At 32.9% G+C, this 144,179-nt stretch overlaps 6 protein-coding genes, 12 non-coding genes and 7 pseudogenes across 29 annotated transcripts in view; 11 read left to right on the top strand and 14 right to left on the bottom strand.

The window, feature by feature from the left end:
• Positions 1-8,003: 8,003 nt before the first annotated feature.
• On the top strand, positions 8,004-15,673 carry LOC114169551 (uncharacterized; annotated as a pseudogene). Its single transcript, XR_014986488.1, has 7 exons — positions 8,004-8,369; positions 8,810-8,883; positions 9,011-9,106; positions 9,308-9,416; positions 9,509-9,644; positions 10,341-10,449; positions 15,316-15,673. The product of XR_014986488.1 is annotated as an uncharacterized LOC114169551 (transcript).
• On the bottom strand, positions 13,230-24,399 carry LOC114169550 (CO(2)-response secreted protease-like). Its single transcript, XM_028054753.2, has 11 exons — positions 24,169-24,399; positions 23,969-24,072; positions 23,764-23,861; positions 20,355-20,525; positions 16,774-16,885; positions 16,116-16,653; positions 15,760-15,860; positions 15,293-15,535; positions 14,831-14,945; positions 14,064-14,280; positions 13,230-13,943 (listed from the first exon to the last, which is right to left on the bottom strand). The coding sequence occupies exons 1-11, from the start codon at positions 24,253-24,255 to the stop codon at positions 13,393-13,395; spliced, it is 2,337 nt and encodes a 778-aa protein (XP_027910554.2). The 5' UTR covers positions 24,256-24,399; the 3' UTR covers positions 13,230-13,392.
• A 5,472-nt stretch (positions 24,400-29,871) lies between these two features.
• On the bottom strand, positions 29,872-43,186 carry SBI1 (Leucine carboxyl methyltransferase). The gene is made up of 13 exons (XM_028054642.2): positions 42,926-43,186; positions 41,112-41,200; positions 40,875-41,017; positions 39,591-39,638; positions 39,286-39,367; positions 38,474-38,576; positions 37,183-37,303; positions 37,050-37,097; positions 35,475-35,558; positions 34,471-34,535; positions 31,273-31,324; positions 30,443-30,481; positions 29,872-30,107 (listed from the first exon to the last, which is right to left on the bottom strand). Exons 1-13 carry the CDS (start codon positions 43,000-43,002, stop codon positions 30,054-30,056), a joined length of 1,005 nt encoding a protein of 334 aa, XP_027910443.1. The 5' UTR covers positions 43,003-43,186; the 3' UTR covers positions 29,872-30,053.
• A 4,823-nt stretch (positions 43,187-48,009) lies between these two features.
• Positions 48,010-54,658, top strand: FUS5 (Proteasome component (PCI) domain protein). 3 transcript variants are annotated; one of them, XM_028055023.2, is made up of 9 exons: positions 48,010-48,368; positions 48,917-48,992; positions 49,846-49,934; positions 51,081-51,170; positions 51,584-51,628; positions 51,741-51,811; positions 52,282-52,417; positions 53,675-53,763; positions 54,261-54,658. In XM_028055023.2, exons 1-9 carry the CDS (start codon positions 48,207-48,209, stop codon positions 54,280-54,282), a joined length of 780 nt encoding a protein of 259 aa, XP_027910824.1. In that variant the 5' UTR covers positions 48,010-48,206; the 3' UTR covers positions 54,283-54,658. The 3 variants fall into 3 exon arrangements, with proteins under 3 accessions (XP_027910824.1, XP_027910827.1, XP_027910826.1); XM_028055026.2 differs by having other exon boundaries at positions 53,658-53,763; XM_028055025.2 differs by having other exon boundaries at positions 53,655-53,763.
• A 1,576-nt stretch (positions 54,659-56,234) lies between these two features.
• Positions 56,235-59,170, top strand: LOC114168576 (uncharacterized). 4 transcript variants are annotated; one of them, XM_028053456.2, is made up of 4 exons: positions 56,235-56,381; positions 57,167-57,282; positions 57,815-58,105; positions 58,454-59,170. In XM_028053456.2, exons 2-4 carry the CDS (start codon positions 57,175-57,177, stop codon positions 59,009-59,011), a joined length of 957 nt encoding a protein of 318 aa, XP_027909257.2. In that variant the 5' UTR covers positions 56,235-56,381; positions 57,167-57,174; the 3' UTR covers positions 59,012-59,170. The 4 variants fall into 4 exon arrangements, with proteins under 4 accessions (XP_027909257.2, XP_027909259.2, XP_027909258.2 ...); XM_028053457.2 differs by having other exon boundaries at positions 56,266-56,443; XM_028053458.2 differs by lacking the exon at positions 57,167-57,282 and having other exon boundaries at positions 56,256-56,381.
• Positions 59,171-60,913: 1,743 nt separating this feature from the next.
• Positions 60,914-61,109, bottom strand: LOC114170866 (U2 spliceosomal RNA). The gene has a single exon (XR_003601227.2). It is a non-coding gene; the product is annotated as a U2 spliceosomal RNA (small nuclear RNA).
• Positions 61,110-63,662: 2,553 nt separating this feature from the next.
• LOC114170873 (U2 spliceosomal RNA) lies at positions 63,663-63,858 on the bottom strand. The gene has a single exon (XR_003601233.2). It is a non-coding gene; the product is annotated as a U2 spliceosomal RNA (small nuclear RNA).
• An 871-nt stretch (positions 63,859-64,729) lies between these two features.
• Positions 64,730-65,771, top strand: LOC146880881 (uncharacterized; annotated as a pseudogene).
• An 865-nt stretch (positions 65,772-66,636) lies between these two features.
• LOC114170872 (U2 spliceosomal RNA) lies at positions 66,637-66,832 on the bottom strand. Its single transcript, XR_003601232.2, has one exon. It is a non-coding gene; the product is annotated as a U2 spliceosomal RNA (small nuclear RNA).
• A 4,144-nt stretch (positions 66,833-70,976) lies between these two features.
• On the bottom strand, positions 70,977-71,157 carry LOC114170879 (U2 spliceosomal RNA; annotated as a pseudogene).
• On the top strand, positions 71,081-73,238 carry LOC146880880 (uncharacterized; annotated as a pseudogene).
• Positions 73,239-74,127: 889 nt separating this feature from the next.
• Positions 74,128-74,322, bottom strand: LOC146880879 (U2 spliceosomal RNA). The gene has a single exon (XR_014986703.1). It is a non-coding gene; the product is annotated as a U2 spliceosomal RNA (small nuclear RNA).
• A 1,147-nt stretch (positions 74,323-75,469) lies between these two features.
• Positions 75,470-75,661, bottom strand: LOC114170889 (U2 spliceosomal RNA). The gene has a single exon (XR_003601247.2). It is a non-coding gene; the product is annotated as a U2 spliceosomal RNA (small nuclear RNA).
• Positions 75,662-76,559: 898 nt separating this feature from the next.
• LOC146880878 (U2 spliceosomal RNA) lies at positions 76,560-76,715 on the bottom strand (annotated as a pseudogene).
• A 1,283-nt stretch (positions 76,716-77,998) lies between these two features.
• LOC114170880 (U2 spliceosomal RNA) lies at positions 77,999-78,194 on the bottom strand. The gene has a single exon (XR_003601240.2). It is a non-coding gene; the product is annotated as a U2 spliceosomal RNA (small nuclear RNA).
• A 1,952-nt stretch (positions 78,195-80,146) lies between these two features.
• On the bottom strand, positions 80,147-80,342 carry LOC114170874 (U2 spliceosomal RNA). The gene has a single exon (XR_003601234.2). It is a non-coding gene; the product is annotated as a U2 spliceosomal RNA (small nuclear RNA).
• A 2,773-nt stretch (positions 80,343-83,115) lies between these two features.
• Positions 83,116-83,311, bottom strand: LOC114170876 (U2 spliceosomal RNA). The gene has a single exon (XR_003601236.2). It is a non-coding gene; the product is annotated as a U2 spliceosomal RNA (small nuclear RNA).
• Positions 83,312-84,466: 1,155 nt separating this feature from the next.
• On the bottom strand, positions 84,467-84,574 carry LOC114170892 (U2 spliceosomal RNA; annotated as a pseudogene).
• Positions 84,575-97,239: 12,665 nt separating this feature from the next.
• On the top strand, positions 97,240-103,430 carry LOC114168722 (transcription factor MYB33-like). 5 transcript variants are annotated; one of them, XM_028053634.2, is made up of 5 exons: positions 97,240-97,392; positions 97,692-97,795; positions 98,999-99,369; positions 101,523-102,525; positions 102,786-103,430. In XM_028053634.2, exons 3-5 carry the CDS (start codon positions 99,016-99,018, stop codon positions 103,097-103,099), a joined length of 1,671 nt encoding a protein of 556 aa, XP_027909435.2. In that variant the 5' UTR covers positions 97,240-97,392; positions 97,692-97,795; positions 98,999-99,015; the 3' UTR covers positions 103,100-103,430. The 5 variants fall into 5 exon arrangements, with proteins under 5 accessions (XP_027909435.2, XP_027909434.2, XP_085524632.1 ...); XM_028053633.2 differs by having other exon boundaries at positions 97,241-97,536; XM_085668506.1 differs by having other exon boundaries at positions 97,241-97,795.
• Positions 103,431-110,858: 7,428 nt separating this feature from the next.
• On the top strand, positions 110,859-111,054 carry LOC114170881 (U2 spliceosomal RNA). The gene has a single exon (XR_003601241.2). It is a non-coding gene; the product is annotated as a U2 spliceosomal RNA (small nuclear RNA).
• An 18,446-nt stretch (positions 111,055-129,500) lies between these two features.
• LOC114170877 (U2 spliceosomal RNA) lies at positions 129,501-129,696 on the top strand. The gene has a single exon (XR_003601237.2). It is a non-coding gene; the product is annotated as a U2 spliceosomal RNA (small nuclear RNA).
• Positions 129,697-132,184: 2,488 nt separating this feature from the next.
• LOC146880877 (U2 spliceosomal RNA) lies at positions 132,185-132,384 on the top strand. The gene has a single exon (XR_014986701.1). It is a non-coding gene; the product is annotated as a U2 spliceosomal RNA (small nuclear RNA).
• A 1,012-nt stretch (positions 132,385-133,396) lies between these two features.
• Positions 133,397-134,418, bottom strand: LOC146880876 (uncharacterized; annotated as a pseudogene).
• Positions 134,419-135,273: 855 nt separating this feature from the next.
• On the top strand, positions 135,274-135,469 carry LOC114170870 (U2 spliceosomal RNA). Its single transcript, XR_003601230.2, has one exon. It is a non-coding gene; the product is annotated as a U2 spliceosomal RNA (small nuclear RNA).
• A 6,308-nt stretch (positions 135,470-141,777) lies between these two features.
• LOC114168884 (putative disease resistance RPP13-like protein 1) overlaps positions 141,778-144,179 on the top strand; it is a 4,568-nt gene continuing 2,166 nt past the window's right edge. The window contains exon 1 of one of the 2 annotated variants that reach the window (XM_085669442.1): positions 141,778-144,179. This exon is cut by the window's right edge and continues 1,242 nt beyond it. In XM_085669442.1, the coding sequence (XP_085525568.1) occupies positions 142,037-144,179 (2,143 nt within the window). In that variant the 5' untranslated portion in view covers positions 141,778-142,036. The other variant, XM_028053854.2, reaches the window with a different exon arrangement.

Genomic DNA, 144,179 nt, shown 5'->3' with positions numbered 1-144,179 from the left:
TAAAATCTCTCATCCTCAAAAATTCATCAAAAAATGAGAAAACAAATAGATAAAAGTTGTTAAAATGCAAGATTGGTTAAAAGCGGTTTCATTAAAAATAATTGATAATGCCTTATTTTAAACAAAATTAAATAAAAAATCAAATTTAAAACATTTATTATTTTCTTTTTACTCTACTTATAAACTTATCGTTATTATTATTAAATTTATATTTGTAAATGTTATTGAAAATTTTAATTTATATATTTTTTTTATTACTATTTGACATTATTCTTGTTATTATTCATTTTTTTATTTTATGGATATAAAAGTTAACTTTTAGTAAAATTATTTTATTTTTATAAAAATTGTCAAATTGTCAAACGGTGGTAAAAAGGTGTAAAATTACCTTTTTCCTTTTAATAAAGTAGAATCTGTACTAGAAAAAAAATTTAAGATATAATTACTAATTCATCTTCTAGTCAACTTCTACAAAAGAAAGACATCCTCTCACTTATTAAAACATCTCCTTATATGTGACATAATGCAATAATAACATTTTAAATAATTGAAAAATATGAGATGAGTAATAATTCAAAACATACTAATTTCATCACATAAATATGTATACAAACATAATAAAGTAACTATCATCAATTCACACGAATCTCATCATACATGTAAATCACAATACATATAATGAAATCTAAATTACTTTTGGGAGTCATGGTTACTATATCCAAATAAAGACGATAAATAAACTCGTCAACGTGGGTATTATTCGAACATGTTCCGTTTTGATGAAAAATCCTTGCATTAATTGGGTATGAATATAAATAATACCCAATTTTTTCAATTGAGTATAGGGATGAGTATGAGTATCTACATATTTGTCATGTCTCGGTCCTCACACCCGTCATAATACTCGTCCCCATTTAAATTACTATAATACTCGTTATCTATTAAGTAACACACACACAAACACACAAACACACACACACACACATACACAGACACAAACACAGACAGACACACACACAGACATAGACACACACACAAACACAAACACAGTCACACACAGACATAAACACAGAGACACAGACACACACACAGACACACACACACACACACAGACATAGACACACAGACACAGACACACAACACACACACAAGGCCTTTGCTATAATCCACTTTTATGACATGTGCAAGGCCTCTTGTGTCAAAGTCAATGCATAAATTTAGATATTGTATCTAGAATAGTATATCATGTATGTGATTTGTTTGTTCTTGAGAAGCATGGTTTTGTGTTGCAAGTAATAAGGACTATTTTATTTTGTAAATTTAAATGTGTATAAGCTAAAAAATTATAATTAGCTCAATCTTTTTTTTTTGGTTGGTTGTTTGCTTGTGTTTCTCTTTTTGCAATGATCACAGTGTGAGCAGAGAGGACTGCAGGTGAGAGTGGTCATAGATCCTAGGATGGATAATTCTAGTGGGAGTCTTTAATGTGATGTCTAAGATATTTGGACATTTTGCATAGTGTAGTGTTGTCTTTATGTTTTGGTCCAAGTTATGTACAAATTATCTTCTTTTGTCACAATTTCTTTCTTTCTTTTTCTTTTCTAATTGGTTGACTTGTCATGAAATCCATTCACATCTTAAAGATATTTTCTCTTATCACAACATTTATGCAATTATGTTCAAATGATTTATGTCATGTAAATTAAACATTTTTTATGTCGCACATTTGAATATTTCTTCTTCTTTTTAATATTTTTATTTATTGTGTTTTTTTTTCACATGAGGGTACAAATAGTAGTCATCTTTGCCACATGAGCAATTATTTCCTCATAATTCATGCCATATTCTTGGGTATATCCTTTAGCAACAAGTATATTTTTATACCTTTCAACTGAGACATCTGATTTTTTTTTTATTTTGTATACTCAAGGATATCCAATAAGACCTTTTCCTGGTGGCAATGGAACTAGATCCTATGTATGAGTCTGATGTAGAGCAGTAAATTCCTCAACCTTAGCATTTTGCCAAAGTAGATCATAACTAATCTCTCTATAGGATGAAGGCTCATGAAGACGATGAATAAAGACAATAAAAGCAGCAAATGAACAAAATAAGAGAAAAAAACAAAATCTGGTAATTTAGTAGACTTTGATTACAAATAGTTCAAAGAGGTGGCAGAGGAACCACAACCTCAAGAGGTGATTAAGTAGACGTAGTATGGGAATCAGCAGGTACAACTTTTGATGCGGTGTCTGTAATTGGTGTTAAGACATGTTCTGGAGTTGGTACAGAAGTATGTGTAATGTCATCAATATCAAAAGGATTAATTTTATTGACATCAGATGTAGTCAAATAATATGAGCTAGTTGGAATAGAAAATAATGGAATATGTTCTAAAAACACAACATGACGTAAGATATTCAATTTTTTTACTAACTATGCCAAAACAATAATATCCCTTTTGACCAAGACCATATCCCGAAAAGACACACAAAGGAAACTTAACTGATATTTAGTACGCTCAACATGTGGTTTTAGAACAAAATAGGTACAACCAGAAACACATAAAACAAAGTATTAGGTGCATGACCATACAATTTTTCAAAAGGAGATAAACAGAATTATGTGAAGTCGGGATCCAATTCACAACATTAGTTGCTACAAGAATAACTTTTCCGTAGAAGACACTTGGAACTTTGGCAGATAACAAGAATGATCTTGTAGTCTCAACAAGATGGTAATGTTTTCTTTCAGCAACGCCATTTTTTTAAGGAGTGTCAGTGTAAGAGGTTTGATGTATAAGTCCATTAGAGACAAGTAAAGTGGTAAAATCATTAAAAGTGTATTCAAACCCCAAGTCATAACAAAAGGTTTTTATTGTAGTAGAATGTTGAGTCTTTACAATAACATTAAATTTTTGAAAACATTGAGAAAATTATACAAACGTTTCATAAGATAGATCCAAGTAAAACAAGTAAAATCATTAATGAAAGAGACATAATATCTAGAACCTCCTTTGGTAGATATAGGAGAAGGTCCCTACACATCAGAAAGCACAAGATCAAAATGAGCAAGAGAAGAAGAAATATTTTCATTAAAAGGTAAAGCGAAAAATTTTGCCAGTTTATAACCACTACAATCAAACATATCATGACTTTTCAAAGTACCCAAGATTCCAGTAGACACTAAAACCTTTAAACAAGATGCAGAAACATGACCCAAACGAGAAGAATACCACAAATAAAAAGGTGAAGAAGAAGTGAAATTAAACGAAGATAAATCCACACTAGAGGTTGCAACTATTGACTCCTTGAACTGATTCAAAACATAAAGTTCACCTTGCTTACAACCTATCTTAATCACCTTCTGAGATGTGCGGTCTTGTACAAAACGTTCAGATGGAGATAAATATACATTATATCCAGAATCACAACTTTTTCCAACAAAAACAAGATTCATAGCAAGACTAGGTATGTAGTAAACATCATACAAAGACAAAGATGGTGTGACAATGGTACCAATACTAGATAATGGAACTGAATCACTGTTAGCATATGAATGAGTTAGGTGATAGGGAAACAAAAGAAGGCAAGTGATGTGACATATGATCAGTCACACTTGAGTCAATGATCCATTTGTCAAGAGATATATTTAGTGATGATGTACCTTGAGATTGCAATGCTATGTTGGCCTGCGATTGGGAAGCAAGTATAATTTTCTCTACTAATAATTCATTAACAACATCATCAATAAAAGAAAGAGGGTTACGATGCAAAATTAAACCAAGCAAACTTTCAAAATAATTGCATAAGGCCATAAGAAATTGAACCAAACGTTCTGATTTCCTACGAGTAATATACGGTGCAAAAACACTTAATTTTGTAGGCTCATTCAAGGCAAGTTGATCCCATACGGTTGTCATGACAAAATAAAAGTCTTAGATGCTCATGTCATTTTGCTTCAATGTGTGAATATCTATCTCAAGTTGATATTGTTTGGCAAAATTAGATTGTGTATATAATCGAGAAAAGTGATCTCATACCTTCTTTGCAGTGTTATATTTTTCCAATAGAGTGTGTGATATAACTATTGACCCATGTGATAATTTTAGAGTTATCTACTTCTCATACCTCTATAGTTGTAGCATAATTATCAACTTTGGTGTCAATCGGTTTAGCCTTAACACCTAAAATATAACCCCACATGGACTTTCCATAAAGAAAGTTGTTCATAACATAACTCCAATAGGAATAATTTTTACCATTTAATTGCACACTAATAGGCTGAAGAGAATCATCTTTACAAGTCGCCATAACAAATCAAATACAAAATAGAAATATGAACCACACAACGGAAGCAACAAACAAAACAAAATACAAACTCAATATTAGAGGATTGCAAATACCTTAAAATGGCGTAAAGAACATGATGCAAAATGACCAAAAACGCCTCAAAATAGAAAACAAAATTGCAATATGGATAAACCTAAAAAATTGCAAAAGAGGCTAAGGAATTAGGGCTTTGCGAAAGAGGCTTAGGGCTTATGGCTTAGGGTTTAAGAAAGAGGAAATATTGCAAGAATCTCTTCTCAATCATAAAGTTTGCGAAAAAGGCTTAGGTCTTAGGATTTAGGAAAGAAGAACTACTGCAAGAATCCCCTCCCAATCATGGATCGTTTGGGGCTCTTAATATCATGTAGAAAACAAAGATAGGAAGAATGAGATTCTATATTATTGAGTGTGTATAAAATGTTACAAAAGGTGTGTTATATATACATACAAAGCTAACCCTAGAAGTCACAAGTAGATGGGCTAGAGTTGTCAAAACGGGTAAACTGGCCCGGCCCGGCTCAACCCACTACGGGTTGATCACTTAGTGAGCCAACCCAACCCGACTAACTTATTAGCGAGCAATTTGAACCCGACCCGGCCCACCACAGGTTGGTGGGTTAAACGGGTTGGCTCACGGGCTCACTTAATTAAAAAAAATACAATTTTTTTATTTTTTTCAGTCAAAACTAAATTGTAATTCTAATTAAAATCTAAAAAAATTTTCATATAATCCAAATACAAATCAAAATCATAAAAATATAAACTATCTATGTGTTGGCTAAAAAAAACCTAACCTGACCCAAATGCAAAATCCAACTTAACAAAAAAGTACTTGTGTGACCCTTTATTTGCGGGTTGGTGAGCCAACTCGGCTCATCACAGGTTCAACCCGGGTGAGCCAACTCGGCTCATCTTGAGTTCAACCCGGGTGAGTCGGGTTCTAGGTGGGTTGGATCAAAAATCAACCTGTATTGAAATTTGTAAAAAAATTTCAACCCAACCCGAACCCGTGATGGGCCGGGTTGGCTCGCGGGTTCCAACCCATTTTGACAACTCTAAGATGGGCCTAAAACATGAACCTTTGCTAACAACATCTACTCGACTCTATATGATGTTTATGGTGAACCTCATTATCATATACATGGAGAATCCTACTAAGTTGCATTTGATGCCAACCAAACAAGTGTTGAGATATTTAAATGGAACAAATGAGTTTGGCATCTTGTACAAAAAGGGAAGAAAAAATGAACTTATTGCCTACACTGATAGTGATTATGCAGACAATTTGGATGATAGGAAAAGTACTTCGGGTTATGTTTTCTTATTATGTTCAGTTGTTGTTTCTTGGTCCTCAAAGAAACCACCCATTATGAGTTTATCCACTATAGAGGCAGAGTTTATATGTGCATCATCATGTGCTTGTCAAGCTATAAAGTTTGCGAGGGTGTTAGGAAAATTGTATGGAATGCAAAGGCGTGGTAAACATATTGATGTTCGATTTCGTTTCCTCTGACATCGTACAAAGACGAGAACTGTCAAGATGATACATTGTGGGACACAAGAACAAGTGGTTGATATTATGACCAAACCGCTTAAGTTGGATAACTTTTTAAAATTTTTGCGGGTCCCTAGGAGTATGTGCACAATCTGACATAAACTGATATAATATTCGGTTTAAGGGAGGATTTGTTAGTAAGTAATGTGGTTATATACTTTTAGGAGCAATTATGTTTTTGTTGAATAAAAATCCTCCTTATTATTAAGAAACACAAAAACACAGTATGCACCTAAGTAATTTTTTCAGTTTTCTAACATAAAGCTATAAATATTAGCCAATTTATAATTCAATGCAAAATGAATAAAATATTCTTTCTTTCTATATTTTATCCTCTATATTCTCGTGAGTCCATCAATAGTTATATATTTTCTTAATCATACACTAATTTTATTATTATTACTAGCGAAAATACATGTGTTATCGAGTTTGTGTGTTCATATTTTTTAATTTTCACACAGATTTGAATTAAGATCAATTAAAAATATATAATTAATTTTTAAAATAGTTGTTAAATATAAAATTAGAAAAATAAAATATGTATGCAAATTTTTTTTTTTAAATAACGATTAAAGACAAAAAGAAGTTTTTAAAATAATTAAGGATAAAACAGAAATAACAAAATCTGAACAAAAAAAAATATCCTCATATATTGTTATAGATTAGTATTGTTATATCTTACTAATCATAAATCTATTTAAAATATATATTTAAAATCTATTAAATGTCAAACTAAAAAAATATTCGGTCCACACTATGTTATATATTAAAAAATACATTAAGTTTTTTTATTTTATTTTATGTTTAATCATGTCTTTGGTCTTTGTAGCGAAATCTCAATTTGGTCCCTCTATTTTTTTCATCTCAATTTGGTCCCTATTTTGGAAATTTGATCTCAATGTAATCCTTTCCTTTAGTGCTACAGTAACAGCGTTAAATAAGGTGCCATGTGTCAGTTCCTCGATTTTTGAATTTTTTTTTGAATTTTTTTTAAATAAAAAAATTTGTCACATGTTAGTATTATGTCAGGTTTCATTTCCTGAGTCTCAATTTGGTATTTGTATTCTAATTTTTGTCTCAATTTAATCCCTATTTCTTGTAAAAATAGTGCAATTTCGTCTCTCTCCAAATTGAAACAAAAATTAATTTTTATATAAATGTTATACAAATATTTTTCTTAAATTTGATATTTTTATTCAAATTAATACTTTTATTATATATTTTTAACATAGTTAAATTTATTTAAGTTTGTGTTTCACATTCAACTTTACTTAAAATTGTTTTCAAATTTTAAATTTATATGTTTTTTATTGTTACATGAATTAGTTAATTTATAAATTTTTTTTCTATTAACAACTTTAAAACAATTTTAAATAAAGTTCAATGTAAAATATTAATTAAATTGTAAAATATTAATTAAATGAACTTAATTTTGTTAAAAATATTTACTTGAATATCAATTTTGATAGAAATATTTGTGTATATTTATATAAAAAGTAAATTTGATTTTAATTTGGAGAGAAACAAAATTGTTAAATTTTTACAAAAATTGGGACTGAATTGAAACAAAAATTAAAATAAAAGGACCAAACTGAGAAAGTAGAAATGACATAAGTGACACATGTCATTGTCACTGCCACATCACTTTATCACTGCCATGTGGCACGATGACAGCTTGACACGAGGCAAAAAAATTTAAAAAAATAAATAAATAAATAATTCAAAAAAAAATTAAAAAAAATTCAAAATATGATGTACAGTAATTGAAAAGAAATATAACGTATTATTATCAATCACGTTTAATTCAACGTATGATAATTATTACATTTCAACCATATTTAATTTCCAATCTCAATCCATATTCATTTATCTAAACATTATCTAAAACAATTTCTTAAACCATAATAATGTATCAATTTAATTACTTTTATACATTTTTATAAAAAAATATTTTAATATATTACTATATAATAATATAATTATAATTATTTCTTTAAATTATTAAACTTTTCAAAATCACATCTACTATATAAATTTATTTAAATATAATAAGGAAAAATCAGTGCTAATACTAGTCTAATAGTACTTTCAAAATAAAAAACCTGATCACTGCAGACCCTTCCACCTGAAACTAAATGGTGCTAACATTTACATAAAAACCAGTGTCAAGATAGCATCACGCATTAAAATTAGGTTTTGCGCTCCATGCATAAACCAATTGGTTCGAAAAAAAAAAAAAACTTGGTTTTCCCCTGCTTCTCATACCTGATCACATCTCCAACACCTCCCACACTGACTCACGTTCTCTGGTGCATCCAAGCTGCTGAACCTTAAAAGCTATTTTTTGTTTCTTCCTCTCTCTCACGTTTTTTTTAAGCACGAGGGTTAAAATAGTGTTAGCATACTCTCACGCTTGTTCTGGACCTCGCTGTAGACGGCGGAGAGACGTCCGGCGACGGAAGCGGAGGGAACGGTACCGTTAGGTATGGGTGCCATTTGGTAAAATTACCTGTTAAATCAGAGAGAACGAAAGAACTATAGAAAGTGAAAACCAAAATATTACATTACTGCTGTATTAAAGATGCTTTAAAGCTTTAACTAGAATAATCAACCAATTTTACCAATAAGATTTATTCCAAAAGAAAAAAAAAGGGTTAAAGACCCCAGCAGCACACGTTATTATAGATGCATGTCATGTTATCTAATCCTATGGCCTGAAAACTTTGATGAGTTTGATGAGTTTTGCTTTTATATGAGAAAGATTTCACACTTAACTTTGGTGGATCTGTTTTTTGTGAATTGGTTGGTTGGACAACATGTTTGGTTCCACATTGCAACAAAAAGAACCTGCTTTGTTAATGTTAAAGATTTCTTTTCGAATTGCTTTGTGTTGTGTTGTTTGACTCTGTTTTTGTGGTTTTAGAGAGTAATCGTGAAATGGGTTGGAGAGCAGCTGAAAAACTCATTAGGCGCTGGAAAGTTCTCAGTGGGGATAATGTAAGCCAAGCCAAGCCAAATTCTCCATCATATATTGTTGTTGCTTATTCTTTCCCACTTCCACTTTTTCATTTTGAAATGATAATAATTAATATTATAGAGTCATTCATTTATTCAATTGTAACAGGTTATGATAATAAGGGGCAAAGATAAGGGTGAGACTGGGACTATTAAGGGCATTATTCGCTCACAGAATCGTGTCATTGTTGAGGGTAAAAATCTGGTGAGGGATGAACACAACACACACCATAACAATTTGGGTATTCCTAGTAATTTTTTTGAGGTGTCTGCATTTTCAATTCCATTACCGATGTTTCTAATATTAAATAATTTGTTAATTGTCTAATTGAGATTTGGACATGTGATGGTATAAATTTGCCTGACTGGTTTCTCTTTCCAATGCCGATTGACTTTGTCTTTGCAGGTGAAGAAGCATATTAAGCAGGGGCAAGGTCATGAAGGGGCATCTTTGCAGTCGAAGCCCCAATTCATGCCTCCAATGTGCAAGTTCTTGACCCAGTGACAGTGACAGGGTATGCACATTTGTTAAAGAGTATAGCTTGTGATTGCATCTTTTGGGTTTGAGGATAACATATATTGAATAAACAAAGTTTTACTTTTGCAGGAAGCCTTGCAAGGTTGGAGTTAATATCTTGAAGATGGTACTAAAGTCAGAGTGTCTAGAGGAATAGGAGCATCTGGGTCTATAATCCCTCAACCCGAGATCTTAAAGATAAGAACTACCCCAAGACCTACTGTCCGTAAGTATCCCAAAGGCTAATACATATTTCTTGTCTGAGTTGTTAATAAACATGGCAAGAACTAAGAGAGAATTGATTGAAAGTGAGAAACTGGCTATGTAGCATGTGTGTACCACAAGCTAATAAAATGGCTTATGCAGACTACAGAAAGAGCAAGACAATAATTACCAAGCAAGATAAAGCCTTTGGGAAAGGATGTCAGAGGGGGAGGTGTTAATCATAAAGATTCAGGATTCATAAAGTGTCTTCCATTTCCACAAAATCACGTTTCTATGTTGTGTAATTTTGTTAGTTGATCCCCGCTCCTTCATATCGGCCCATTGACATGGATTTATATGCAGAACAGTAAGTAAACGCACATTTGTATGGTATAACACTGTAATTTATTGACAATGTAATTTTGATTGAAGGATTAATTCTAGTGTTATATTTGATTCAGACACTAGGTTTAACGTAGTATAGTAAGTGGCATGAACTCATTCTCCTGGTCATCCTCCATAACTATATTATTAACGTAGTGTAGTTAGAAACTACTTATTCCAGTTGTCATAAATGTGCAAAATTTGTATGGATATATGGAATTAGAATTCAGTGTAAAACCTATGCCTTTTAAATTCTCTCGGTCATTTCAAAGATAAGTTATAACACATTTTTCTTAAATCTAAAATATTATCCTTTGTTATTTATTTTTGGCAGTTGGTCCTAAAGATACTCCAATGGATCTTGTGCTAGAGAAGACTTACAATGCTAAAACAGGAAGGGGAATGCCTGAGCTTTAAGGATATTATGTTCGTTATTCAAATTAGTGAGTTGCTATCACCATGAACAAGATATGGAAAAGAGTTTGTCAGATGTTTTTGTCTACCGTGATTTTTGTGGAATTGCTTTCAAACTTTACTGGTTTAGCCTGTGATTTACTGATAGCTAAAAACAAGTAATAATTATTTATATCGATGTTAGCTCTTCTAAGGATGGTCACATAACTTTCACTCCACAATTGTTAAAGTGAGTGAAACAAAGAATTCCTTTGATAGTTATGGTTCTAGTGAGTGAAATTATTCGAGTTCATCTGTTCTTGTTTGATTTGATCTCCTCTCAAAGGCCTCACATTCTATAAGGTGGAACTCATTCACCCAGTTTCTTCGAACCTTACTGTACAAAATCAGGTTGCATGAAAATGGTAAAACAATTTTGTGGATTGCTAATTCTAAAGACTAACTTATTGGTCAACTTGTTTGGTTTCATGACCTTATTTTACCTTTTGTTGTAAATAGCATTGATTTTTCTGGTGTTAAAATATTATATTTGAGAAAACCTTCAATTTGATATTCCAAAGTGACATATGTCACCACATCAGTTCTTAATGAACTTTGGTCACCAAACCAAATTTGACTGACAAAATTTAAATCATTATATTAGTCCTCCAAATATTGTCTCTAAATTATTCCTTGAAGGATTCAATTGGTCTAATTAGTCCCTTAGATACTATGTTACCACATTAGTCCTTATATAGAATGACTGGTGACAAAAAGAACCATTAAAGAGTTTGAAGAGAACAATGTAATTTTCAAGGGCTACTTGGAAAGCAAGGTTAATCAACAAGTTACCGTTTCAAAGACTATCAACAAAATGTTACAACTATACCTCGACAAAATGCTTGAGCTTAAAACGAAGACAAATACCTGCAAGAAAGATGAAAAATATTTGGAATGAAGGAATAATGGTTAGAATACTCCCTGGTAAGAACATGTTTACACTTTTTGAAAACATTGTATTTAAAACACGCTTATAGTGTCACTTCAACAACTAATGAAGTTGTGTGCTCTCTCGTCACTTAATTGAAAGAATATATTTCGCTTCTATTATTGGGTGAATTTGTTGGTGCGGTAAACACATTGTATCGTTTAAGTGTATCTTATGTGTTGCATCAGCTCTTAAGCAATCTATGTGCACTGACACCACTTAACGTTTATAATGATATTAGGTTTATACATGTGAAAGCATATTAATTGGAGGATATATACAGGGTTTAACTTGTGGTTGAATTTATTTTACAATGGATTGTTTGAGTTTAGAGTTTAATCTGTTTGCATGATAAATTAAGATTCTTGTTTGTGAATATATGAATTGATATTGAACTTTGTGAATGACTGCATCTTGTAATGTTGAGATATTGTGGTGTTAATGTAACTCATTTTTAGTTTAACATTGAACTTTAGGTTTGTTTTTGCATAAGAGATTTTCCCACAAAAGTTTGGTTGAATCTAGAGAGGTTAGAAGGCGATAATATAAGAGGATATGAAGGTGAAGCCATTAACCCAACACATAGCTCTTACTTCAATTGTATGGATGAAAATTAAGTTATTCACATTACTCTTGACATTGAGGTCATAGCTGCCGTTAAGTTGTTTAACATCATCACTGCCATCGCCAAAAACCATCAGAGCACTCACGCAGAGCTTCACCAATGTCAACTTTGCAACACTCTATTTTTGTTATCCTTCTTTGGTGTTCTACTTGCTTCTGTTTTTGCTGGAGTGTTTAGTTTTATTTAGAATTTGAAGGAAAAAGTGGCTTCAGGTAGTTCAAGTGCCACTCCTAGAAAAGAAAGTGAAATTGGAACAAAGACTGTTCCTGCCTAGACCAGTTGTGTTTCAATAAATGGAAAAGCTAGAACTGTGAAATGTAAATATTGTGAAAAAGTATTATCAGGTGGGATTTATCGATTCAAGTTTCAATTGATAGGAAATCAAGAAAATTTACTTAAAAAGAGAATTTACTTAAAAGAGAAGGACTATAAATATTGGCCCAAAGAAAACGAAAGATGTGGAGAGAAAACCACACCAACATAAGTAGAAAATGAAAAGAATAACATGATTTGAACAATATAAACATGTACAAATATTGCAAAAATGTATATATAATAACAATTGTTTTATTATTGGTATTGAAAGTACATATGTTTATTGTTTGAAAGCTCAATTAATTAAAAAAATATATTACTGCATCTTTTTGCAATGATTATTTCATATGTTGCTTATTGTATATTAACATTTATTGGGATTTAAGTGTGAGTTAAGTCTCATATTGGGTGAATATGACAAAATTGAGCACCATATAAAGATGAAGATCCATAACCTCATTATTTTAAGGTTTTGGAAAGTGATGTCAATTTTTTTATGTAGATTGAGTTATTGAGTTCGAATCTCATTGACGTTATTTGTCTCTCCAATGAACCACCTCTTTAGAGACCCAGTCAGTGATATCAAAGTAAGCATGTCCCGTTAAGATGAACGAACATTATTCAAATCATATTGATACATTCACTATAAGAATCCAACGCACAATGTTTACCTCTTTGTACATGAGTCTGTATATCATTCTCTGGTATCATATTTTGCACAAAGTTTCTGATTTATGTAGTACAAATACAGAAAGGAAATTCAACCTTTCATAAGCAGATGCAAACAAGTGTGTTATCACTGTTTCATAAGCAGAAAGGAAGTACAAAACGAATATTATTATTTTGACACAAGCAACAGACAAAATAGCAAAGTTCCCACCACTGTAGGCTCATTAAGAGGGTGAAAAAAAAATCACAAGTTAATAATATTAATGTCTCAGAGAGAAATTTATACTTTTTATATGGAGCACATTCCTGTATACAATATAAAGTTAGGCAAAAGAATACCACTATCATGTAGTTACATTTTCTGTGACCTGTTCAAATACCTGTATGTGTGAAAAATTATTGAACTTTGACTGCAAACACTGTATGAACATAATGGTGGCCATCAAGCCATGTTAGAGACCCAAAATTGTATCCACCATTAGCCTCCTTGCCATAGAATGAGACTTTGTAGGTGATTCTTTGAACACCCTCAGAAAACACAAGTTTATTGGGGATGACCTTCACAACCAATCCCTCAGGTGATCTCACTTTTGCAGTGTATGTGGCATTAGGAGATCCAACATTGGTAACTGTTCTTGTGATCACTTTTGGTTTTTGTTCCCTTTTAAGTGTACTTATAGATATTGATGGATAATTGATGTTGGAGATAAGGTCTTCAGAGGAGTTCTTGGGGCAATTGAAGTTGGTCTTAAACATTGACCTTACCTTTTTCTGTGAATAGCCAAAATAACAGAGGAATCTAAGATAGTCTTCTATGTTTGTTTCAAAAACTAATCCAGGGTAAAGAGCTTTGACTGGATTAATTTCACCAACTCCAATTTCATGTGGGTCAGCAATGTAGTTTGAGCTGTTAGTGAGAGGCTTCCTCAAGTTGTTGTAATTCGTAGCTGAAGAATGGAATAGGAACAAACAGAATTAGAGCATGTTTGATTCAACTGTGTTTGGCCCAAGTGTCACATTCTCTTACACATCCTCAAAAGACTAGAAGAGGGTGTTTGGTCTAGTACCTGTTGTCATCAATGCTGATTTGATCATTGAAGGACTCCAATTTTGGTGCACTGATTTAATGAATGCTGCTGCACCTGTCACATGTGGGCAAGCCATAGATGTGCCAGATTTTATGGCAAACAAGGATGGTTTTTTCCCAACTGGAACACTTCCTGGGTCAGTACTTTTAGGAATCATAGCAGCCAAAATGCCAATTCCTGGTGCCATGACATCAGGCTGGACAAGAAATTTGCCAACAATGTGAAAGAAACAGTGAGTGCATTGTTCTCAAGATTCTTAAGTGATTCAAGTTCAAGGATGAAATTGAAAAATGGGGTTAATTAGTAATTTGGTCTTTATATTTAGGCCTTTTATTCATTTTGGTCCTTATATTTTTTTCAGTTGAGTCCCTATTTTTTAAAAAGACTCAATTTGATCTTTTACATTAAATTAGCGATAATACCATTTGAAAGTGTCATATGTCAAAATCTAGATCACCTTTTACTTGGAAAGTGCTACGTGTCAAAATTAGAGGAGTTCCAAAATAGAATATGATCCAAATTTTGACACGTAACAAACCCAAATTTTGACACTTGACACTTCTAAACACGGTTAATGTCAATTTAACGGAAGAGACCACATTGAGTCTTTTTAAAAAAATAGGGACTCAATTGAGTTAAAAAAGAAAAACATAAGGACCAATATGAATCAAAGCCTAAATAATATAGGACTAAATTACTAATTAAGCCATGAAAAGTGCATGTAAGAACAAAGGGAAGAAAAATACCTTGAGAATGTTTTCTGTAAGGCTTGAAGGGCCTCTGGATGAGAAAGATGCAACAATTGGTGAAGGTTTATATCTAACAACTTCTGTTGTTGGAAGAATTGTCGCAGTTGGGTTCCTGTAATGGAGCCATGATAGACTAAGTAAGCATACAGGTAGCTATGTTTCAACTTTTACATTTATGAACATAAATGTGTGTGCTAAATTACTATTTGTTCTTCAATGAAAGTTGTTTAGTCAAACCACCACACTACATGCATTTTACATTTTCTATCATCACTCTACTAAATGCTTAACATTTCTTCAATTCCCTCTTGTTTGTACATGGTGTCAGATTTCATCTTAAATCAACTGGCATCAAACAAAAGGGTGCAATAGACATATATTAGACTTTCCAACACATACAACATGGGAAAATTTACCTTAAATCACTAATGAACAAATGTTGAGGCTGATGATGCTTACTTGGTAGAGTTTATGTATTGTAGGATTTGATGCCCTTCAACATTGCCAACCTCAGTGAAGGGAAATTCACCTGCATCAAAGGGAACATCTTTGTTGTCCTCATCAATGATTATCAACCCTATGGCTCTTCCATCTTGTACAACTAGCTTCTTGATTCGCCTTGCAACAGTTGGATCATCATTAGCACAAACAACAATGTTGCCAGCGATTTTGTTGTAATCTAATGATCCAGGATAACAGTTCCTGCATTGAACAGAATAATTAACATAACTTCTCAGATGGATCTTTCCACCCCCAACATCTGGATTTTACTAGTATTACTCATTCTACTATATAATATATGTGCTAGTAATATATATGAATAGTAACTTCAATGTTAAATTTCAATCGAAGACATGAAATGACAACTCTTTAGTTATTTTAGGTTTAAGAGGTTGAAAATAACTTCATAAATCACAGTTAGGTACCTAGCTTCTGATGCAGGGGCAAATTTGGCAGCTACTTGCTCTCCAAAGACAAGGTTATGCATCTTTGAATGAGTAAGATTTGAGAAGTTAATGCCTGTACCCTGAAAACACAAACTGATAGAATCAGAATAATTCTGAATCTAATCACAAGAAATCAATTACAGAATAAGATTTGAGAATAATTACAGAAGATTTCATAACATAATCACCGGAAATCAATTAGGTTAATTACAGGTGAATAATTCTGATTCTATTACAAATAAAGGAAGGAAATTGAGGGTTTTGGGGCATTAAAGAAGAATTCAGGGTAACAAATCTAATTTTTTTTGCTTGGAAGAAGAGATCAAGAAACATACTTGGAAATACTTTCCATTTCCAAGGACAATAGTTGATTGGAAGTTCCTATCAATATTAGAAGCTGCAATGGTAAATATCCATGGTGCAGTGTTCACAACTGTGAAAGAATCAGGGCCATCGTTGCCAGCTGAACACACCACCATGACCCCCATTTGTTCTGCATGAAATGCTCCAATGGCTATAGGATCACTCAAAAAGTCTGATTGAAACAGTGAGCTGAGTCCAATAGAGATTGAGATCACATCTACTCCATCCTTTACAGCATCATCAATAGCCTTCAGAATGGTGGCACCAGAGCATCCTTCATCTGAGCATGTTCTATAAGCAGCAATCCTAGTAGAAGGTGAACCACCCCTTGCTGTGCCTAGTGCTAAACCATAATAACTAGCATTCTTGACATAAGCTCCAGCTGCAATTGATGCAGTGTGAGTGCCATGTCCAACAGAATCTCTTGGGGAACCTTTGCTTGCTTCTATTTGAGTCCGGTTGCTACCTGGTGTAGCTTCAATATTATAGTATCTTGCACCAATCAATTTTCTGCAGTTTTATTAAGTGTTGCACCAATCAATTCAGAAGGCTTATATCTTATCTTATAAATAGATAGATATGAGCATTTTTTTTTTTTATTAAGAACATTTGACTGAGAATGAATGATACCTATTGCAATTGGATTTCTTGAAATCATGACCCTCCATGCAAACTCCTTTCCATCTTGAAGGGATCTCCCCTATACCCTCATCTCTGAAACTTGGAGACTCTGGCCATATCCCTTGAAGCAGAACAGATATAGGCATAAAATGATTGAATAATATAATCAAACATAACTGTTCATAATATGTAGCATGCAACTCTACACTGAGGTCCTTGTAATTCATGGATCAGTGTTTTCAATTTTTTAAGAGGAAAGTTGTTCATTGTGAGTAACACATAAAGTTCAGGTGGTGATTACTTTTCATATTGTGAATTGTTCAACATGATTATACTATAATTTAGAAGAATAATTCGACATGCATTTTCACTTGTTCATTAACTAATTTCTGTTGATCCACCTTGTCTTTTGTACACTACACTACAATTTTTGTCACATATCCCATTGTGAACATAATATATATGCACATCTGATGCTGAAGAAGCTCTATTCATTTTAGAATACTGTGTTGTCTTTTATTTTTATCTCCTATTTCCCTTCAAAAACATCCCCAGTTTACAATTCTAACAATGAGAAATCAAAATTTATAACAACTCACCTTTCAATCAATTAAATTAAATTCCTTAGTAATAGTTTACAAGATAAAAAAACAAAAATGAAAATAGAGATTAATCGTTATGTACTATGGACATAAAAGTTTATACTGACAATGACACAAAAATCACAATGCAGAGTAAAAGTTAACATTTTTGTGTATTATTAATGTATACTATTTTCAGAGAAAATCATTTAATACTTCTGTGACTAAAGTTTAAGAAACTTTTGTTAAATCAAAAGACCCTAAAGGGACACCAGGAAGGGTCCCACAATCAAGCAGTAGAGGCTAGTACAAATTTCTAGTGAAGTTCCCTAGAGAGAGTGTGTCTGTGTCTCTGGATCTTGATGACAGAAGCCAAAAAAAAAGTATGAGAAAATCCCTTTAATGTTTTTATGCTATTGTGGGGAATTTGGTGAGTTTTTCTATAAAGGCCCTTTGGCTTCTTTTTGAAAGGGTTGCAATACTAAAGACAGGGTATGAAGCAACAGAAAAGAAAATAAAAGAAAGTGGTTTCTTTCACACTAGCTTGATGATTCAAATGGGGAAGAAAAGGGTTTCTGGGGAGAAGTGCCAATAATGTAAAGTGCTGTGTGCCTCAGGTTTTAACAATCTCTGTTGGTTGTTATGCAGTAGGAAGCTCAATGCAGTATCTTGAAAAGCTTAATCAAAACATTGCAAGAAAAAAGTTGTTTTTCTTTTTTTCTGTTAGTATTGAAAACTAAAGGAAGAGTGATGTGATGAAAAGTCAATAACATCTTTAGCTACCATTTTCTTTCTGTAATTTTCACTTGCCAAACTCATCATTGATCATGGCTTGCATTAGGGACCAATCTCACATCCTATACTTTAAATGCAAAAACACATTTCTTATAGGATCATCACCATAGGATACACTATACCAAGAAAAACCAGTGAAGGTTTCAGTTGTTATAAAGTGAACAAAGTACAGTATGAGTAGTTATTGTGCTTGTTATATTATATATATATATGGGTAGCAATCATAACAGCTGGTTGTGGGGTAGAATGAGTTGCCATTTGAAGATAACAGATGTTGATGGTGCAACTGTCAATAAGGTTGAAGGAGAAGAATAGATGGGTGAATGGCCTTAACAGTGGCAGTGAGTAGTGACAAATGAGTTTCACATGAGCCTACCATTTGTTTTGGGTCCATCTCATGCTTCTATTGTACTGTGCTATTCAACACTCTAATGTCACATTTGGGTTTTTCACTGCATACTTTTCATAAAATTATTTCTTCCAGCATTTCATGAACAAATAAAAGGGGTATATTATCAAGTACTTATTTAAAATTATAATAAAAAAATATTTTTTAATTTAAATGAATAAATTATTGCAACATAAGACATAATTAAATATATGGAATAGATAATCAATTATTTTACCCTTTATGTTTTTCTGTTCAGTTTAAAAGATCCTTTTATTTTCTTCTTTTCTCTTCTTTTTTGTTTTCATAAGTTGAGTATTTTGTAAGTTTCATAAAGAAAAACAAATGAGGTTTGGTTACTTTATCCAAAGAAACAAACAATGCATTAACATTGAAAGTAAAGTTTGTCTGAATGGCACACTTCACTTTCACTGTGACTATTCCCTTTCATCATAAACTTTTGGGGAACACTGTGGTTAGGTAGTGGTCCTTTGTAAATGTAATATCAAACTTCAATTTAATTTATCCACACACACACACACAAAAAGCTTTAAATTGATATTGATGAAGCTTTTGGAATCATTGACTTTAACTCTACAAAACAAGTTCTTATAGTTTTCTTCCCAATGACTAACAACCTAAGATTATTATTATCTTTAATGTGTTTTCAGAAGGGTTAATGGACAAAGAAGGTGCATTGATTGAATGAATGAATATTAAAGTTTCATTTTTTACAATATATTTTTAGTCTCTAAATAAATTTTTAAACTAATTATTTTCTCATATTTTGTCTTTTTTCTATGAGAGTCTAAATTGATAATATTATGTATCAATTGAATGAAATAATTATGTGACTGTACCTTGCTTTGGATTTTTTTTGAAAATGCATGTGAAGTTTAGGTGGGTTTTCTTCTAAATTGATTTATTTATTTGACTAAGTACAATAAAGTGGTGCAAGGAAAGAAGTGTTGTCAAGTAATGCCACATAATGAGCCAAATCTAGTTGGAATGCACTTAAACTAAATTAACCTTTCAGGATAAACAAAGTAATAGTTTTGCTTTTGGCATAATCTTATCTATACTACAACAAACCCTTTTACTACAAAACTTCCATTTATTTTTTATTTTCTTTTAACTTGTAGTTACTATTTTATTAATGGTAGGAAAAAATATTTAATGTAAAAAACAAGTTTTGCAGATTTGTTGGTGTGAATATAATTCATCTACAATTTAACTGTGTGAATATAATTTTCAATTGAGTTTAGATTAGTTTTGACTAATTCAATTAAAATGGAAGGAATGTCATATTGATAATGTTTCAAATACATTTAATCGATTGGATTAAATCCACATTTATATAGTTTAGCTTATTTATCAATGTAGAATGCATAAAGAGAAAAATAAAATAGCTAATAATATTTTTACTATCAAAGACCCTCTTCATTATCATATAAAATTTATTAAAATCACAATTTAAGTGGATCATACACATTATGTTAAAAAAAATCTATATTTTCAATTTTATAGAAATCTAATAATGAAACTCAATCAAACTTTTATAAGAGAATTAACATTAAAAGTCTTCTCTTTTATTTAATAATTAACATTTTAATATGAAATTTAGACATATATTTAAACTACTAATTTTCCAAATAATAATACAGAACTTGGAAATTCAATAAACCTGAACCCTAAAATTAGAAATAAAAAATCAATTAAGATGAAATAGAAATTGAATTAGGAGGTTGAGATTTGAAAATGACAAAGCAAAAATAGGAAAGCAGAATTATTAGGTTAAGACAAAAGGTAATTAAAGAAGTGTTTACCTGTGTCTATGACACCAATAATGGAATCAATTGAAGAGTGTTGAATTAGGGTTTTGGAAGGTGCATAATGAGGAGCCTTTAATCCCAAATCTGATTCCAAGAAATCCCAAGATCGTGTTGTGTGCAACTCAAGCATCGGATCTAGGAACACTGACACCACACCATCGTGACCTGTTTCGTGTCCACACTATCATCAAATTCTTTCGTAATTATTATGATTTTGACATTTATCAATAAAAAAATTAAATATGTCTATAGTCTTATTTCATTTTAAAATTTTGGATCACTTTAATTTTTATTTTTCAAAATACATGTGTTTAGTTTTTTTAATCAAATTTTATTAGATTAATTTGATGTTTCATACGTATTTCAGGATTATATTTGAGTTGTTTATACTATTTGATACATTTTTACTTTAATGTTAAGTCAAATATTATTATAAAACGTGTTTAAAATGTCAAATAAACTTAATAAACTTTAATTAAAATGATTAAATTTACTTATTTCAAAAAAATGAAGGACTAAATTAGTCCAAAATTTTAAAGTAGACTAATTCTAAAATTTATCGAAACAAAAACATATTTAACCAATAAAAATGTTATAATTTTGATGATGTTATGTTGTACATGTTGTAAATTTTATTTTTTTTACACTGGTCCATAAAATTTGCGGGTTAGTGATTAATTTGCAGGAGAAGTATTCTAAAAAATAATTTACATATAAAATTGACATATTTTCAGTATTTTGTCAGTTTAAATTTGACTAAATTCAAATAAAATAATCTAACTTAAAGTATAAATTGTAAATTATATAATAAGATATGAGTTAGTTCAGAAATAGGATATATGGATATTCGACAAAATTTGCGAATAAATGTGAAAATTATGGGGAGAACGTGGTTAAAAAAAATTGTTATATTATTAGTATAATTCATTTTATAATTAGTGGTTTACATTTTTGTTATAAGAGAAGTAAAGTGATGAGTATTACTTTAAACGTGTTCTTAGTTTTCTTTATAAGTATTATGGTCAATCTAATTCAACTAAACAAATTGTTCTCTAACTCAATATTTTAGTTACTAGTGTATATACTTACTAGAAAATTAAAGTGGAAATTATTGTACATAGAACTATTGTTCTCTAGTATATACTTACTAGAAAATTAAAGTGGAAATTGTTGTACATAGAACTTTATGTATAAAAGAGTTAAATGAAGACTAAAATAATCAACATTAATTAAAATGATAATATTTCTATTCAAATATTTTAGTTACCCACTACATTATTATTGAAATTTTTATATTAAATTATTTATTATGGATTTTAGTCCGTGAGTTTTATTGCGGATTTAATTATGCAGATAACAACTATTTACATATTGTTTATTCGTGGGTAATTTTTCATGAATAATTTAAGTTTTTCTTAGCGTGAATAAAAGTGATGGAACTATTATTGATTCAGCAGTATAAAATATTTATCATGATTTTGTAAAACATGTCATCGAAAAAACTGTGTATAAAACATCATCTATAAAGAAAAAGAAACTAAAATCTGGATTTAAAGTTCTATTTAGTTTCAATACATTGATGGTGTGGAGACTACCATCTTTTCAAAGGTACGTCTATAAAGATTTAAGAAAATAAAATATAATCATAACTTTGTGTTGTAATTGTTTTTAAATTACAAATTCGGTAGAAAAACGTAGAAAATTACTACTTGTAATAATGTGATGCAAATTAAACAATGTTGTTACCTTTTATGTCACACAATAAAAAGTTATAAACAAAGTTTATTGGAAATTATATGTTAAATTAAGTACATAAAAGTTTATGATTTTATTTTATATACACTAATTTACCCTTTTCTTTATTATTTTCGTACATAATGCATTTTCAGCAGGGAAGACATACATATTCAGATTCAATGACGAATATTAAAGTAAATTTATTTGTAGCCAAATTGATACATATTTTCACATTCTTTACACTTCTCATTTTAAATTTAAAGAGCTAGTGATAATAAACTAAATTTTATGAAAATAGACAATTAATTATTAAAAAGAAAAATATATTTCAGCGCCGGCTGCATTATATGATAAAAAAAGTTACCTAAAAAACATTAATTATATCAAATTTAAGTCATTGCAAAATTTCACAATATCGATTAATTAATTACGAATCGTCTTAAATATGATTTTTTTAAGCAATTATTGTGAAAAGTAATAAATATACCATAATTGGATAACATAATATAAACAGTTAAATATGTTTTTGTGCGGTGACCTCACTGAAAATTGAAATTAGTTTCTCTTAAAAAATTTGTACCAATTAGTCTCTTGATTATGTAAATGTGTAGATTTAGTCATTTTAACAAAATTTTATTAAATTTATTTGATGTTTCAAACACATCTTATTATAGTATTGTAGTTTGTTTACACTGTTTGACACGTTTTCACTATATTAATTGAAAAAACATATTTGAAATATTAAATAAACTTAAAACAAAATTGATTTAAATGATTAAATCCACGTATTTATAAAGATGAGAGACTAAATTTATTCAAAATTTTTAAAAAAGACTCATTCTAATTTTTACTAAAAAGTTAAAGAATAAAAAATATATATAACTCTAATATAAAAGTATTACGCAGCATTGTAATTAAATAAAAAAAAAGTATTATCACTAAAGTCAATACTAAAACGAAACAATGGAATATTTGAAAAATCTTAAACATTTTATTGAGAAAGGGGAACAAAATTCTATGTGTACGTGGAAATTGAAAGTACAAAAACCACAGATTCACCAGACAATCACATTTGTTTATGTACATATAATATTGAAATGCAACAAAATTAAATTATAAAATAATGACAAAAATATTGGAAGCAGTGCCACTCTGTCCCACAAGGCAACTCACTTATCTTCAGATCTCTATTTTGGAACCATTAATATAATCTTGTTTTACTTTTACATTTTTTTTAATTAATTTTAATTCATATATACATACACATTTTATTTAAATAATCATTTTCCCCTTTAGTTATTATCCATCTATTTTATTATTATTATTATTATTATTTAAATGTCTTTTACATCATTGAATGTGTAGTTAAGGTTGGTGAACAAAATTATTAGTGCACAGTAATAATCATAGACACAAAGGACACAAAAATTCACTTCCAACCACATAATAAGTGCTATCAATATTGATTTTGCTTTAAGCAAAAAAACCACATTGTAAAATTAATGCTCTTTTTTTCTAGTGATTAACCCTAAATAATAATGACCACAAAAAAAAAAAGGTAAATTGACAACAAAACATTAGAAAAGTCAAAGAATGATGCAAGTTAAAAATTTGATGCAGACAAAAGGGAAAAGAAGGTAGAAGAAGACAATATCAGAAAAAATACCAGACAGTGCAGAAGCTTCACTCTCTGTAAGCATGGCAGAGAATCCACTGAAGGCATGACTGAACTGGTGGATCAGAGCTATCCTCTCACTTTCTTCACTGAGAAAATGAAAAAAAAAATTAAAAAAAAAAAAATTATGTCCATTCTTTTGATTTCTTTGATGATTATGCTTACAGATTAAAGTGCAGAGAAGCAGATAATGAACCTTGGAATAACTGATGACAGTAGCTGCAGATGATCTGATTCTGGAATTTGGCCTTGTACCCTTTTGTTGTTTGGTGATGAATTTCCCATGTAAACAACATAATGCTGCACAAAACAAGAGAAACTCTGGTGAATCTGTCATATATATACAAAAATTGAACTTAACAAGCTAAAGGGAAAATGTGTGTGTATGAAATAAACCTTTGGAGTTTGATCTGAAATTGCAGTGGTGCTGATGAGAAAAGAAGCTAAGAAGAGAAAATTTAGGAATTGCTGAAGCCACTCCATTGAAGAGAGTGAGATGAATTGGTGTTAATGAAGAGAGTTGTTCATGCAATGATCCATTTATAGGGTAGGTTTGATTAATTTGCTTAATTAAAGGAAGCTTCAATCAAGAAGCATGTGAGAGAATCTTTGTTAATTCTTTTGCTCCACTTATGTGAACAGCTACTGCATAATATTACTATAATATATACATATATATATATATATATATATATATATATATATATATATATATATATATACTTTCTTCATTCTCTCTGTTTTTAACCAGTTCTTCTAACAGCTATTAGGATAAGTTCTGTTGTTGCTTGTGCAAGACAAAAATTTGATGAAATTCATGTAATTGTCTCTTCTGTTTTTGTTTTTCTATTTGGCAGTGTAAATGCACTTGACTATGATGCAAGTACTTATCCCTCTGATAACCCATTTCAACAAAAATACAAATACTGAAAAGTGAGAATATTTGTTTACTTTAGCCAATTTCAGTAATTGTTGTAACTTGGATAATCTAAATTACCCTTAGAAGGTGTTTGAAAATTACCCTTAGAATGAGTTTATAAACAGAAGAATTGCACTTTCCAATGCATATAAGTAATGCAAGTGTTGAAACTTGAAATCCAGACACACCCACTTGATCATATCAGAGAAATATCTTTCCTTACATATAGAAGAAACCAAATTTTGAAAATTTTCAGCAATTTCTTGGTCCATGTATGACCTTTAGCACACATAAAAAACATTGTTAATTTTTTATGTTGAAGTTATGTGTTGAACCACCAAAATTCTTGTTGAAAAGAAAAGAAAAGAGAGATTCCAGTTACCTGTATAGATGCTGTAACACTTTAAAGAGATGGTATGTGTGAATGAAATAAAGCAAAATCATATGCTTGAGATGCAAGTAAAATTGTCTCTTTATGTGCAAAAGAAGAAGAATTGTTATATATATATATATATATATATTTATGGCCATGTGTGATTCTCTTCTTTGTTCTTTCTCTCATTCCCATTAGTTTCTTTCTTCTTCTTCTTGAAGCCATTTTTTGTGTTGGCATCTTCTTTGTAATAGGTTTTCTCTCATTGGCCAGTTTCTGTGACTGCATAATGCAGCTTTGGTGATGTATAAGGCACTCACAATAAAAAAATACTTGTAAGATGCTCAATTGAGATTCATTTTTAGATAAATTTTTGGTTCAATCTACTTAAAGAGAAAAAAACTAAGATGAATTTTAAAGTGTGGAATAAGAATTACGCTTGAGCATGTCATGTAATTTATAGCATATTTTTTGTAAAATTTTGTTAAAAAATAATCATGTTTTTCTTTCTTTTCTTTAAATACTACTAGAAACAGTATGAACAGTCCATCCTAAGTTTGTTTAATCTTATCTTGATAACATTGAAAGAGACAATTCTAAAGTAAGAATTATAGAGTGCCTAACAAAACATAAACATAAATCTAAAATAATATGGTGGAAAATATAAAAAAAAAAAAAAAAATCCCTACCCAAAGTAATAATTCATAAGTTATTTTATAGTTTTTTTTTTAAATATATTTAGACACGTAATGGAAGAGATGTATATATATAAAATTTTATACCTTGAGTTTAATTGTTAAATTATGTGAATTTTTACGTATCACAATATTTATATTATTGTTTTAAATTGCTTTTACTTTTACTTTTGTGGAAATGCTTATAAATAATTTTATTTAAGTATTAATCAAGACTTCGTGTATCTTCTTACATAAATGAATTTAGATGGAGCAAGATAAAGATTAATGTTAAATAAAATATTGGTTTTATTAATCCAATAAAACATATATATTATACTATCATTCAATCCCAGGTAGAAATTCACGAATGACAAATTATTTTTATTATTAAATAGAATTGGTTCTCAACTATCGAATGTGATTGGGAATTGGGATGTACACCCCCATTAATATAAGAAAAAGATTTTACATTAGAATGTGTGCAAAATAAGAAGAAAAATATTATAAGAAAAAGATGTAACTAATTTGGTATTAATAGAGGTGAAAAATTATCATACATTTACTGTGCACTTTTAATAATAGTTAATACCACTAAAAAATATATATTTCTATAAATTTTGTTTTTAAAGTTTTCTTTTAAGAAATATTTACAAAATTTTATTATAAAAAATAATTCGTGAGAAATTATTATATTTTTTTTTTAAATATTTTATATAAAATATTTTTTACAAAAACAATTTTATAAAAAAATTATATTTTTAAAAAAATTATTGTCTACAAAAAAGTTACTTGCAAAAATTTTTAGATAAAATAATAAAAAAATATTTTTCTTGTGAAATTTTATAACAATTTTCCAAGAAAAATTTTATAAAATATGAAAAATTATACTAATGTAACAAATTATTTTTATATTCATCTATTACAAATTTAAATTAATGTATCTAAGTTGTTTAATTATATACTTTAATCGTTTAAAGGTTTTATAAAAATTACTTTTTAGTACATATAGAAATACTTTTTGTGAGTAATAGGAAAAGATTGTAAATACTTTGGGCTTGATACTAGTTTATCCTTAATATAGATTATATTTAACTTTCTAATGTAAATTGTAAATAGTTTTATTAAACAATTAAATGGTTATAAGTATTATGTCAGTGTCAATTTTGACTAACATGATTACATCAAATATTAAAATATTTTCATATTATCCATTAAACTCTCCTTGAATTTAGTAATGAGAATACAACACTTTTTTCTAAACTAAGTGCATATAAGGTCTATCCAAACTATACAGTACAACAATAAAAATGTTTTTACAATGTTTCATGCTCTATTAAGTATATATGAAATCACTCTTTATCTAGAATCTAACTTCACACAAGTGTGAATGATATATATAATGAAAATGTCATTTTCACAAGTTATGTCTAACACAAAATGTTTCTCAAGCACTAGAAGTTTTAAACTATGAAAAATTCTTATTCACATGCAGTTAATGCACTTATTGCAACATTCTTACAGGATTCTATAATGTATCTTTTATGAGATATATTATTTATGAGGTTTGTTCTTATAATGATCATGAAATTTTTATGCATGTTAATGTTATGTAAGACTTGGATGAAAACTAATATTTATTGACATCACTTAAAATTTAATTAGGGTATTATCATCTTAAATCTAATATTACATTTTGACTTAGTTCCTCAAAGTTCAAGTAAAATATAAATTGTTCTTCCTTCTAATCTAATATCATCTTAAATTTAATTTTTCTTTTTTTTTCAAAATCAATATAATTATATCAAGAAATTTTCCTTTTTAACACTGACCATATATGCACTCTTATGAACAAATCTTATCCTTTTGTGAACAAATCTTATCTTTTGAAATTTTAATGAACAAAATAATATTAGTTAAATTTTCAACTTAAGCATCATATTGTTGATACTCTTTTTATTTTTTATCAACAAAAAATAATAAATTAAATTAAATTAAATTAAATTAAATAGAGTAATTGGAGTATTCTAACCCTTTTACAAAAAGAGTTACAAGGTACCTTCACATAAGGTCTACACATTTTAGAGGTACCTATGCTAACAAAGTATTGAGGAAGAGACTAATATATTAGTCTAGTATTACAACAATCTATAATTGCAAAGATGTTATAGAATGACATGCATGTTTAGTAACAAAATAATTTTTCAGACCTTGCCAGTTACTAATCCAAAAGTTACAAAGTCAGATGGAATTATGCTTCTAATATGATGTTAAGCTGACTTAATGGGCATAATGATATTTTCTTAATGGTTGTCTACTCTTGTTTAACCTGCTGCAACATTGTCCTCATCATCCCTGTATATGTTTTTCGTCACCTAGTTTCATTCATGCAATAGAGAAGTTATATTGCCATGTTGTATATTCCAGATAGGTAGAACAATTGTGCTCCACTGCATTCTCATCCCCTGCAAAAACATAACATATCTTCCCCAACCCTTCTCCTAACGCTCATCTCCTACAAAATAAGCCTTCACTTCCCTACTTTCAAATCGTATGTGTTTGTCCTTTAATAATAATTTCTCTATAGAATCACAATGATTCAAGCATTGAATTGGGCATTGGTACCAGACACTATATGAAAATGTTACATTTGGTAATTTATGTTTCATCCAAGTCCATGCACTCACTCGTGTCATACAAAAGATTTCTTCTGGGTCTACTTTCCTTTGCTTAAAAATTACTATGTTTCTATGCTTCCAGATTTCCCAGATAATGGCCAGCCACATTCCTTTCCAACTTTTATTTTGTTTTCCAATTAGTTGCATAAGATGAAAGTGTTGAAAATTGACACATGGTTTGTTATGATGCATTGTATTCACACCAACTCACCAATCACACATCTCCCACACTGTTTTATCTTACAGTTAAAGAAGAGATGTTTGACATTCCCCTCACTTTCTGCACACAATAAGATATTACTTAAGTATATGTCTTTTGTCTTTGCTTACTAACTTTGAACTTTGTCTTTAATTGTCTCCTTATCTATTGTTACCATATTTGTGCCTTTGGAAGCAAGTTTTAAAAATACTATTGTCTTTCCCACCTATAATACCTTGCAGACTATTGTATGCAAACCTTATTGTATATGACCCTTCTTGTTTTTTCTCCAACCATATTCGGAAATCATCACAATTTCTTTTAATCTTTTAACTATTTATGATCTGCATTAAATCATACTCTTGTATTTTTTTTTTCACTCTAATCTAGCTTTTCTCTTAGTTAAATCTCATACTCATTCACTATGTGACACATCTTTTCTTTAACTCTTCATGTTTCTATAGTTACAACATAGATAAAAGACTAATTTTTTACGTACAATATGATTATTTACATTAAAAAATAAATAGTTAAAATTTTTAATTTTATTTAATTATTAATTAAATTTAACAAGATGAAGGATAATTTTTTAAATATGTGATTTTTTATAAATATAGTTATGTTAAATTATGCGGTCATTTTTATTGAATTAGTGATAATAATAAAATATATATTATTTTGATTTTCAAAATCATTGATAAGATTTATACTTAATATAGTTATAGGAGTTACATATTTTTTAATGCTCGGAGAATTTTCTATTTCCTATTTTTTATCAGGGTTCTCATCATACTTTTCACAAAGCCTTGTTTACAATATTAACATTTTCTAAATATAACTTATTCAATTATGGAACTCTTATAATCTTTTATAGTCAACCATATATAGTACTTTAATGCATCTTAATAAAGAAACTTTTTTTTGAAGATTAAAACAAATTATAAAAAGTTAATAAATTATATTTAGTTAACCTTTGTTAATCTATTTTTATTCCACAGTTAATTTAAATGCAAGAGTCAATTACTTCAAAAAATTCATACTTTTTTTCTAATTTTACTATGAAAGTATTGATTATTTTATCAATCCAAACACAATAGTTTATCTTCAAATGAACTTTTCACTTGACATATTTAAACATAAAACTTCTATATAACAATAACTGATTATTATTATTATTATTATTATTATTATAACTATACTCATTATTATTATTATTATTATTATAACCTCTAAAAAAAATAATCTACATTCAATAATTAAAATAATCTCTTGGAAAATATATATTATCATTGGGCTATATTCTGATACAATATATATGTAATTGCTGAGAACCTTTTTTACCAGACATCCCCAATTGAATGAGCTGGTACATGCTTCCTGTATTAACAGTTACAAATATAATATAAATACATGCCATGGAGAGTCTCCTCGTGCCTCATCATGAAGGAACCTCATTGCTGTCATTAACGAAACCAAAATCCCCAAAAAGACCCTGCATCATGGAACAAAACCAGACAACAAATTCATATCCACTATGGTCCCTCAAAACTTCCGTAATACATCAAGAAATAGGAGACATGCGATAAATTTACTCTTACTCATCACATCATATTATATATTCATATTAGCCCCCAAAGAAAAAAATAAACTTTGTCCACATCATTTCATCATCATATTCTCAGAGTAGCCAGAAGATGCTACGCCACAAATAATTAGGTCTCTAAATTCAATCAGCGAAAAATGTTACAAAAAATAGCCCCACTTTTATCTTAATATGAGGATTGATTTAATCGATTTATTTTCTCTTACTGTAAATTAAGATCATACCATGCCATCATTGATTGCATATGCCACACAGTAGTGCTCCTGAAAATCAACAGTACAGAGAAAATTCAGATGGTAGGGGAAGAAATAAACAAGGAACTCTTCAATATTGATAACAAAGCATGTTTTGATTGTGGGTCCTGTCACCATTGCTTGCATTAAACGGGCTAATGATCACATCATACATTTCACTTTAGAACCTTTCTTCATGCACCCCATAGTGAATTCAAAACTATATTCCGAATCAAGCAATTCAGAAATACTCCAAATCGTGTAATTTAAACATATTTCAAAATTAAGTAATTCGGAATTTTCTTAATCTGTAACTATATTTTAGATTACTCAATCCAAAATATAGTTACAGATCACATAATCAGGAAATGTTCTGGATGGCCTAATCCAGAATATAGTTTTGGAAAATTTGTTCCAGATTTATCCGTAACCACTAAGACAATAATACAAGCTTTCAAAGAAACATCGGAATGTTTTCATGGATGGACTGTTCCAGAACATGTAATCTGGAAGGTCTTTGACATGTTCCGAAAGGAATGAGGTTTTCTATTTAGGTGATGGACAAGGGTATTTTAGAATATGCACTTCAGCTATGGGTTGCCAGAAGAAACTTTAGGGGTGGAGGAAGAAACTATGGACAAGATTTTCTACTCTGACCACTGATTCAATTGATTCTTAGATAAAACGATAACCGCAACTCACACCCCCAATTCAAAAGAGAGAGCAAATCAACTCTGGTCTAGTCTCATCCTTTAGAGCCCCGGCAAAATTTACAAGACAGTTTTATAGCACCAAACAGCAGGAATAAAAAAAGGAGTCACCTGCATCATGTACCACTCTTCAAATTCATCAAACAACTCCAGCCGTTCGATCCTAACAGTAAAGTATAAAAGATTAGTTTATTTTGACATAATTTACAAAAACAACAGGTTAGCAATCAGAGTAGAAAAAAGAACACAAGATGGATGTAGAATCAGGGAAAAACTGCCTTTTGTACGAAGACATATACTTTAATACATAATAGAAATCAAATAGTCCCATCATAAGTTATTGATGGACCATTATAAGGTTAAAATCTTAATGGGAATAAAAGGCCAGACAAAGGGCCGCGGTAATAAAGAAGCCAAGAAACGGAAGTATGAAGAAAAAGCAACTACTGCAGCACAGATGCCTACTCAAGCAAAGCCAGTGGAGAACCACCACGGTTTCCACCCATGAAATTTGGTTGCCATCTTTCACTATGTTTGCATACCATGACTTCCACATAAATATAACCAAGATGAAATACTCTATTAGTTCATGTACGTAAAGAAAATGTTTTTCGAATGTATAATTATATTATTTTATCCTTTTTATGTCTAACGATTTACAATTTTTAAGAGTGTGTTTAATATACATCATTACTAAATCAGTGTGAGATTTGTCAAAGAAAAGATATTTGTTTGAATCCACTGATGATTTTGACTTCTCCAACTTCATTGTTCTCATTTATATTCCCACCAACCATATACTCAAGAGATTACACTAATAATGTTTTAGAAACTGGACTGGACATCAAATTGGTCAAGCCCCCAATTCATGGACTGATTGGTTTGACTCTCAATCAATGCAGTGATGGAAAAGAAATATATTACACATGGATGTAAAGTAGCAAAACAAAAGCCAAATAACAGTATAATACCAAAGCAAATTTAGAATATACAGGAAGCATCTGACGACATGAGTATTGTATTAGAATATTTTAAGTATCTTAGATTACCTTTTAGAAGTCATTTCCATATTTCATTATATTTCCAAATTTATTACCTTATTTGATTTTATTAAGATTGGAAGTCATTTCCGTATTCCACTATATTTCTAGATTTATTTCCTGATTTTATTTACTACGACTGGAAGTCTATACTTGGAATAAGTGTGAATGTAACTGACTTACCAAGTGGTCAGGGTTTTTGTGGTTGTTTGTTGTCTCTATTCCCTCTTTTCTTTCTCACTCTAAATCCACATAATTTCAACGAGATATGCAATACCGTTCACTAAGATTTGTTTCATCACTATTCTACCACCAAGTTCTACATATCTGGAGCTCCTCTCTATTTCCATCTTTAGTTCTTCCTGTTAGAAGACTAGTCTTTTAGTAGTCAGTATGGCCTTGAATTGGTAGTATGATCACTGGACTCATTATCAACACTATAATTCACTCTCATCCATCTTGGAGCTATGCAAACATTGGCCAGAAATATGTTATTTTTTCCTGAATAGACAGCAATGAACAGTGGCCACCATGGGCTGCAGTGACTAGATAGCTTGTGATACTGGCAAGCAGGTTTCAGGTTTGAATTGTATGCCTTTTTTTCAGTTTATAGGAGATTTTTTTGGAGATGTGTGTGCTGGTAAGGCACATCATATGATTTACTTTTTGCCTTACTGTATCAGTTTGGTCAGGCCCAGCCCCTGTCTCCTCTGTTCACCACTTGTCCATGGTTGGCTCCACTGGTGTGTTGTTGTGTTTAGTGATTTTTCTCTGTTTATCTATTGATGTATTATGGCCGTTTCTTGCCACTTTTTACTTTGTCTCTAGTTTTTCAATGCTTTAACTTTGAGGGAGAAACTATGACTGTTTGTTGAGCGATAAGGAGTCATACCAGTAGACTGGAGACTTCTCCAATCGATGATCACTCCAATTGTGATTGTTTTCCCCACATGAATCGTACTAGTAGTAACTTATGTGGGCACTCACACCAGCCGTATCTTTGTCCAAGAGATGTAGTCTGACCCTTATGCTTGTTCCACACCCAGGTTTTTATCCCTGACCGTCTGCTCCTATTCCTAATCTCAGATGCAGTCCAGCCACAACTTTAGTCCAAGATGCTACCACCAGTCATCATGTTACATTTTTATTTTATTTTTGAGTGGATGTGTAGTCTTTTAAAATGAAAAGCTTAAAGCTTAGTGAGCTTTAGTTTGAAGAGAAGTGTCACAATATCTAGAAAATAAATCATAATATTATTGTACCTTATAAAGTTTAGAGTATCTTAGATGATCACTTATTAGTGGTTTCATATATCATTATATTTCCTTAATTGTTTCGTTATTTAATTGATATAATGATTAGCAAACATAAAATAAAGGTTAAGGTTGTACCACAATGTATCCCACCAATATAAATAAGAAATTATATTTATTTGTGGTCTCTTGTATCTCTTATACCTCCTGTTTCTACCTAAATCGTCATAATTTCATCAGAGACATATTAAACATTGAAGTAGTTTAATGGCAGTAAAATCCTAATGTTACTTTTTTCTTTGGTGCCTCCAGGCACACCCATTGGAATCATTTGTAAAAGAACCTTGGGAAAAGCATACCACAAAAGCTAATTGTTACTGTGGGAGAGTCCAAATCCTTATAAACCCGACACTAGAATAACTTCCACTGTGGGATTGCTGGCAAACACTGCAATGCTGACATTACCACTGCCACTACTTATTTGAAGCTAAGAGGCATGACAGAAGGGTCCGATACAAAATGATATGAACCTAGGGAGAACCACAACACAACAAAAGCTAGTTGTTGTAGTTGAAAATTCCAAGTTGATAGGAACCACACCACACACGCACACAAATCCCATACTCGGCAATCGCATCCTATATTCAAGAGGAGTGCTTGAAACAGTCTTATAGGCTAAAATTTATTGGAAATTATAAAATCAGGAGGGTTACTAAATAAGTTGTGGGATCCACCAAATTTTGTAATTTCCAGCAAATTTCAACCATTGAGAGGGTTCAAAAGGATGTGTTAGAGAATGTATTCCTAGCATTTCTTTTTATTTTAATGCTCACTGTATAAAATAGATAAATACTTATAAGCACAAAAGTGAAAAGTCCATATTGTATTGGACCAGAAATGACTAAAGGACCATGTATCAAGTAACAACTATTAGTTAGTTGCCTCTAGGAACAAAACACCGGCAAACACAGCTTTTGTAAATCTAATACACAGGCTGCCAGGTTCTATTATAGTACCTGCGTCTCTCTTGAGCATCAATAAAATCATTGTAAACTCTCAGCATGTCCCACGCAACAGATTTCTGATGCCCACACAAAAAACAAACAGAAAGAATGTTAATATGTTGATGATAGACTATAAATACAAATGAAGACTACATCATGTTTTATAAAATTGAAAACAGCATCAATACTATGACTTGAAATGGAAAAAAAAAAAAAAAAAACAAAGAGTGAAATATATTAACAGTAAGAATTCTGAAAATGTGCTTCAATATGACCGTTTATGCAATCCATCACACCAAGAGAATAGAAATGGTAGCAAAGTGGCACCAAATCCCCCAGGAGCCACTTGATCCCAGGATCAAATATCTGCTATGCCCATTTTTCTTCACTTCAGCCTACAATCCCTCCCCCAATCATATCACAACCCTTGCAAGTAAAAAATTGGATTCGGGGAATATATTCCCTAAGAGGAGTGTATAAAATATGTCTATACTTCTCTGATAGTGTATATTATGTATAGGTTCTATTGTGAGTAGTAAGCACAAGCAAGTAGTTTAGAGCTACTCCTTTGTTAGTTATAACAGATGTTGAGACACTTGCAACAGCTGTCAGTCTGTTAGACCAGATCTCTACCCATGTACCTTTCTGTAAACACAAATCCACCCGGCAATGAAATTCTATAATCTTCTACGATGTTTATTCACTAGAATTTTCTTAGCACAGGTAGAGGTCCTCCTAGTGCATACATTGTTGCTGAATTGAGAATTTCCAGCCTGAACAGCCCTCAACTATGATAAAAATGATAATCAATAGCTACAATGACAATTTAATATCAATTATAAAGGATCTCTAAATGAGAATTTTCCATCCTATTTTAAAGAGAAGAGATGCAAATTAATAACTACTACTAGTTTTGTCCACTGTGTTCTCAGGATATTCACGCCTAAATAACTCCCTTAAAAAGTACAAGAAAGAAACACCAAATATATATTTTCTAACAAAAGTTACAAATATACCTGCCATCCTTGGTCCAGAAATAATTTTTCCTTTGCATGTAAAGTTGGTGTATCATAAATACCCAACAGATCACAACCCCGAGACTGATGCAAAACAGGAAAGACAAGTTATATTACAATTTTATACACATCAAAGATATATTCCATTTTATAACTACAGTTTCATACACGTCAAAGATATTTTTAATTAATAGTTATAGTTTAATACACATCAAAGGTATTTGTAATCAATAATCAAAAGTATAATCTCAACACAAGATCACAAAAAAATCTTAAATGGGCCAATAACAAAAAATCCTAAATGAGGGAGAAAATACAGCAACAAATTTTAAATGTATTTAACCTAGCAAGCTATTAAATTCAACACAAGTTTTTACTTAATCAGAAATGATGTCCATAAACGAAGACCTGTCGTAGTCCATAGGAAAATTTAGGGAAAACATAGGAAAGAAATTAATAAAAGGAAGATTTCAGAAAGAAAAGTAAACAGAATAAATGTGATAAGAAATTAGGAGAATATGAACTGTGAAATGGGAATGAAGAGCACAACACACGGGGCTGAGGGGAGAGTACTGATTAGGAGCATGTAATCTGTGATTTGTGGACAGAAACAAAGGATTAGAGATCAAGATGTGATGCCTGAATAAACAGGAAGAGCAGAGACCTGCACTAGATCACTAGGCAGCAACTAAAGTAGATTTTACATAGAAACATTAGCCACTGTATTTTGTATCAAAGCAGAAACCCTATAGTGTTTCAGATGAAAAAAATCATGAAACTACCCCAAGATTTTGCTGTTATTACCCCTACACAGGATAGCACATGATTTACCAAGATAGTTATCATCCTCAGCCAAAGGAGACAATCAGGACAAAAAGTGTGACGTGATTAAAAGTATGCATTGGCCTGAGACATGTGCAATTGCTTATCCTGTTTTGGGTAAGACAACTAAGCCTCAAACCAGGTTCAAAGGCCATCCCTACTCACAAATACTCTTTAGTAGTCGAATCTCAAACATTGCAGACAAAGCTCATCCCTCCAGGGACTCCAGCATGGGATTTTTACATTTTCCAGTGAATTAAAATATTTACAAAAACGGGTAAATTTTGAAATAAATTACAGGGTATGGGTAAATTGTGTTTTGAAACATGACTCCTGTAGTTGTGTTTTAATTATACAATTTAACCAAGCTCGAAAATTATTTCAAATCTACCTATACTCTGCAATTTATTGCAAATCTATCCATTTCAGTAATATTTTCAGACAAAAAAAAACAGCACTAAAATTGTAAAAAACGACACTCCAGCTTGCTACCACTAACTGCACCCTTTATAACTGCAAAAGCAACACAGCAATTCGAGGGGGAAATGGTGAAAAGTACGTGTACTGTTGGATAGAGAAAAGAATTCCACTTTTGGGATGAGACATATGCAGGTAAACTAAAATTAATCAATTTTAATGTAACATCCTACTATTTATATTAATTAATTATTATATTTGTGTTTGATAAATAAAAATATAATAATTAATTAATAGAAATAGTAGGATGTTAGAACAAAACTTTCATATCCATACCTCCAAATTTCTTATCATCTGCTGCCCAAAAGCATCATCAGGGAGGATCTGTTGAACGTGTGCAAAAAAGATCCTACTTCATTCCCATGAAAGTAGTAGTCATAATAGAATATGAAATTATGAAGGCTGTTACCTGCTCATAAAGAAAAAATATTGCTGTAGAAAATGTTTGAGAAGCCCAACCAACAATTCTTCGACTAGAATCTGGATCCAAGTAGATCAGAACACATTCTGAAATTATAAAAGTTGGCAGACTGATAACAATAACAGAATGAATCAATTTATCATTCACTGGTCAAGAAAAAGAGTACTAACAAAATTACAACTAAACTAAAATACACACGTACACATAACTATGCAAATTAGGGAAAAAAAGCCAACAAATCACTAAATTAGTATCAAACCCCAGGCATAAAAAAGGGCCCCTACATTTATATTACAAGTTAGAAGAATAAAACTACAGAAAGAAGTGAAAATTAAGAACTTTTATGGCTGAACTTGGTTCATTCTGGTCTTTTTCCATTTTCTCAAATAGATAATCGTAAGATGTGTGAGGGCACACAGCATTGCTTTCCAATTATAAAACTCAGAAGCATAATCTTCAAAGTCATTTTCAATTTTAAAATTTTAGATCACATATGCTCTTTGTCTTTATATTTATCACTTCCCCCATAGATGCTGGCCACCACTACTAACAAATTTTAGTTGATATCAATGGCAAAGGCATTGATTGAGAAATGTCACAAAGGTGTATGATAAGCTACGATATTCCTTTCCAATTATTAAATTCAGATGCATTGTCTTTTATAAAAATAACAAGAGACATTCGTTAGAGAAGAAAAAGAAAGTAACTGGACATTTTATCAGCAATACACACTCATCATAACCCTTTTTATTTAAAATTTTCAGATCCTAAGAACTTTTTTCTTATTTTCAAAGGGGCTGATGCCTTCAAACAAATTATAAATTAGGTTTAATTACTCTTTTTATATTTGTTTTCGTCCAAAAATGTCAAGTTGGTCCCCCTATTTTTTTTAGTCTTAATTTGGTCTTGATTTCTGTAAAATTAATGCAATTTAGTTCTTTTCGTTAAATTTCTTGGAGCGGATCAAAGATCTTTCATCAGAATTGTTACTAGAATTATGTTAATTAAACCAATAAAGCAAATCATTCTTATGAACCGCTTCAATTTTTATGAAAAATCTTTGCTCCATCTCAAGAAATTTAACGGAAAGGACCAAATTGCATTAATTTTTCAAAAATCAACACCAAATTGAGACTAAAAAGGACACCAACTAGACATTTTTGGACGAAAACAGGGATCAAAACAGTAATTAAACCTTATAAGTTATATTGAAATACTAACAGAATCTCACATCTGTACAGACGGAGAGGCAGAGATGGAGCTGACTCCCAATACATACCTTGGATCCATAGCAGCAACAGATATAATATCATTTAATTGTTTTGCATCACGCAAATCTGCAGGGACTAGTTTATATTGAGCACTGACCACTTCTCCTTTCTCTAGCAGGGAATGAGACATACATGCATCAGATCCAATTAGAAGTAATCATGAATTTTAATTTTCAGTATTGATGTTACCAAAAATCAAAATGATAAAACTACGTTGGTTATATCCTCAAACTTGATGAGGCAGTTCTTAGATGTTTCTACTTTGTAGTTCTAAGATTAAGCTTGGTGGCCGAATCAAAGTTCCTTGATCTTCTGATTGGAACTTTTAGTTCATACATGAGTTGAAGGGCCGTAGACTTTATTATTTTCTTAATCTTTGTATAATTTAATCTGACAGATTACTTTATGGGTCTAGCCTCTAGATCCCAACTCCAGCTCTCTTTGCGGATAATTCACTTAGGCATTTCCAATTATAATGAACAAGCATTAAATAAAAAGCTTTTAGAATTTAAAATGTTTCATTCCCTCTTTAAGAAACTAAACTATCCCTATCACCAACACTCTTAGTATCATATTATGCATTTTCCTTTCCTTTATTTGTTTAAAGAACTGGCGAGTGGAAATGGTTACATACAAGAATAAGAGATTAAATGTCAAGGGTTTGAATACTTCAAAGGGTGTGAATTTTAAACCTCTTAATTTATATTGTCACTTCAGCACCAGGTGCTACCACAAAAAGAAAAGGGCATAACCACAATAAGAGAATAAAAATATCAAAGATGTTCCTTCCGTATAAATTATCATATTTAGCCTAGCTTACCTCTTGATATGGTTGCTGTTTCACCAAGTTTATTCCTCAATTGACTGTTAGTCTCGATAAGAGCTGCCTTTTTACTAGTTACCTTGATTACAAATACATAGGGACAGTTAAAAACTTACAATTTAAAAAATATATAAATCACTCTCTCTTCACTTTACAATTAGATATAAATTTACTCAGAACAGACAGTATACATTCTCGAGTTTCTAGACAAAATACATGTTAACAATCCCACTCAAAACCCAAAATTATCTACAAATATGTGTTGCATTGAAACTAAATTTGAAAGGTATTCAAGTTTCTACCTCCTTAAAATCCACTTCGACATACAAATCTGGTGCTTTCCCCTCGTCCTGCCATGAAACAATTTTTAAGTTATGACATGACTGTAGATTAGCACAACGCTAGTTTAGAGAAGCTAAGCAAACAGGTTGCTAGGAAAAAATGGAATTAATGATAATGAGTAACAAACTACATCGTTTCACAATTTCCATCCACAAGCTGAGTTACATGGAGGCTACAGTAAAACAGCTTAAGCATCCAATGAAGTTTCATACAACTAAATTTGTGTCCTGGATGTGCATGGGTGAAAGAAGAAAACATTCTTCTTCACTACCGCACAACAATAACTCTATAATCTAAACAACGATGTTATTATTAAAATAAAGGAAAGACAGAAGCTTTAAGATACTTATACAGAGTACAAATTACGAATTTTTTGCACACATATTACTATATCATAACTGAAATAAGCATACACTAAAAAGTAGGTGAAGCATGGGATCATTCTACGAATGGGCAGCACTTCAGCAACCCTGACCAAAACAATATTGCAGCCATCACAATAAAACTAGAAAAACAGAGAGCATGAAAAGAAACAGAAGGAAAAGAATAAGAGATGGACATGGAGAATTCACAAGGCCTGGATACACTATAGAATATTGCACATATTCTTGTATTAGAATATTCCACCACTCAGTAATACAAATTAAAATTATATGGAAAAGACAAGTCCAAAGGCCTTCAATTTGTTGACAGGTAATTAGTGATTTAACTACTCATTCATCCATACACGTACTTTTCATCATTCACCGTCTATTTGTTTTTTCTCTAAATACACTGGTATAACTAACCTAAAAGTCCTGAAAGGAAAATACATTCCACATAAAAGAGAACAAAAAAAAATATTCAGCCAAAACAAATATGTGCATAAGACTTGAGATTAGAAATAACTCATGCTCACAACAACTATGTCTTGTGTAAGTAGAGCACAACACCCAGTCTTATACATTGAGATTGCAAAGGCAGAAGGTAGCTACTATAAGCACTTGGGAAACCCACACTTAAAAGCTAGCAACTTAGCGCAAGAGCACCAAAAAGAATATAAATCTGAAAGTGTTTTCACATCCTTTAAAACAAAAAAATAAATAAAATTCGCCAATATTTAAATTCAAAAGCATTGGACCAATAATAGTTCAATCCAAACCATCATTTAACCAAAAAGGCACCAAAAGGATAGGTAAAAGTCAGAACCAGATTAAATCTTAAGCACAATATGCACAGTACAAAACACAAGGAAAGCCAGGCACCTGCAACTGAAAATATGTTGTATCAAAGCCTGCTCCCAGTGATAATATCTGCTTCTTTATTGGGGCATCTCCATCTGTCTTCTTCTCAACGTCAAGAAACTGATAGAGCAGTTTCCTAATAGCAGCCCAACGAGCAAAGTAACCTTCATACTCAAACAATTCAAATGAATTAATAAACTGATAACTAGAAGGACAGGTACTTACACAAGTAAATTACTTAAAGAAGCTAAATCCTACCACGGTTAATAATTGGAGATCTCCTCACGGGCCTTCTCACAAATAAATGAACATAATCATCTTTCATGTAGCCCTTTTTTACGCATGACCTACAGCCAGTTTGTAGTGAGCAAATATTCACTACATAATAATAACAACTATAAATCATCTGAACTCAGATGACAACTCTGAATACAAGATGAAATTTATGACTAAAACTGAGTGAGAATAATACCAACATTATTGGAACCAATGTTACATGATTTGTTATAATGTTTGTGATGTGGGACCGGACTTTTTACTGTACAGGGAAAGGATGGATTGATCTAATCATATTGCTATTATGGATCAAAGTCCACTTAAATTTAGCCCCATTTTTCAATTTCGGAACCCATAGTACATATATTTTCAATTGTTTTCATATAATACGTTTTTAAAAATAGATTACTGACTTCTTATATACATAGTTTCAAACTCTACAGTTTCTTCCCCGGTCTGAACGGGGCCAGCAAATCTCAATATTAAACTTTCAAGCCTACAATATTTATAAAACAATAAATAGACGATACCGTAGATAACCATAATATTATATTACTTAAAATTCAACCAAGCTGTTATCAATAAGAATTCAAATGGTCTGGCATGATAGCATTTGAAAGTAAAATAAACAGAGAAAATATGTGTTTCATAATATAAGACTTCAGACTCACTCCATTACAAGTAATTTATCCATCTAGTGTTTCATCAAAACCATGTCATGAATATATAACATTGTTACATGCAATACATTGTTCTATTTCATCAAAAACCCAACGCAGTTCCCATGAACATATAGAATTGAAATACTGAGACTAAATTTGCTTTCATTAGTGCTTATGCCATAGGGACCATGTAACTTAACCCCTGCAATATTCATTTTTCACAGGTGCAAATGCAATTTTTCTATCGCATCACCCTTTGACAAGGCATCTTTGAGAGAAAGCTCCAAAGAAGGTAAAACTAAGGTAGATCAGTATACATTAAAATTCTAGAAAGAGTAAATAACCTAAAAAGACAAACTCGTCAATTACAAGAATGAAGCAATTCTCATACACAACACAAAAAATGAAATATCTCATTTTCTTTAGCAAGCCACTTAAGATGGCTTTCGGATTCATACATAGGACAGAGTCTTAAAGAAAGCAGTATATAACTTCTAACCACTATCTAACTATTGCCTATGTTGCATGTAAAAACAAACATTGCAGTTTCTGGATCGACCCAGGCACTGTTTGGATAAATTCACCCTGAGCGCATCAAACACTGCAGCTTCTAGATATAGACTCCGTTTGGATAAATTGTACATAAGCACATGCAGGAGAAGAAAATAAGACAGCAAAATGTAATGAGATACCCTCATGAGCTATATCAACCTGTACACTTAACTTCTGTTGAAGTTCTCCCGCCAACTTCTCCAAAAAAATTGCGGTGAAGAAATTTATTTAGCATGTAAAGGAAGCTCAATTCATTTTTTTTTTCTTACTTTCTTCACCTATGTGTAGTGTTTACGGAAAGTTTATCCAAACACAACCCCACTCCTAATCTACTAAAATGGGGAACAAAAAAAAAAAGGTATTGTAATAAAAAGCAAACACATGAAACAACAACTAAAGAATGCTATTCCCTAATCCCTAAAATGGTACAGAATGAAAATCCCAAATAGTAAATCAATGGACTAAAGAGGCTAAAAAGAAATCATAGTTCATTTGGGAAGAACAACAATTACATGACCCGAAATGCAATGCAAGAAAAAAAGAAGTCCAATTCCCAATTATTAATTGAGGATGTGCCCTTACAATTTACTGGCGGATGCGTCGTCGTTGGTGGCTTGCACCGCCGCATTGTTGCGTGAATCGACCACCGCGTCTGTCATAGTTCTTTGACAAAGGTCCAATCTCTGTTTAGGTTACGCCTGAAAATGAGAAAACAGAAAGTGATATCTGGATAGAAAAATAAACAAATATTAATTATGACTTAATGCCTTTTTTTTCTTTGATTTTTTTTCCTATTGTTTATCCTTGATTAAAATCCTCGATTAAAAACATGATATGTTCCTTTCTAAGAAGTTTTTTCTGTAAGTGGTTTATACAATTGATCAATAAAATGAGTCGAATTATATAATATTTTCGAGATAAAGACAAAGCAATAGTATTATTGAAAAAATATTGATAAAAAACACAGTACTTTATTCGTAACAAAAATATATGTAAGTATGTAGCATAATACGCGTTTAGAAACTACGAAATACATATTATATTTTTATCTATTTTTATTCCGTTTTCCAATTTTTTCTCTTTATTTTCCTGCCATCAAATGTATAATTTATTTTCATGCCTATTTGCGGTTTTTATATCAAACCAAAAAGCTCGATTTTAAAATTTTAGTAAATTTTGAAATTAGTCCATTTTAAAATTTTAGATTAATTTAGTTATTTATTTTTTGAAATACGTAAATTTAATCTTTTTAATCAAATTTTGTTAAGAAATTTATTTGATGTTTCTTATTATAGTCAAACATGCATAAAATGTCAACTAAAATTAACAAAATTTAAAATTTGATTAAAAGAATTTAATTCACCTATTTCGAAAGATAATGACTAAATTTGTTCAAAGTTTTAAAATTGATTAATTTCAAAATTCACTGAAAATTAAAAAACAAAAAAACATATTTAATCCAACAAAAAATTAGATTTTAATAACTATTCAATAAAAATAAGTTATTGTTCTTGACAAATTTTGGATTTTGCTCCTCAATATAGAAAATTATCATTTTCGTCTCTATAAAAAAAATATACTTACGTTTTGTAATTTACTTTATCCTCTTTAATTGAGCATGAATGACTCGGCATTAAAAAAAAAAGTTTTGGGTTCTCAATATTTTTTTAATCTTTTGCAACAGGTTGAAAGAAAACTTATAGAATTATGTTTTAGAACTTTTAAAATTTTCGCATAATATCATATCATAATATATGGTTAGAAAATCGTTTTTCTTGATAAATACATTATTAAGTGATTTTGATAAGAGATTACATCAGGTTATAAAAGTAAGGCACAACTTAAAAGTTTGATGGATTATCTAAAATGTTTTTCAAAATTTGGTTTTACAAAACTCTACTTAGATAAAGAAATAACATGCAATCATGTAAAAGCCAAAAAAGATTTATGTTATATTTTTATATATATTTATTTATTACACAAATATTGCATCCAATTCTCAATTAATTGATTGAGTTTTATTAAAAAAGTTAGTGTTGCAAAATACAAATAAGTATTTACACCATAACCACTATTAGTTAATCACAAAGTATTATATGGAACATTGTCATTCATGCGCAAGACACAATATTTTTTGTAAATCAGTCACTTTTCATTAATATGAATATTATTTGAAATACAATTACACTTAACTAGACACAAAATATTCTTTAAAATTAAATCCCTCTTAAAAAAATTGAGTACTATTTGGAATGCAACCACTCTTAACAAAAAAATGAGTATTATTTGGACCGCAATCACTATTGGTTAAAAATAAAAAAGGTTTACAATGAATGTGATACAAAAGATCACATATTCACTCACTAGAAGGAGGGATGACATCTTATAATGTATACAAAAGTTATCATTCGTCTAGCTCACTAATCAACATGAACATTGTTCCTTCTCACAACTACAAGACTTGCGTTGTCATCTTCCACCCCCCCCCCCCTTTTTAATTTTTTTATAAATATAGCTTGAGAAGAAAAGAGTTGTTGTGAAGGGCATCATATGTTATTGTTTCTTCTTACGTATGTTAACTACTCTTGACTTAGCATTGAATTAGTGTCGGTTCTTTGACAACACTTTTAGAGAGACAAAGCATCATAGACCAAGACAAGTGATTTTTCTCTTATTTTTTAGCAAAGCACGTGATCTAACACAATTGGTTAATTGTGCAATGCTAACAACTTACCTTTTCAAGATAAGTTGTTTACAGGAAGCAACTTTTAGCAAGACTTTCAAGAATTTTTTTATCATAACAAGGTATTGCAAGATTTTCTTAAGAGAATGAAGTAACATATATTTCCTACATGCATAAAATAAACATTTAGACTTTATGAAGTGTTTCAAGCTTACATTTGTCAATCATTTATTCAACCAATAGCATATTTGATTAAGTATACTAGCTTGAGTTTGTTCAAGCAAAAGTTCATGAAACGATACATATGTGCAACACTTATGTCTATCAAACAAAACATATGATATGTTTTACTAGTTTAAGTTACTATTTAAATGTGTTGCATTATCATCCTTAAATGTTATGTCATATAATTACGACACTTGTTTCACTTACATTGTCTATATTGGCTATTGAGTTATTATAATACGAGATGAATTCATTTTTAGTGAGATATAATAAAAATTATTAATATATTTATGTATTCAAAGTTTATCATATTAGGTGTCGGTGGATAAGTGTATGATTTTAAAGTAAAATGAATATCAATGACATGTTTTGTGAGTTAATAGTTAACAAAAAAAAAAAGCATTTTGAAAGTATAGATTAAGTATAAAGTTATATAGTATTATAAATGAGATATGCAAATGTTATTAATAGTCTAAAATGAAAAGTTGATAGATGTTATCCTAACTCTTTAAAGATAGATTTGTAGGAGCCACCCTAACTTATATTGGATGCATATAGATCAAAATGGGACCAAAAGGTTAGAGTATTTTCCTATGACTAATTCGTGGATTAGGTACACTAATTAGGGAATTTCATATGATCAATTTGAGCACTATGTATTTCGTGTACAATTTTCTAGTAGGTATTAGTTTCATATTTTCATATTCAATATAATATTTTAAAAGTGTTTGAATTTGCTTCCCGGACATATTTAATTAGGAAAGAAAGAAAAAATATTGATCTATTTTTATTCATGGTCTTATATTAATCTTTATGTAATTATAATTGATATTTATATATTGGTTTATTTATTTTTTATTGATATACACGTATATTTAGCATGCAAAATAGTTAATTCACCTTTTGATATACATGAATGTATATAGATATATTTTATTTCAGTAGTTTTGCAACCCCTTTGTTTGAGTATATATATGTGTGTGATAATTTATGTTTGTTATGAGAATGTTTCAAACACATACGATTTACATAATTTATGTGATGAGTTGTTGTCTAAGGGTAATTTTGCATTAAAATATCCTCCTTATTAGTTATTTGTTATTATTTTTTGTAAGGAATTATGGAGTTTTTAATATTTTTTGTGATTGAAACAACTCAATTGAAGAAGGATATATCAATTTGTTACTAGATCTCACCAAAATGATATTTGACATTGCTTTATTCATATGTCCATTTCTTTGGTTGATGTTCTTTCCACATAAATCCACAACTTTATTGATTTTTTCTTTTGTTTTAATAAATTCGTCTAGATGAGTTTTTTTTTTTGTTACAAAAACTTCTAAAAGAATTTGTCATTTTCATAAACTAGAATTATATCACGCATAAGTTAAAAATAAAAATAAGAATATAGAAAAACCAAGAAACTTTCTACATGTGCACTAGTTAATTTTGATTTATTAGAAAAGTTAATTTTTTTCATAAATCAATTTTATTTTCTTAAGATATTGCTTGTGTGTAAGTTACTATTTTCTCAATTATTATTTTATATTTTAGATAATTTATTAGGTTTAATTGATCTTTTCATCTTAAATTTTTGTCAAATCATTCAATATGGTTCTCAATTTTATTTTATTTGAATGTTGTTTTCATTTTTGTTAATATCACTTAATGTTGTTAATTCCGTTAAATTGTTGACATATTTTTAAGAGTGAATTTGACGAAAAGTTTTGAGAAAAGGTTATTACATTTGATTTGGAGAGATTTAAAGTTAAGATTTGCGTTATTTATTTGAAAGGATTTGAAAATGAAAACGAATCAATTTGAAGATAAAAGTTATTAAATATTTAATGGATGTGATAGAATAACAAAAATATTTTAATAAATTAATATACAAAATTACTATTTTACCTTATAATTAAAATTATTATTATTATTATTATTATTATTATTATTATTATTATTATTATTAAATCCATCATTCACCCTCGTACATGCTCGACATCTCCCTCAAATCAATTGAAACAAACACCATCATTATCAGCTTATCCATTTGCTCTAACAATAAATTTCTTAAAGTGAAGAAAACATTAAAGAGTCACAATATCATAATAAAAATAAAAATGGTACATAATATTATATATATATATATATATATATATATATATATATATATATATATATATATATATATTCAAAATAACTTATATGATTATATATCATTTTTATTGTCATATTGTCACTTTTAGGACGTGTTAACACTACTCTAATATAAAAAACTATATTGAACTTCCTAATAAAAATAATAACTACATTAAAACATAACAAAATTAAGAAATACTAAAATATTTCAATAAAAATTGTGATAAAAAACTACTAAACCCATTTATTACGCACGCATAAATTATTAATTAAATTTTATTTATGTACAAATGGAAAAAAAATATTTATTATTATAATAAGTACAATATTATATATTATTATCTTCAAATTTAATTTAAACTGAACAAAAAGTACCCCTTTATAAAAATCAAGTGAATCTTTGATCACATCTCTCCTTATTTTTTCAATTAGTTATTATTTAACTTAGTAAAAAGTAATTCAATCTCGTCCAAAATAACTGTATTAATTTCATTATTTACCAACTATTTATTTATTTAGATTCATAACTAAAAAATATTTCTGTTTAATCGAAATTAATAATATTAATTTAATTTTACCTGTTATATAAGAGCCTGCTATGTCACAGGAACATAGTAGTTTCTCTTGGGAGACGCATCACTCATCACCAGGTTGGGACTAAGGTCTCTCTCACTTTCCGAAAAACTCTAATTTACAAAAATCTTATAATCCTCGAATCCTCAGTCGAAACCCTAATCCCGAAACATTCGATTTTTCCCTCAATTCAATCGTTTTTTCCCTTTCGAAAAAACCCTAGTTTGTTCCTCGCTCTTAGAGATGGACATCGAGCAGAGGCAATCGGAGCTCATCGATCACTTCGTCAAGCGAGCTTCCGCAGTCTCCGACGCCGCTGCACTCGCCTCCGTCCTCGTCGAAGCCACTTCTCACCCTTCGCTATTCGCCTTTTCCGAGATTCTCGCTCTTCCCAATGTTCTTCAGGTCCCTGTTGTCTCACTCTCTGTTTTTCTTCTCGTTTTCCACAATTTTGTTGTTGGTTTTGTTTCGTAAGTATTTTATTCACGAGTTGTATTGTTTACTATCCAAAGTGACTGTTTATTGTACAGGGACATGGAAAAGTATTGATTCCTTTATAATTATCTTTTTTTTTTTAAATTTTGCTCTGCCATTTTCCTTTCCTGTGATTATTTTTGGGTGCTGTGAAATTTTCATGTTCGGGGTAGACTTTTTTGAATTAATTATATATATACTGTCCATGTCTTATTTGTTAAAACACATTTGGCTGCGAGATGAATCTATTAGAGTTTTTGGGTACTGTATTAATGTTAATGTTTGTGGATGCCATTTCAATTTTTTTGATTATATATTGTTAATGTTTCATTTTGTTAAAACGCATTCGGTTGTGAAATGAAATTGGGGGAATATGAAAGATTGTGCTGAGTAACATGGATAATATGCTTTTGCTGATTTGTTTTTCTGTAATAGTTCCAATATGTCTGCTCAATTTTTTTACCTGTGATTTGGTGCAGCTTGAAGCAACCGAGAATTCTGCTTTCCTTGATATGCTTCGGTTGTTTGCACACGGAACGTGGAGTGATTACAAGAGTAAGCCTATGGATTCGCCTTTCTGTTATTTTTTAAGTTTTCTCACTTCACTCTTTTCTGATGGGTATTTTCCTCGTTTATTGTTATGAAATGAAAGTTGTAATCTATGTTAGAATGTCACGATCGAAGAGGATGTACTTACATAAGGCTTTAGTTAAGTACTAATTAAGCCTGCTCCCTTGATTTCCCAATCAATTATTATGATTCTTAATTTCCTTTTAAGCCATGCCCCTTTCACTTTATAGAAGCTAAATCTGATGCCTTTAGGTATTAAATTGCGGTTGTGGTTGTTCTTTCATTGTGATTGTTGATATTGTGGATTAATGTGGCTGCGATTACTATTTTGGTGATCCCATAAACAGATATTGTTTCTGAAATCATGACCGCTTACTGTTCTTTTTTAATCCTCGACATTCTTAAAGTATCTCATGCTATTTCATTGTAAAGGAATTTATGTACATGTGAACTATTGCTAAAATAGCTATTAAATGTAAGTATTTAGCAGTTGCATTAGAAGATTGCTATATGCTGTATTTGCTGTTTCCTTATTAGCATTAATTATCTAGATACTCCTGATCTAATTTTCGTATATAAATAACAAAGATCAGCTAAGAGATAATCAATCTCTTAAGCTCTTTTTCTCGTCTGTTCAGTCTTTTTTCTTGTAAAAGGTATGGAAGCCTGGTTAATGGCATATTTTGCAATTTATGATTGATAACAATTAGATCATGCTAATGTTGAGCTCCACTAATTGTGATATCCTTATTTTATGATTTTGTATCTTTGCGTTTGCTAGTATGTCTATGTAAATAGAAATAAAATATGTCTATTAAAAGGTTTACATGGCTTGCAGGTAATGCTGACCGTCTACCACAATTGATACCTGATCAGATCCTCAAGCTTAAGCAACTTACAGTTCTTACGCTAGCTGAAACACACAAGGTACCTATTGATAACACAAAGTTATTGGTTATCTTGTTTTGCAGTTTTTGTTTGACTTGTTTATCGAGGGTTGTTAACTGATCCATTTGAATCTCATAGTCACTAGCAACTGGCCTATGCTAGTGTAGATAACTTGCATATTTATTTATTTATTTATTTATTATTTTTTGAACTAGTTTTGTTATATGTGGAAGTTGATTTCTATTGCATAGGTTTTTCTCAATTACTTGTTTTAGCTTGGGTCTTTGGTTGAAAGATGAATTCTCTTGGCTAAAAGAGTGGTTCAAAGACCTGAATTGAGATGGCTATATTCTGCTGCTAGTCTTAACGTTTATATTATGCTTTCTCATTGTTAAATATTGATAGTTTTATTTAGAAAGAGGAGGTATCCATGTTGGTTTGGGATAACATTATGTATTTTTACTTTGTTATGTTCCACCCATGGTTGTTTCACGAAATCTTCAATATGTGGAGACATTGGGCAGACCTGCAGGATTCTTTACTCTCCTTTGTTTTTTTGGGCTTGCTTTGCACGCACCCTCTATGTTCCTTCATTCATTTGTTTGATGATTTTTGTTAAGGGAAATATTCTCATGAGAGTTGAACATCAGTTTAAGGTGTCCTGAATTTTTCATAGATTGCTTGTGGTACCATCTTATTTTTAATTTATGTATTGTATATGTCATTTACCAACATCCTGTGTTTTTTACTCAGTAATTATTGTAGTACTTGGTAATTTTGCTTTGGAATCCATCATACTCGAATTCATATATTTTATTTGTTTAACTACTAGCCAGCCCTTTCTTAGTCAGTTGTGCTAGCATTGTGCATCTACTTTTGATTTGATACAGTTTGCAACTCTTGCACCTTTATGGTCTCTATTGGTGTATTAAATGGTCTCTATTGGTGTATTACGTGGTTATGTTGTTTATGATCTCTATTGGTGTTTTGCCCACTGTTGTTTAAAGGTTCAACTCCTTGAATTTTATGTAGAGGATAGTTTCATCTAATTTATCAATTTAAATATAGATTATACTTTCATAGAACTAAGTGCTTGATTAACACCCACAAATTTCTTTCTCCATTTTTCCTGTTTCTCGTGTCCTTGTCTTCAAATCAGCTCTTACAAAATTAATTGTTTTTCAGGTATTACCCTATGACCAATTGATGCAGGAGTTAGATGTGACAAATGTTCGTGAACTAGAAGATTTTCTAATTAATGAATGCATGTATGCGGTAGGCATCGTTCCCTACCAGAGAGTATTTATTTATGCTTTCCTGCTATCCACACAATCGTTATTACCACTATGATTATTCTTGCAATATAATACCTTGTTAGAACAGTAGGAAGAGGCGAGCAATAACATTGAAATGTTCTTTCATGATTTCATTTAGATATATAATCTTCCTTTGTGGTATTGATAAAATGTCTTGTAAATAATAAATTGTTAGAGATATATTTTTGTTACTTTAGGGATCTTGGCATCTATCTTATTTTTTGTCTACCAACTTTTTGCTATTATCCGTTTATTTTATTTTTATCTTGTCTTTTTCTACAATGTTGGATATAATTATGTTAATAAATTGGTTGCCTGAAACGATATTTGATGAATGACAGACATGATTTCTAATTTTGTTGCTCTCATCAGGGAATAGTCCGTGGAAAGTTGGATCAATTGCGACGATGCTTTGAGGTCCTAGCTCATCTTCATATCATCTGTTATTGTATTTAATTGTATTTTGATCCATTTCTTTTTTTCCATTTAATGAGTATTAGAAGTTTACCTGATTTAAGTGTGATTTCAGGTCCAATTTGCAGCAGGAAGGGACTTGAGGCCTGATCAACTTGGGAATATGATCCAGACTCTCTCTAACTGGTAATCTCTCTTTTTCAAGCGGGAGCCTAAGAAATTTGTAATCATGTGGATGCTATTTATTAAGTCAATTACTAATTCTTGGAAAAATCATGTGAAATTTTAAATTTCTATGTTTGATATTAAGCTTATTTGTGATGCTAGATGACTTTAATATCAATAGAACTTGATTCAATACTTAAAGCTTTGAATTTTTGGACTATGATCACTTTATAAAAATATCCAAGTTTGTTTAGCATCCAATCTTTAGTTGAATGTTGGTTTAAAGTTCCTATTGTCTACTTGTCACTAATTTAATTTTGTATTTTATATACATTTTTTGATACTGAAATTTGTGTTTGAATATTCTATTTCTTGTTTCTTTGCTTCAGAATATCTCAATTTGGTATTTTATATACAGTGCTAATTTTTGGGATGTAATGTGTGGTGTTTATCTTTGAAATACTAAAATTAATTATGAATGGGAAACATAGGTTGACTACCTCAGAAAGTCTGCTTGTTTCAATCCAAGAGAAGATCAAATGGGCAGATGCTATGAGTGAAATTGACAAGAAGCACAGGAAGGATGTGGAAGAGAAGGTGGAAGAAGTAAAGAAGTCTATTTTCAAGGTGGGTTGGATTTATTTTTATGCCTTTTAACATTTTTACAGATGAGAAAATGTCTGAGAAAATTATTTGCATATAATTTCATTCTTGTACCGAATGTGTTGAAAAATTCTTTTATCCTTGTATTATATGTTAAACTCTTGGAAGGAGAGGAAACTGTGTTTTTAAGACAGTATGGATGTTTTATTTATATTGAGAAAAAAAATAATTAATACAATAAATAGAGGAGATTTAATACCCTTCTAATAACTAAGATATGACATAGGAATGAACAAATAGAAATGTTTCTAATAATGCACATATACTTTAGATATTCTTGATTATATAGAATCAGTTCCTTATTTGTATAATTGTAATAGTGTATCTGTGTGTTATGAATTGGTGTTTGATTATTCACTGATATATAATGCAAGCTGGAATTCCATTCCCGACGCTATTTTCTAAATTGACAACACTACTCTACCCGAGGTTATTATGACAGAGGGAAGCAAAAGTTTTAGTCAATAAAATAATTCCCATTTATATGTATTCATGACTAAAACTTTGAGGGGCCATTGTGTTGCACAAACAGAATTCATTATTCTTTAATAATCAAGCTACAACGTTGGTTGGGGTTAGCTATGGATCACACACAACCATGGCTTCCTGTCCAGTTTTGAATTCTAATATAGACCTTTCACCTCTAAATCTGAGGTTTGGCTGATAACTTTCCTCGTATCCTTTATCTCTATTTTTTTACCATCCTCAGCTCTCGTCGTTACACTGTTTATTTTATGCTTGCATAGGTTTTCTTCATACATGCTTAAATTACTTATGATGAAACCTCACTATTTTATCTTGTATCTAATAATAGTTGTATTTCTAATCTTCCTATTAAACACCAATAGTATATAGTAAATAAGTGAGTGCAAACTTCGCTTTACATGCTGATTTTGTGGGGTTAAGTTTCACTAAATATGCTTTCTAGAACGGTAGGAGAGTGGTACCATCCTCTGTGACCTGTTTTTCCAATAATCCTATCAACACTTCCATAACTGATTATCCATTAATCTTTTCATCAAAACAACATTTTATTGGTTTACCATGTATAGCTGCTGCTGTGTGCTGCATTGATCTTATGTTTGGGTTTGGAGTTGTATTAGCTAATGTAGAAGTATCTGCCTTAATTATATACATAATTGCCTGCTGTTCTTTATGGTTGGAATATATTGGTCGACGTGTCTTACTTACTTCGTGGCAGAAGTTACACACTGTAAGCAGGCCGACATCGACTTCAGAGGCCATGAGGAGATCTGCTCTGAATCTGGTGGAGTGATGGATTATGAAGAAGATCGAAGCCGACCAAAGAGGTATTTGAAAAAACTGTGTAACAACCAAGTATTTGATCAGATGCCCTAATCAAAAATTGATTTTCTAAGTTGACCATCATTGTTTTTGAACTACAATTTTGACATGGATATGATAGGCACTTTTATTTATATGTCGATACCTTAAATATGTCCGCGTACTGTATGTATTGAAGTGTATTCATATTACCAATAGGAATATAGATTATATGGCATTATAAATGTATAGTGTTCTATATATAGGCGTCTAGTTCAATCTAGAATATGATTAAGTTGTCAATTTTGCTTTTTGAAAAAGTTAAAAAGAATATTATTAAACCAAATTCCAAGTTTAGAGCACAAGATTTGTCCATTTGAGCAAACCAGAGCAATATAAATAACAGACTCACTACATACAACCGCCTGATGTATCAGATCTGCAAAACTCTACATGTGTATTTAGTTTATATGATTTCCATATATTCTATCATAAGACTAATTATAGGTTGAAAAATTTGCAGGAGGCGGCATCCAATATCTTGAAGATTGTAGTAGATAAAGGAGCTCATTGGATGAGTTCTTTAGTTGCTTGCCTGACTTTTATTCATGGCATGCGTCCACAGAGGGAATCAGCTTTTGCAGACAAGTATATATCTCATCGATATTACTCGTCTGTCACACCACAAGGCGAGATAGGAACAAGGAGAAAAAAAAGGGGGAAACCTGTTAATTTCTTCGAGTTTGTATTTAGGAAAATTGATGGTGTTTCTCGAACCATTTTAATCTAATACTGAGTTGGCAAGAACAAGCTGAGATGGTGGTGCGGCTATTTATTTTTGGGTTGCTGAATTTATACTATTTTCTTTTGTATTATGCTTCATATATGCTGCTTCAATCGCATTACTATACTTTGTGGCGATTATGTATTCCCAGTTAGATTTTAGATTCGTATATTCTAACATTCAAGCTTGTTGGCCTCCATCGTATAAATCTACTGCTGGTGATTATGATAATTTTTTGGGTTAAGAAATTGAAGGGAGAGGATAGGATGAAGTACTTTTCAGGGTTAATTTGACATAAAAGGTAAACTTCAGTAACAAATATATTATTTATATATTATTAATTAAATCAGATCCTATTTTTTGGAGGTCAAAATTTTCACCTTTTTATGTATAAAATGGTTAAATTGGTTTTCTATTCAAATTAGTTTTTTTTTTCTTCTGTAGAGAAGAAGAGGATGAACATATAAGATTTTTATTTTATTTTATTCATTTTCTTCTCATAATTTTATCTGTTCTGAACCAAACTAATAAATTCATTTATTTTTGTTTTATTTATCCTATTTTCTTATCTCTATTAAAAATAAATTTGGATCAGAATACCTTGCTAATGTTTTTTTAGCATGCAAAACAGGAATTGTGCGTGTCTAAAACTTAAAAAATATAATCATAGAAATTCAGGGGAATATATATACTTTTATAAAAATATAATTTTATTTTGGAAGTATTTTATTATCAATTATAACAAACTATGTGATGATATGCAAATAAAAATGGGTAGTGGTTTAGTTGTTGATGTACAATACTGGAGTGGGAGAAGGTACTGTACTATTTGGGCTAGCTGTTTCATTGCAATAACACTACCAGGTTATTTGGGGAACTTCAATTTTCATCTTTATATTTTCTTAGCACTCATTTGTTTTAAGCTTATTAAAAAAAATATTATTTTACTTTATTTAAATCCCTTGTCATCTTTTCTGTCAATAAATATTATGAATACAACTTAAATTTTCATCTTTATATTTTCTTTACACTCATTTTTTTTAAACTTGTTAAAAATGTTATTTTATTTTATTATCTTATTATTTTTCAGAAAATTCAATCGTTTACATTTTCAATGTTTCACCTAAATCCTTTTTCATCTTTTCTGTCAAGAACTGTCATGAATACATTCTCAAATGAACCCTTTTTAACTCTCCTTACCCTTTCTTATTATTTATAATCTATTAAAAGTCACAAAATTTCATCAGCCTTACATATTCTATTTGAAGAGTCTGCCTTTTTATCATTTTTAACCAATAAAAAAGTATTTTCCACAAAGTCTCTTAAATAGCATATGTTTAATACTTCTATTTTCCACCATTCAAATTAATTATATTAACATTTTTATTAATTTTTAATTTTATGTCATTTAAAGCTATTTTTTAACAAGAACAATTCACATAATAAAAATTTATTCTATTATCATTATTTAATTTATAATAACCATATTTCAAACTCAATGTCTATTAGCGGTTATTAAGTTTTATATTTTCATTTAATCACATATCACATTTAATATACTTTCTAAGACATTTATTATAAAAATTTAACCAATTCCATATGCTACACAATATATTACCTGTGTACAAGAATTGTGTAGCTTTTATTTTTATTTTTTATGTATTTTTTTATCAATTTTAAATTTCTAAATCTTTATATGAAACAAAAAGTAATTTATTTACCAAGAAATTCTTTAAATTTCCCTATTTCACCCGTCATTTATTTTCTTTGAATCGTCCAAAATCCACCGCAACTGAAACCTGCTAATCGGAGCAGAGGAAGAAACGCAACCATGATAATCAGATAATGAAGAAGAACATCGTATTGAGAAGCATTCTTTATCTTCAACTGTTTAGTCTTCACGTTTTTGTTAAAATTTCAGAGTATTTTTCCGCTTTTGTCTTTTGGCGCTTTGTCTATATTTTGATGTGCTTCTGTTTCTTATATGTGCTTTTTTTCTGTTGTTTGTTATATTAATTCATCATCTATAAGTTTTCATAATTTCATGACAACCAATCGTCTATGAATAATCCGAACCAACTTTAAGGTTATCAGATTTTCTTTTATACCCTTATCTGATCATAAATTCTTATGCACAAAAAGCTTATTTTTGTAATAATTAGTTTAAAAAGATAAAATCTTTAATCTGTTAACATTGTACACAAGAGTTTAATGGTGATGCATTCCCAATATAAGGTCGATTCATCATACTGTCATTCAATTGGAAATTACCAAATGCCTTTTAGCCTTTTAGGATAGTTAGGGTAAAAATTAACAACTTACTATACATGGAGATTTGTGATTGAATGAAAAGTATAAAACTGCTTTACAAGTGCATAACCTATTTTCTCTTGTTCATCACTACTGCATTGTTAACACTCATAGTTGCTGTTAGGTTTTTATTCTTTTTGAAACAAGGTAGGTAATTATCATTTAAATTTATAGACATTTTTTAGGTAAAAATACTATTTTCCTATCTTATATGGCCACTTTTTCTTATCTTGAGTTTCATATTGGATATTTGAACTCGTTAGTTTGATGTCCCTTTATGCAATATACTCAACTTCCAATATTCACTGTGCTTGACACCACCAAATATTCTGAAGATTTTTAGATGGAACGTTTGAGTGGAGTTTTGAGAGTCCCTCTGCATCCTAATAGCAGGACATTGCATAGGGTTGGTGTGTCTCTCTGCCTTTCTGCGGAAACCAAAACACTTTGTGTAAGTAATTCATTGAACTAGAACCATATTGTTTATAGATAACCATTAACTTTTAGTTCAGATGAACAACTAAGTCAGTTGCTTACTATATATCAGTCTTTTAACTATGTAGCTTAGGAATGTAGCTTAGCATTGTTTCTTAACAAAGTCGAAAATCATGCTATATAGTGAATGCAAGTTATTTGAGTTTCTTTTGGCAAGGGACTTACTAAATATATTTTATGCGTGCATCAGTAGAAATCAGTTAATCATTTGATTCTACTTGTTGAAAGTACTCAATGGTAAGCTTTTTGGTCGGGCAGATTGGCATCCTTTTGGTTATTTACCTGAACTGTAGTTGAATTATGTGAAGTTAAGGATTTGTGCATAAAGATTAAAACTATTTGGAAAATGTAAAATAGATAATTTCAATGTGATTGAATCTTCAAATTCAGAATTCCCTGTTTCATTATCTTGGATAAAGATGCTTTCGAACTTGTATGGTTTACCACCTTCCCTTTTGCTTACCAAACATCTTTCTGATTTGTTACAGGTACCTATAGCCAATGCTATATTTTTCTGTGGTGACCGAGTCGAAGGGTCAGGTAACCCAGTGATCGAGAGGATATCAAATTTACAAAAACTATCCGAAATTGTTGTGTCCAAATTTGGTTCTTCAATTAATGCTTGGGTTATTGAGGCTTCTGTTTTTAATGGACCTTTTGCTGTCTACAAGGACTTCATATCGTCCATGAATCAATATGGAGAGCCAAGGTCATATAATCCAATTGGTTTCCCTGCATCTACATCAACTGTGTCTCTCTTATCTAATTGCCTTGAAGAAGTATGGTCTTTTCCCATCTTAAATGCCAGGAAGGCATGATAACTGTTGGCAAATTAAATTTCCATATTGATTGCTGTAGTTATGCTCATCTTCTAACTTCACTAACCATTTGAGGCAAAACAAAAAAATCATTAGCAAGGTTATTACATATCCTAATCAAGTTCTTGCTCCTTAACTTCTCTAAATTAATGATCCTATACAACACCAATGTGCTACATGACTAGAGATATCTCTTATGTGATTGTAATAGTCAAATTAAAAAAAAAGTCCCTGTTCATGTCTGCAACTTGTAATGACCACTTGGTCTGAATGTTTTCCTTTCCATGTTTTGAATTTCTTGTAATGCAGGCAAAAAAAGTCATCTTAAGAACACAAGTAGGTTCAAGGTCTGGCTGCACTTCAGCCTGTTCTTTCTCTCAGCCCAAGACATTCATCCTTGGTTTTAGCAAAGGTGGAACTGTTCTGAACCAGATAGTTACTGAGCTGGGATTCTCAGATATTGGTTCTAATGTGAATTCACCCAATGTGGGATCTGAGAATACTTACATTGTTCCCAAAACAAAGGAAGACTTACTGAACAGCATCAGCGATATTCATTATGTTGATGTTGGTCTGAACACTGCTGGGGCATACCTAACTAACCCTAATGTGTTTGAAAGAATCTCCAAAAGGCTCATGCAAGGAGCTCCTCAACTCCGTTTTCTCCTTCATGGAACACCAAGACAATGGAATGACAAGCGGCGTGATTGGATACGGAATGAAAAAGATAAAATGCTGCGTCTTCTTGAATCTGAAGTCCCTAAGAGTTTGGGGAAATTAAAAGTATTCTCAAGGTATTATTTTAATAATATGCCTCCAAGTATGCAGATGCACTTTGAAATAATAGAAAGTCTAGACGTAAGTTAGCACTTCATACTTGATGGGACCAATGATACATTTCTTAGTTATCAGGACAAATGTAAGTAATGTACATTCGTTCTACTTGAATATTTCAAAGAACATTTATAGTTTAGTTACATTTACCCTTATAGTTATGACATTTTTCAGTGGAGTAGCAACACTAAATTGTGTGTACTATGGAGAAATTGATGGGTTTCATAGAGCCTTGAAGCTTTTGAGAGAAAAAAAAAAAGATGATGGAAATTCAGATTTGAAATTGGATTGAGATAGATTCAAGTTAATTTGAAGATGTTTTACTTCTGCAAAAGAATAGTTTGTTGAAGGATCAAAATATTCAAGACGATTTCATTGTGACTAAGACATAAGAGGCTTAAGCTGAAAAGGGACCTTCACATAAGAGGCATGTCAAAGCTAAATAAACATATAATCATTACTTTTTTCTTTTATGATATATCAAAAAGCAATAAATAGTGCAAAAAAACGTTAATCATTATATATATATATATATATATATATATATATATATATATATATATATATATATATATATTATGTTTGTTAAAAAAATCAACTCAGGGTTGTGTACAACTCCCCCTGGTTGTTTGTATATATTTTTTCAAAATAGCATTGGGAATTTGGAGGAGTTTATTGGTTGGGGTGTCAGATATAAATTTTTTTCCTGAATGCTGTAGATAAAAGATTGGTGATCTAAGTGATACAAGATTGGTGTTCTAATTGAAAGTTCTTTAAAAGATTGGTGAGGCTTTCATGGCTTCCAACATTGTGCTCTGGGAGAGCAGGGACCTTGTTGCCCTCACTTGAGTCAGAAGCCTGAATTTCTATCCCTCGAGCTATGAATAAAAATAGTTATGGGCATAAAGTGATTAAATGTTTGAAACTGTTAAAATCTTCTAAATGTGGTCATTCTCTGCAACTTCCAAGTATTCACAAACTGTCTTTTATATTGTCATTTCATAATCGGATGAATTTTCCTGATACTACTAAAGAATTACAGACAGAAACATTTATAATTGCAATGATATTGAAACTGAAATTTCTTGAAGTTTCCATGTTGTGCATTTTGAGGTCCTTTCACGAGATAGGTGATTAAAACCTGTATCAGATAACTTCTACCACAACAGCAAAAAATTGAATTATAGTTGCACTAGACATTCACAACTATAAGAATATAAAAAAGATGTAAGAAGCATTTGTGACCAGAATAAGAACCATGTAGAAATAAAATCTTAACATAAAAGATTGAACCATTGCAGTTGACCCTCTCACTTAACACAAAAGTTAATTAAGATTCTAAAACAAAACAAGCTAATAAAGTTTGTAAGCCAAAACTAAATAGTAAAGATTGCAAAAAGGGCCTAATGTAGTTGAAGAAGATCCAAGACTGAATATGGTTAGTGTGGAGAATGTAAGGTCATGGAAGCAAAAAAATACCTAATGGAGTTGAAGAAGTTTACTATTATTTACACAATTTCCTTTGTCCTAAAAATTCATTGACTATCAATCCTAAGCCATGAACTCATTTTCTCTCGTAAGCAAGAAGATTTTAAAGACAGTAGACTTATTATTGCTCTTGGTGTATGGACTATTTCCATTTCTCATTAATAGAAATTGGCCTAAACTGATATCTTTGTCAATGAGATTAAGTTTGTATTTTTAACACAATGTCCATGAAATTGTGCTACCCTTATGAATGAAACATAGAATAAAATCAATTTAGAAAAAGAAATAATGGATACCATACTTTCAACCTCTAGTTTATAATGGTTAGATATTTTTATTCTACATGTGTTAGACAGTCTTACCTAAACCACGTGGATGTGATTAAATCATAATATATGATACTTAAAGGCACAAATACAAATATTTTAAAAACCTTAACTGAACAAGGAGGGATGCACCCAACCTTTGCAGTAGTGCAAAGCAAAGGAGATGCACAAGAGCCACAGTAGCAAGCCACTGCAATTGAACCTTTCCCTTAAAAAATAAATTTAATATCTTGTAAACCAATGGTCTACATATCAGATATTAAACTGATAAGAACAGATACTACACTTGATCTTAGCCAAAAGGCCGAGAAAGGTATAATTTGGATTGGGTATAGATACCACTTTTATATTCTAAGCTGGAGTTCTTGTCAGTATCGTGACCAATGTGGGACATTGTCACTTGAAAATAGAATAGGTTGGAGAGCACAATCATTTTTCTTGTATCTTCTTTTTGTATGTATTGCATCCAATAACATGTTTTCCTTCTGGTAGACAACTCACTGTCCAGATTCCATTCTGTTCAAGGGCTGTTAGTTCTTCTGTCATTGCTTTCTTCGAATGTTCATACCATGAAGCATCTTCATAAGAGCAGATAACCTATTTCAAAGAAGACAGTCTTGCCATAGAAACGTGAACCCGAATAGAATATCTAGTTTTCTTTTCAGTTTTAGTAGTAAAAGTTTGAAAATCTTGTAAATAAGCAGGAACATTTTTGTGTCTAGTAGACCTTCTAGGACAATTTTTCTCTAACGCAGAATCAAAAGCTTGTTCAGTATCAATACTATCAGATTTATTCAGTTTTTCAGGATCATCAATGCTCTGAGCATGCGTGATATGGTTTTCAGAACCAATGTTATCATTGAAGTTTTTACTCTTATGGACAGTAAGATCAAAATCATAATCCTTTATCTTCTCAAAAACAGGTGTAATCATCTTGTCAATAGAATTTTCCTGAGAAATAGTTTTGAAATGAAATTTATCTTCATAGAAGATAACATTTGTAGAAATATGAATGCAATGGGAATTTAGATAAGATACAATACAATCCTTAACATTTGGTTTGAACATGAGGAACATACCTATCCTTGCTCTGGGATCCAATTTAGTCTGATTCACAGAAATAGTAGACATAAAACAAACATCCAAAAACATGCAGCTGCTTCATATCAAAAGAATTAACATATATGTCGTATTTCTATTGTCAGGATTACTACTACCCAGAAATCCATGTTTCTTGAAACAAACTAACTCACTGTGTCCTCCAACTTTTTTGCAGTAGGTACAAGTAGTAGTTGTATTGTTGACCTTAATCTCAGTTCCATTGAAGAAATTGTTCCTTCCAATTTGCCTCTCTTGTTGAACCACATAGGAAAAGATCTTTGAAATGGATGGAATTGGGTACATCATTAAGACATGAGAAGTAACATTGTTGTATTGCTTGTTGAGGCCCCTCAAGAATTGCATAGCATGATCCTCAATCTTTCTTTCTCTGATGAATGGTAGTTGTGGGACTCTAGCACAGGCGACACAAGGGAGATTGCTGGGTTCTCGCAGGGAAGTAAAATTTGTTCCTAAATGTTGTAGATGAAGGATTGGTGATGGAATTAAGAGTTCTTTAAAAGATTGGTAAGGCTTTGAACATTGTTGTCACTTGATTTAGAAGCCACACGTCAAAAACCAAAAAAGTGATGGTTCACTCTTGGAGTGGGCATGCCAACAAATTGCACAACACACAACCCAACCAAGCATGATTAAAACTCCTACCCCAACAGCAAAAAATTGAATTAGTTGCATTACACATTCACAACTATATGAATATAAAAAAGATGTAAAGATAATTTGTGACCAGGATAAGAACCATGTAGATTGGACTGATCTAGGTGGGATGAACCAGGTCCTTGATGCAGTGCAAATCAAAGGTGATGCTTAGTTACTTAACGCAAAAGAGTTAATGAAGATTCTAAAACAAAAAGTAATAAAGTTTGTAAGCGAAACTAAATAGTAAAAGATTGCAAAGTCAGAAAAGTTTGTCTGTCACAACTCAAAGCTTCCTTTAACATAAAGGCAAGGTTTGAAGTGGTAAGAAAAACTCCATGGCAGGTCTTTCAGCCTCTCAGAAAGTTGAAATTTACTGTATTCAACAATCGATCACATCTTGATAAATTGAGCGAAAGGTTTTCTTAGTTTTCTTGATAAACATAAACCAAAGCACATGTGTGTGTTTCTAGATGGAGAAATTGGCGGGTTTTATAAAGCATTGAAGGCTTTGAGATTATGAACACTAAGATGATGGAAGTTCAGATTGAGATTATAATTTTGAAATTGGATCGAGATAGATTGGAGTTAATTTGAAGAAGTTTTACTTCCACAAAAGAAGCAAAAAATTCAAGATGACTTCATTGCAAAGACATGTTTGGATGATTTTTTTCGATGCCGTAACTGAGTTCAACGACGTTAATCTATGAAAAAAGACACACCAGTAGCCATCGTATATAGTTTCCTCAAAAGAAAAACAGAAAAATCTTTAAGAAAATGATGTCTTTAAAACTAAATTTGGTTCAGGAATCAATTAGAAGGGGATTTCAGCGTCTATTGCTGATCAAACTGTTTTATCCAAGACCGAAATATGGAGAAGGTCAGGTCATGTAAGCAAAAACGGCCTAATGGAGTTAGAGAAGCAAAGCTTGTTTGGTAGTGTGACAAAGTTAATTTAGACTATTTCCATCGATGAAATTGTGTTACCCCTATGGGTGAAACAGAATAATTGAATCAATTTTACCTAACCCAGTGCATGTGATTAAGTCATAATATATGATACTTAAAGGAACAAAGACAAATATTAATACTACAAAAAAACTTAAATGAAGTAGGAGGGATGCACCTAGCCCTTGCTGTAGTGCAAAGCAAGGACAATGCTTAAGAGCCACAATAGCAAGCTACTGCAGTTGGCCCTCTCCCTTAAAAAATAAATTTAATATCGTGTGAACCAATAGTCCACATATCAGATATTAAACTGATAAGAACAGATACTACACTTGATCTTAGCCAAAAGGCCGAGAAAGGTATGATTTTAACAGTACAGATGTTAAGCTTTTATATTCTGACGTTCAACTTGTTGTCAAAGCCCTTACCGATGTGGGATTTTCACTTAATTGATATGCTTCATTCTGCAAAGAGACAACATTATAGTCTTCCCATGTAGTTGAGTGAAACTCCTTTTCACACTTAGTTTACTTTTAATATATTATTAGATTTTCTTCTATAACTCTTTACAATTGGTCCTAACCAATGACTGGTTAGGAAAACACTATTCATATCCATTCATGACACCTTGTCAATAAAATAACTTTCAAAAATGAAAAAAGTTTGAATACAAGGTTTATTTATGTTAATGTGTATTTTAGATAAAACTTGTATTATTTATTATTTTTATAAATATAATTATATGAATACATGTGATATCAACATTAAACCATTTTCAAAAATAATACAAGTATTCATTGTTTCCATATCAACACGCACACACGCACACACGCACACGCACACACGCGCACACACAAACAACTGATAAAGTATTCAAGATATTAAATGACATTGTTGGAGAAGAAAATATAATTCAAGTTGTTACTGATAATGCTGCAAATTTCAAGACAATTGGAGATTTGTTGATGAAAAAACAGAACAACTGTATTGGACTCCATGTGTTGTACACTATATTGATTTGATCTTTGAAAATTTTTAAAAGAATTTGAAGGTACATGAATTGACAATCAAGAAGGGTCAGATTACCATTTACATTTATGGAAAAACAATGTTGATTTCTTTGTTGAAAAAGTTCACTAAAGGTAGAGACTTGATAAGACCGAGTGTAATTAGATTTGCCACGACATATTTGACTCTTGGCTGTCTTCATGAATTGAAGATATCATTATTGACCATGTTCAGCTCCGAGGAAGGGAAGACAAGCAAGTTTGGAACCTCACAAGAGGGGAAAAGAGTAAAACGTGTGGTATTAGACAACTGATTTTGGAAGAATGTACCTACATGCTAGAAGGCTACTACCCTTCTTATGGTGGTCTTAAGATTGGTGGACTCAAATGTAAAACCTGCATTGAGTTTCATTTATGAAGAGATGGGCTGTGCAAAAGAGAAGATTAGGTCCAATTTTAACAATATTAAAAAGAAGTAAAATTTCAAACTTTTACTCATTCAAGGTTTAATTACTTATGTTTGAAATTAGTTTGGTATTGAATGTAGTTATGAAGAGGTTTGGAGAATAATCGATGCTCGATGGCATAGTTAACTTCATAGGCCTTTGCATGCAGCTGCCTATTTTCTCAACCTCCACCTCCACTATGAACCTAACTTTAGATGTGATGATGGTGGAGAGGTGAAAGAAGGATTGTATATATGCATGAGAAGATTGGTACCAAATTTTGCAGAAAGAAGAAAAATTAATTTGTAAATTGTTGAATTTCATTTTCCAAGAGGACTTGTAATTCTTTGGGATGTGAGTGTAATTGGAGTTCATTTGAAATGGTAATTTAAATTATTTATAATTTATAATTTCCTTTATTAGGTTTATATCTATTAAAATTTAATATTTCATTTTAGGTTCATACAAGGAGAAGGAACCATTTGCATCAGAAAAAGATGACTGATTTAGTTTTTGTGCTGTATAACTTGAAGTAGAAAAGTAGATAAATTCGAAAAATTGTTGCTCTTCCATTTGATGACATTGAATCTAACGATGAATGGGTAACTAAAGAGCCAAATGATGTTGTTGTGATTGAGCAAGTTGAAGGTGAAAATGATGTTCAAAATGTTCCCTTAGATGGATCAACAACAAATCCAACTCTATATGCTTTTGATCTTGATAACATAACTTTTGATGCCAATTAGGATGCACAAGTTTCATCGGGGAAGAGTTAGATGAAAAGGATGGAGATAATGATGTAATTAGAAAATTAGAGGATTAATTAGACATAGACATTTGACATTTGAATTTATGAGATTAAGAACACTAAGATGATGGAAGTTCAGATTGAGATTATAATTTGGAAATTGGATTGAGATAGATTGAAGTTAATTTGAAGACGTTTTACTTCTGCAAAAGAATATTTTGTTGAAGGAGAAAAAAAAATTCAAGATGACTTCATTGCAAAGACATGTTTGTATGACTTTTTTCGATGTCATTATGAACCTATCCTTTCTTGCAGTATTGTTGCTGTCTTATTTGCAGCTTTTGTTGTTGCTGGAATTATGTGGTATGGTTCAACAACTCCAATTAAATTATTTGGTCCTATTTGGTAGCAATGGGACCAGGATACTTCCATCAAAAAATATATAGAAGAGTTGGAACTAGACTAGTCAAAAATCAAAATTTATTATAAGCTTGGTCTAGGGTTCATGAAGTAACGAAGTTAATATATATATGAAAAGGACAGAGGAATCACCACCATATATAGTTTCTTAAGAAAGAATAGAAAAACCTTGTTTGATAGGAAAACAATGGTCTTCAAAATTAAATTTGAGTTCGGAAATTGATTATTTTGAAGGTGCTTTTATCGTTGATCAACCTGTCTTATCTAAGACTGAAATATGACATAGGAGGTAATGTCATATAAGCAATAAAAGATATAGTTGAGTTTAAGAAAGGCTTGTTTGGTAGCGACAAAGTTGAGCAAGTTTAGTATAATTTACACTATTTCCTTTGTCCTAAAAAGATCATGTTGAACAAGCTGTGTTAGACAATTTGTTTAACTTGACTAGTACATGTGACAAAATCATAATACATGATACTAAGCCATAAAGACAAATATTATAAAATTTGAACTGAACTAGAAGGGATGCACCAAGCCATTGCAATAGTGCAAAACAAAGGTGATGCTCAAGAGCCACAGTAGCAAGCTACTGTAGTTGACCCTATCCCTTAAAAAACAAATTTAATATCGTGTGAACCAATGGTCCACATATCAGATATTAAACTGATAAGAACAGATACTACACTTGATCTTAGCCAAAAGGCCGAGAAAGGTATGCTTTGAACAGAGTTAGTGTTGAAAAGATGCTTGTCAGAGTCTTAACTAGTGTGGGACTTTGTAAGTTGATTCAGATGGTAAAGGTGCTACTAGACAAGCATTCTTTTCACAAATTGTCAATAATATCCGTTTAATATAATATTTATCCTGATAATTAGAACATTTTTCAGTGGTCTTGAAACACTAAGTTGTGTCTGCTACAAATTCCCGGTTTTCATAAAGCCTTAAAGCTTTTGAGACTAAAAACAATAAGATGATGGAAGTTCGAAATGAGATTATAATTTTGAAATTGGATTGAGATAGATTCGAGTTACTTTCTTTGTATGAGTGTTACTTCTGCAAAAGAATAATTTGTTGAAGGAGTAAAAAATTCAAGATGACTCCATTGTGGAGAAGCCACGTTTAGACGGCTTTCTTCAAGAATGAGGAAGAGTTTTCAACTGTCATGCAGATGAATTGATAGTTCTTTTTAGATTTCAGTTTGTGTCACTCTTGTGTCTCAGTTACTCTGTAAATAACACTATTTTTATATGTTTTACAAAAATTCCTTAACTATCAGTCCTTGCTGTCCGATGCAAACATTTTTCCAAATATAAATTCAGTTTTAGCATAACATAAGTTTGGTTATACTATTCATGCTTGAGATCTTCTGCATGTGATCATTGTTTGGACGTATCTAGTATTCACAAAATGTGTTTAGTATTTTCATTTCATAGTAAGATGAATTTTTCTGATACTTCTAAAGGATTACAAAGAAACATCTAATGTCAATGATATTGAAACTGAAGTTTCATGATGTTTCTTTGTTGAACATTTTGAGACCCTTTTCTACAATGCACACCGAACTTCTGAACCACTTTGACAATACACACCCTAAACCATTTTGATACCCTTTTCTACAATACACCCTAAACTCTAAATTTGGTGTGATGGATGTAACATCCCTGGCTACCCCTCCTCGGGTCCCAGAGACTGTCAGGTTACTACAGCCCAATGCACCCCAACCCATCACCCTTCTCCGTCCATTCATACTGGGTGGGTTGTTGCCAGTGGGAATCGAACCCCCAACCTGACCTTTAACACCTCTGTCTCACCAGCAGATAATCAGAAATGAAACATATTTCTGAAAAGAAGAGGGTGCAAGAGGAATTCTATTGCTCTTCAAATTCAAAATTACATGATCATAAGCAAGAATCTTTACAACTAAAACAAAAACCACACAAGAAATAAAAAATTCATATTATAAAAAAGTTAAATTATTCATTTGGTCTCAATTTTCGTCATGAAATATCAATTTGGTCCCTTAATTTTTAAAAATCTCATTCAGGTCCCTAATTTTAGAATTATGTGTCAATTAAGCCCCTTATGTTTAAATTGGAGAAACACCATTAACAGATGCTTATGTGGATATGTGTAATTGAAATGTGTCATTTATATTTAAATGCATTAGAAGCCGGTGTAAAATTTATAATAGAAACGTGTCATCCCTAATCCCTAAATTAGTATTGTTGATCTTCATACCTCCTTTGTGTTGTGCATGGGTGAGAGATGTTTAATCCACTTGGGTATGAAACCACATGAAAGAAATAATTACAAATCAACACATATTACCCAAACTTAATCACCCCATAAACAACTATTGACTGGTATGACATGAAAGATAAAAAAATTGAGTCATACCACATGCTTGCAAAAAATACAACAGAGGTCATCACTTGTGAGCACAGAGGTCATCACCAACAAATCATACAGGTTTAATAAACTTGGGTATGAAACCACATGAAAGACATAATTACAACTCAACACAAATTATCCAAAGTGAATCACCCCATAAACAAGTATTGACTGGTATAGTATGAAAGTTCAAAAAATTAAGTGATACCACATGCTTGCAAAAAATGTAACACAGGTCATCACTTTTGTGCACATAGGTCATCACCAACAAAGCAAACATGTTTAAACTTGGGTATGAAACCACATGAAAGAAATAATTACAAATCAACACATATTACCCAAACTTAATCACCCCATAAACAAGTATTCACTAGTATGACATGAAAGATCAAAAAATTGAGTCATACCATGTGCTTGCAAAAGAAAAAAAAAAGAGCAGAGGTCATCACTTATGAGCACAAAGGTCGTCACCAACAAATCATACATGTTTAATAAACTTGGGTATGAAACCACATGAAAGACATAATTACAAATCAACACAGATTATCCAAAGTGAATCACTCCATAAACACGTATTGACTGGTATAGTATGAGAGTTCAAAAAATTAAGTGATGCCACATGCTTGCAAAAAATGTAGCACATGTCATCACTTATGTGCACACAAGTCATCACCAAAAAAATTAGACAGTTTTAATCAACCTATTTAGAAAACTAGTATTCATACACCTATCAAAGTATTTTGTTCATTAAAAAGCTACTTCTACTTCAACTTTGACTAATTTCACATCTAAAGTAAACCCAACCAACTCCATCACAAAAATATACTAACACAAACACAATAAACGAAACCCTAGAATCAACAATCATCTACTTCAAATGGAAAAAATCAAAACTTTGGGTTTGTTAAACAATAAAACACACCCTAACACAACAAATAGAAATTTTTTTTCCATACCTCCAATCTTGTACAACCACTGTCATTCTTAGACCTGTAACCTTCGAAAACAATGGTTGAACAACCCAAACCCAATGGAGGAGCCGCTTCACCTCACTGATTGAAGAAACTGCGATAAAACTCCCTTTCACAACAAACGTCGTTTCCTGCTCGGTGAGAGACACAAACCACTGTCGCCAACAAAATCGAAATCTTCTCCCTAACCGTTTCAAGGTTTGGCCGTGAGAGAGAATCCGCCAGGTTGTGCTATCTTGTGTGCTCAAGGCCTTTTGCTATCTTCCTTCGCTAAACGAACCACTCAAAAAAAACCATTGTCGTTGGGGTGAGAAGAGAAACAAAACGAAATATTATTCATGCTTTAAGCTGAAAAGGGACCTTCACATAAGATGCATGTCAAAACTAAATAAACATATAATCACTACTTTTTTGCTTTTATGATATATCAAAAAGCAATAAATAGAGAAAAAAACGTTAATCATTATATATATATATATATTATGTTTGTTAAAAAAATCAACTCAGGGTTGTGTACAACTCCCCCTGGTTGTTTGTATATATTTTTTCAAAATAGCATTGGGAATTTGGAGGAGTTTATTGGTTGGGGTGTCAGATATAAAATTTTTTCCTGAATGCTGTAGATAAAAGATTGGTGATCTAATTGATACAAGATTGGTGCTCTAATTGAAAGTTCTTTAAAAGATTGGTGAGGCTTTCATAGCTTCAACATTGTGGTCTGGGAGAGCAGAGGGCCTTGTTGCCCTCACTTGAGTCAAAAGCCAGAATTTCTATCCCTCGAGCTATGAATAAAATAAGTGATGGGCATAGAGTGATTAAATGTTTGAAACTGTTAAAATCTTCTAAATGTGGTCATTCTCTGCAACTTCCAAGTATTCACAAATTGTCTTTTATATTTGCCATTTCATAATCGGATGAATTTTCCTGATACTACTAAAGAATTACAGACAGAAACTTTTATAATTTCAATGATATTGAAACTGAAATTTCTTGAAGTTTTCTTGTTGTGCATTTTAAGGTCCTTTCACGAGATAGGTGATTAAAATCAGTAACAATTTTACCTAAAACCCCGTGCATGTGACTAAATCATAATATATGATACTTAAGGCACAAATACAAATATTATAAAAAACTTAACTGACTGGAGGGATGCACCTGGCCTTTGCAGTAGTGCAAAGGTTCTGTCGGTGCTTGAAACAATTTTGTCTTCTCCATATTACTATATCTCTAGAGTCAATAATTTTATATGAGGAACTACTGAACTCAATCACTTGCTGCCGTTACTCTTCAGTTTTCTGTTGAGGTCTATCCTGTAGAGGTACTCCAATTGGATCAGTGATCGATTTCTAGGTTTCGCCGTAAACCTAGTTGGTTACTTCCAATTACGTAAATCAATAGTTCAAACCGCACTCAAAGGTAGGGCATTTCCCATTTTGATAGGAACTTCTGTACCAGAAACAATGGTATCTCCAATTATAGCCCCTCTGGGTGTAAAATATATTTTTTCTCACCATCCCCATAGTGTATGCTCAAGAGCAACAGTAGCAAGCCACTGCAATTGACCCTTTCCCTTAAAAAATAAATTTAATATCGTGTGAACCAATGGTCCACATATCAGATATTAAACTGATAAGAACAGATACTACACTTGATCTTAGCCAAAAGGCCGAGAAAGGTATGATTTTAACAGTACAGATGTTAAGATTTTATATTCTGACCTTCAGCTTGTTGCCAAATCCCTCACCGATGTGGAATTTGTCACTTAATTGATATGCTTCATCTTGCAAGAGGCAACATTATATTCTTCCCATGTAGTTTACATAATCTTCTCAGTTTAGTGAAACTCCTTTTCACACTTAGTTTACTTTTAATATATTATTAGATTTTCTTCTATAACTCTTTACAATTGGTACTAACCAAGGACTCTGCTTTGGAAAACACTATACATATTCATATATGACACCTTATCAATAAAATAATTTTCAAAAATGTAAAAGCGTCAATAGAAGGTTTAGCTATGTTTTTGAATATTTTAGATAAAACTTGTATTATTTATTATTTTTATAAATATAATTATATGAATACATGTGATATCAACATTAAACCATTTCAAAAATAATACAAGTATATTGTTTCCATATCAACACACACACACACACACACACACACACTTTTTTCATTCTCTCTGCTTTAAACCATTTCAAAAACAATTGATAAAGCACTCAAAATATTAGATGACATTGTTGAGTTTGTTGGAGAAGAAAATGTAATTCAAGTTGTTAATGATAATGCTTCAAATTTCACGACAATTGGAGATTTGTTGATGAAAAAACAATTGTATTGGGCTCCATGTGTTGCACACTATATTGATTTGATGTTTGAAGATTTTGAAAAAAATTTGAAGGTCTATGAATTGACAATCAAGAAGGGGAGAAAGATTACCATTTACATTTATGGAAGAACAATGTTGGTTTCCTTGTTGGAAAAGTTCACTAAAGGTAGAGACTTGATAAGATCGGGTGTGACTAGATTTGCCATGACATATTTGACTCTTGGTTGTCTTTATGAATTGAAGACATCATTATTGACCATATTCAATTCTGAGGAGGGGAAGACAAACAAGTTTGGAACCTCACAAGAGGGGAAAAGAGTAAAATGCGTGGAATTAGACAATTAGTTTTGGAAGAATGTCTCCTCCACATGCTTGAAAGCTACTGCGCTTCTTATGGTGATCTTAAGATTGGTGGAGTCAGATGTAAAATCCGCATTGAGTTTCATTTATGTAGAGATGGATTGTGCAAAAGAGAAGAGTAGGTCCAATTTTAACAATATTAAGAAGTAAAATTTCAAACTTTTACTCATTCAAAGTTTAATTACTTATGTTTGAAATTAGTTTGGTACTAAATGTAGTTATGATGAGGTTTGGAGAATAATTGATGCTCGATGGGATAGTCAACTTCATAGGCCTTTGTATGCAGCTGCCTATTTTCTTAACCCCCACTTCCACTATGAACCTAACTTTAGATGTGATGATGGTGGAGAGGTGAAAGAAGGATTGTATATATGCATGAGAAGATTGGTACCAAATTTGGTAGAAAGAAGAAAAATTAATTTGTAGATTGTTGAATTTCATTTTGCTAGAGGACTTTTTGGAATGGAAGATGCAAAGGAATGCAGGAAAGCACTAAATCCGGGGGAATGGTGGGAGAGTTTGGGGATGGAACTCCAAAGTTGAAGAGATTTGGTATTCAAATTCTATGCTTGACTTGTAGTTCTTCGAAATATAAGCATAATTGGAGCTCATTTGAAATGGGAATTTAAATTATTTATAATTTATAATTTCCTTTATTAGGTTTATATCTATTAAAATTTAATATTTCATTTTAGGTTCATACATAGAGAAACAACCATTTGCATCAGAAAAAGATGAATGATATAGTTTATGATGTATAACTTGAGGTAGAAAAGTAGACAAATTCGAAAAATTTTCGCTCTTCCATTTGATGACATTGAATCTGGCGATGAATGGATAACTGAAGAGGCAAATGATGTTGCTGAGTTTGAGCAAGCTGAAGGTGAAAATGATGTTCAAAATGTTCCCTTAAATGGATCAACAATAGATCCAACTCTAAATGTTTTTGATTTTGATAACATAACTTTTGATAATAATTAGGATGCACAAGTTTCATTAAAGGAAGAGTTAGACGAAGATGATGATGGAGATAATGATGTCATTAGAGGATTGGACATAGAAATTTGACATTTGAATTTATGAGATTAAGAACACTAAGATGATGGAAGTTCAGATTGAGATTATAATTTGGAAATTGGATTGAGATGGATTGAAGTTAATTTGAAGACGTTTTACTTCTGCAAAAGAATATTTTGTTGAAGGAGAAAAAAATTCAAGATGACTTCATTACAAAGACATGTTTGTATGACTTTTTTCGATGTCATTATGAACTTATCCTTTCTTGTAGTATTGTTGCTGCTTATTTGTAGCTTTCTTGTTGTTGGAAATATGTGGTATGGTTCAACAACTCCAATTGAATTATTTGGTCCTACTCGATAGCAATGGGATCAGGATACTTCCAACAAGAAATATATCGAAGAGTTGGTTCTAGACTGGTCGAAAATAAAAATTTATCAGAAGTTTGGTCTAGGGTTTATGAAGTAACGAAGTTAATCTATATATGAAAAGGATAGAGGAATCACCACCATATTTTGACTTTTAGCTGGAGAATATCCGACAAGAGCTTCCATTGAATGAATAATGGATCTAGATCCTAAAAACAACAATGCTTTTGAATAAGCATGAGTAATCAAATGAAATAAAGCACCTCGATAAGATCCCATACCCAAAGCTAACATCATATAACCCAATTGAGACATTGTAGAATAGGCCAAATTTTTCTTAATATCTTTTTGAGCAATAGCTAAAGTAGCTCCTAATATTACTGTTATTATACCTATAAAAGCTATTGCGTTCATTATTTTGGGTAGCACTACGAAAAGAGGAAAAAGACAAGCCACAAGAAAGCACTACGAAAAGAGGAAAATTCATTGTCCTAAAAAATTCATTGACTATCAACCCTAAACCATGAAATAATTTTGTCCTAAGCATGCTGGAAGATATAAAGACAGTTTATTATTGCTCTTCATGGATGGACTATTTTGTTATCCCATTAATAAAAACATATATACAACGAGCAAGCCACTGCAGTTGACCCTCTCCCTTAAAAAATAGATTTAATATCGTGTGAGCCAATGGTCCACATATCAGATATTAAACTGATAAGAACAGATACTACACTTGATCTTAGCCAAAAGGCCGAGAAAGGTATGCTATATACAGAGTTAGGGTTGAACTTTTATATTCTGAGTTCAAGATGCTTGTCAGAGTCTTGACTAGTGTGGGACTTTGTAAGTTGATTCAGATGGTAAAGGTGCTACTAGACAAGCATATCTTTCACAAATTGTCAATAATATCCGTTTAATATAACATTTATCCTGATAATTAGAACATTTTTCAGTGGTCTTGAAACACTAAGTTGTGTCTGCTACAAATTCCCGGTTTTCATAAAGCCTTAAAGCTTTTGAGACTAAAAACAATAAGATGATGGAAGTTAGAAATGAGATTATAATTTTGAAATTGAATTGAGATAGATTCGAGTTACTTTGTATGCGTGTTACTTCTGCAGAAGAATAATTTGTTGAAGGAGCAAAAAATTCAAGATGACTCCATTATGGAGAAGCCACGTTTAGACGACTTTCTTCAAGAATGAGAAAGAGTTTTCAACTGTCATGCAGATGAATTGATAGTTCTTTTCAGATTTCAGTTTGAGTCACTCTTGTGTCTCTGTTACTCTGTAAATCACACTATTTTTATACCTATTATAAAAATTCCTTAACTATCAGTCCTTGCTGTCCGATGCAAACATTTTTCCAAATATAAATTCAGTTTTAGCATAACATAAGTTTGGTTATACTATTCATGCTTGAGATCTTCTGCATGTGATCATTGTTTGGACGTATCTAGTATTCACAAAATGTGTTGAGTATTTTCATTTCATAGTAAGATGAATTTTTCTGATACTTCTAAAGGATTACACAGAAACATCTAATGTCAATGATATTAAAACTGAAGTTTCATGATGTTTCTTTGTTGAACATTTTGAGACCCTCTTCTACAATACACACCGAACTTCTGAACCATTTTGATACCCTTTTCTACAATACACCCTAAACTCTAAATTTGGTGTGATGGACATTGTTTAGCTGGGAGAGATGCAGAGGAAAAAAACAAAACAGGAAACAATAATAAAATAATCAGAAACGAAACATATTTCCAAAAGAACAGGGTGTAAAGGGAATTCTGTTGCTCTTCAAATTCAAAATTACATGAACATAAGCAAGAATCTTTACAACTAAAACCAAAACCACAAAAGAAATAAAAAATTCATATTATAAAAAACAGAACTAATATAAGAAGAGGGATGCACCTGGCCTTTGCAGTAGTGCAAACAAAGAGCAATGCTTGAGAGTCTCAGTAGCAAGCCACTGCAATTGGCCCTCTCCCTTAAAAAATAAGTTTAATGTCGTGTGAACGAATGGTCCACGTATCGGATATTAAACTGATAAGAACATATACTTCACTCTTAGCCAAAAAACCGAGAAAGGAATGCTTCTAATAGTAACAGTACAGTTGTTGAGCTTTTATATTCTGACCTTCAGCTTTTATATTGTGACCATATAAGACCTCAAAAGAATTAACATATACGATGCGTAGCACCCAAATCAAGGAAAAAGAAGAACCAATGATGCGCAGCCGAGCTCTAGAAGAGCTCTGATACCATCTTAATAAACCTAGATTGCATATGAAGAACAAACTTGATGCAGAGAAGAACAATTCTTGATTTAGTTATTTTCAGATTTCAATTTGAGTCACTCTTGTATCTCAGTTTGTAATTTAAACTATTTTCCCTTCTGTCCTACAAATTCCTTGACTATCGGTCCTAGCTGTCCGATAACCTAAGTTAGGTCTTTTATTCATGCTTAAGCTGAAAAAGGACCTTCACATAAGAGACATGTTAAAGCAAAATAAACATATAATTGTTACTTTTGCTTTTATGATATACCAAAAAGCAATAAATAGAACAAAAAAAAATGTATAATCACCATAATAATTTTTTTTGTTAAAACAATCACATCAGGGTGGTATACAACTCCCCTGATTGTTTATACATATATTTTTTCAAAATAGCATTGGGAATTTGGAGTTGTTTATTGGCTAGCGTGTGAGAAATTTTTTAGTGAATGTTGTAGATGAAGAATTAGTGATGGAATTAAGAGTTCTTTAGAAGATTGGTGAGGCTTTGAACATTGTTGCCACTTGAGTTAGAAGCCACTTAAGTTCCATCAGATTGATGCTCCGTCTCTCTGGTTTATAGCTGTTAGATAATTGAATTCTACCCGTGTTAGACAGTTTTACATAAACCCAGTTCATGAGATTAAATCATAATATATGACACTTATGGCACAAAGACAACTATTAATATGTTAAAAAAATTCACTGAACTAGGAGGGATGCACCGGGTCCTTGCAGTAGTACAAAGCAAAAACAATGCTTGAGAGCCACAGTAGCAAGCTACTGCAGTTGACCCTCTCCCTTAAAAAATATTAAACCGATATGAACAGATGCTACACTTGATCTTAGCCAAAAGGCCGAGAAAGGTATGCTTTGAAAAGGGTAAGAGTTGAATATTTATATTCGGACTTCTAACTGCTTTTCAGAATCTTGACTAATGTGGGACTTTGTAACTTCATGTGCTGTGCTTCTAGCTTAGGGTATCCTTTCACAAATCATCAATAATATCCATTTAACTCGAGAAGTCCATATAATTGTTTCAAATTTGTTTGTTGAAGCCGGTCCTTAATAGTTTTCAATTTTAAAACATCCATAGCAACACCTAGACTCGAAAGAATCTCCTAAATACTCAATTTCCTATACTCTAAATGAACATTTGGAAAATCAAGCATATTGTATTGTATGGACTGGTTGGCCGAGTCAACTACGATCGACCAACCATGTCAAAAAAAGCCATTCGTGGAAACTAATTCAAAAAAGGTTTCCGAAGATATTATCGAGTGCTCGTTGGACCTCTCCCGTTGTCATTAGTTGGACTGTCCACAAGATTCCACTCTAGTCCTTTATACAAATTATGTGGTTGAAGTGATCGGTCATAAACAACCAAACGACATACCTATAAATTAGCCAATCATGTAATTAGCATAAACGGGTTAGCAATCAGGTTCAAAAATGATTTGGGCTATGATTTGGCCGATCCTAACCACGGTCCATGGGGAAACCTATAGATAAAGGTCAAAGGTACAGTTGTTGAAACTTTTGTATCGCATTAATTACAACATTTATTGCTTTAACCGATAGTCCTACACGGACTTTAGCATCATAGTATCTTTAACCGGTACTCCCGATGAACAGGAACATCGAACGGAGAGCGACATGGGAAAACTCGAAAGATCTGAAAATTATTTAAGTGAATGTTCGACGTGTTTCGGAAACACATAATGATGTGTACGTTCATTCTATGATGAACTACATATGAAGGTTTCATCGAAATAATTGAAAACAAATTTCCTCAGCACATCTTTAAAAATATCATTCATTCATTCGTCAGGCATGCAAAAAGAAGTTTGTTAGTACCATGTATGTACTCATATTATCAATGGGAATATAGATTCAATATGGCATAATAAATATATATTGTGTTGTGTAGGCCATCTAGTTCAATCTAGAAAGCATGAACCAAGTTTAGAGAACAAGATCTGCCTATATTGATAAAACAAGATATGCTTTATATTGAATCTTAGTATATGATACCAAACCATATCTTAGTATATGATACCAAACCATGACAAATAGACATTTCAAACAGTTGAACTAAGATAGGAGGAGGGATGCACCTAACCTTTGCATTTCAAACAGTTGAACTAAGATAGGAGGGATGCACCTAACCTTTGAAGTAGTGCAAAACAAAGGTAATGCTCAAGAGCCACAGCAGCAAGCCACTGTTAATGACTCTTTCCCTTAAAAAATAAATTTAATATCATGTGAACCAATGGTTCACATATCAGATATTAAACTGATAAGAACAGATACTACACTTGATCTTAGCCAAAAGGCCGAGAAAGGTATGCTTTCGAAAGTGTAAGAGTTGAACATTTATATTCTGATTTCCAACTGCTTTTCAGAGTCTTGACTAATGTGGGACTTTGTAACTTCAGGTGATTTTAGCTTAGCGTATCCTTTCACAAATCATCAATAATATCCACTTAACTCGAGAAGTCCATATAATTGTTTCAATTTTGTTTGCTGAAGCCAAGTTCTTAAGAGCTTTCAATTTTAAAACATGCATAGCAACACCTACTCTAAATGAACCTTTGGAAAATCAAGCATATTGTATTATATGGGCTGGTTGGCTGAGTCAACTACGACCGATCAGCCATGTCAAAAAGAGCCGATCGTGGAGACTACTTCAAAGAAGGTTTTTGGAGATATTTTCGAGTGCCCGTTAGACCTCCCCAGTTGTCATTAGTTGGACTCTTCATAGAATTCCACTCTAGTCTTTTATACAAATTATGTAGTCGAGCTGATCGATCATCATTGGCCGAACGACGTGCCAATAAACTAGCCAATCATTTAATTAGTGTAAACAGGTCACTAATTAGGTTTAAAAATGATTAGGCAGTGATTAAGCCCAATCCTAATCACGAGTCCATGGAGAAAACTATAGATAAAAGTCAAAGGTATGGTTGTTGGAACTTTTGTATCATATTAATTACAATATTTATTGTTTTAACCGATTAGTCCTACACGGACCTTAACATCAGAGTATCTTTAACCAGTACACCTAATGGACTGCCGAACAGGAACATCGAATGGAGAGCAAGTAACATGGGGAGACTCGAAAGATCTAAGAATTATTTAAGTGGACGTTTGACCTTGTACCCGAAACACATATAATTGTTATTGTTCGAGAGTATGGAGAACCACTTCGAAATGATGTATATGTTCATTCTATGATGAACTACATATCAAGATTTCATCGAAATAATTGAGAACAAATTTCTTCAACACATCTTTACAACTATCATTCATTCAGCCTTGAAACGTGGCTGATGCATTTGTCAGGCATGCAAAAAGCAGTTTGGAACTACCATGTATTGAAGTGTACTCATATTATCAATAGGAATATAGATTCTATATGGCATTATAAATATATATGGTGTTGTGTAGGCATCTAGTTCAATCTAGAACTATAAAAGGCTGCACTATAAATAACAGACTCACCACATACAATCGCAACATTCTACAAACACATCATTGGAATATTCAAGTAGAAGACATGTTTCTTTTATTCACGCATGAAAACATGTTCACGGTGGCTTTGCTATACACACACGACTATGACACACTTCATGCAAGGGAAGGACAGAAGAAGAAAACAAAAGACAAACATATTATTTGTGTTATTTTCTCTATACTTTCTCTGTTTCTTGTCCCTTACTTCTCTATTTGTGTTATTTTCTTTTTGAGTGTTGCCTCTTTCTTTTTCTGGTTCTCCAAACTCTTTATTTCTATTCCACTCTATTCCTTCCCAAAAATAGTGGCTTCCTTTTAAAACCAATCACTTTGTCATGATGAGAAGTTAGAAACTAAAAGGCAACTGCACCAAAATTGTGAATGTTGTTGGGAGAGAAAGAAAGTACATGAGGCAGTGGGCTAGTTTTGGAAATTGGGTGTTGATATTTGAGAATGAGGGAGAGTTTTCAACAGTTATGCAGATGAAATGAAGATTTAAAAACAGTATACTTATTACTGTTCTTGGTGCATGGACTATAATTCAGTTTTGCAATCTGATTTCCTTGTGAGATATTATAGACATTTTTTAATCTTGTTAGGGACTTGTGACAAATAAAAAAAATTGTATTTTAACACTGACAATTTCAATGAGCTTAGGATAATTAAATTAATTCAGGAAAAAAATAAATTTATAATAGTATAAAAAAGCTTAAACAAAAAAAAAAACAGACTTTATATTGATAAAATCTTAGTATATGACATTTCAAATAGTTGAACTAAGATAGGAGGGATGCACCTAACCTTTGCAGTAGTGCAAAACAAAGGTGATGCTGAAGAGCCACAGTAGCAAGCTACTGCAAATGACCCTCTCCCTTAAAAAATAAATTTAATATCGTGTGAACCAATGATCCACATATCAGATATTAAACTGATAAGAACAGATACTACACTTGATCTTAGCCAAAAGGCCGAGAAAGGTATGCTTTATTTTGGTTATGTATTCTGCTTTTATATTCCAAGTTCCAGCTTCTTGTCAGATTCCTGATGAATGTGGGACTGTCACTGGTTTGATATGACCTGATGAATATAATTTTACCAAACCAGGATTGATGTATTAATTATTGTTCAAATCTGATACTAATATCTGACTTAGAACGCAATATATTCTTCACAAATAGTTTACTTTGATCTAATATTAGATTCTATGTCGTTCTTTCTTGGTACTCAAAGTTTGTTTTTGAATCCCAAAATTGGAAGGAGAAAGAGTCTTTCTAAACAAATCAGTCACTCAAACATGTTTAATATCGTCCTAAACATAATAGCTTTTGGTGTTTGGTTCTAACTAAGTACTGGACAATTTGAACCGTATTCATGACTCATTCAAAATGTAAAATTTGAATCAAATTTTAGTTATGTTATTCAATATTTTAGATAAAATTTGTATTATTTTTATTTGGAGGGACAACTCACCAAAGATTGATGAATAGAATTTCATGATTGTGAAATGGGAAAAAATTGATATACGCAGAAGATTTGGGAGAGCTATTTCATATGACTAATAAGTATCATTAAAGTTAGACTCCGAAATTCTTATATAAGGTTTTAAGTTGACAAAGAGAATAATTGAGGCAAACAAGATAATTGTTTATAATAGAGGTTGGAAGCATAAGAAAGAACTCAAAATTCTTATTCAGATTTTGAATTATTAATAGAGGTGAACTTGTTACACATGTCTTCATCTCATTAGAACTTTATTTATATTGGTTTGTCCAAGTGAATGGTTGATTCTTGTGAATTAACTTAGTTAATGACATCAAAATTTTAGAGGACGCTTAAGCAAATTTTCTATAGTATCCAACTAATCTTACAATACTACATATTTTCCATATTTTAGGATTATCCCATCTCATCACCGTCTCTAATTTGGAATGTTCCAGAAAAATTTCTTTCTTTGACAGCAATGTCTTAAACTTTACTTTTTTTTATCCAAAACTTTCATTCTTTTACGATTTTACATAAAACTTCTTCTAGAGCACACATCAAGATCAACATTATGTTGTGTCATTTTTGTGTTAGGAAGAACTTGTAGCTGTGATATTACATGTTTATATGCTTGTATCCACTTGGGAAAAAGAAAAGCAAAGGAAGTATATCCGATAAAATAAATTTTGAACAACTATAGCAAGCAAACATCTTTTCTTTTTATCTATGAAGATCTTTACCATCCCTAGAGGATTTTGACAAAAAAATTGATCATTCAAGCAAACTAGACTAGGCCATGAAAGGTTGTGGAAGTACCAGCCTGATATCTACATCCTCGGTTGGGAATGGGAGGTGTTCACTGCTCTGTGAAGCTAACTTCAATGGAAGGCAATTCCTTTTGAGAAAGGATTATATTAATTTGTTTTTTCTTAGCTCAAGGAATAAGAGTTTTGGCAGTTGGAGTTTGAAATTTGTCTCCTGGAATCCTTCATGTTTTTTTTTGGACTAAAGATTTTGTCCAAGTTTCTATGAAACTCACAAACTCAATGTTGGATTCGCATTCATGACCTCCCAAAGTATTGACAACCGAAAGCAATTTTCTCACCAACATGTAGAATTAATACACCTTTATCTTTAGATAATTATACTAATAATAAGTCTCAAGGTTTCCTACACGTGCTTTTGATCAATACTGATTTTTTATTTGATTTGCCTAATCAAATTTTAGTGGAAAGACCAGAAATTGTGTTTGCTGATGTGGAGTATGAGAAATTGTCACTATTTTGTTCAAATTGTAAAATGATTAGTCATAATTTATCTAATTATGAACGGTAAGAACATGATGCTACTGGTATTTCTAGCTGAGAGAAAACAAATTGCGCAAAAAGTGATGGTTAGCCAAGAGACCTATGCCTTCACTAATGTCTGTCTTCGGAGGTAACACAAGTATGAAAAACGTTTGTAGTGTATACTAACAAGATGGTCTTACAAAGTTGGCATAATTTCACCATATTGTTTGACCGATGTATCATTTAAATGGGGTTGTGCATAATTATGCAATGTGAGACCATCATTACCAATGACACTTGCGTGGAAAGCTAATAAATAGAGTTTGATATTATATCTTATAGGGCTTTTGAAAAATATTCCTCAGAGCATATTTAGGATCTTCTTTTCCGGATCGATATTTGTTCTTTGAAATCATGGACCGACTCCATGAGTGATAGCATGTGGAATCAAGGACAGGAGAGACAAGCATTGTACTCTACTGGTTCAAAGTGATCAAATGTCAAATGTTTGAAATGGTTAAATTCTTCTGTATGTGATCCTTCTTTGGAGCTATCTAATATTCACAAAAATGTGTTTTGTATTGTCATTTCATAGTAATATGAATTTTTCTGATATTTCTAAAGGATTACGCACAAACATCTAATGTCAATGATATTGAAACTGAACTTTCATAATGTTTCTTTGTTGAACATTTTGACACCTTTTTCTACAATACACACCTGCACACGTCAAACAGCACTCTAAATTTAAATTTGGTGGGATGGACATTGTTAAGTCGGGAGATACAGAGGAAACAAGAGGAAATAATGACAAAATAATCAGAAAAGGGTGTAAAAGGAATTTTGCAACACTTCAAATTCATAATTATATAAGTATAAGAAGTAAAAAGTAACAAAATAATCAGAAAAAAAAAAATTCTAAAAGAACAAGGCGTAAAAAGAATTCAATTCTACTAAAATTACAAAAGAGTGAACTGATATAGGAGGGATGCACCGAGCCTTTGCAATAGTGCAAAACAAAAGTGATGCTCAAGAGCAACAGTAGCAAGCCACTGCAATTGACCCTTTCCCTAAAAAAATAAATTTAATATCGTGTGAACCAATGGTCCACATATCAGATATTAAACTGATAAGAACAGATACTACACTTGATCTTAGCCAAAAGGCCGAGAAAGGTATGATTTGTTTTGACTATGTATTCTGCTTTTATATTCCAAGTTCCAGTTTCTTGTCAGATTCCTGATGAATGTGGGACTTTGTCACTTGAGATTATGTTCGAGAGCACAATCATTTTTCTTGTATCCTTCTTTTTGTATGTATTTTGCATCCAATATCAGGTTTTCCTTCTGGTAAAGAACTCACTGTCCAGATGCCATTCTGTTCAAGGGCTATTAGTTCTTCTGTTTCTTGTCAGATTCCTGATGAATGTGGGACTTTGTCACTAATTTGATATAACCATAGGAATATAATTTTACAGTTAAACCGGAATTTATGTATTATTATTCAAATCTGATACTAATAACTGACTTACAACACATTGTATTATTTACAGATAATTTACTTGAATATAAAGTTATAATTTATGTTTGTTCTTTTTCGGTGCTCAAAGGATGGTTTTGAATGCCCAAAATTGGAAGGAGAAAGTTTTTCTAAAAAAATCAGTCGCTGAATCATTGTTTAGTATTGTCTAAAACAAAATAGCTTTTGATGTTTGGTCCTAAGCAAGGACTTGACAGTTTGAACAGTATTCATGTAGTTTTAAAAGACCTTACCAAATGTAAAATTTGAATACAAGTTTTAGCTATATTATTCAATATTTTAGATAAAACTTTATTACTTTTAGAAAGGAGGAACAAATCACCAAAGATTGATCAATAGAATTTTATGGTTGTGAAGTCTAAAAAAGTTGATATACATAAAAGATTCGAGAGAGCTATTTGATATGACTAATAAGTATCATTATAGTTAGACTCAAAAAAGTGTCTTTGATGAGAGGTACTGCCTCTCATTTGGAAGAATCCAGAAAAAAAAAAAAAAAAAAAAAACTTTGTTTGACAACACATGTCTCAAAAATTTTACTTTTTCATCTAAAACTTTCATTTTCTTATGATTTTACGTACAACTTTTTGCTCCTATCAGACATCAAGTTCAACATTATGTGTTATTTTGTGTTTTGAAGAGCTTCATGGTGTGGTATAAGATGTTTATATGCTTGTATCCACCTGGGGAAGAAAAAAAGCAAAGACAATGTATCCACTAAAATAAATTTTGAACAACTCTAACTACAGCAAGTAAACATCTTTTCTTCTTATCTGTAAACCAAATTAACTGACTAGAACATATATAAAAAATTAATTTAACATCGTGTGAACCAATGGTCCATATATAAAATATTTAACTGACAAGAACAGATACAATACTCTTAGCCAAAAGGCCGAATATTCCGAACTACATCTTTTTGTCAGAGTTAGATAAATGTCGACTTTGTCCCTTGATTTAGATGCTTCTGGAAAGTGCAAAATAATTTCAGAATTAAATCACTCATAAGTTAGTTCAAATGATATTCTTCTTTATAGTAATAGTTTCCTTGGATCTGTTATTGGCTACTATTGTGTTTCATTTTCATACTATCTAAAGAAATGAAAATGATAACAATCCAGTTTCATCGATCTCACATGTTTGTAGTGAGGAAGAACTACAGAACTATGTTGAGTCTCAGATACCATAGTTCAACTGTTTTGAAAAGGATGCAACAAACTGTTGAAGAAGTTCAAAGCAAAACAGTCTCATCTGTTCACTCTTGCAAACATTTCATCACTTATTATATTATCTGTTTTTGATGGTAAAATGTTTGGTTTAATTTCAAAATAACAGAGTGTCAACTATTATTTAATAGAGAAGACAAAGCAACAACTTATTGAATCTACCTTCCCACAGCATGCCATGATTTGTAGTGCATAATGAATTTTTGGTGTTTATCCAACACATTATATTGTTTCCTTAGGAGAACCGAAAACTGTGAACCATGTCCCAATTTGGCCAGCTAATCGTCCAAACTTATGAAAATGGGATAATTTTCCATCAACCAAATACATGGCAGCTTATAGTACTTGTGAAATGTCTAATAGAAATGTTTACAAACAAAGCCTACATTTTGTAAGATATACACGAAAAAACAAATATATAATCTAAGCAATAAAGTTCTCACACCAGCAAGATTCATATTAAGCTACTTCTCACACTGTTGTTTCATTTTCTTTACTTTAGGATGTAGGATATAATTACCATAAAGTTCGTTGTTTAACCGATCACAGCTTTAAAACAATTGTCTTCTTTTCTTTTGTGTGGAATATAGGATAATTGGATGAATTTAGGAAAGACACAACGTCCTAATTTTTACTCTACTATCTGGCATAGAGTAAACATTTGAAACTGTTCAAATCTTGTAGTTCTGATCTTCCTTTGCAACTTTCTAGTATTCAGAGAATGTCATTTTCTACTGTCTTTTCATAACCAGAATTTTTGTTACTACTAAAAACTGAACTTCCATTATGTTTCTATGTTGGACATTTTGATGTCCTTGTGTGCAATACACTCTGAACTTTCAATATCTATGCACCGTATATGAAATACATCAAACATTTTGCATATATATATATATATATATATATATATATATATATATATATATATATATATATATAAAATACGGATATTCAGTTCGCTATTATGCATCTTGTCAAATACACATATATTCAATACATAAAAATTGTTGGGACCAAACATATTCGCTTGATGGTGGCTCCTTTGTCCATCAAGGATTTTGCTGCTCTGGTAGAGAAGGCCATAGTAATGGAGAAGATGAAGCGTGAGGTGGAAGGTCAGTGCCCACAGCAGCCACAGCCGCCTCAGAGGATCGGTGGACCATCTGGGTCCAGGCCCAGACATGAGGAGCGGAGGAGACCGTATGATAGACCACACCATCAGCCTCAGGGGTCTAGGAGTTTTTCTCCTCAGCAGGGCCGAGTTCGGTGTTACACATGTGGAGGACCCTACCCGAGGTACGCTTGTCCGCGTAGGGAGGGTTACCTTAGGTGCAACAACTGTGGCAAGGAAGGCCACTTTGGGAAGGACTGTCCCAACCTTGTCAGGGCAGCGACACACCCTCCAGTTCAAACACCCCATCAGCATCAGGGGAGAGACAGAGGCAACAGGCCTCAGGCGACAGGCAGAGTCTATGCCATGACCGGAGCTGAGGTTGCAGGTTCAGGTAACCTTGTTATATGTTATTGTGTGATTTCTGGGATGAGATGTTGTGTGTTATATGATTCTGGAGCGACACACTCTTTTGTGTCAAATGCATGTGTGGAATGGTTGGGTTTGCCGATGCGCGAGCTGCAGTGTGAGCTTGCGGTGTCTACTCTGACGTCGGGTTTGGTCAAGACATCGTCCTTATGTGCTAGGTGCCTAGTGGAGGTAGAGGGACGCAGGTACAGGGTGAACTTAATTTGCCTACCTCTACAGGAGTTGGAGGTGATCTTAGGAATGGATTGGCTCTCTGCCAATCGCATTCTAATAGATTGTCGGGAGAAGAAGTTGTTGTTTCCCGACTCAGAGGAGCCTGAGTTAGTGTCTTCTCAGGGTGTTATGAGGGAACTACATGATGGCGCGCAGTGCTACATGATCTTCACACATATGGAGGTGGAGAGAGGAGAGGCAACGTCAGTGATACCGGTTGTCCAGGATTTTGGGGATGTATTCCCAGAGGAGGTACCAGGATTGCCTCCCAGTAGAGAAGTAGAGTTCTCTATCGATCTAGTGCCGGGGACAGGTCCAGTATCGATGGCTCCCTACCGCATGGCTCCGACAGAGTTAGTTGAACTCAAGAAACAGATAGAAGAACTGATGGAAAAACAGTTCATCCGACCCAACACTTCGCCTTGGGGAGCACCAGTGTTGCTGGTAAAGAAGAAAGATGGGAGTTTACGTCTGTGTGTGGAGTACCAGCAATTGAACAAGATGACGATCAAGAACAAGTATCCACTCCCGAGAATCGATGACTTGATGGATCAGTTGCATGGGTCATCGGTGTTCTCGAAGATAGATCTGCGATCGGATTATCATCAGATTTTGGTGATGGCTGATGATGTGCAGAAGACGGCCTTCAGATCCAGATACGACCACTATGAGTATGTGGTTATGCCGTTTGGTGTGACCAACGCCCCGGTAGTGTTCATGGACTACATGAACAGGATCTTTCGGCCCTTCCTAGATAAGTTTGTCGTGGTCTTCATAGACGACATCCTTATCTACTCCAGGACTCAGGAGGAACATGCAGAACACTTGAGGTTGGTGCTTGGTGTTTTGAGAGAGAAGCAGTTGTATGCCAAGTTGTCTAAGTGTGAGTTCTGGATGGATGAGGTTCAGTTTTTGGGGCATGTGATATCTGCTCAGGGAATTTTTGTGGACCCAGCAAAGGTCGAGGCAGTGGTAAAGTGGGAAAGTCCTAAGTCAGCCACAAAGATCAGGAGTTTTGTGGGCTTAGCAGGCTACTATAGGAGGTTCATAGAGGGATTCTCCAAGATAGTGACACCTCTGACCTTGCTTACTCGGAAGGATCAACCTTTCACTTGGACAGATAAGTGTGAGGAAAGTTTCCAGGGGTTGAAGAGAAGATTGATTAATGCTCTGATACTAGTGATTCCGGATGTGGGGAAACCGTTTGAAGTCTACTGCGACGCGTCTCATCTCGGACTTGGCTGTGTCTTGATGCAAGAAATGAAGGCAGTGGCGTATGCTTCACGACAGCTTAAGGTGCATGAGCGTAATTACCCCACTCATGACCTTGAGTTGGCAGCGATAGTATCTGCCTTGAAGATCTGGAAGCATTATCTTTACGGTGCTCAATTTCGGGTGTTCAGCGACCACAACAGTTTAAAGTACTTGTTCGATCAGAAGGAGCTGAACATGAGGCAGAGGAGGTGGATGGAATTCCTAAAGGATTATGACTTCGAACTCCTATATCACTCGGGGAAGACAAATGTGGTGGCAGATGCTCTGAGTAGGAAGACGGTACATACGGCACATCTCATGATAAAAGAGGTAGAACTACTGGAGAAATTTTGAGACATGAGGATACAGGTGGAGTTAGGGTCCGAGTCCATTAGGTGTAGTACCCTTACTATATCTAGTGACTTCTTGGACTCGATCAGAAAGAGGCAATTGTTGGATGCTGGTCTGAACAGAGTTAGAGAACAGCTTGGGTCAGATGAGGCTAGAGATTTTACTTCGGGTGATGATGGTATACTGCGGTTTCAGGGTAGGGTATGCGTACCTGATGATGCTGAGGTGAGAAAGTTGATCCTTGAGGAAGGACACAAGAGTCGTCTTAGCTTGCATCCTGGCATGACTAAGATGTACCAGGACCTCAAGGAAACTTTCTGGTGGCAGGGGATGAAGAAGGATGTGGCACAGTTTGTATCCGTCTGTCTTACTTGTCAGAAGGCGAAGGTGGATCACTAGAGACCAGGGGGAATCCTACAGCCTTTAGAGATACCAGTGTGGAAATGGGACAGCATCTCCATGGACTTTGTGACTCATCTTCCACGGACTTTCAGAGGACATGACACCATCTGGGTGATAGTGGACCGATTGACCAAGAGTGCCCACTTTTTGGCGATGAACTTGAGAATGTCTATGGCCAAGCTGGCCCAGTTGTACATTAAGGAGATAGTAAGACTTCATGGAGTGCCCTCGAGCATAGTTTTCGACAAAGACCCGCGGTTCACATCCCGGTTTTGGCAAACGTTACAGAGTGCTATGGGTAGTAAGCTCACTATGAGTTCAGCGTATCACCCTCAGACCGATGGCCAGTCTGAGAGGACGATCCAGTCGTTAGAGGATTTGTTGAGGACATGCATATTGGACCACCTGGGAGCTTGGGATGAGGTACTACCTTTGATTGAGTTTACCTACAACAACAGTTTTCATACGAGCATTGGCATGGCGCCATACGAGGCTCTTTATGGTAGGAGGTGTAGGACTCCTCTTTGCTGGTATCAGGATGGAGAAGCGGTGTTGGTTGGACCCGAGTTGTTAAAGCAGACTACCGAGAAGGTGAGGATGGTGAGAGATAGGATGCAGGCTTCCCAGAGTAGGCAGAAGGCCTATGCGGACCGCAGGAGGAGGCCTTTGGAGTTTGCAGCGGGAGATCATGTATTCTTGAGGGTGACCCGAACCACGGGCGTGGGAAGGACTCTCCGTTCAAGGAAGCTTTCGCCTAAATTCCTTGGCCCGTATCAGATCACGAGGAGGATCAGACCGGTGGCCTACGAGATAGCTTTACCCCCGCAGTTGGCGAACCTTCATCCGATGTTTCATATGTCACAACTGAGGAAGTATGTATTCGATCCGGCCCACGTGTTGGAAGCTGAGGATATATAGATCAGGGAGGATCTCACAGTGGAAGTACCACCCATCGCTCTTGAGGATAGCAAGGTTGAGGAACGTCGTGGAAAGACCGTTAGTCTTGTTAAAGTCATCTGGGATCGGAGGACGAGTGACTCGACTTGGGAGTTAGAGGAGGACATGAGAAAATCATATCCACATCTGTTCACCTGGTGAGTCTTTATTTTTGAGGTTTTTTGTTGTTGGAGGGAATGTAAGGCCCATTAAAATCTTGTTTACGTAATTCTGTCCTTAATTTTAAGGGTTGCCCTGCAGCAGTGGGCCTAAAGGCTGGCCCATGATATAAGAACCCTTCGCGTTGCCCTAATTCCACATCTTTCATTCATTTTCAGAAAACCAGCCGTCACCCCTTGCTTTCACAGGACGCCCTGCTAGGGTTTCTCCCCATGTTTTCTCGAGCTAGCTCCGAACCAGTTCCCAATCCACGTAAGTGCCCTTTTCTAGATCGTTTGAGTTCCAGTGCTTTCCTTTGTATTTTCACCGTTAGGGTTTCGTATTAATCCGCCATTGTCCCATGTACCTCCTATTTTTCAGCTCTTTAGTGTGTTCCGAGGGTTGCGGTGCTAGTGTCGTGTCGGTAAGGCTTCAGTTGGCTATGTTTCCAGGTAGGGAAGCTAGAACTCACTGGTGTACTTTGTTTTCGCTGTTGTTTTGCTTTTGTGTTGAGAGTCCTTGGTTGGTTTGATGTTTTGAAGGTGTGTATTGGCTTGATGTGTTGTTTTGGACTAGTGGGTACGACTGCTACAGGAAAACAGTGGCGAGACCTGTTAAGCCAGTCTCGCCTAGGCAAGATGAACAGGGAGCTCGCCCAGGACTTTTGCGCGAAAGGTCACCCAGGCGACCAACTTGACTTTTGAGCGAGCGAGCATCTCGCCCAGGCGAGAGGGGTCTCGCCTAAGCGAGATCCGCGAGTGCTTCTGCTCCCTTTCTCGAGCACGTCTCGCCTGAGCGAGACCCCTCTGCCTGAGAGAGGTGCTGGGCGAGACAGTGTTGTGTAGAGGTGTTTGTTTATTTCTAGATGACCTGTTTTGAGTGGGTAGGGATGTTATGATGTAATTTATGTATATAATGGAGCATGAGGTATATGTAGCAGGATTCATGAAATTTAAATGATGGGTTTGGTATGAGTTTTGGCATGAGAACTAAATGAGATTGGTATTACTAAAGTGACATGAAAATGAGATGAGTTGTATTTTATGAACATGAATGGACTATGATGAGTTGGAATGGGTTGGACCTGGAAATGTGAAATGTAACGACTTTAAAGGTTGACATAATGAATGCACCCTTGCATGGTGAATCTTATTGGACTGTATGATTGTATTTTGTCTGTGTCAGTGCATAATTCCTTGGGGTCTCTAGGTGAGACTTTCAGGGTCGCGCTTCAGTGGTCGGGACGTAATTTCATGGTCCCTGTTAGTGGGTGTTCATGGTGGTGCCCCATCTGTATAACTGGGTAAGGATTCAAGGTAAGGTTGCATCCTGACACTTTGAGGAGCTAGTTAGTCTCACATAGAGCGGACTGACTCTTGTGGTGAGGGTAGCAGGAGGCCTGAAATCCATTAAGGGCTAACCTTGTGGTGTGGGAAATTTGATTCATCGTAACACTTGTATTACATAGCTCAGGATCGAGCAGCTCGGGGGTGAGCAGAGGTATCCACCACAAGTGCAAGCATCCGCTGAATCCGACTAAGTTATACGTATCCGGATGAGTCGAGTTGAGTCGTAGTGTAATGATTGAGAGTCATAACATGTTTGGTTGATGTTTGAATATTGAAAGCCGAGAAATATATTTTGATTGTATGATAAAAGTGTTGTTGGCTCTAGCTTACCCTGTGTATTGTATGGTTGTCTTGTATGTGGTTCTTCTTTCTTGCGATGATCATTAATTTAATTGATGGGAGCAGATGGGCGAGGTTCCAGAAGTCAGCAAGGAAGTGGAGATTCTGCTGCATAGTCCACGTGGACTAGTTGTTATTTTCTGCATGAGTTCATTTAGGGTTGCGACCCATGTATTTGTTCGTCCTTAGTTTTATGCATTCTGGTTAACTTTTTCTCTAGTTTCTTTTGGGCATCGTGATGTGCCATGGGTTGTATGGAGTTGATCTCAGACCGCGTTTTATGTTATCTTTATCGTGACATTCCTTTAATTTCACGTACTTAATTAAATGAGGTGTTACACATACTCATCCCAAAACATATAAAATATTTTTAACATTCATGATTGAAACTAATTACTTCATAATCGGCTATTGATTCTGTATAAACATTTGTTCATACACGAGGTATAATTATAGTATGCTTCTAACTAAACAATAAACTCGAAGATAGAATATATATATATATATATATATATATATATATATATATATATATATATATATATATATATATATATATATATATATATATATTTATATATATTTACAGAGTTTTCGTTACAGGACAACTTGATCTTTTCCATTTCTGTTTTTGTTCGTTATCAGATAAGAGATTGATTCAAGTTACTTCTGAAATACAACTCACTTAAAAAGGATTCATACTAAGTTGTGTTATTCAAAATTTACATAACACTTCAGTCATTTTATACAATATTATTGATCTCTGACAAATGTTTTTATGATTGAGTATTTTCTTTTATGATTGAGATAAATGTGATTTTTTTTGTTTAAAAAAATAAAAAATAAATATATACATATATACATATATTTAATAATTAATTAAAAATATAAATATTTTTACATAGTGAAAATAATGAGTTATTTTACTGTAATAATATCAATTAAAAATAATTTTCAAAGACCTAATTATCTGTTTAACAATAAATAGAATCATAAAATAAAATTGTGATATTTTTTTATTAGAGAAAAACAGAACAAAATAGAGGCACAACGAATTATTTGGAAAAATAAAACTACTTAGAACATAATCGCAAGAGAAAGTGAAATAGGGCTTTGAGAAAAACCAGGGGCTTCTTCTTGCACCCGACTTTTTTATTCGCGCACTCCCAATTTTCCGAAAGGATGAAAGTATCCTTTGACTAGGTAAACACCACATCTCAATTCCCTTCTCATTTTCTCTATAGAACCTCTAGAGTGTGTTTGGATAGAGTATTTTAATGAAACAATTCATTTTTTTGAAGAATTTAGATTTCTTTGTAATGAAATGCTTTGTTTGGATAGAGAAATTAAAAAGCATTTCAAATGTAAACATTTTTTTGAAGGATTTCAATTAGTTAAATTAGTAGAAATTCAAATACTCTCAAAATAGGTGGAATTTGAAATTATTCTCACTCAACCTCACATTCTAGACGATCCGAATGAGCACGACGACCCGGACGTGCCTGACAACCCGGATGTGCCTGACGACCCAGACGGGCCTGATGACCTAGACGGGCCAGACAACCTGGACGAGCCTGATGACCCAAACAGGCCCGATTACCCAGACAGGTCTGTCGACCCAAAAGGGCCCGACGATCCAAACGAGCCCGATGACCCGGACGAACCTGACGACCTAGACGAGCCAGATAACTCGGACGAGCCTAACGACCTGAACGGGCCCGACGACCCAAACGAGCCCGACGACCTGGACGAGCCCTTCCAAATCATTGGGCCTGTACACCAAGACGGGCCCAAAGACCCGTACGAGTCCAACGATTAGGATGGGCCTAAGGAACCAGAAGGGCCTGACGACTCGGATGGGCCCAACGACTTGGACATGTTCGACGACCCGAACATGCCCGACGACACAGATGAGCCTGATGACCCGGACGGTTCCGACGATCTAGACGGGCCCGACGACTCATACGGGCCAGACCATCCGGACGGGCCCAACGGTTTGAAAGGGCCCGTATGAGTTGTCAGACCCGTTCGAGTCTCAGGCCCGTCTAGATCGTCGGGCCTGTCCGAGTCGTCAGACGTGTCCAAGTTGTTGACCCATCTGAGTCGTCGGACCTGCACGGGTCCTCGGGCCCATCCTAGTCATCGAACCCGTTCGGGTCTTTGGGACTGTCTGGGTGTATGGGCTCGTCTGGGTCATCGAACTCGTCCGGGTGTTCGGGCTCGTTTAGCTCGTCGGGTCTGTTCAGATCTTCGGGCCTGTCCAGGTCGTCGGGCCCGTCTTGATCGTCGGGCCCGTCTAGAGCATTGGGCCAATGACCTAGACGAGTTGGGCTGGGCCATATTGACGAACTTGACGGCACAATCATGCAGTATGGGCCGTCAGGCCTCTAGATCATCGGGCCACCCAGTCTGTCTGGGCTTCCCAGTCGATCCAGCTTGGGTGGATCGTCGGGTCTAACCAATCTGGTTGTGTAGTTGGGTATGCCCGACCCATATGGGTTGTCGAACATGTTTCTAAATTTATCATGAACTTAAAACATAATTAAGCGTAAAATAAATATTGTTAAAATTAAATTTTATCTCACAATAAATTCAATTTTTTTTTGCCAAACAAGAAATTGAAATGTAAGGTATTTTAATTTCCTTATCCAAACAAGTTATTTAAAAAATGAATGTAATTTAATTACAAGCAATTCAAATACAAAACATTTCAATTTCTAAGCATTGTTGAAATGCTCCATCCAAACACAAGGCTAAGGTTGTTAAACCAGAGAATTTATGTAAACTCGTGAAAATTCAGTAACTGTTTCAAACTCGTTAATTTGTTGAAAAGTTTGTTTCTCATCAAACACGTCAAATCGTTCTAAATTCACTAGTTTAACCAAGTGAACCGAGTCTAATTCGATTCTACCAAGTTTACTTTAAAATGTTAGGAAATAACGCACATTTTCTATAATCAAATTTAAGGAAACAATATAAGTGCAGAATAATCATACACAAAATTGATAACGGAGTTCAGCCAATTCTACCTATGTCTCCGGATTGATGCAGATCTTTTATTTGAAATAGATAATGACAAAACACGTGTATACAAAACTTTCAACTCAATTAACCTAGAAAAATAAAATATTTTTTTTTCTCTCTCTCTTATTTTTCTTTTCTCGTTTTTGGAATTCATTAGTAAAATTCTATGTAGGAGTATTTAGACATGCATGTATCATTTCTTCTCCACACAATTAGTTTTCTATAATTAAATGTTATATTAATTTATAGGTTTTCATCTTTTCAAGAAAAGAGAATGCACTCCTCACGTATGGTTTGACAAATTCCAATAGAAAACAAAAATGTTTACTTAAGAATTAAATCGGAAGCCAAGATTAGGAACGTAAACTCGTCTGAGTTAGCGAGTTAACTCACGAGTTTGATAACCATGCTCACCTTCCACCTCCTACACCTCTTCCCTTTATTTCTCCATCGCGCTTAGAGATGTGATTCAACTGTGTTTAGAAGTGTGATTCGACGGTACACTGGATTTCAAAATTCAGCTTTTTCAGTGTACACTGGATTTTGAAATTTAGTTTTTCAACGTACACTGGATTTCGAAAATCAGTGTACACTGAATTTTGGATTTCGAAATTCAATTTTTTTAGCGTACACTGGATTTTGAATTTTGAAATTCAATTTTTTCATCGTACACCATATTTCGAAATTCAATTTTTTCAGCGTCTACCAAATTTACAAAATTTGTTTGTGTAACTTCGTCGATTTTCGAAATTTAGTGGTGTTTTTGGTTGGATGAACCCAATTTCAAAATGGAGTATGTAAATGTTTAGATTTGATTAAATTCATTTCAAAATGATTTGTTGTTGAATGTGTTGGGAATAATCCAAGTGTGAGTCAAAAAGTTCCACATTGGATAGAATAGACAAAGTTTAACACTATATAAAAATAAAGACCCATAACATTATGGGTAAAAGTAATATATAAGCTAATAGTGGTATCAGAGGTCTTATATGTGTAAGACTAATGTCATATAACCATATGAAACCACAATCTCTCAATGATTATAACTATAACCCAATAGGATGGAGAATGGAGAAGATTATTGGAGGACATCATCTATCTAATTAACAAGCACATCACAAAATAAAAAAAAAATGAAATAACATAGATTCAATTGAAAAATATAATTTTCTTTTATACTTAAAATATCATATAAATTTATTAGGAACTCAAATTTTCAAATTTATTAACCAACTCAAAACTTAATTGAAATATTTATAAAAATATTAAATTATAAAATTATATAATTATAAAAATGACATATAATCGAAACTAGCAAAATAACGGGACGTGATTAGGGATGGCAAAAATACTCGTGCCTGCGGATATCCGCAGATAAAATCTGCGACGGATAGTTACTACCCGCGGATAGCGGGTAGCGGCTATTTTAATACCCGCTTATAAACGGGTCGGGTACGGGTATCATACTATCCGTACCCGCAGGTACCCTTACCCGCAAAAAATTAAAATTAAAATTTAATTTGTATTTTATTAAGTTAAAGTTAATTAAAATTAAAAGTAATAGTATATTTTATTATGTCAAATTTAATTATAATTATAATTATAATTTAATTTAATTTATATTTTATTTTTATAATTTTATATTAAAAAATTTATAAAATACGTATTTTTTTAAATATTTGCGAGTATCGGATATTCACGGGTACCGCAGGTTTTAAAAATATTCGCGGATATTTTTTAAGCGGATACCCGACAGATAAACGAGCGGATAACAGACGATTTTTTTTTTGCGGATCGGGTTGCGGGTAGGCACTATCCGTGCCCGACCCATTGCAGGCGTGATTCACATCACTAGACTAATAATTATATCACCTAATTAATAAAAACCTAACTCAATTTAAAAGTTTAAAAATTTCCATAACCCAGTAATTTACAAAAAATTATTAAGAATTCATTTGAAAATTTTCAAATTTATTGACAACCTAAAAGTTTAATTAAACTTACTTTTCTAAAAAAATAACAAAATAAGAAAAACCGGCAAATGTGTCAATTTTTTCAGCCGCGGGCTTCATTTTAGTAGAGTGATTTGATTTATTTTATCCCCTTTCTTGAAAGAATACGAATTTTATTTTTTAAAAAAGAAGTTAAGTATATCTATTTTAACAGTAAAGACACTATGAATGTAACTTAATATGATTATAAGTGAAGTAAATATAATTTACATTTTATAAAATCCAAATTAGAGGTTAATCAGACCCCTTTTCAAGACCTCTCTTGCATTCCTTACCTTCTTAAACAAAACTATAATTAATGCAATACGTCGTGCTCTTTCATAATTTTTTTTAATTCCTAAAATAACAAGTGGAATATTATATATTAAGTTCTTTATTTGTGCAATTTACTTTTTCCTTTTACACAGAATCTTATGAAAACTTATTGATTATTTACATGATAGTAGAAAATTGTTGAATTAAAACTTCGGTGTAATATACGTTTTCTGTAACCAAAATAAGAGTTTTTACATAATTATCAGAATAAAACTATAATATGACAACCAAATAAATTAATGATGAAAGAGGAGAATTCTGAAATTATTCTTCTTCCACAAAAAAACATTCTAAAACTCTAGTTTGCGGCACATTAATTAGAAACCTCTCTCATTATTCATGGTGCAAACACCGATTAACTAATAAATAAATGAAGAATAAAAGCATCACTGGTACAAATTAATGTAAGAAAGAGAGAACTGAATAAGGAAGAGTACAAAACACACACAACATTGGTTTTAGAAACATTGAAATCCGAAGAAGTGAAAGGTGGTGTGGTGTGGTGTGTTGTGTGGGTGCTACTAACGTTTCGTTCCCTTTCTCTCTCCTACTTCCTCTCTTCACTCCTCATCACGCTTTCTCTCTCTACACTCATCCCAATGTGAGTGTCGTTCTGATCTTCCATTTCCATTTTCTTCTCTTCATTCTTCTTCTTCTTCTTCCCAATTCACCCTTCGCTTTTCCCAATTCTAATCATACCTCCAATTATCGGGTTTTACGATTCTACCCCTCGCTCCGATCCGAGGTTTGTTTCTCAGGGCTCCTTAAAATCAAACACCAAACACGAAAATGAGTTAATCGCGTCGTTTTGTGAACTTCGTCGCTTTCGGTGACAACGTGACGGAATTTTGAATTAATTTCGTGTTTTTTTTTGTTTGTTTGTGTTGATTTCGGGAACAGGGTTTTCACTGTTTCATTCAGCTTCTGAGCTCTATTGGCGGTCCTATTCGCCGCGCGCAAAACGAGTCGTTTTGGATTCTAGTGTTGCGTCGCGTCGTATTCAGGTATCGTCTCGTAGCTTTTCTGTTTTTTTTTTTTTTTTTTTTTCAGTTTTTCTAGTTTTGTTTTCTTGCTGCCCTTAATTTTGTGTGGTGGGATTTTCCGATCTGTTGTTAAATATTCACGTTAAAATCAAGAGAATTACACGTTCTTTCATATTGTAAAGAACTACAGACAAATACTGTCACAATCAGAAACCCCAACAAAATTTCAAAGACAGAATCGCAGTTCGTAATAGATAACGTAAGTAAATAAATGTATTTTCCGTTTAATTTTTATTTTTCTCAATATTGTAATAACTGGTCAGAGTCGCAGATTTTTTTTAAACATTTGGCTTAATTAATAACAAAGTATTAAATGAACAATTTTCATTTTTTTAATCTTTGCTTGGGTTACTATCAGTTAATTTGCTAATTTTGTAATAAATAAATGGTCAGAGTCGCTGATTGTTTTTAAAGCTTGGGCTTAATAAGTGACGGAAGTATTATATGCATTTACTCTTTGCTTGGTTGGGTTGTTATTTATATATTGTAATAAATGTTTACTGTGTTGTGGTGACCGGATTTGGGGTGTTGGGTTGGTGGGAAGAATGAATTCCGTAATAAGTGTGCATGCTTGGTCTTTGTGGGTTTTGAGGGATGAAAATTATGCTGTGGATTTTCGTCTGCAATGATCACTTGTAAGTGGTAGTTTTTTCTTCTTCTGCATATTTGATTCCTGGTCGGGTATTATGGGTAGGCACCGTGCTTAAATGGATTGTAATGGGTTATTTCTTTTTTTTATGGGTCTGGAAAATTTGCATTTCAATATTCAGTGCAGAACATCATTAAATACTCGGAGTCAGGTTTTGATGAAGTAGAGAAACTTTGCTATTGGGTATTTATGCTTTTACTACTTTACCCGATATAATATGATGCTTCTGATTGTTTTCCTTTCAATTTATTTACTGTTGTAATTCCTTTTTGGCATTTAGAGTGTCTTCATCAGAAAGAACATTTCTTGTTTTCTGTGTCGTGTGAATCATTTTATGGAATTCGGCTCGTTTTATCTTGATGAGGTTTGCTGCTCCTTCCCCTGTTCAAAAGAGATATGTGAAAGTAAAGGAATAAAAATAAAAGGATGTGGAGCTGGGACTTTTCTTGGTTTTACCCTTTTTCAGTTCTGTAAATTTTAAGGATTTCATTCGTGGTTGTGAAATATTTGGGCAGGAAGTATATAAGATAAGATGGGACGAGTGAGTAATGAAATTGAGGATGAGGTGCTTCCCAGTGATACGAGTGCAGCACAGTTGAATGATGAGAGTTACGAAGGAAGTACCAGCGTTGTTCTGAAGAAAGGGCCGTGGACATCAACTGAAGATGATATTTTGGTGGATTATGTCAACAAACATGGGGAGGGGAATTGGAATGCTGTTCAGAAGCACACAGGGTTATTACGTTGTGGAAAAAGTTGTCGGCTGCGATGGGCTAATCACCTAAGGCCGAATTTAAAGAAAGGGGCGTTTACTGCAGAAGAGGAGCGGTTCATTGCTGAACTTCATGCCAAAATGGGAAACAAATGGGCACGCATGGCAGCACATGTAAGCATTTTTTATATAATTTGTCTATATGCTTTGGGTGATTATATATATATATATATATATATATATATGACATTTGTATTATACATATACAAGACATTTGACACTATTTTTACACCAAAATGTTAAGACAGTTGTGTTATGGGTCTTTATTCTTATATAGTGTTTAACTTTGTCTTTTCTATCCAATTTGGGACTTTTGACTCACACTTGGACTTTTTCCAACCATCTCCCCTCAAGGGTATGGTGACTCATTTGTTGTAGTTATGCGGTCAGTCACTTCGGTAACCTTTTTTTGTTATAGTTATGTGGTCAGTCACTCCGAACCATCACTCTGATACCGTAGATAGATTTATATATTTTCATATGGGTTATAATTATAGTTATTGAGAGATATATGTAGAGGTGTCAATTTGTCCAATGGTCCTGGTGGGATGGGTGGCCAAAGTCGACAAACGACACTGGTTGGCCCGGTCTGATGGCCGACACAAGCTAGGCCAGGCCGGTGGTTGACCCGGGCTGATAGTCGACACGGGCCAAGACGGGCTATACTATGACGAACTTGATCGAGTCGATGGCCAAGATGGCCCAGCTCGACGATCGACATGGGCCTACCTGGGCTGACGACCTACAAATGACACGAGGGGCCTACCTTGACTGGCGATCAACTTCCGAGACAGGTATGATCGGGTGTTGGCCGAGACGAGTCGACCCAAGCCAACAACCAAGACAGGACGGTCCAAACCGAAGATCAAGATGGGCGTACCCAGCGAGTGACTCGGGCCCTCAGGTTTTCTAATGTTTAAAAAAATAATATATTCTTAATGTTTAAGAAGAAAGTTCATGGACCGCCTTGGCTCACAGGGCTTTTGTTGGGCTTTTGGCCCTGTGGGCTTTTTAGTGGAAGCTTTTTGGCCTTGTGAGCTTTTTTTGGCCCCGCTCACGTGGGCCAGGACCAAGCCCTCGGCCAAATTGATAGCTCTAGCTATCTGCAAATAGATGATAATCTGATGTAGGGGTCTACTCTAACCAATGTGGTAGAATATAGTTTACTTGTCTTTTGTTAGATTCCAAATTTTTAACAACACATTCTGTATAACTGTTATGTAACAGTGTAATATGTTTGTATGTAAACTTTTATTCAATATAAAGTTTTACAATGTCTTGTAAGTTTTTTCTGGATTGATATCGTGCAGGTTAAGGAAGTTAAATAACCATTATTGTGGTAACATGGGAGACATGTATTTCAAGGCAGTTGTTAATTTTATGTGTTTATAATGTTTGCAATAAACCTTTATATGAATAAAGGTATTCCTTGTATTTTTCATGTAAACAAAAATTACAATTTATAGACCCTATTTTGGCTTTTCATCCCCTAGCTTTAAACTCTGGTATCAAGACACAATTATTACCTATTAACCAATACAATAAACTCATGACCCTTGTACTCTAAAACTCACAAAACTCCTAAACAAATTAACTGCGCATAAAATAGCCCATTTAATTTTATTCCATTTAAGTTTACCTAACATATAAGTGATTTGTAATTCTATCACATCTACATCTACAACTTCAATTGCATATTACGTTAGTAATAATCTTACATGTTAACGTAATAGAATGCATCATGGTAACTGTTCATTTTCATTTTTAAGAGTTAGAAGGTTGCCCGTGTCACATTCTATTGGATGTTGTTGGATTTGTGCCCCTTGACCAGGACAAAAGTAGTCTAATATTATCTTGCCAAAACAGGGAAAAGACAATTGTATTAATACAGTAGAGTTGCTCAGTTGATAATGGATAAATGTGAACTTCATCATCTACTGTAATCATTGTGAACTGGGCTGTATTTACGGTAACTCGTTCATTTTTGGATTAAATTAATTGCAAGAAACTCATGGTTTTTGCTTTTTCTTCATTCTCACGGCTTTCAAAATTGAGGGTTTAAATTATTCAAGCAACTTACCCTAATTCAGGAGTAAATATCTTAGTATTTTTCAATTGGAACATTTCAAGTCTGGCCATCATTCAATGCGTCTAAGATTTTATTATTGTGGCAATAAGTTTTTCTACTACAATTGTTTTTTTCTCAATATTTTATAAGCCCTTTTTCCCTCAATCTGTTATAACCGTTTGATTTATTTTGCTTGTAGTTGCCCGGTCGCACTGATAATGAGATAAAGAATTATTGGAATACCCGTATCAAGAGGCGTCAACGGGCTGGGTTGCCACTTTACCCTCCAGAGATGTGTTTGCAAGATTTTCAAGAGAATCAGCGTAACCAAAGCAATGGTGGACTTAATGGTGGCAATAAAATGCATCTTGATTTGTTGCAGAAAAATAGTTATGGGATACATGGTGCTATATTTGATAGTACGAAGGATAATCAGGGAATCTTACCTTATGCACCCAAGTTTTCCGATGTTTCTGTTTGTGGCAACATGCTGAAAGGTCTTGATTCTTCTTCTCAATATTGTAGTGTTATGCCACCAGCATCACCTAAGAACAAGCGTCTTAGAGAGTCAACAATACCGACGTTTCATGGTTCCAATGATACGAAAAAAAATGGTCTATATCCATTGTGTAAAAATCGGGACAATAATTATGATAAGATTTCACAATCATTTGGAATGCAAGCACTCCTTGATCCTGGTCCCTCCTTACACAACTCAATGTGTTACAGCCATTCACCTTCAAATGGCAATCCCTCTACTTCTAAGCCAACTTTTGAGGCTGTGAAGTTGGAGCTCCCTTCACTCCAATATCCAGAACTTCATTTAGGTAGATGGGGTACATCTCCCCCACCTCCGTTGCTCGAGTCAGTTGATGATTTCTTTCAGTCTCATACACCAATTAGTACGCTCGAGTCAGATTGTTCTTCCCCACAAAATAGTGGCCTGCTGGATGCCTTACTTTATCAGGCAAAGACTCTGAGCAGTTCAAGGAACCATTGTTCTGACAAAAGTTCAAATTCTTCTACTGCAACCCCTGGTGACAGAGGCGACAACTCTGCTTTGAATGTGTACGAGACAGAATGGGAAGATTACGCTGACCCTGTATCTCCCTTTGGTGCAACTTCAATATTGAATGAGTGCCCTGATCTTAGAGGCAGTGAGAATTCATTGGACGAACAGCTATCCCTCCAGACATTTACTGGTTAGTAATTTTCAATGCGATATGGGAATGATTATTGAGAACATTTCACATTTTATAAATCTTCACATACTTCTTTGGCATAATCTGAAATTTCTTAATTATTTTGGAGATTTCATGTTATATTATGAGTCCTTATATACTTGTTAATACTAATATTTATTTCATATGATAGAATTGGTACATCACTATGAATTCATTTATCAGTTTTAATGAAAAGGCGCATGTTAGGTGTTTTTCTTAATTCTTTACTTCATTTGTAGGCAACATTCCAAAATTAGAGTTTGTTGATAAGGTTTGGACTCCTGACAATGAAAATCAAACCTTGTCCTTCTTGAATATCAATCGTCCAGACTTGTTGTTTGCTTCAGATTGGAATGACCTAGGTTTTGGGCATGGCAAGAACCAAGCCATCACAACTGATACAACAACGACCCTTCTTGGAGAGGATTTTGCTGCTGACCATAAGCATATGACTTCTGGAACTTCTCAGTCAAGTCAGGTGTGGGGTTTTGGTTCTTGTGCAACGGCAGCTAATAATATGCATGCTCTCTGTCACCTATCCGATCTTGGTTAAGAACACTCCATAGATGTGTGATTTGAAACTCGATTATAGGTAGATCTGTGTTGATTCTTTTAACAAGATTGTCCAATGTCAATATTTGCTGGACTGAAGAAGATTTTATGAGTGTGATTTATTAGTACCAAAAAAAGGGTCAGACTAATGCTTTCCCATGGATTTGTCTATTCTTTTTGGGTGTTGCATTGCATGTATTGTATACCATCATGAATCTTGTGGACACAGATGCTTTTGCAGATTCTGATTAAATTGTTTAACTGCATTGCAGTTGAAACATTGGAATGCATGTGGTTGGATGGGTTAAGAATGTTATAGATTTCTTTGCTTATGTTTTTTGTTTGAGCTGATAATTTATCATTTATCTGTATTATTAGGACAAAAATATTAATCTGTCTGAAAATATCTAAAGTTTCATTTATATTTTGGAGCATGGCTAACTTGGCAAAGTGTTCAAAATGGGTACATGATCAAAAATATGCATGTGGGCTTTATCCTTTAAACAAAAGATTTCGGAATTCTTCATCGTTTAGCTGACCCTGCATGGTTGAAGACAACTTCTTGTTATCTAGCTAACAACATAATCTATGTTCCTTCTCAGTATTGTAGTGTTATGCCTACATAATATTTTTCAATGTCAGTATCTATTTCTCTATTCTGAATCAACATAAAACATCTATCATATGTAGAATGAATATGCACTTTATTATTTATTAGGCATGAAAGATGTTCTTTTTTCCCCTCATCATTCAAGAAAAGGATCAAACGAAAAGAATTATATATGGTGGAATTAGACCAATATTCATAACAATACAAAGATCCTTCTAAGCTTAGCAACACTCGCCCTGAAAATAAAAAAAAGTTTAGGTTGCAAATGATCAGTTTAGGATTGCAATATTTATTTACAAAAGGCTAAGATATACAACATCTAGACGTAACCTTCTTCTTGGTTATCTTTTGTAAGTTATTATTGTCTTTTTTCATGCTCTGATATCGGACAACAGTCGTCTCTAACATAAGTGACCGAGTAAGTTGTGCTTAAGTGAAATAAAAAATTACCTCTAAATTGAAAAAAAACAATCTATAATAAAATGGTATAAATTATTTAGATGTACTTTATTATAATAATAATAATGCTATTTTTACTTTTTGCTATCATCAAAGAATGAGTTAAATATATTTTTGGTCTCATAAGTAAATTGAATTAATTTCTCTTTTAAATTTTGACTTAATTTAAATTCATAATTTTAAAAATATGTGAATTTAATAATTTTAATTAAATTTGTATTTAATAAAATACAAAATAAATTCTATTAAAACTTAAATAAAACGAGAAAAGAGAGTCAAAGTCTATTATCAAAAAATTCAAGTCCAATCTGGGTTAAAAATTCAAACCATTGAAACTCATACAATTTATTAATACCCAAATTTACAACTTAGTATAAGAATTTCCTTCCAAAAAATATAAGAATAATGATATTATCAACATTAATTTGTTATATTTAATATAAAATATTTTTTTTTTCAATTTTGAAAAGTTAAAAAAGTAAAAGGACAAAAAGGAAAAAGACAAATAAAAGAAAAAAAATTCTATCAAAAAATATCATTAACTCGGTCTTCAAATTCTGTCAATAAATTCTATTCAAATATAGTTGATAAATTCTTCAAATTTGAATTGTTAAGAGCATCAGATAAGATAATGAAGTTGAAAGTTTAAACTAGTTTTTTTTTTTTTTTTTTAAAGATGATGTTAACATTTTAATAACAAAATTATTAATTAATAAGAAGTGAGCAAGTTAAAAAGTTATGATAAATATCATATTTTTCTATGTTTTCAAATGTTATAGTTTGAATTTTATGTTTAGAAAATTATTTTTTGAATACTCATATTTTAAAATAATAAAAATATACTATTATATTTTAATGATTTACCAATGATTAACTTAGTCCAAAAATGTAAACATACACTACAAGAAAATATTTTATTAATGACTAATCTTTGTGTTCAAAAGTTGTTAGTCACTATTGTGACCAATTTACATACCAATTTACAAAATAAAAAATGATTGGTTACTAAAATAGTCATTATTATGAATAAAAAATTATAATTGGTCTCTAAATTAGTCACTAATTAATTAAAGACTAATTTAGAAACCAATTCCTTTGGTAGCAAAAATCAAGGTAGCTAATGTTTAGTGACCAATTTTCTTTGGTAGCTAAATTTTGGAAACCAATTTAGAGACCAATTATGATTTTTCATTTATAATATTGACTATTTTAGTAACCAATAATTTCTTATTTTATAAATTGGTCACTATAGTGACTAACTACGTTTGATTACTAAAATTAGTTACTAATAAGACATTTTCTTGTAGTAGTCATATTGTAATATCTTTTTCTAGCTTATCATACATCATAGTATTCATGTAAATAATCAAAAGTTTTTAGTGGATAGGGGAAAAATTCAACCCAATTCGATCCGAAACTAACTCACTACGGGTTCAACCCAAGTTCTTGGTGGGTCAGGTCAAAAATTAACTCGTACTGAAATTTGTAAAAAATTTCAACCCAGCTCGACCCAAAACCATGGTGGTTCAGGTTGCCCCATGAATTTTGACCCATTTTAACAACTTTACCTTTGGTCCAAACCAACTCGACTTGACCTTCTGGTCGACAAGTCTCAACCTTTGGCATAAGTCGATTCGGCTCGACCTACTGCTTCAGACGACTCAGCTCGACCTGCTGCCCAGGCCGATATAGCTTAACCTTCGACTTAGGCCGACTCGGCTTAGAGCGAACTCGTCTCGACCTTTGGTCAAGGCCGACTTGGCTGGACTTGGGGTCCGACTGACTCAGCTCGACCTTCAGTTTAGGCCAACTTGGTTTGACCTTCGACCTGGGCCATGTAAGACCCGGGAAAAATAAATAAATAAATAAATAAATATTTATTTAATAAATGCGAGGTCAGGAATCTCTAAAGTTAAATAATGTGGAGAGAAAAGATAAGGAATAGTACTCGCTCAAGTGGTTGAGGGTACTTAATTATATGAAATGACTTGAGTTCAAGTATTGTATATGACATTATGGTGTTAATAAATTATTTAATTTGTTTTGTGTGGGGATAAGATCTCGTGACTTAATGTGTAAGCACATGTGTGTATAAATCATTGGTTGAATGGTTGTGCAATTGTTTGGTAATTGAGTTAGGGTAAGTTCAAACCTTGGCTAGCACAATTTAGCCTTGACTTATTTGCATTTTATTATTATTTTTTGGTTATGCAATGTTATGGAAAACCTATAAACCCTAGTTTAGAGAAACCAAAGAGGCATGGAATAATCTGTTACAATGCAATAAACTTACATGTTAATTGTTATTTTCGTTTTGGGTAATTAAGGGAGAATTAATAAGGCTAATAATAGATGAAAGGGAGGAAGGTGGTGCTCTTGTGGAAGGCATTTTCGTGTGGCTACCAAAAAAGGGAGTTTTAGAACCCTAAAAACAAAACTTAGGAGAGTGTTAGAAGGCTGGAAGGAGTGCCCAAGGGTGGAGTTCAAATGAGAGATCAATTATGGTGTAAGGAAGGATTCTAAGAGTACTTTTGGTGCCAGAATTCCAGGTTAGGGGAGCTGTCATTTCTTGTTTTAATGATATTATATGCAATTGCGTTATATATATTGATGCATGAAAGTCTTCTCCTGAACCAAATTCTTGTACCGTTTAACTTTTTCTTGATGTTTGTGTTGTATGTGATTTTAGATAGAGTATATGTGTGCTTGTGATTTTCGTTGTATTGAGTTTTCTTTGTGACCCAATATTGTTATGATTATCATAATTCGTCTTTTGGCTTTTATTCTAAAAGAACACACTTAGTATTATTCTTACTATTCTTGTTATTAATTTTATTTTATTCTACCATTATTATTCTTATTATTTATTATTATTATTATTAGTATTATTTTATTTTTATTATTTTACTATTACTATAATTATAATTATTATAATTATTATTACTATTATTTCTATTATTATTATTGTTATTTTTACTATTATTATTATTTTATCTTACTATTATTATTACAATTACTATCATTTTTATTTTTATTTAAATTTTTAATCTTATTTTCATTTCATTTTATTTTATAATTATATTTATTAGTATTATTATTTTATTTTAATTTACTATTATTTTATTATATTATTTTTATTATCATTGTTTTGTTTTATTGATGATTTTATTAATATTATTATTGTTGTTTTATTATTATTGTTTTATTTTATCATTATTATTATTTATTTTATTAATATTATTGTTTTATTATTATTATTATTGTTTCATTTTATTTTATTATTATTTTCATTTTCATTATTATTTTTATTTTTAAAATTTCGTAATTTTTTTATTAATATAATAATTAGTATTTATATTATTATTATTGTTTTTTGTATTTCTATTTTTATTTTTATTATTATCATTATTTTTTTATATATGATTTTATTATCATTATTATTGTTTTATTATTATTGCTTTAGTTTATCATTATTATTATTTTATTTTATTAATATTAATATTAATGTTTTATTATCATCGTTTCATTTTATTTTATTTTTATTATGTTTATTTTAAAATTTCGTTTTATTATTATTATTATTTATATTATTATCATTATTATTTTGTTATTATTTTATTGTTATTTTTATTATTTTTATTTCTATTTCTATTTATATTATTTATATTATTATCATTATTATTATTATTTTATTTTATTTTATAATTGTCTTTATCTTTATTATTATTATTATTTTATTTTACTATTATTTTATTATTGTTTTTATTATTGTTATTGTTTTATTTTATTTATGATTTTATTATCAATATTATTTATTATTATTGCTTTATTTTATTTTATTTTATTTTATTTTTATTATTTTATTATTATTATTAATTTATCTTATTATTTTATTTTATTAGTATAATTGTTTTACTATTTTTGTTTCATTTTATTTTATTATTATTTGCATTTTTATTATTTTTTATTTGTATTGTTTCGTTTTATTATTAATATTATTATTATTGTTATTGTTGTTTTTTTTTTATTATCATTATTACTATTTTATTGTCCGTACGATATTTTGGGATAATGATTATGTGTTCTTCGTGTTTTGTATATTGTTTGGTTGTTTAGGATTGTGTTGGACTATGATCCAGTCATGTGATTATGACTGGATAAGCATATTTCATGTTATGAATTGTATGTATAGTGCTTGGGGTTCTTTAGAACTTGCTTTAAAGTCCCAAAAACCAGTAGCAATGACGCTACTAGTGTGGCACCTAGCGGCTTGGGGTGTGCTGCTTGGCGGCTTGGGGTGTGCTGCCTGGTGATAAGGGAAAACCAGAGAAGCTTGGAATGCATGGCGTCCGACGGAAAATGTGATCCCACCTAGCTGAAAAGATTTGGTAGAGGCTCTGAAAAGTGTATGGCGCCTAGCGGCGTAAGGTGTCTACCGAGCGGTCTGGAACTAGGTTTCACCTAGCGACGCGAGAGGCGTGCCAGGCGTGCAGAGTTGGTACGCAAGGAGGATTTATACACAACTTTGGGTGATGTTCATGATGCGATGCTTTGGCTGGGGGGCCAGTTACGAGTGTATTTTGTATTTGGGTAACACGTGGCCACTCTAGGTTGTAGCCTGGTGGTTTAGGAAGTCCAGCGGAGTGTGCGAGATCGTGGCTCGTACGACGAGGTTTCGGATGATTGTCCTCTTCAGTGCATCTGATTGAGTTTGGTAGTCTAGGGACAACTACGAACTCCTTTTCGCTTTGGGGAACTCCACTTGTGTCACGGTGTGAGGGCGTGGCAAATTTATTCCCGCGTGTGGACTATTAGGTGGTGGCCTGTAGTCGGAGGGGCGAGTAAACATTCGTGCAACAAAGATCGATCAGTGGACTCACCAAAGGGTGTATAATTAATAGACGTCTAACGAAAGAGTTGAAAGCCGAGGAACTAAGAAAAAGGGAAATTTGCTAACACGTTTTATAGTTTTGAGATGCTTTACTTAATGTAATGTTTTATTTTGTTTATTTACATGAGCTCCCCCTATCTGTGTGTGTTTGACGATGATCATGTAACTTGTTACATGGGAGCAGAGATTAATGCAGGTGAGCATGTAGATGCGTAAAGACGGAGTGGGAAACACTTGGGGATTTTCACTGGTTTTCTATAGGCAGATTATGAATTATTTGTATTAGTTTTATAAACATTTTATAGTTGTAATACTTGAACGCCGCGAGTTTATTTTAGTTTGGCGCGTTGAAATAAAAATTTTAAATTTTCTAGCGTTTTGGAAAAAGGAATTATCATAAATGCGATTTTATACTTATATCTCTATTTTAATTATTTAAATTAATAATATCCAATCGAGATGTTACAGGCCGACTTGTCTCAACCTTGGTCGCGGACCAACTCAACTTGACATTTGTCTCGAGTCAGCTCGGCATGACCATCATTCAGACAGGCCCAACTTGACCTTCATCTCGGACCAGCCGACTCGACTTTCATCTTCGACCCGGATCGACCTTTTGGACCTGTGAACTGTTATGTCCTAACCAATAACCAATTTCACAACTTGGGGAATTTCAATTTCCTTCTTTTTTTTAAGTAAATTTCAAATTCTACTATTTTAGTTATTTGAAATACATTTTTAAAATTTCTTAATTTTAATTTTCTTTTAATGTCCTCATCCAAACATGTCATTTTCCTTGGTGTTTGGATGAGACAATTTAAGAAAGTAATTCATTTATTTAAAGAAATTGAAATTCTTTCAAGAAAAATTACAAAAGACAATAGAGATCAACTTTGTGTATGAATAAGCACCCCCTTTGTGTATCTGGGAGAGATCAACTTCAAAAAGACAGTGATAATCACAAAAGGATCATTACAATTAATATGATGCTCCATATAATACGCTTAAACATGTCATTTTCCTTGGTGTTTAGATGAGACAATTTAAGAGAGTAACTCATTTATTTAAAGAATATCAAATTCTTTCAAGGAAAATTACAAAAGGCAATTGAGATAAACTTTGTGTATTTGAATAAGCGCCCCTTTGTGTATTTGTGAGAGAGCAACTTCAAAAAGATAGTGATAATCACAAAAGGATCATTACAATTAATATGATGTTCCATATAATATGCTTAAATATGTCATTTTCTTTGGTATTTGGATGGGATAATTTAAAAGAATAATTCATTTAATTAAAGAATTTGAAATTCTTCCGAGGAAAATAAAAAAAGGCGGAAGAGATCAACTTTGTGTATGAATAAGCGCCCTTTTTTGTATTTGTGAGATATCAAAAGACAGTGATAATTACCAATGAATCATTACAATTAATATGATGCTCCATATAATACGTTTTATCTAAAATAGTTCAAGTTTTATCTCAAGTCTGAACATAGCTGAAACAATAAGTTTTTTTTTAAAGTTATGTTTCAGAAGTAATTTTGATTCAATCTCTTCGAACTTGAGTCAAACATTTCCTTCCTAATTTCTTCGTGACAGTATGAACTTAGAGAGTGCATTAAAAAAACAGCATAATAACTAATAATATATTCAAACAAGTTATTTCTCCAAGGACAGTGTGTTTGAACACATACATACATCAGTTTCACAGTTTTAACTATCTCCCAAGTCCCACATTCGTCAGGGCACTGACAAGAAACTCCAGTTTAGAATATAAAACTAGAATCCATACTCAGTGCAAATCATACCTTTCTCGGCCTTTTGGCTAAGATCAAGTGTAGTATCTGTTCTTATCAGTTTAATATCTGATATGTGGACCATTGGTTCACGCGATATTAAATTTATTTTTTAAGGGAAAGAGTCAATTGCAGTGGCTTGCTACTGTGGCTCTTGAGCATTACCTTTGTTTTGCACTACTGCAAAGGTTAGGTGCATCCCTCCTCCTATCTTAGTTCAACTGTTTGAAATGTCTATTTGTCATTGTTTGGTATCATATACTAACACACGGAAATAGACGAGGAAGAGGAGATGTTGCTCATGTCATATGTGGAAATGCAACACTCCAATCAAGACCTATGGTGAAGTTGTGCTCTTGTAGGAAGATCTCACAAGTTGTGCTCTTGTAGGAAGATCTCACTTTGCCTCCTATCCGCCCTCAATTGGTCAAAAGTTTCTCTCCTACTCACTTCCATCTCACGTAAGATGTTGGCAAGGGTTATTTGTCCACTTTCTTGGGCCATAGGAGTCACCATGGGAGGGGAATAAGGTGAGGCCGACTCCTCCTCTTCTTCTACCTCCAAGATTGGATCCATATTCATGTTCCTACACCAAAAACTCACCAAAAACCGAGACAAGGAAGAGGTTAGCTAACAAACAATTCCAAACCCGAGACCAAGTGTGGTCTTCTCAAGCACCCAAGTGTTTTTGATCACACTCCCAAAGCACACAAGCAAGGCTAGCACTCAAAAACCTTCCAAACAAGTGAAAACACCTTTAAAGAGATGAAAACCTTTTCAAAGCTCAAACAAGTGGCTCGGCCATAACACTCTAGGAAGACAAGGAAAAGAAAACTACTAAGACAAAACAAAGATTACCTAAAGACAAGCAAGCAAAGCTAAAAAAAACAAGAAAGTTTAACTTCTAAGGAAACTTGTTTTTAAAGACAAAACTTGAACAAGACTAAAACAATGAAAAGCACTTTTAAGGACTCTATGGAAAGCATTTGAACAAGCCAAGATTATACCTCAAATTATGCATACACCATGAAAGATCATAACCAAGTCAAAGCATGGAACTAATTTGCCAATATCACCCAAAATCCAAGTATAAATTTTGGTAGCATAACACCTAGTAAAAATGGCCAAATTGATTCACCAAGCATTGTAAAAGCTCTCGGCCAAACTGTTTTTGGTCTTGAAAACACTTTTTCTTTTCAAAACTAGGTACTTCAAATGATGAGAAGGATGTTTTAGGGTGTCTTGAACACTTAGTTCCTTAAAATTAGGTCAAAATCAATTTCAAGGAGCATACAACAACACAAGGCATAGATCTCATGCAATAGTTCAAAAACTTAGAAACAAGAACAAGAAAACTCAAAGAACCATATGACAAGAGACTCAAGCAAAAGTTAGACACATTTAGAGACTCAACATGACATACACAAAGACACAAACATGTAGCTATCATGCATTTAAACTCATGGATTTGAGGCTCAAAGACTAAGCATCCAAAGACATGTTATCCAACCACATTTAGGAGCTTAAAGAGGTGCAAAAACCGTAGCCAAACTGCCACACAAGAACCTGAAAACGCTGATTCACGTATTCTTGGCAGATCTGACCTTTGCTCACTAATGTGATCATAACTTTCTCCACAGAACTCCAAATGCGTTGGTTCTTTTTTTTCTGGAAACTAGACTCAGAGAGCTTTCTTTTGACACCAAAAGCGTAATTTTTGGACCGCTGAACTAGTACAGTTTAATGTTTTAAAATCGTCACGTTTTCTGCCAGCACCGTTTTTGTGTGTAATGGAAGTGGATTTGAACCATACAAAGATAGCTACAATAAGACAAGGTTAGCACATGAAAAACACCATATTCAAGATAACCTAGGCTCTGATACCAAATGATGAAGGATTATCTTGTTCCCTTTTAGAGTTATGAATATGGTGAAGTTGTTTAAGAAAGCTTTTTGAAAATTCCCACTGGACATTAAGATAGCATGCTATCTAGATGTGAAGGTTCATTTCTCAAGCTCATGAAAGGAAGAAGAGAGTTGGATTCAAGCTTAAACACACACGGCAATAACAACACTAGCAAAATGAAAGAAGAAACAATAAAAATGGAAAGCATAGAAGATGAAGAATGGAAGAAGCACGCCACTCATAGGGGGGGATCTAAGCCAACCAAGCCCTAGAGATGAGTGATGGTGCCGCCACTTGCAAGCAAGATAAGGCAAAGGTGAGTTCACTTCTAGGAAGGAGAGCTCACGAAAATTTAAAGGTTGAAACACAATAGTTTAGAAACAAAATGATCAACCCTTTTACAAGACAAGGAGCACCCTTTAAATAGGAGTTCATAGGGGTCCTTTGGCAAATACAAAAACATGAAAAAGGATTAACTAGCAAACCCTAAACCTAATGTGAGAGTGAGTCTTGGCCAAGTGAAGGAAGATGATTGGTGGAGGCATTCCCATGAGGATTCTAGGCCAAAAGAGGAAGGAGACCAAGTGACCTTCTAAGGCATAAACCACAAAGGCAAAAGGAGACAAGGTACATGTCTACTTTTGCTTTTGCTTTATGCTTTTTGCTTTCCTCTCTCTTCCACTTCATCCAAGTGCTCCAATCACCAAGTGCCACCTAGCCATGCTCTACTTTCTCTTAATTACCTACAAAACAAGACAAACAAGGATTAGCATGTTGGTTTAAGTTAATCTAATCTTGGTCAAAGGTCAACTTTGGATCAAAGTCAACAAGTCAACCAAAATAAATCAACTAGAAACCAACTTAGGGAATTCAAACTAAAGTAATGCAAAACAAAGATAAAGGTGATGGAATAGAAGACTCCCCTCTAGACATGCTTCTAGTGATCCTTCTTGATGGAGCTTCTAAGGAGGTGGTCATGCCTTCATCATCCTCCCCTTCTTGGAGAGAATTCGACCACGAATTCTTAAACCCTACATCAAAAGGAGAAAGGTCACAAACATTAAATGAGTTACTTATGTTGTAGCTTTGGGGTACGTCTAACTCATAAGCATTGTTGTTAATTCTCCTAATGACTTGAAAGGGGCCATCCCCTCTAGGGAGGAGCTTAGACTTCCTTTGAGTAGGGAATCTCTCCTTTCTCAAGTGAAGCCAAACCCAATCTCCCTCTTGGAAGATGACTTCCTTTCTTCCCTTATTACCATCCTCTTGTTGTTTCTTAACTCTCCTCTCAATGGTTTCCTTAACTTGTGAATGCAAGTCTTGGATGTACTTGGCTTTGGTCTCACCATCTTGGCAAGTCCATGCCTCATGAGTGGGTAGGGGAAGGAGGTCTAAGGGAGTTAGGGGATTGAACCCATACACAACCTCAAAAGGGGAATGAGAAGTAGTGGAATGCACAACCCTATTGTAGGCAAACTCTATGTGGGGAAGAAGTTCCTCCCACTCTCTAATGTTTTGCACTATCATACATCTTAGCATTTGCCCTAGGGTTCTATTAACCACCTCAGTTTAGCCATCACTTTGGGGATGACAAGTGGTGGAGAAAAGAAGCTTGGTGCCAAGTTTACCCCACAAGGTTCTCCAAAAATGGCTTAGGAACTTGGAGTCCCTATCACTTACAATGGACCTAGGTAGGCCATGTAGTCTTACCACTTCCTTGAAGAAAAGATTTGCAATATAAGTTGCATCATCAATCTTATGGCAAGGAATGAAATGGGCCATCTTAGAGAACCTATCCACCACTACAAAAATGGAATCCCTACCTTTTTTGGTCCTTGGGAGACCTAAGACAAAATCCATAGAAATGTCAACCCAAGGCTTGGAAGGGATAGGCAAGGGGGTGTAAAGACCATGGGGTTGGACTCTAGACTTGGCTTTCATGCATGCTATGCAACCTTTGCAATGCCTATCTACATGCTTCCTCATGTAAGGCCAATAGAAGTGTTCTTTCAAGACTTCCAAAGTCTTGTTTGGCCCAAAATGCCCCATTAATCCTCCCTCATGTGCCTCTCTAATGAGTGAGGCTCTTAAGGAACCTTGGGGAATGCAAAGTCTCTTACCTTTGAAAAGATATTGATTGAGAAGGTAAAAGTCTTTGTAAGCCCCTTGGTGGCACTCACTAAGAATGGGGGAGAAATCAACATCCTTTGGATACAATTCCTTAATATGATCAAAACTAAGAAATTTAGTTTCAAGAATGGAAAGGAGGGAATGCCTTCTTGAAAGTGCATCCGCCACAATGTTAGCCTTTCCTTGCTTATGTTTGATCACATATGGGAATTGTTCTAAGAACTCTACCCACCTAGCATGTCTCTTGTTTAACTTGCCTTGGCTTTTCAAAAATTTGAGTGACTCATGGTCACTATGTATCACAAACTCCTTTGAAAGAAGATAGTGTTGCCAAGTTTGCAAAGTTCTCACAAGAGCATAAAGCTCTTTGTCATAGGTGGAGTAGTTGATGTGACTCCCCTTGAGTTTCTCACTAAAATAAGCTATGGGGTGCCCTTCTTGGAGAAGCACGGCCCCAATGCCTACATTGGATGCATCACACTCAATTTCAAAAGTTTTGGAGAAGTTAGGGAGGGCTAAGAGTGGTGCATTGATCAATTTTTGTTTTAAAGTTTCAAAAGCCTTTTCTTGATCTTTGCCCCACTTATAGGCCACACCTTTCTTGACCAATTCATTGAGAGGGGCAGCTATGGTGCTAAAGTTTGGCACAAACCTCCTATAGAAACTAGCTAACCCATGGAAAGACCTAAGCTCACTTACATTCTTTGGGGGAGGCCAATCCTTGATTGCCATCACTTTTTCTTGGTCCACATGGACCCCATGTTGATTTATTTTGAAACCTAGGAAGATCACATGATCCATCCCAAACACACATTTCTCCATGTTAGCATACAAGGATGCCTTCCTTAAGGTTTCTAACACACTCCTTAAATGATGCAAGTGGTCATCTTGAGACATACTATAAATGAGAATGTCATCAAAGTATACCACAACAAACTTTCCTAAGAACTCTCTAAGAACATGGTGCATGAGTCTCATGAATGTACTAGGTGCATTGGTCAAGCCAAAAGGCATGACTAACCACTCATATAATCCAAACTTAGTCTTGAAAGAGGTTTTCCATTCATCACCTTCTTTGATTCTAATTTGATTGTACCCACTTTTCAAGTCTATTTTGGAAAATATGGTTGCACCATGTAACTCATCAATCAAATCATCTAACCTAGGAATGGGATGCCTATACTTGATGGTTATGTTGTTGATAGCCCTACAATCTATGCACATTCTCCATGTTCCATCCTTTTTGGGGACTAGGATCACGGGCATATTGCACAAGGACTCATGCTATGTTGCACCCACCCCTTTTCTAACAACTCATTCACTTGTTTTTGAATTTCTTTAGCCTCCTCGGGACTAGTCCTATAGGCTGGCCTATTAGGCAAAGATGAGCCTTGTATGAAATCAATTTGGTGTTCTATACCTCTTAGGGGTGGGAGACCCTTTGGAGGTTCTTGAAAAACATCTTTGAACTCATCTAAGACTAATGACAAGTCTAAGGGACATCTAGAGTGAGGGTTTTGGAAGGAGGGGGAAGATTCACTAGGATAAGCTAGGAAGATGGGTTTTTGGGCAAGCATTACCTTCTTCACCCCCTTGAGAGTGATCATGCTCTTCTTGGACTCATGCCCTTGCGCCTTCTTTTGCGCCTTCTCTTCTTTTCTTTTCTTAATCATTTGCAATTGGTCCTCATTGACTTCTCTTGGTGAAAGAGGTAGTAATGTGATCTTTTTGCCTTGGAAGCTAAAGGTAAACTTGTTAGCATGGCCATCATGAAAAGCTTTTCTATCAAATTGCCATGGCCTTCCTAATAAAATGTGAGTTGCTTCCATGGGCACTAAGTCACATAATACCTCATCCTTGTAGTTTCCAATGGAGAAGTTAATAAGGACTTGTTTGTCCACTTTAATTTCACCTTCCTCACTAAGCCAAGAAAGCTTATAGGGCTTGGCATGAGGGATGGTTTTCAAGCCAAGCTTGTCCACAACCCTTGTGCTAGCCACATTAACACAACTTCCACTATCAATTATGAGGGAGCAAGTTTTGTTGTTGATTTGGCACCTTGAGTGAAAAATATTTTCTCTTTGGTTTTCAAATTCTTTAGGCACTTGGCCTAGCATGCGCCTAACCACCAACAAACCTCCTTCATTAGGTTTGATTTCATCCTCACTTGAAGATTGGGAAGAAGTGTGGGAGGAAGAACTTTTAAGGGAGGGGGGAGAAGAATGTTCACTTTCAATCTCTCCTTTAGGGTTCAAGATCATGTTCCTTTTTGTTGGGCAATTTGAAGCAATGTGACCATAGCCCAAACACTTAAAACATTTGATGGAACTAGTTCTTGAACTTTGAGAAGAGTTTGCATTTTCATGGGAGGTTCTAGACGAATTGGTCCTAGGTGGGTGGTCTTTGGAAGGAGGTTTCTCATCCTTTCTTTCTTTTCCTTTCCAAGTTCTAGAGTAGTATTCATTGTATGAAGTATTCCTCTTGGCCTCTTGTTTCTTTTTCAATTGACTTTCAACTTTTAAGGCCAAGTGTAAAATTTTGTCAAGAGTGGAATACTCATACAACTCAACTACATCTTGAACTTCTCTTCTAAGACCACTCACAAATCTAGCTACCTTTTCTTCTTCACTTTCAAATTGGAGTCCTACTTTGAGAAGCATTGACTCCATCATTTTAAAATATTCATTCACACACATAGACCCTTGTTGAAGCCTTTGGAGCTTCAAAAGAGTCTCCCTCCTATAGTAGGAAGGAACAAATCTAGCGCGCATCAAAGTTTTAATGTCCATCCAAGAGGCCGCGGGTGGCTCTTGGTTAATATTGTCCATACACAATTGATGCCACCATGTCATGGCATAATCTTCAAATTCTAAAACTACTAAATCTACTTGTTCTTGATTACTAACTAAATGAATATTGAAGATTTGGTCCACTTTTTGCTCCCACTCTATGTAGAGGTTTGGATCATTCTCCCCCTTGAACTTTGGAATCTTGATTGGTGGAGGTTGTCTTTGTGGGAGTTGATTGCGCCTTTCACCACCATCATAGCCGTGTCTTCTTCTTCTTCCACCATGGCTAGAGTCCTCGGAAGAGGACCTCCTCCTTCTCCTCTCATCTTCCCTAAGCTCAAGTCTTTGGATGTGCTCTTGTAGGAAGATCTCACTTTGCCTCCTATCCGCCCTCAATTGGTCAAAAGTTTCTCTCCTACTCACTTCCATCTCACGTAAGATGTTGGCAAGGGTTATTTGTCCACTTTCTTGGGCCATAGGAGTCACCATGGGAGGGGAATAAGGTGAGGCCGACTCCTCCTCTTCTTCTACCTCCAAGATTGGATCCATATTCATGTTCCTACACCAAAAACTCATCAAAAACCGAGACAAGGAAGAGGTTAGCTAACAAACAATTCCAAACCCGAGACCAAGTGTGGTCTTCTCAAGCACCCAAGTGTTTTTGATCACACTCCCAAAGCACACAAGCAAGGCTAGCACTCAAAAACCTTCCAAACAAGTGAAAACACCTTTAAAGAGATGAAAACCTTTTCAAAGCTCAAACAAGTGGCTCGGCCATAACACTCTAGGAAGACAAGGAAAAGAAAACTACTAAGACAAAACAAAGATTACCTAAAGACAAGCAAGCAAAGCTAAAAAAAACAAGAAAGTTTAACTTCTAAGGAAACTTGTTTTTAAAGACAAAACTTGAACAAGACTAAAACAATGAAAAGCACTTTTAAGGACTCTATGGAAAGCATTTGAACAAGCCAAGATTATACCTCAAATTATGCATACACCATGAAAGATCATAACCAAGTCAAAGCATGGAACTAATTTGCCAATATCACCCAAAATCCAAGTATAAATTTTGGTAGCATAACACCTAGTAAAAATGGCCAAATTGATTCACCAAGCATTGTAAAAGCTCTCGGCCAAACTGTTTTTGGTCTTGAAAACACTTTTTCTTTTCAAAACTAGGTACTTCAAATGATGAGAAGGATGTTTTAGGGTGTCTTGAACACTTAGTTCCTTAAAATTAGGTCAAAATCAATTTCAAGGAGCATACAACAACACAAGGCATAGATCTCATGCAATAGTTCAAAAACTTAGAAACAAGAACAAGAAAACTCAAAGAACCATATGACAAGAGACTCAAGCAAAAGTTAGACACATTTAGAGACTCAACATGACATACACAAAGACACAAACATGTAGCTATCATGCATTTAAACTCATGGATTTGAGGCTCAAAGACTAAGCATCCAAAGACATGTTATCCAACCACATTTAGGAGCTTAAAGAGGTGCAAAAACCGTAGCCAAACTGCCACACAAGAACCTGAAAACGCTGATTCACGTATTCTTGGCAGATCTGACCTTTGCTCACTAATGTGATCATAACTTTCTCCACAGAACTCCAAATGCGTTGGTTCTTTTTTTTCTGGAAACTAGACTCAGAGAGCTTTCTTTTGACACCAAAAGCGTAATTTTTGGACCGCTGAACTAGTACAGTTTAATGTTTTAAAATCGTCACGTTTTCTGCCAGCACCGTTTTTGTGTGTAATGGAAGTGGATTTGAACCATACAAAGATAGCTACAATAAGACAAGGTTAGCACATGAAAAACACCATATTCAAGATAACCTAGGCTCTGATACCAAATGATGAAGGATTATCTTGTTCCCTTTTAGAGTTATGAATATGGTGAAGTTGTTTAAGAAAGCTTTTTGAAAATTCCCACTGGACATTAAGATAGCATGCTATCTAGATGTGAAGGTTCATTTCTCAAGCTCATGAAAGGAAGAAGAGAGTTGGATTCAAGCTTAAACACACACGGCAATAACAACACTAGCAAAATGAAAGAAGAAACAATAAAAATGGAAAGCATAGAAGATGAAGAATGGAAGAAGCACGCCACTCATAGGGGGGGATCTAAGCCAACCAAGCCCTAGAGATGAGTGATGGTGCCGCCACTTGCAAGCAAGATAAGGCAAAGGTGAGTTCACTTCTAGGAAGGAGAGCTCACGAAAATTTAAAGGTTGAAACACAATAGTTTAGAAACAAAATGATCAACCCTTTTACAAGACAAGGAGCACCCTTTAAATAGGAGTTCATAGGGGTCCTTTGGCAAATACAAAAACATGAAAAAGGATTAACTAGCAAACCCTAAACCTAATGTGAGAGTGAGTCTTGGCCAAGTGAAGGAAGATGATTGGTGGAGGCATTCCCATGAGGATTCTAGGCCAAAAGAGGAAGGAGACCAAGTGACCTTCTAAGGCATAAACCACAAAGGCAAAAGGAGACAAGGTACATGTCTACTTTTGCTTTTGCTTTATGCTTTTTGCTTTCCTCTCTCTTCCACTTCATCCAAGTGCTCCAATCACCAAGTGCCACCTAGCCATGCTCTACTTTCTCTTAATTACCTACAAAACAAGACAAACAAGGATTAGCATGTTGGTTTAAGTTAATCTAATCTTGGTCAAAGGTCAACTTTGGATCAAAGTCAACAAGTCAACCAAAATAAATCAACTAGAAACCAACTTAGGGAATTCAAACTAAAGTAATGCAAAACAAAGATAAAGGTGATGGAATAGAAGACTCCCCTCTAGACATGCTTCTAGTGATCCTTCTTGATGGAGCTTCTAAGGAGGTGGTCATGCCTTCATCATCCTCCCCTTCTTGGAGAGAATTCGACCACGAATTCTTAAACCCTACATCAAAAGGAGAAAGGTCACAAACATTAAATGAGTTACTTATGTTGTAGCTTTGGGGTACGTCTAACTCATAAGCATTGTTGTTAATTCTCCTAATGACTTGAAAGGGGCCATCCCCTCTAGGGAGGAGCTTAGACTTCCTTTGAGTAGGGAATCTCTCCTTTCTCAAGTGAAGCCAAACCCAATCTCCCTCTTGGAAGATGACTTCCTTTCTTCCCTTATTACCATCCTCTTGTTGTTTCTTAACTCTCCTCTCAATGGTTTCCTTAACTTGTGAATGCAAGTCTTGGATGTACTTGGCTTTGGTCTCACCATCTTGGCAAGTCCATGCCTCATGAGTGGGTAGGGGAAGGAGGTCTAAGGGAGTTAGGGGATTGAACCCATACACAACCTCAAAAGGGGAATGAGAAGTAGTGGAATGCACAACCCTATTGTAGGCAAACTCTATGTGGGGAAGAAGTTCCTCCCACTCTCTAATGTTTTGCACTATCATACATCTTAGCATTTGCCCTAGGGTTCTATTAACCACCTCAGTTTAGCCATCACTTTGGGGATGACAAGTGGTGGAGAAAAGAAGCTTGGTGCCAAGTTTACCCCACAAGGTTCTCCAAAAATGGCTTAGGAACTTGGAGTCCCTATCACTTACAATGGACCTAGGTAGGCCATGTAGTCTTACCACTTCCTTGAAGAAAAGATTTGCAATATAAGTTGCATCATCAATCTTATGGCAAGGAATGAAATGGGCCATCTTAGAGAACCTATCCACCACTACAAAAATGGAATCCCTACCTTTTTTGGTCCTTGGGAGACCTAAGACAAAATCCATAGAAATGTCAACCCAAGGCTTGGAAGGGATAGGCAAGGGGGTGTAAAGACCATGGGGTTGGACTCTAGACTTGGCTTTCATGCATGCTATGCAACCTTTGCAATGCCTATCTACATGCTTCCTCATGTAAGGCCAATAGAAGTGTTCTTTCAAGACTTCCAAAGTCTTGTTTGGCCCAAAATGCCCCATTAATCCTCCCTCATGTGCCTCTCTAATGAGTGAGGCTCTTAAGGAACCTTGGGGAATGCAAAGTCTCTTACCTTTGAAAAGATATTGATTGAGAAGGTAAAAGTCTTTGTAAGCCCCTTGGTGGCACTCACTAAGAATGGGGGAGAAATCAACATCCTTTGGATACAATTCCTTAATATGATCAAAACTAAGAAATTTAGTTTCAAGAATGGAAAGGAGGGAATGCCTTCTTGAAAGTGCATCCGCCACAATGTTAGCCTTTCCTTGCTTATGTTTGATCACATATGGGAATTGTTCTAAGAACTCTACCCACCTAGCATGTCTCTTGTTTAACTTGCCTTGGCTTTTCAAAAATTTGAGTGACTCATGGTCACTATGTATCACAAACTCCTTTGAAAGAAGATAGTGTTGCCAAGTTTGCAAAGTTCTCACAAGAGCATAAAGCTCTTTGTCATAGGTGGAGTAGTTGATGTGACTCCCCTTGAGTTTCTCACTAAAATAAGCTATGGGGTGCCCTTCTTGGAGAAGCACGGCCCCAATGCCTACATTGGATGCATCACACTCAATTTCAAAAGTTTTGGAGAAGTTAGGGAGGGCTAAGAGTGGTGCATTGATCAATTTTTGTTTTAAAGTTTCAAAAGCCTTTTCTTGATCTTTGCCCCACTTATAGGCCACACCTTTCTTGACCAATTCATTGAGAGGGGCAGCTATGGTGCTAAAGTTTGGCACAAACCTCCTATAGAAACTAGCTAACCCATGGAAAGACCTAAGCTCACTTACATTCTTTGGGGGAGGCCAATCCTTGATTGCCATCACTTTTTCTTGGTCCACATGGACCCCATGTTGATTTATTTTGAAACCTAGGAAGATCACATGATCCATCCCAAACACACATTTCTCCATGTTAGCATACAAGGATGCCTTCCTTAAGGTTTCTAACACACTCCTTAAATGATGCAAGTGGTCATCTTGAGACATACTATAAATGAGAATGTCATCAAAGTATACCACAACAAACTTTCCTAAGAACTCTCTAAGAACATGGTGCATGAGTCTCATGAATGTACTAGGTGCATTGGTCAAGCCAAAAGGCATGACTAACCACTCATATAATCCAAACTTAGTCTTGAAAGAGGTTTTCCATTCATCACCTTCTTTGATTCTAATTTGATTGTACCCACTTTTCAAGTCTATTTTGGAAAATATGGTTGCACCATGTAACTCATCAATCAAATCATCTAACCTAGGAATGGGATGCCTATACTTGATGGTTATGTTGTTGATAGCCCTACAATCTATGCACATTCTCCATGTTCCATCCTTTTTGGGGACTAGGATCACGGGCATATTGCACAAGGACTCATGCTATGTTGCACCCACCCCTTTTCTAACAACTCATTCACTTGTTTTTGAATTTCTTTAGCCTCCTCGGGACTAGTCCTATAGGCTGGCCTATTAGGCAAAGATGAGCCTTGTATGAAATCAATTTGGTGTTCTATACCTCTTAGGGGTGGGAGACCCTTTGGAGGTTCTTGAAAAACATCTTTGAACTCATCTAAGACTAATGACAAGTCTAAGGGACATCTAGAGTGAGGGTTTTGGAAGGAGGGGGAAGATTCACTAGGATAAGCTAGGAAGATGGGTTTTTGGGCAAGCATTACCTTCTTCACCCCCTTGAGAGTGATCATGCTCTTCTTGGACTCATGCCCTTGCGCCTTCTTTTGCGCCTTCTCTTCTTTTCTTTTCTTAATCATTTGCAATTGGTCCTCATTGACTTCTCTTGGTGAAAGAGGTAGTAATGTGATCTTTTTGCCTTGGAAGCTAAAGGTAAACTTGTTAGCATGGCCATCATGAAAAGCTTTTCTATCAAATTGCCATGGCCTTCCTAATAAAATGTGAGTTGCTTCCATGGGCACTAAGTCACATAATACCTCATCCTTGTAGTTTCCAATGGAGAAGTTAATAAGGACTTGTTTGTCCACTTTAATTTCACCTTCCTCACTAAGCCAAGAAAGCTTATAGGGCTTGGCATGAGGGATGGTTTTCAAGCCAAGCTTGTCCACAACCCTTGTGCTAGCCACATTAACACAACTTCCACTATCAATTATGAGGGAGCAAGTTTTGTTGTTGATTTGGCACCTTGAGTGAAAAATATTTTCTCTTTGGTTTTCAAATTCTTTAGGCACTTGGCCTAGCATGCGCCTAACCACCAACAAACCTCCTTCATTAGGTTTGATTTCATCCTCACTTGAAGATTGGGAAGAAGTGTGGGAGGAAGAACTTTTAAGGGAGGGGGGAGAAGAATGTTCACTTTCAATCTCTCCTTTAGGGTTCAAGATCATGTTCCTTTTTGTTGGGCAATTTGAAGCAATGTGACCATAGCCCAAACACTTAAAACATTTGATGGAACTAGTTCTTGAACTTTGAGAAGAGTTTGCATTTTCATGGGAGGTTCTAGACGAATTGGTCCTAGGTGGGTGGTCTTTGGAAGGAGGTTTCTCATCCTTTCTTTCTTTTCCTTTCCAAGTTCTAGAGTAGTATTCATTGTATGAAGTATTCCTCTTGGCCTCTTGTTTCTTTTTCAATTGACTTTCAACTTTTAAGGCCAAGTGTAAAATTTTGTCAAGAGTGGAATACTCATACAACTCAACTACATCTTGAACTTCTCTTCTAAGACCACTCACAAATCTAGCTACCTTTTCTTCTTCACTTTCAAATTGGAGTCCTACTTTGAGAAGCATTGACTCCATCATTTTAAAATATTCATTCACACACATAGACCCTTGTTGAAGCCTTTGGAGCTTCAAAAGAGTCTCCCTCCTATAGTAGGAAGGAACAAATCTAGCGCGCATCAAAGTTTTAATGTCCATCCAAGAGGCCGCGGGTGGCTCTTGGTTAATATTGTCCATACACAATTGATGCCACCATGTCATGGCATAATCTTCAAATTCTAAAACTACTAAATCTACTTGTTCTTGATTACTAACTAAATGAATATTGAAGATTTGGTCCACTTTTTGCTCCCACTCTATGTAGAGGTTTGGATCATTCTCCCCCTTGAACTTTGGAATCTTGATTGGTGGAGGTTGTCTTTGTGGGAGTTGATTGCGCCTTTCACCACCATCATAGCCGTGTCTTCTTCTTCTTCCACCATGGCTAGAGTCCTCGGAAGAGGACCTCCTCCTTCTCCTCTCATCTTCCCTAAGCTCAAGTCTTTGGATGTGCTCTTGTAGGAAGATCTCACTTTGCCTCCTATCCGCCCTCAATTGGTCAAAAGTTTCTCTCCTACTCACTTCCATCTCACGTAAGATGTTGGCAAGGGTTATTTGTCCACTTTCTTGGGCCATAGGAGTCACCATGGGAGGGGAATAAGGTGAGGCCGACTCCTCCTCTTCTTCTACCTCCAAGATTGGATCCATATTCATGTTCCTACACCAAAAACTCATCAAAAACCGAGACAAGGAAGAGGTTAGCTAACAAACAATTCCAAACCCGAGACCAAGTGTGGTCTTCTCAAGCACCCAAGTGTTTTTGATCACACTCCCAAAGCACACAAGCAAGGCTAGCACTCAAAAACCTTCCAAACAAGTGAAAACACCTTTAAAGAGATGAAAACCTTTTCAAAGCTCAAACAAGTGGCTCGGCCATAACACTCTAGGAAGACAAGGAAAAGAAAACTACTAAGACAAAACAAAGATTACCTAAAGACAAGCAAGCAAAGCTAAAAAAAACAAGAAAGTTTAACTTCTAAGGAAACTTGTTTTTAAAGACAAAACTTGAACAAGACTAAAACAATGAAAAGCACTTTTAAGGACTCTATGGAAAGCATTTGAACAAGCCAAGATTATACCTCAAATTATGCATACACCATGAAAGATCATAACCAAGTCAAAGCATGGAACTAATTTGCCAATATCACCCAAAATCCAAGTATAAATTTTGGTAGCATAACACCTAGTAAAAATGGCCAAATTGATTCACCAAGCATTGTAAAAGCTCTCGGCCAAACTGTTTTTGGTCTTGAAAACACTTTTTCTTTTCAAAACTAGGTACTTCAAATGATGAGAAGGATGTTTTAGGGTGTCTTGAACACTTAGTTCCTTAAAATTAGGTCAGAATCAATTTCAAGGAGCATACAACAACACAAGGCATAGATCTCATGCAATAGTTCAAAAACTTAGAAACAAGAACAAGAAAACTCAAAGAACCATATGACAAGAGACTCAAGCAAAAGTTAGACACATTTAGAGACTCAACATGACATACACAAAGACACAAACATGTAGCTATCATGCATTTAAACTCATGGATTTGAGGCTCAAAGACTAAGCATCCAAAGACATGTTATCCAACCACATTTAGGAGCTTAAAGAGGTGCAAAAACCGTAGCCAAACTGCCACACAAGAACCTGAAAACGCTGATTCACGTATTCTTGGCAGATCTGACCTTTGCTCACTAATGTGATCATAACTTTCTCCACAGAACTCCAAATGCGTTGGTTCTTTTTTTTCTGGAAACTAGACTCAGAGAGCTTTCTTTTGACACCAAAAGCGTAATTTTTGGACCGCTGAACTAGTACAGTTTAATGTTTTAAAATCGTCACGTTTTCTGCCAGCACCGTTTTTGTGTGTAATGGAAGTGGATTTGAACCATACAAAGATAGCTACAATAAGACAAGGTTAGCACATGAAAAACACCATATTCAAGATAACCTAGGCTCTGATACCAAATGATGAAGGATTATCTTGTTCCCTTTTAGAGTTATGAATATGGTGAAGTTGTTTAAGAAAGCTTTTTGAAAATTCCCACTGGACATTAAGATAGCATGCTATCTAGATGTGAAGGTTCATTTCTCAAGCTCATGAAAGGAAGAAGAGAGTTGGATTCAAGCTTAAACACACACGGCAATAACAACACTAGCAAAATGAAAGAAGAAACAATAAAAATGGAAAGCATAGAAGATGAAGAATGGAAGAAGCACGCCACTCATAGGGGGGGATCTAAGCCAACCAAGCCCTAGAGATGAGTGATGGTGCCGCCACTTGCAAGCAAGATAAGGCAAAGGTGAGTTCACTTCTAGGAAGGAGAGCTCACGAAAATTTAAAGGTTGAAACACAATAGTTTAGAAACAAAATGATCAACCCTTTTACAAGACAAGGAGCACCCTTTAAATAGGAGTTCATAGGGGTCCTTTGGCAAATACAAAAACATGAAAAAGGATTAACTAGCAAACCCTAAACCTAATGTGAGAGTGAGTCTTGGCCAAGTGAAGGAAGATGATTGGTGGAGGCATTCCCATGAGGATTCTAGGCCAAAAGAGGAAGGAGACCAAGTGACCTTCTAAGGCATAAACCACAAAGGCAAAAGGAGACAAGGTACATGTCTACTTTTGCTTTTGCTTTATGCTTTTTGCTTTCCTCTCTCTTCCACTTCATCCAAGTGCTCCAATCACCAAGTGCCACCTAGCCATGCTCTACTTTCTCTTAATTACCTACAAAACAAGACAAACAAGGATTAGCATGTTGGTTTAAGTTAATCTAATCTTGGTCAAAGGTCAACTTTGGATCAAAGTCAACAAGTCAACCAAAATAAATCAACTAGAAACCAACTTAGGGAATTCAAACTAAAGTAATGCAAAACAAAGATAAAGGTGATGGAATAGAAGACTCCCCTCTAGACATGCTTCTAGTGATCCTTCTTGATGGAGCTTCTAAGGAGGTGGTCATGCCTTCATCAAGAGGTGGTTCCTGGATTCGGGATGCAGTAATCACATGAGTGGCGAAATGTTCTCATGAAGGTGAATGGACAAATTTTGGTGACTAAGGTGAATGGACAAATTTTGGTGACTACTGAGGTATTCTTTGTCCCTGATCTCAAAACTAACCTGCTTAGTATTGGTCAATTCCAAGAGAAAAACTTGACTATATTAATCAAGGCTGATTGTTGTAGTATCTATCATGAAAACAAAGGATTACTTATGTGAACTATGATATCTGCAAATCGTATGTTTGTGCTTTTGCTTCAGTTCCTCCTGTATCTATTAATTATTCATCGGCTCTTAATGTGACCTCTGACAATATAAAAGGGCTAAGGACACTTGCCTAAAGGAAAATGGTTTACGGATTGCCTATTTTAAAGAATCCATCCCAAATGTGCTCCATATGTATGGCAGGAAAACAACAACGTCATTCATTTCAAAAGAAAAGCACTTGGAGAGCATCTAAACCATTGCAACTCATCCACTCAGATTTATGTGGTGCAATTACACCTGAATCACATAGTAAGAAACGATATGTAATTACCTTTATTGATGATTATAACAGAAAAATGTGGTCTTATTTTCTGCAGGAAAAATCCGAAGCCTTTGATGCATTCAAAAGGTTCAAATCTTTAGTAGAAAAAGCATCTGGTCATAAGATTTTGTGTCTGCGCACTAACAGAGGTGGGGAGTTCACTTCATCCGAGTTTAATGAATACTGCAACACTCATGGCATCACAAGGCAACTAACTGCAGCCTATTCACCCCAACAGAACGGAGTGGCGGAAAGGAGAAATCGAACATTGATGAACATGGTGAGATGCATGCTGATAGCACGTGATGTACCAAAGCAATATTGGCCAGAAGCAGCTAATCTAGCTACACATATCTTGAATAGATGTCCCACTACAGCTCTAGCAAACATTACTCCAGAAAATGCTTGGTAGAATAGAACACCGTCAGTGCAGCATTTTAAAGTATTTGGATGCATTGGACATGTTCACCTTCCAAATGCTTCACGGAAAAAGTTGGACAACAAGAGCATCAAGTGTGTCTTCTTGGGAATCAATGAGGCATTAACGTTGGAAGCATACATAAAGCTTAGAAAAAGGTTGGGAATATGCAGTTTTGAGGAGATAAATTGAATATATAAAACAGTTCAGTTTAAGGAAGGATTTGTTAGAGTTTGTTATTTAGAATAAATCTGGTTCCTATTATTAAATCATGGGTAGTTTTTCTGTTAAGACTGATTAGCTTTATATAGCCCAGTTATTCGTTCAATAAATTAAACTTTTACAGCTACTTGCAATCCTTATTCATTTAGTTTATAACAGGATAGGTATGTTCCTCATGTTCAAACCAAATGTTAAGGACTGTATTTTATCTATTGTATCTGATCTAAATTCCCATTGCATTCATATTTCTAGAAATGTTATCTTCTATGAAGATATATTTCATTTCAAACTATTTCTCAAGAAAATTCTATTGACAAGATGATTACACCTGTTTTTGAGAAAATAAAGGATTATGATTTTGATCTTACTGTCCATAAGAGTAAAAACTTAAATGATAACATTGATTCTGAAAACCATATAACGCATGCCCAGAACATTGATGATCCTGATAATCTGAATAAATCTGATAGTATTGATACTGAACAAGCTTTTGATTCTGCGTCAGAGCAAAATTGTCCTAGAAGGTCTACTAGACACAATAATGTTCCTGCTTATTTACAAGATTTTCAAAGTTCATTTGCTACTAAAACTGAAAAGAAAACTAGATATTCTATTAAGGGTCACGTTTCTATGGCAAGACTGTCTTCTTTCAAATAGGTTATTTGCTCTATTGACTCACATACTGAACCAGAATCTTATGAAGATGCTTCATGGTATGCACATTCGAAGAAAGCAATGACAGAAGAACTAATAGCCCTTGAACAGAATGGCATCTGGACAGTGAGTTCTTTACCAGAAGGAAAACCTGATATTGGATGCAAAATACATACAAAAAGAAGGATACAAGAAAAATGATTGTGCTCTCGAACATAATCTCAAGTGACAAAGTCCCACATTCATCAGGAATCTGACAAGAAACTGGAACTTGGAATATAAAAGCAGAATACATAGTCAAAACAAATCATACCTTTCTCGGCCTTTTGGCTAAGATCAAGTGTAGTATCTGTTCTTATCAGTTTAATATCTGATATGTGGACCATTGGTTCACACGATATTAAATTTATTTTTTTAGGGAAAGGGTCAATTGCAGTGGCTTGCTACTGTTGCTCTTGAGCATCACTTTTGTTTTGCACTATTGCAAGAGCTGGGTGCACCCTCTTATTCCAGTTTATTTTTAGTCCTCGTAAAGTCTTTCCATTTTAAAATGCAAAGCTAGAAGATACTTTAATTGTTGTAAGATGAAGTTAGAGCCTCAATCTCAAAATTCTTCTACTTCCCATTTTTATATATTTACTCAGACATATATTGATTCAGACTGCTCCTAATTTCCGTTTGTATGCACACAAAGAGAAGTTCAGTTCAGTTTTTTGAAGTTGCAACCACATTAAAATGTTCTATTTTACGTTTTCCAAATAGTTTAAATCCTTATGCATAAATCTGACTTCACAAAATTCAACTACAGTTCAGCTTACCATTGATTACTTTCAACAAGGACAATCAAATGATTAAATGATTTCTACTCAGGCACATTTATGAAGCATTAGGTAAGTCCCTTGCTAAAAGAAACTCAAATAACTTGAATTCATTATATTGCCTATTTTTTCTACTTTCGTAAGAAAATCTTAAGCTACATTCCTAAGCTAACACAATTAAAAGACTGATACATAATAAGCATCTTATTCAGTTTTTGTTGATCTTGAGTAAAATCTATGTTCATATTTACCTCCTCTTGGGCAACGAATCCATCAATGGTATGTGGGGTTCCAAGCATTGATGTGAGATTGGGAGGAAATTAGGACCTCGTCAATCTTTCGATCAAAAAATTAGGAAATGGAAACTAATGCGGACGCGAAATCTTAAATTTTTCTTAAGACGAAGGAAGTGAATCGAGTTCTTAAAGACTATGTTCTTTGGAGTGGTGTCATCTTAGAAGTAAAAATGTGATAGTAGATGCTCTGAGCTGAAAAAGGATTCAAGTTATTGGTTTGATGGTAAAGGAGTGGTAGTATAAAAGTTAGGGATCTAAGCTTGGAGTAAAGTTGTGAAGAGGTTTTATTAGTGCAGGCACATGTTTATAACTAATGAATTCTTAAAATGGTTAAGGAAAGGTCATCATGTGATTTTAATTTGAGATTTATCATAAGGCTCTTAGGCACCGGTAAAGCTAGAGATTTCAAGACGAGAGAAGATGAAGTTCTTAGGTTCAAAGGGAGGAGTTTGTGTTTCTACAAATGATAAGTTAAACAAGGATGCTGCTGAGAGATGATTGTAGATCAGTGGGTTAGAAAGCAAAGTGGAACATCTAAGATTAGGTGGTATGATGCAACAATTTTAGGTGTCGAAGTGGAAATAGGATGACATTACCATGGATTTGTTACCCATTTGTCACGGATAATGTAAGGTCACAAAGCTTTTTGGGTGGTGGTGAATAGTTCACGAATAATGTAAAACGGTATAAGAGTATCGGTGGTTTTATTAAAAATAGAACACTACAATATTTTAATATTAAAGGGTTAAGTTAGATAAAGGTTTTAATAACTAAAATTCATTTTTATAAAATCACGATCTTTCTACAACCAAACACTCTAAAATCTCTCTAACTTCTCTTTAGCTTGTCTCTCACTCGTTCTTCTCCTTTTTTACGACCAAGAACCGTAATTGTGATCTTTGTGAGGAACTCTATGCAACTACCTAATCAAAGAGTCAAATAGAGTAAGTTTTGTTGTCTTCTTTTTAGGTTCAGGATAACTTGGCTTGACCTTTGGCCCGAGTTGACTCGTCTCGACCTTGGTCGCAGACCAACTCAACTTGACCTTTGTCCCGAGTCAGCTCCACATGACCTTCATTCCGAGCAGGCCTGACTTGACCTTCATCTCGGACCAGCCCAACTCAACTTTCGTCTCCGACTCGACTCGACCTTTTTGTACCTGTGAATTGTAACTAATGACCAATTTCACAACTTGGAGAATTTCAATTTCTTTTTTTGTTCAGTGAATTTACAATTCTACTTTTTTAGTTATTTGAAATACCTTTTTAAAATTTTTCAATTTCAATTTTCTTTTAATTTCCTCATCCAAACATGTCATTTTACTTTATGTTTGGATGAGATAATTTAAGAGAGTAATTCATTTATTTAAAGAATTAGAAATTCTTTCAAGAAAAATTACAAAAGGCAATAGAGCTCAACTTTGTGTATGAATAAGCGCCCCTTTGTGTATTTGTGAGAGATCAACTTCAAAAAGACAGTGATAATTACAAAAGGATCATTACAATTAATATGATGCTCTATATAATATGCTTTATCTAAAATAGTTCAAGTTTTATCTTAAATCTGAACAACATAGCTGAAAGAATAATTTTTTTAAAATTTATGTTTCAGAAGTAATTTGGATTCAATCTCTTCGAACTTGAGTCAAACATTTCATCCCTAAGTTCTTATTGACAGTATGAACTTAGAGAGTGCATTGAAAAAACAGCATAATAACTAAAAATATATTCAAACAAGTTATTTCTCCAAGGACGAGTGTGTTTGAACACATACATCAGTTTCACAGTTTTAACTATCTCCCAAGTCCCACATTCGTCAGGGCACTGACAAGAAACTCCAGCTTAGAATATAAAACTAGAATCCATATTCAATTCAAAGCATACCTTTCTCGGCCTTTTGGCTAAGATCAAGTGTAGTATCTGTTCTTATCAGTTTAATATCTGATACGTGAACCATTGGTTCACATGATATTAAATTTATTTTTTAAGGGAGAGAGGGCCAATTGCAGTAGCTTGCTACCGAGGCCTTCAAGCATTGCCCTTGCTTTTTGCACTACTGCAAGGGCTGGGTGCATCCCTTCTAGTTCAGTTCAATTTTTATAATATTTGTCTTATATTTGGGTGCAAGGGCTTAGTATTTAGTCACGTGTATTAGTCAACTCAAACAAACTGTCTAGCACAGCTTGTTCAACGTGCTCTTTATGTGAGATTATGTTGGATATATATTTCTAGTAATCTTCCAGCTTACTTAGGACAAAATGAGTTCATGGCTTAGGGTTGATAGTCAATGAGTTTTTAGGACTAAGGAAATTGTGTAAATTATAGTGAACTTGCTCAACTTTGTCACTACCAAACAATCCTTTCTTAAACTCCACTAGGTTTTTTTTGGTTATATGACATTACCTCCTATGTCATATTTCAGTCTTAGATAAGACAGGTTGATCAACGATAGATGCTAAAGCACCTTCAAAATAATCAATTTCTGAACTCAAATTTAATTTTGAAGACCATTGTTTTCCTACCAAACAAGGTTTTTCTATTCTTTCTTAAGAAACTATATATGGTGGTGATTCCTCTGTCCTTTTCATATATATATATTAACTTCGTTACTTCATGAATCCTAGACCAAGCTTCTAATAAATTTTGATTTTTGACTAGTCTAGTTCCCACTCTTCGATATATTTTTTATGGATGTATCCCGATCCCACTGCTACCGAGTAGGTCCAAATAATTCAATTGGAGTTGTTGAACCATACCACATAATTCCAGCAACGACAAAAGCCGCAAATAAGACAACAACAATATTGCAAGAAAGGATATGTTCATTATACATCGAAAAAAGTCAACAACAATATTGCAAGAAAGGATATGTTCATTATACATCGAAAAAAGTCATACAAACATGTCTTTGCAATGAAGTCATCTTGATTTTTTTTTCTCCTTCAACAAAATATTCTTTTGCAGAAGTAAAGCGTCTTCAAATTAACTTCAATCTATCTCAATCCAATTTCCCAATTATAATCTCAATTTGAACTTCCATCATCTTAGTGTTCTTAATCTCATAAATTCAAATGTCAAATGTCTATGTCTAATTAATCCTCTAATCTTCTAATTACATCATTATCTCCATCCTTTTCATCTAACTCTTCCCCGATGAAACTTGTGCATCCTAATTGGCATCAAAAGTTATGTTATCAAGATCAAAAGCATCTAGAGCTGGATCTGTTGTTGATTCATACAAGGGAACATTTTGAACATCATTTTCACCTTCAACTTGCTCAATCACAACAACATTATTTGCCTCTTCAGTTACCCATTCATATCGTTAGATTCAATGTCATCAAATGGAAGAGCAACAATTTTTCGAATTTATCTACTTTTCTACTTCAAGTTATACATCACAAAAACTAAATCAGTCATCTTTTTCTAATGCAAATGGTTCCTTCTCCTTGTATGAACCTAAAATGAAATATTAAATTTTAATAGATATAAACCTAATAAAGGAAATTATAAATAATTTAAATTACCATTTCAAATGAGCTCCAATTACACTCACATCCCAAAGAATTACAAGTCCTCTAGGAAAATGAAATTCAACAATTTACAAATTAATTTTTCTTCTTTCTGCAAAATTTGGTACCAATCTTCTCATGCATATATACAATCCTTCTTTCACCTCTCCACCATCATCACATCTAAAGTTAGGTTCATAGTGGAGGTGGAGGTTGAGAAAATAGGCAGCTGCATGCAAAGGCCTATGAAGTTGACTATCCCATCGAGCATCGATTATTCTCCAAACCTCTTCATAACTACACTCAATACCAAACTAATTTCAGACATAAGTAATTAAACCTTGAATGAGTAAAAGTTTGAAATTTTACTTCTTCTTAATATTGTTAAAATTGGACCTAATCTTCTCTTTTGCACAACCTATCTCTTCATAAATGAAACCAATTGAGTCCGCCAATCTTAAGACCACCATAAGAAGGGTAGTAGCCTTCTAGCATGTAGGTACATTCTTCCAAAACCAATTGTCTAATACCACACGTTTTACTCTTTTCCCTTCTTGTGAGGTTCCAAACTTGCTTGTCTACCCCTCCTCAGAGCTGAACATGGTCAATAATGATATCTTCAAATCATGAAGACAACCAAGAGTCAAATATGTCATGGCAAATCTAGTTACACTCGATCTTATCAAGTCTCTACCTTTAGTGAACTTTTTCAACAAAGAAATCAACATTGTTTTTCCATAAATGTAAGTGGTAATTTGACCCTTCTTGATTGTCAATTCATATACCTTCAAATTCTTTTAAAAATTTTCAAACATCAAATCAATATAGTGTACAGCACATGGAGTCCAATACATTTGTTCTATTTTTTCATCAACAAATCTCCAATTGTCTTGAAATTTGCAGCATTATCGGTAACAACTTGAATTATATTTTCTTGTCCAACAATGTCATTTAATATCTTGAATACTTTATCAGTTGTGCGTGTGTGCACGTGTGTGTGTGCGTGTGTGTTGATATGGAAACAATGAATACTTGTATTATTTTTGAAAATGGTTTAATGTTGATATCACATGTATTCATATAATTATATTTATAAAAATAATAAATAATACAAGTTTTATCTAAAATACACAGTAACATGAATAAACCTTGTATTCAAACTTTTTTCATTTTTGAAAGTTATTTTATTGATAAGGTGTCATGAATGGATATGAATAGTGTTTTCCTAACCAGTCGCTGGTTAGGACCAATTGTAAAGAGTCATAGAAGAAAATCTAACAATATATTAAAAGTAAACTAAGTGTGAAAAGGAGTTTCACTCAACTACATGGGAAGAATATAATGTTGCCTCTGTGCAGAATGAAGCATATCAATCAAGTGAAATCCACATCGATCAGTTCCCTGACAAGCATATGAAGTTTAGAATATAAAAGCTGAAGACCTGCAGAATCAAAATCATACCTTTCTCGGCCTTTTGGCTAAGATCAAGTGTAGTATCTGTTCTTATCAGTTTAATATCTGATATGTGGACCATTGGTTCACACGATATTAAATTTATTTTTTAAGGGAGAGGGCCAAGTGCAGTAGCTTGCTATTGTGGCTCTTAAGCTTCGACCTTGCTTTGCACTACAGCAAGGTCTAGGTGCATCCCTCCTACTTCAGTTAAGTTTTTTGTAATATTAATATTTGCCTTTGTGCCTTTAAGTGTCGTATATTATGATTTAATCACATGCACTGGGTTTAGGTAAAATGGATTCAGTTATTCTGTTTCACCCATAAGGGTAACACAATTTCATTGATGGAAATTCCCCATATATTTCGGTATTGGATAAAACAGTTTGATCAGCAATAGACGCTGAATCACCTTCTAATTGATTCAAGACATCATTTTCTTAAAGATTTTTCTGTTCTTTTTTTGAGGAAACAGTGGCTACTCGTGTGTACGATCGAAAAAAATCATCCAAACATGTCTTTGCAATGAAGTCATCCTTTGCAACCATGCCCGGTGGTGCTCTCTTTGGTGCTGTCCTTCAGGTGCTATTTGACAGGATTGATTCTCGTCAAGTGTGGACTACATTGTTCTCAGGTGCCAATTATCCACCCCTTCTTTACAATTTAGTGCAAATATTTTAATATCTAGTTTATCACTTTCATTACACATCAACTCATCTTTTTTATTGTTCTGTTTTACGTGCAAGAATTTCAATTATCGATATTCACACTTTTGATGTTGAATAACAATGCTTATATTTGTTAATTATTCCTGTTAAAATCAAAAGTATTTTAAATAGTCTAAATTGATGATTTAACTTGAAGTCACACGTTCTTTGATATTGTAAAATATTATGGACAATTATGCTGTGGTTTTTCGTGTGCAATGATCATGTGCTAATTGGTAGTTTTTTTTCTTCTTCTTCTGTATATTTTAAACTTACGTCAGACATTACTTTAAATTGTCATATTTCAATTGGATTGGCATATCTATCGTTTAGCAATCATTTATTATCACACGAAAGAATTTAGTAAAAGGAAAAAAAATGAGACAAAACCAAACTCATATGTTAAATAATAATATACAAAAACATATCTATTACATCTATAACAATATATAAAGAAGATTTCCTCTTCTGTGTCCACATTCCATAATACCAGTTTTACCCCTAATTATTTTATAAATAATTTACTTTTAACCATTATTCTGAAAACCTCTTTTATCTTAAATTATTATTTTTTTTAAAAAATTGTACATATCTTTTTTTTTTAATTTTACATTTAACAACTATTTGTTGATCTTAACTTAAATTTCTTGAAAATTAAAAAATGCGAACACACAGGCCCGCCTGTGTGTTCGTGTGTTCGCTAGTATTAAGAAAAAAAAATACTTCAAAAATTATTATATTATCCATTTTCTTTTATTGACACATGTCATAAAAATTAATTTTTTCGTCATTTTAAAACTCTGGTACAAAGGGACCTAGGTTCAAATTCTACAAAAATCAATTTGTTTTCATTTTTTCATTTATTTATGATTTCAACTATAATATTAATTATAAATAATATTATTATTTGTAATATTTTTATAAGTATTAGTATTTATAATTATTAATAATAATATTATTATAAATATTATTTATAATGATAGTAGTAAAATTATAACAAATATTAGTATAATAATAATAATAATAATAATTGTTATTATTATTATATGTTACTATTATACATTATTACTATTAGTATTATTAACATTATAAGTAGTAAAAGTATTACTCTTATTTGTAATATATAATATTATTACTATTATGTATTTTTTGTTAGTAATTGTGTCTCAATTTTTATTACATTATGATAAATTATTTCTTTATCTTAAACTTAAAAAAATAGGTGTATTGATAAATATATGATTAGTTTAAAATTTTACTCCAACATTTCATTGTTGATGTTCATACCCATTCAAAGTTGAAGGATTTGTCGATCATTATTGAGTTATGTAAATCTTTGACAAAAACAAACAAATTAAAGATATTTTACTTGATTGATTATCTAATTCATTTTATTTAACTCTTAATGTTTCATTTTCTACAACAAAGATTATCAAAACAAAATTCGGAATAAGATGAAAGATGAATTTTTTGAACACATTATGGTTATTTACATTCAAAATAAATTATTGATGAGTTCAAATTCTTTTACTATAAATTATTTTGGCTCCTCCAAAATTATTGGTCACGGTTTATTATTATCAATTATAATTAATAATCATTATTACTATCAACTATAAATATTATTATCGTTATTATTAATTATAATTATTTCTATTATTATATTACTATTATTATTATTATTATTAATAAGAACTATAATTATTATAATAGTTATTATTATTATTATTTTTATTATTATTGTTAGATACACATTTTACTTTTACCTACTACGTAGGAATCATGTTTCAATTACTTGTCATTTTTATTTGTTTTGTTGTTCATTTATCTTTAAATTTGAACAATTATTTCAATTTAAAAAAATAGTTACTAAAGTTAGTAAAATAATAAAACTAAAAAATAATTTTTTTATTATAAATAATTATTTAAATTTAAAATATAATAATTAAGAGGATAAAATTGATAAAATAAAAAGGACATCAAAGATGTTTATCTCTTTATATATGTAGTTGTATTAATATTAATATTATTATTAATAGTAGTATTAATATTATTTTTTTTATCACTACGCAATATTATTATAGTGGTGGTATTATTATTATTATTATTATTATTATTATTATAATAGTTAGACACATATTTTACTTTTATTTACTACGGGATAATATTTCAATTACTTGCTCTTTGTATTTGTTTTGTTATTCATTTTATCTCTATATCTTGGTATTTTTTGAATTAAAAAAATAGTTACTAAATTAGTAGAATGATAAAATTGAAAAATAATTTTTTATTATGAATAATTATTTAAAATTAATAAATAATAATTAAGAGGATAAAATTGTAAAAACAAAAAAATGTCATAAAAATGTGTATCTCTTTATATATTTAGGTAGTGGATTACTATTATTATTATTATTATTATTATCGCTACAGAATATTATTATAATGGTATTATTATTATTATCACTACGAGATATTATTATTATTATTATAATATTATTATTACTATTATAGTTAGACACACATTTAATTTTATTTACTACGAGATCATATTTCAATTAGTTGTCATTCTTAATTGTTTTGTTGCTGATATATATCTTTATATATAATTTTAGATTATTAGTATATCAACATTAGCCTTGGTATTTGCATTGATATTAATATTTATAGCATAAAAATTATTATTATTATAATTTGTTTGTTACTATTAGTATCATTATTATTTTTATTATTATTATTATTACTATTCACAGTGATGTTATTAGTATAAGTGTTTTTTTTTTAATTATAAAAAACGTTATTAAACTAAATATTTTTGCTAAATAGGTTTCTAATCTCTTAAAAATTTGATAATTTATATTAATATTATTATTATTATTATTTTTAATGGTTAAATAAATATAATAACAATAATATTATTATTCTAAACAGATTTGAAATAAATAAAAAAATGTGCATACACGCACATGTCATATACTATCATAATTATTTTGTAAAATCAAATTGCACAATATTATGATATTAATTTTATTTATTACATTTTAAATTGAATTTACGACTTCATTTCATCAATAATAACATTTACAACAATATAACCTAATTTTCATGATATTTATTATTTTATTTTTATATTATTTTTATTATTATCAATTATAACTCTAATTATTGTTATTATTATTATTATTATCCGCTCTAATTATAATAATAATAATAGTTATTAACTATAATTATTGTTATCAACTATAATTATTATGATCACTATTATTATCAACTATAAGTATTATTATCATTATTAACTACAATTATTTTTATTATTATATTACTATTATTATTATTATTACTACTATTATTAATTAGAACTATAATTATTATAATAGTTATTATTATTATTATTGCTTTTATTATTATTGTTACATACACATTTTACTTTTATTTACCATGTATGAATCATGTTTCAATTATTTGACCCTTTTATTTGTTTTATTTTTTATTTATCTTTACATTTGAATAATTATTTCAATTCAAAAAAAGAGTTACTAAAATTAGTAAAATAATAAACTTGAAAAATAATTTTTTTATTTTAAATAATTATTTAAGTTTAAAATATAACAATTAAGAGGATAAAATTGAAAAAACAAAAAAGGACACCAAATATGTTTATCTCTTTATATTTGTAGTTGTATTATTATTATTATTATTATTATTTTTATTTTTATCACTACGTGATATTATTTTAGCGTTATTATTATTATCTATTTCCATTATTATTATTATTATTATTATTATTATTATTACCAGCGTAAACACAGGTGCTATCGCGCCTGTGTGTACGCATTTTTTGAATTATATTAATAATTGATGATATTGTAATGTTATTAAGTTAATAAATAAAATAAAAGTATATTTATGAAAAATAAAGTGAAATGTATGGAGAAAATATAAGAAAAATAAGTGTTGATGAATAGTAGGAGTAAAAAGAAGAAGGAGATAAGTAAATAGTTTTATAAAAACTTGTAAAAGTAACCGTTAATTTTTAAAAATTTAATAAATAATTAAATTATAAAGGGTAAAGTTGAAATTATGAAATGTGGATACAAAAGAGAGAATCCCCTTTATATATAGTTATAGATAGTTAAACACACATTTTACATTTATTTACTACAGAATCATATCTCAATTACTTGTACTTTTATTTATTTTGTTGTTCATTTTATTTTTATATCTGTGTAATTATTTGAATTAAAAAAATAGTTACTAAAATTATTAAAATGATAAAATGGACAAATAATTTTTATTATGAATAATTATTTTAATTTAACAAATAATAATTAAGAGGATAAAATTGTATAAAAATAAGAGAACACAACAAATGTATATCTCTTTATATATGTAGTTATTGTATTATTATTATTTTTATCACTACAAGATATTATTATAATATTATTATTATTATTATTATTATAGTTAGACACACATCTGAAATTAATTTACTAGGAATCGTATTTTAATTACTTTTTATTTTTATTTGTTTTGTTATTAATGTATATCTTTATATATAATTATAGATTATTATAGTTGACCTAAATAAATTTTTAATCTTTTAAAATTTTTATAATTTATATTATAATATTATTAGTATTTTTAATGGTTAAATAGATATAATAATAGTTATATTATTATTCTAAAAAAATTTAAAATAAAAAAATGTTCGCATGGATCATAGGCTATTATAATTATTTCGTAAAATCAATTAATTGTATTATATTATGATATCAATTCTATTTATTATATTTAAAATTGAAATTATTATTGCATCACTTAAATTTACTAATTACTTTAATAACAACATTTACAACAATATAACTTAATTTTTATATTATTTTCACTATTTTATTAATTTAATATACAAAATAAAACAAATACACCCTATAACTACGGGCCAATATGCTAGTTGTCTTATAAAACTTAAACAAAAAAAAACAAGGGAGTCAAAGTCTATCATGAAAAAAAATTAAAGTCTAATAACTTGAGCAAGAAACTGAAACTATTAAAACTCATGTCTTTTGTTAATCCCCAAATTTTGCAACTTACCTGTACAAGAGTTTCCTTTCAAAAAAATATATAATAATAATAATGTTATCAATATTAATTTTGCTATGAATACTTTATATTTAATATATAATTTTTTGAAATTTTGAAAAGTTAAAAAAGTAAATAAAAAAAGGATTAAAAATAAAAGGACAAAAAAACAAATATTCTTTCAATAGATATCATTAACTCACTCCAAAATGTATTCATGTAAAATAGTCAAAAGTTTTCTTCTTTTATCTTTCTTAATTTTATTTTTGTTGCTGCAGATGTAGCTATTGGCTCCGATAGCAATTACAATGCAAAAACAATTAAGGTGAACCAACAAGGGCAACAGATTAGCATTTTCGTCAGAGGCAAGTCTTCTCCCCCTGTGGCAATTGATTATTAATCCCTCAAATTCATTCATAATTCTTAACTGCACTTCAATTTTACACCCAAACATGTTTCAGTGATGGAGTGTTAATTAATGGACTGATGATTGAAACCAACAAAGGGGATTGAAAGTTAACGGGGTGATTAGCAATATGGTTACTGCTACATTCTTAATCAAACTCAACTAGGAACAGCATAGGAATGTCAAAAAGAAAACAAAAAAAAAAAATTGTCAAAAAAATATAGCAATGTCAAAAAACCAAAAAACAAAGAAGAATTAGGGGTATGTCTGGAACTTGTTTTGTCATGGCTCAGAATTATGTAAGTTGAGGAATCCCTCGGTTGTTTTTTTAGTTAGCCACCAAAATTGACTAAATGCATCAAAGTTGCTAGAAATTTCATTAATGTAATTAAAGCAATGACAGCAAAATTTATTGTCTGAGTAGTTCAGACTGAACCCACATTGCGATGTCTTGAAATAATGAATGTCAACTGTTCTCTGTCTGCATTAACTCGTAGCCATTCACTCATATAATTAAGTTGCAATTCCGATTCAGAGTCCTTTATTCTCTTTGATTCGGTCACTACCTTTCTAACCATGCCAGTGATAGAAACACTTGGTGGTGCTCTCTTTGGTGCTGTTCTTCAGGTGCTGCTTGACAGGCTTGATTCTCGTCAAGTTCTGGACTACTTTCGTAGAAGAAAGCTCGATGAGAAACTGCTGAAGAAGTTGAAGAGGAAGCTGGTATCCATTAATGCTGTGGTTGATAATGCAGAAAAAAACCAGTTCAGAACAGCATATATGAAAGCATGGCTTGATGAGGTCAGAGACGTGTTGCTTGATACAGAGGATCTGATGGATGAAATACACTATGAATTCTCCAGATATGGATTGGAAGCTGAATCCCAGAGCAGTTCTAGTAAGGTATGTATTTTTGAATCTAGGATTAAAGAGGTCCTTGAGGACCTAGAATCTCTACTAAACCAAAAGGATGATCTGGGTTTGAAAAATGCTAGCAGGGTAGGGGTTGGATTAGGGTTGAGTAGTAATGTGTCACAAAAATTGCCATCCACATCTTTGGTGGTTGAAAATACTATTTATGGAAGAGATGATGAAAAAGAAATGATCCTCAAATGGATGACTTCAGACACTGAAAAGCATAGTCAACTATCTATACTTTCTGTTGTGGGCATGGGTGGGCTTGGTAAAACAACACTTGCTCAACATGTGTACAATGACTCAAGGATAGAGGGTAAATTTTCTATCAAAGGTTGGGTTTGTGTTTCAGATGAATTTGATGTGTTGATGTTGACAAAAGCAATTGTTGGGGTACTCACTAAATCAAAAGATGATAGTGTAGACCTAGAAATGGTTCAAGGAAGATTGAAAGAAAAACTGACAGGAAGAAAGTTTCTTGTCGTTCTGGATGATGTTTGGAACGAAGATCGAGACCAATGGAAAGCTTTGCAAACTCCTCTTAATTATGGGGCTAAGGGAAGTAAAATTCTTGTCACCACACGCAGTAACAAAGTTGCTTCTATCGTGCAATCAAATAAAGTACATGAACTGAAGCAGTTAGGTGGAGATCATAGCTGGAAAGTATTTGCTAAACACGCATTCCAAGATGATAATCCCCAGATTAATGCTGAGGTGAAAGAGATTGGTACAAAGATAGTTGAAAAGTGCAGAGGATTGCCTCTAGCCTTGGAAACAGTTGGATGTCTTTTACGCTCAAAGTCTTCGGTTGCAGAATGGAAAAGTGTATTGTCAAGCGAGATATGGGACTTCCCTGAAGAAGATAGCAAAATCGTCCCTGCTTTATTGTTGAGTTATTACCATCTTCCTTCTCATCTCAAGAGATGTTTCTCTTACTGTGCCATGTTTCCTAAAGATCATGAATTTGACAAGAAGAATTTAATTCAGTTATGGATGGCTGAAAATTTTCTTCCACGCTCTGAACAGAGTAAGTCTCAGGAAGAAGTTGGCGAACATTATTTCAATGTTCTATTATCAAGGTGCTTCTTTCAACAATCCAGCGGAGGCTTGAAATCATGTTTTGTCATGCACGACCTTCTTAATGATTTGGCAAAATATATTTCTGGTGACATCTGTTTCAGGTTTGGAGTTGATAGAGCAAAGAGAACATTGAAGGAAACACGCCACATTTCATTTGTTATTGATGACTACGGAGTATCATGTAATGAGTACGAGAATTTATATGATGCAAAAAGGCTACGGACATTTTTGCCTGTAACTAGGATATCTTATTGGTCTTGGTATTGTGAGACTTTGACGCTTGAGTTGATATTTAAGTTGAAGTGCTTACACGTTTTATCTTTTTGTGGTTGTGTTAACCTTAAAGAGGTACCTGAAACTATAGGCGATCTAATGCATCTCCGGTTTTTAGACCTTTCAAATACTGGAATTCAAAAACTGCCCAACACAATGTGTTCACTATGTGACTTACAAACATTGAAGTTGAACAGTTGTGTGAATTTGAAGGAGTTGCCCTGTAATTTTCATAAACTCACCAATTTGCGTTGTCTTGAGCTTATTAAAAACAGTCTGACAAAGATGCCAATGCATATAGGAAAACTGAAGAATCTTGAAATATTCATGATGAGTCCGTTCAATGTTGGCAAAAGTAGTGAACTGTGTATCCATCAGTTAGGAGAACTCAGTCTTCACGGAGATCTAGTAATTAAGGATCTGCAGAATACTTTGAATCCCATGGATGCAT

Source organism: Vigna unguiculata, chromosome 11, assembly GCF_037176805.1.
Source record: "Vigna unguiculata cultivar grain cowpea cultivar isolate G323 ecotype 2 chromosome 11, ASM3717680v1, whole genome shotgun sequence".
NCBI classification, from domain to species: domain Eukaryota; kingdom Viridiplantae; phylum Streptophyta; class Magnoliopsida; order Fabales; family Fabaceae; genus Vigna; species Vigna unguiculata.
Note: the sequence above shows the minus strand (reverse complement) of the source record. Positions and strands in the feature narration are given on the sequence as shown.

Coding starts and splice junctions, on each gene's coding strand:
- LOC114169550 (XM_028054753.2), bottom strand. CDS start 24,255: ATGGAGTGGCTTCAGCAATTCCTAAATTTTCTCTTCTTAGCTTCTTTT. Junction 16,886..20,354: donor TATTGGTGTCATAGACACAG/GTAAACACTTCT, acceptor TTCTGCTTCAAG/GGATATGGCCAGAGTCTCCA. Junction 16,654..16,773: donor AAGAAATCCAATTGCAATAG/GTATCATTCATT, acceptor ATAAAACTGCAG/AAAATTGATTGGTGCAAGAT.
- SBI1 (XM_028054642.2), bottom strand. CDS start 43,002: ATGACAGACGCGGTGGTCGATTCACGCAACAATGCGGCGGTGCAAGCC. Junction 39,639..40,874: donor CAACATATTTTCAGTTGCAG/GTGCCTGGCTTT, acceptor GTTTCATGGCAG/GACGAGGGGAAAGCACCAGA. Junction 38,577..39,285: donor AACAGCAACCATATCAAGAG/GTAAGCTAGGCT, acceptor ATTCCCTGCTAG/AGAAAGGAGAAGTGGTCAGT.
- FUS5 (XM_028055023.2), top strand. CDS start 48,207: ATGGACATCGAGCAGAGGCAATCGGAGCTCATCGATCACTTCGTCAAG. Junction 51,629..51,740: donor AATTGCGACGATGCTTTGAG/GTCCTAGCTCAT, acceptor GTGTGATTTCAG/GTCCAATTTGCAGCAGGAAG. Junction 51,812..52,281: donor ATCCAGACTCTCTCTAACTG/GTAATCTCTCTT, acceptor TGGGAAACATAG/GTTGACTACCTCAGAAAGTC.
- LOC114168576 (XM_028053456.2), top strand. CDS start 57,175: ATGGAACGTTTGAGTGGAGTTTTGAGAGTCCCTCTGCATCCTAATAGC. Junction 57,283..57,814: donor CGGAAACCAAAACACTTTGT/GTAAGTAATTCA, acceptor GATTTGTTACAG/GTACCTATAGCCAATGCTAT. Junction 58,106..58,453: donor TATCTAATTGCCTTGAAGAA/GTATGGTCTTTT, acceptor CTTGTAATGCAG/GCAAAAAAAGTCATCTTAAG.
- LOC114168722 (XM_028053634.2), top strand. CDS start 99,016: ATGGGACGAGTGAGTAATGAAATTGAGGATGAGGTGCTTCCCAGTGAT. Junction 99,370..101,522: donor GGGCACGCATGGCAGCACAT/GTAAGCATTTTT, acceptor TTTTGCTTGTAG/TTGCCCGGTCGCACTGATAA. Junction 102,526..102,785: donor ATCCCTCCAGACATTTACTG/GTTAGTAATTTT, acceptor CTTCATTTGTAG/GCAACATTCCAAAATTAGAG.